The sequence below is a fragment of the Arctopsyche grandis genome, chromosome 1, assembly GCF_051622035.1.
Source record: "Arctopsyche grandis isolate Sample6627 chromosome 1, ASM5162203v2, whole genome shotgun sequence".
Classification (NCBI taxonomy): domain Eukaryota; kingdom Metazoa; phylum Arthropoda; class Insecta; order Trichoptera; family Hydropsychidae; genus Arctopsyche; species Arctopsyche grandis.
In genome coordinates this window covers 2,658,941-2,771,160 of record NC_135355.1, presented here as the reverse complement: position 1 = coordinate 2,771,160, position 112,220 = coordinate 2,658,941, and the positions used below count along the sequence as shown (strand labels likewise).

Sequence of the window (112,220 nt, the reverse complement as noted above, 5' to 3'; positions counted from 1 at the left end):
TATTTAATGCTATTGACTATTAATTCAAAGAGAAGGGTATTAATTGGTCAAATTGTTGTAGATTGTGTACTGATGTCAGTTTTACATTCTGGTCTCCGTGGTCACGTCTTGAATGTAGCTTATAATGTACATAAATTGGAGCCACTGCTGTATTCACAGGCAAAATCTAGGATCAAAGCGCCTTCTTGAAGAATTAAAACTCGTTCTTGATGAGGCAGTGAAGATTGTTCATTTTATAAAGTGCGAAGATATGATGGGTCTTTATTCTTCTCTACTCTTTTATACAGAAGTGAGATGATAAAGTGTTTACCCGCTTGTTCGAACTTAGACATGAAGTACATGTTTTGTTTGAAGACCATGCTTTCAATCTTTCTTCAAAAGTACATGACTTTAATTGGCTTCAGGCACTCGCATATTTATCTGATATTATTTACAAATAAATAACTTGAATTTGACACTACAGAACAGCTCGATAAGATCTTTAATGTTGCGGATAAAATTGAAAGTATGATTAAAAAATTAGATTTGTATCGAAAATGATCAACCTGAAGTATTTGAAACCTTACATAAATTCTTATCGGAAAACAAGATTCGTTTGCCTCGGGATATACGTGGAAAAAAAATAATTGAAAATTTAATAGGGCTGAAATCGTTTTTTATGCAGTACTTCCCCAATCCCGAAGAAGCAAACAATTAGATTTCAAACCCCTTTGATAATGAAACAGCTACAGCTACGTCAATTCAATCAATCAAGGAAAAGGAAAACTTGATTGAACTTTCAAATGATAGCATTTTAAACGCTAATTTAAAAATAAATAAGGTTATCGATTTTTGGATAGATATTAGTGAAGAATATGAACAGTTTGCTGATTTTCGCTTGAACTTCTGTTGCCTTGTACTAGCACTGAACTGGTTGAGAGAACTTTTTCTTCATATATTTTTATAAAAAAACAAATATAGAAATAAATTGAAGGCAGCTTCAGACTTAAGGGTATATCTCGCATCATTTGAACTGAATTTTAAAAAACGATGTTCCTCTAAACAAGCACAAGGATCTCAATAAATTTATTTTGTAAGGATTTGTAAGATTTAATTAAGAAAAGAAAATATATTATATGTATTTTATAATTTTTTATTTTTATTATAACCATTTATCAGTAATAAAAGTATGACGAAATACATATACATAGTATATACATATATTAAACTTTGAGTATATTATAATTGTGACTCCTCAAATATCTTTTTTCCACAAAATTTCTTAGCAAAGCATTCATTACGTCTACCCGTGTTCAAATTCCTTACCATTCAAATACTATATAACTACACTTGTAATAACAAATTTCATGAAATACAATCATTTTTATATGAAATACAATTTAACGTTATGTACTACCAAGTGGTACGCGAGTCAAAAAAGGTTGGGAAACGCTGCTCTAGGGTAACCAGCAGCGTGGTCTAGTGGTGAATGTTGAATTATTTCGTACTTGATGTTAAGAGTTCGATTCCCCGCCAAGTCTCGTTGTTGGCTAGACCTTGATTTGTCTAGGTCGATCGTTTCTTATCAGAATTTGCCAATTTTTCTGATTTTCATTGAAACGATTCCTGTAAAATTGACGTTTCCTTCCCAATTTTCTGATGAGAACCTTTAGTTATTGTTATATCTTAGGTTTCGCCATATTGCTCACCATAGATGTCTCTGTGGTTGTTTATCGAATATAAAATTCGTATTGTTACATGAAAGTTATTCATCTTTATTTATTGTATTAATACGATGTTTGTAATATATGTATACTGAGCATAGATGTCAGATATTTAGATTTACATGTATCTATGTAATAATTATGTGGACCAGGAAGGCGCATTTGGGGTTTACCTGTTAACCCTTCGGCTGTTACGAGGTTTTTCAATGTCCAAGCGAAAAATGCTAACATTTGTAATTACTTTATAAAAAAATAAATATAATATATTTTTTTACATACTTACTTCGCCGAACGCGCGTAATTTTTTTAATACTTTATATACATTTTTAAGAAGCAGTTGTGGACTCGCGCTCTCTCTTTCTGTCTTGCTTTTACATGCGTGCGTGCGAAAGAGATACCTACATATATACACTAAGTAAGTTTTGACGATTGTTTCCGACGCATTATTTTTTTCAATAATCTATTTTTAGACATCGATGTATTTGTCGTTGTTAAAACATGCGATACATTTGAAACAGGTAGCGGTCTTTCTCTCTTTCTTTCTTGGTTTTAATTGTGTATGTGTGAGCGAGACACACAAGGATGCGAAGTTTCTAATAATCAAATAATTTTTCAACATGTATCATAAACATTTTGTATGCATTTCAGTTGCATTTGATTGATTGCACGAATTCGTGACGTCTCGTGACCTATATAATTGAAAGCGGATTTCTATTGTTTTTTGCCATTTATTTTAACTCTGCAAAATGATATCGGACAGTGAAAGTGACGAAAGCGAAATAATAGCTCCTCGTCGAGGAACTCGACAAATCAGCAGGTCTACTGATTCTGAAAATGAATTTATCGACAATAATCAATTCCCAAGTAATAACTCCTTATATGACTTTGACAACGAACCCGAAATTTACTTTGATGATGAACCCGAAATTGAAGAGCTTTTAAAAAATTGATAAATATTTATAAAGCTTGATTGAAAAATAAATATAAATACGTATATAAAAAAAATGTTTCGTGCCACTGATGCACTGGCAAAGAAAGTATTGAAATACGACAATTAATGACGACAACAACGATCGTCGTAGCAATCTTCGCCGATTTCAAAACAACGATTTATCGTTGTTGTAGCAGTCAAAGGGTTAAGCCTTCCTGGTATATTTGTATGTGAAAATATGTGTGTAAAATAAAATAAAAAATAAAAAAATAAAAATAAATAGCAATACTTTCAGTTGAGGTAAGAATATTTTAAAAAATTATATATTTTTATTACATGTAAAAAAAATTCAGTCTGATTTGGATCACGGTTTGGGATATAATTGAATCCAAAAACTTATACATATGTATATATGAGGTTCCTATTACACGAAGCAATCCAATCTTGATACACAATATCCTGTGTAATAAGGACGACAGAAGCAACGAGTAACACATTGACCCGCAGTGCTACAATCATCAATGTTCGAAAACCTATCAATCTCTGAACACATACCATCACAAACAGCTATTCCACATGGTAAAAGTACCTCACCATCATCACAACGATCTAAAAAAATACAAATTATTTATTTATTTCATAGTCACATTTTTAAATCGAATTAATGTTGATTATTGATACTTACAGAAACGAGGACAATCAATTGGAACAATACATTCGTTGGTCAATACATTCCTTACGAATCCGGGAGCGCAGATACAAGATGGCTCGTCACAATAAGGTACACAACCTGTCGTATCAGATATGTCACAAGTTGCTTCACAATCATTTCCACAATTAGATGCAATCGCGTTCAATCCGTTGCAAGTCAACGATGATGCTATAAAATGCGATTTTTTTTGTATTTAATCAAATTAAAATCACCTTTTGCGTGGATACTTTGCTACTCACAATCAAAAGGACACTCGTGTGGCTCCATACAGACATAAGTCAAGTCATTTCTTACAAATCCAGGAGCGCAAATACACGATGGTCCACCACAGTCAGAAATACATCCTTCTACATCAAGAACATCACAAGTTGCCTGACAACCATCATAGCCACAGTCAGATGCAACTTCATTTACTCCATTGCAACCAAGTTTTGGAACTACGTAGATAACAAAAATGGTAAGCTATGCATATGTACAAATATGTATATGCTTTACATCCGATAAATATTCTTCAACTTACTTATTGAAGAACATTCGTTATATGCAATGCACTCGTTGGTTGATTTATCTCACAAATCCAGGTGCGCAAATACAAGATGGCTCTCCACATTCGGGAACACAGTCTGAAGTATCCGGTCTGTTGCATGACGCTTGGCAACCATCGTCTCCACAATTTGATGGTAATTCATTCGATTGGGTGCAAGTGAAGTTCGATGCAATGCCACTACGGACTAAAGAACACTGTCTTTATCTGTCAAGTTTTGAATTATTCTTGACAAATTTTGTCAACTTACAGAACACAGGACAAGTAGCTACACATGTTCCGGTTGCTTCATTTCTGAAAAATCTATCGGCACAGATGCAGCCTCCTAGAGGCTGACACACTGGACCACAACACGGATTTGAGGTTTCTGGACATATAATCTCACAATTTCGAGCACCACAAGTTGAATATACTTCCCCTACGCCACATGCTGAAATTTATAATTACATTTTAGTCATATACAAACTTGATAATATTGTTCGACGACAGTACTCGCGTTGCTGCGCTGTGGCGTAAAAAAATCGTGACCAACCCATGACTTAACATATGTATTTGAGGAATATAAGAAGGTCACAAAACAAAATTCGTTAATTAAAAATACATACACGTTCACACTAAGACTTCCAATCCCGGGATCCCGGTGTTTTTCGGTACCGTGAATCTCGATGCTGAAACTATTCTGAATATCGGGATTATGGTGCTGGCAAAAATTTATTTAGTAATATTATTTTTACAAAAATAATAAGGAAAAAACATAAAACAACTTTATATATTGAACAATGGTGGGATGAACAATGACAGTCATAGTCCATTTGTTTGCTCTAAACCGTTTCGACGCCGGCTCGCCTTTTCCACAAAATTGTATAAACGGCCTGAATTGTGTCGCAGATTTTGTGCTCAACTGCAATTATATTTGAATCATATATTGAAATTTTTCTATTTATGAGACCTATGTTATTCAGGATCGAACATGATCCATTTTTTCTCAGTCGCACTGTGGATTTTCAAGTGTTCAGATCTCGTTATTTGGTGTGAGTTGCGCTAAGACTCTGTTGTTTCTGTTAATTGTACGAAGATTATCTATTTTGATGTAAATCAATTTTATTATAACATTTATATGCCCAGTACTTCAATATACATATAGTACTATAAACTATATTAAAATTATTTTTTTAATAAAATTCATTAATGTGATATTTTTACATACAGAAATCTAGCCATGGATGCAGAAAATTTGAAGAATGTAGTCTCAAAACAAGAATATGGGAATATTTTTTGCGTGAAATATTGGAAGAGTTTGCAAAATGCAATTGAACATTTTTGAAATATGAAAATATGCAATCCGAGATCAAAAATTCTCAGTACCACAATCACGGTGCTGAAGAAACCTTCTGAGATTGGAAGCACTATTTCACACATGTGCTATGAGAGCATTTTCTGATACAAATTGAACGCACATATAGGGAAACTTACACAAGACAAAAGTTCTACTTCTTGCTGTCGGATTTTGTTCAAAATGTTTTAGTAACGTAAAACCACTATAAATATTACAAACATATAATATCAAGAACATAGAAATAATTTTAAAACGTCAAAAAGGCTATTTCGAAAAGTCCTGATTTTCAAAGGCGCTCAAAAAGAACTTACGCAATAGAATTCCGCAAAAAAAAAAGTTTTTTAAAAACATACCACTTCTATAATTTGCTATACTATTGCTTGAATTTCGTATAAAGCCAAGTTTACAAACACATCCAGACACGCAATGTTCATTCGTTAGTTTCTAAGCTGAGTAGTATCTAATTGTAGTCGTACACATTAAGATTTGTAGGTCGTTTCTTGTACATACAAATTTAAGTATCTTGTAATTTATTGTCATCTATTAAAACTTGCCGCACTATAATGGATAGCTAGGGTTGTCAGGCGTCCCGATTAATCGGGATTATCACCAGTTTTAAGTCTCGTGTCCCGGTGTCCCGAACAAACCTCTCGGGACGCCCAAATATCCCGGTTTACTACTATTTAAATTCCTACAGAAGTTTTTAACTCAGAATTAACATAAACTGTAAACAAAAAGTCGATTTACCAGACTATCTGGATCAGACAGTCTGATAAACACTGCAGCAATATTCAACAATGAACTATTTGTCTCTGTCTTATACTTTCTGGAGAACTATGTGTAGAATGGAGAAAAATAAGTCTAAATTTAGTAAAAACTAGATCATGAAAACGTGATCAGTAATCGATTCTGAGTTCGAATCAGTCAAAATCTCAAGTTCGAATTTTCGCATGATCACAAAACTTCATCTATTGTTACTACGTACATAGATAAAGTAAAAAGTTTTTTTAAAACATACCTCTTCTATAATTTGTATATAAAATTATTATTTTGAATAAAAATACCAATAATTTTATTTTACTACCGCCATCTATGTTTAAAACTAAAAACTGGATAAACGTCAGGCACATTTCAGAAATTCAAATTTCAAACGCGTCTGACACGATATTTTTGCACCATCGTAATGGCGGAGGATCCATTTACTTATATTGATGACCAAAATGAGCAATATGGCAAAGTATGAAAACGATCGGATAAGAGGCGAATTTTTTCCTGAATTTTAATCGTAAGTGAAACGTAAAGGAGGTATGTAAAAATGTGTATCGGGCATCAATCAATTTATCTTGAATCGATAATTTTCTCACACTCAGAATGATTCATTACACGCAGACGCGGAATAGACACCGTCAGAACAGAAAGACTAAAAGATTTCTGTGATTTTGCTAATATTGAATATAAAAATCTACTCTCACACTAAAAAATTAGGTGGCTATCGCTATTACCTGCAATAGAATGCACTCTAAAGCTATTTGAAGCTTTAAAAGCTTTTTTTTAGCTGAAGAAAAAGCAACACAAACCATATTAGATTATTTCACTAATCCTCTCAGTGAAGTCTATCTTTAGTTTCTCCATTGTAATTGTAGCACTTTTCATTTACATATATTAAAAATAGAAGGGAATAAAATCAATTATAGATATTCTAAATAATATCACTTCGATTGAAAATATATGTATAGAAAAGTCAAGGATATGATTTTTTTTTTTTTTTGGGGTGTCCCGGTTTGACTTGCATGAAATCTGACAACCCTATGGATAGCGAGTGAACTTATGTATATTTAATTTTATTTCTTCAAATATATAGAATGTAGGGTCTTCATATTTTATGTATAAGGATTGTAAATAGGTTTTTGAGCTCTTTTTCCTATTATGCTTTAGATTAACATTAGAATAATATAATACTGTGGTTACTAACCAAATTAAATTAAATTGTAAAATAGAAAATGATCAGTAGATCAGTAGCTATTAAAATAGATATAAGATGTATTGTGAACATAATTTCGTAATAATAAAAAGCATTTAAAAATCAAAAAAAAATATTTTATGTATTCTCCATCAAAACCTCTATGATACGAATTATGTCATAACGTCATAAAAAAATTGAAAAATATCAACAGAAATAATTATTTTCGTGGGAAGCCTCATGTACGCGTGTCTCACAGATTCGAGAGAGGGGGGGGGGCATTAAGTACGCCGCGCTCAACGGGCAGTCTGAGAATGAGACGTGATTCAAAATCAGATCACAATTTTTTGACGGACAAGAATGTCACAAACTTACAGAGTGAAGCTTATAAAAACTGACTTCTTCTATATTTTGTTTATAAAATTAAGACAATATATAAAAAAAATTAATTAAGAAATCACCAATTCTCTCCGTTTTTTTATATATTGTCTTAATTTTATTAAGTTATTAGACGTCACCGTGAAGAAAAATGCAATATTTTCAAACGTGTCTATTACGATTATTTTTCACCGTGGTAATGGCGGACGTCATTTCCACTTATATTGATGACCAAACCGAGCAAAATGGCAAAGTTTGAAAACGATCGGATAAGAACCCAAACTTCGTCAGACGACAAAATCGATTCTGAACTAAGAGGAGGTTAGTAAAAACGGATACTATTGTATATAAAAAATAAGCATATACCTACATTTGTCAAACTTGAATAAAACATTTTTTTTAATAAAATTTTTATAAAGAATATTTCGTCTGTGGCGCTGAATTACTTATTTCAAAACATTATATACATTATTGAACACTGATTTTCTAGCTATTTTGAAGTAAATTTAAAAAATTTTAGGGGCATACAATCGAAGAGGTTTTCCGGGGCATCACTAACCCTCTACACGTCATTGATAATAATAAATGTTTAAAAAAATAGCTCATTCACATTTTAAAATATTTTTTAACATATCACGAACCCCCCCCCCTCCCTATAAAATATACTAGTCAACAATTATATCCAATTATGAACTAGCCATTATAATATTTTGAAGAACAGAAATTTTCTTATGATTTTATTCATATTGTCAAATATGATTTTAAGCATATTGACAAAAATATATTTTTTGCAGTTACATACATTATATAGGTGTATTACATATGTATATAAAAAATCTTAAAGCTCATTGATAAAAATATATTGTGTATATGTAAATTCAGTCTAAAATGAGTCCATTAAAGTTCCTATCAGTCCTTAAAAGACACCGACGCACACAAATATTTAAATCACCTGATTGATTGTGTACTATACATTTTTAAGTATTCTAGTAGGTGATATCAATTCAATACTATTGTTGATAAAAAATAAAAATTCGTTCCGATTTGAAAAATGATATACTCTCTGGTATCCATATAGTAAATATGGACATACATACATATGTACATATAGATATAAATATTTTTGAAATATCAATATTAAGTATGTTAATATATGTGTGCACTTGTATGTATTAATAATAATTTGATATTTTTACTTTATCTGTTATTATTAAATGCTATTTTTTATGTATGTATGGATGTATTTATGTTTATGTTTAATTGTTATTTTGTTTTTTTTCTTTTTTGTGTTATATTTTTTGACCATTGTGGCGCTTTAGGAATTCCTGTTATGCCACAATGGTCTGTTTAAAATAAATAAATAAATAAATAAATAATATCACAGAAAACATTACCCAATTCACAAAGATCAAATTTCAAAATTGCTTCACACGTCCATAGGATTGCAGAAATAAACACAATTCTAAGCACTAACATAATTTATTATTACTACTGTCGGAGGTAAAATACTAGTTAAAATTCGAATCAATTCATTATATAGCAAATTTTATATCGTTATAAAATTATTGCTGAATTATAATCGAATTCCATTAAAATATTTTTGTAATAGCTTTTTAAGTGAAACAATTCAGTATCGTCAAACTATTCATATTTAAAGCAATATATTTCAAATAGTTGTGAGATTCACATTTGGATCTGCTGTACTGAAAAGTTTGACCGCAAAAATTAGCTATCAGACTATGTCAGGTTGCCCAAAATCGATAATTTGGCCAAACGTATGTATGTATGTATGTATGTATGTATGTATGTTCATATACATACGAGTACATACTGCTGACGGAGAATCTCTCTGATGATCATGACTAGAAGTAGGATAGCCAAGGGGCCGCTCATTGTTCCATTGTTGAAAAAATGTTATTGATTGAATTAACTGAAATTTGTAATAAATAATAAATAAATATATGTATGTACATATGTAGATCTCAAGCATATGAAAAATTATAATGAATAAAAGAGAAAACAAATTATACGTTTTGAATAATAACACTGTTCGACAAATGACGATTTTTTTTTTGGTTCAGAGACGAGATATGACTTTTCTTATAGATCTATGCCCATTAAACACGAATCTGGTAATAAAAAATGTTGATTGGCTCGAGATTCGGAGATATGTGTTTTTTAAATCGTGCGATTTTTTTATATCTTGGTGTTGTTTGGTCGATATCTCTAAATATGTCAATTTCTTGTTCAAAAAGAATATCGGAATCTATAGTCGGGTATTTTATCTTTTATTTGTAGTACTTTTCAGCTTTAAAATCTCTCTAAGTAGTCGTCCAGGTCAAATCAAAAGTCAAAAGTACGTATTTTCACTTGGGATTTTTTCTCACTGTTAATACTATTTTATATTGAGTATTTTCTATTGAAATATGTTCATTGGGATAGTGTTCTGGCCACACTATTTTTTCTGTTTAAAAGGGTTAATTGGAAGTGTGCTGAATTTTAAATCGGTAAAATGGTGAGCTAAAAGCTCGTACTAGTATTTACTCGTATTTACACGAATCTGAATTGAATTAATAGGGATAATTTATTAAATTGTCTTTATATGAGAATTAAATAAAATTCCTCTTAGAAAAATCATATTTCGACTATTCTTGTGGATTGATATATTGATAATTGGCTTCTTCTTGTTCTTCTTTTTTATTCTTCTCCTCGTAGGAGGTTGGATATCATGACATATATCTTCTCTCTATCCATGGTTGCCCTGCAAAGTGTTGTGGAGTCACATTGTTACCATCCACGGAGATTGCCCATCCATGAGATGCGTCTTCTACCAACGCTTCTTTTCCCTTGTACTTTCCCATGCAATATGAGCTGTATGATTTCATATTTCGGATTTCTCATCACATGACCCAGGTTTTCGAGTTTTCTGCGCTTCACGACGCTTAATAACTCTCGTTTTCTTTTCATTCGTTTCAACACTTCTTTATTTCGGACTCAGTCCACCCAGGGGATCCTCAACATTCTCCTGAAACACCAAATTTCAAATGCTGCCAGCTTTTTCTCTGTAGCTTGAGTCATGGTTCAGGATTCGACCCCATAAAGAAGTACTGATAGAACGTAGCAGTGTAGAATTCTCATCCTTAGGTCAAGATTGAAATCTCTATTGCAGAGGAGATCACGCATCTTGAAGAAAGCGTTTCGCGCCATCTCTATTCTGATTTTAATCTCATGTGAATGGTCCCATTGGTCGTTCAACCAGCATCCTAAATATTTATATTGATGCACTAGTTCAATGTTTTTGTCATTTATTTTTAGTGGCGTGGGAGGCATTTCCAGTTTTTTTTATTTTTGGTAATAATCATAAATTTTGTCTTCGCTGCGTTCATTCTTAACCCACTGTTATTACTAGCCGCGTTAACTTTATCTTATAATTGGCTTACCTTGATAAAATAAACGAACGTGTATAAAATATTATATCGTATAATGCAGCGGTTTCCAAACTTTATGCTACTACGCCTCCCTAAAAATTTTTTTTTCCGCACCTCCCTTCCTTTTTATTTTTTAATAGATATAATAATATAGACACGTATTAAATAATAAACCTTTATTTAAAAAAAAATACTGAACACTACAATAGACAGAATAATAAAAAGGTTTTGCTATAACATAAATTTATACGAACACGTATATTTATTTTTATATTAAATTACTAATTAAACTACATCTAACAAATGTTGTTTATTGGCACAAAGTTTATCAAATCTTGGGGGCAACATGGAGAGTGCCACTCGTAACTCCTTTTCGACTATTAACCTGGTTCGATATTGGGTTTTCATTGCAGCTAGTGCCGAAAAGCCCGTTTCGCATAAATAAGACGTTACAAACAGTGCCGGCCTTACACCCAATGGGGTCCCCGGGCAATTTTTTCCTAACACCCTTAGAAAAAAATTTCGCCTTTGGCGCTCTAATCTAAAATTTGTATGGCTTTTGGCGCTCTAATTTTAAAATTTAAAGCGCCTTTGAGTGGCGCCCTCACTTATTTGGCGCCCTCGGGCGACGCCTGACCCAGCCCCCTCCTAAAACTGGCACTGGTTACAAACGGTAGAAGCACTTGCATTGCTTTGCAATACAAAATTCATACTCTCCACTAAGATTCATCCAAAATTTAATTATGGTTTCATTTTGAAACTTTTGTTTTAGTGAGCTATCGCATGATAATTCTATCAATTTTTCTTTTTCGATGGTTGTCAGTTCGAATTCATCTTCTTCATTGTAGTTAAATGGATTCTGTATACACAAAAACTATGAGAAATCAAGGTCTTTGAAATAATTGGAAAAATGCAGCACTTAACCATCCAAGTACTCAGTAAAAAGATTTTTACTTGCTTCAATATTGGCTGTGGCCCAGAAATATTTGGAAAGTGAAAACATATCCAACTCATTCTTTTGTAAAATTGATTCTTCTTCAACTTTTTAATGACAGCTTTTACTTTGTCTTTTTGAACAAGTGGATGTATTTGTAATACCTGCATTGATTTATTTAAACCGCTCAATTTTCCAAAAATTTCAACCAAATAGGCAAGTTTAACAATAAAATTATCGTTCGTCCACAAATGTGCCTCTTCATGTTAGTTTTCTTCGAGAAAGGTTGCTAATTAAATGTGTATATAAAAATGAAAGAAAAATAAAAATAAACATTCATGCATTGAATTTTTACTGTTAAGCTACGATATGAAGTTTTATTTATTTGTAGATATTATGGTATGAAAATTATTTTTTATTAAAAAGTTTTGGCGCCTCCCCTGGCAATAGTCCGCGCCTCCCAGTTTGGAAACCGCTGGTATAATGTACGAAACTTTGTGTGAGTGTGTTTATTAATATTTACAAAAACAAAAAACTCACTCTATCTACAGAAATCAAATTGCTGTCAAAGTTCAAAATATTGCAGAAATGCACAAAATTCGAAATAAAAACATACATATATAGTACTTAAATTGAGAACAACATTTAAAATTTACTTCCATAGCATGAGGATGAATACCAGTGAAATTTTAAATTTTTTGTAAAATATTATTCACCGTTATTACATAATTGAGTATTGTATAGGTAGTACATATAATCAAATTCAGTAAAATATTATGTACAATAAATAATTGTACAAATGTATTGAGTAGGGTTGTGAAGTCGTATAATGCGACTCTATGAAAATGTACCCATTTTTTTTCTCTATAGAATCTGTAAGAATATTTCCAAAAACATTAACAAAGTCGTAAATTCACCAACCAATGTGACGAATTGACTAATTTCTATACGTTCTTAAGTATTGACACATGTAATACATAATTGTAAATTAAATGCGCTATCGAAAACCGTAGGCTTTTTATGATCCTGCAAAACCTGATCCAATAAAATAAACAGCTGTATTTTTTATATGAAAAACATGTCAAATTGGCAATTTTTTTTCAAACGATCGTTTAAAGTTCAACACTCTTTTAAGTTGTCATTAAATATTTCTGCGATTTTTCAAAGTATAATATTATTCAAATTCTATGAATGTGATTTAAAATATAATGCTTTTAAATGAAAATCATGTGTACTTATAAACTTTGTGTACCCATTCAAGTTATTTACATTTTTACTTTATTTTATTTGTTGCGGAGAGTACTTAATATAATTTTATTAATATAATTTTAATGTATATTAAGTACCTTTTTTATGTATATTTATTTATATGTATGAGAAAAAGCTTGACAGCTAATTTATTTTAATACATAATACTATCGCATAAATTATTATTTGTATAAACAAATAATAATTTATGCGATAATATTTTTGGCACGGCACGAAAAATGTCAAAACGACATTTAATTCGCACGCACGCACGACCTTTAAGCTCGCACGACCCAATCGGGTTCCGCCCGGTAAACCAAACGTCAAACGGGTTGTCAGTAACAAAAATAAAATTTGACGTTTCAGTGAAATCATAACCAGTTACATTTTCCCTAGGTATAGTCAAATATATCAGTCAAATCATATCCAATAACAATTTCACTGATAATTGTATCAGTAAAATTATAATTTTAGACAGTTGGATGATAACGCGTTGCCCCGTTCCTGTCCATTCCCACTCTCCTCATGGTTTACACATCGTAATATCCCTCCAAACACATCGTATTATTTTAGCAGCCAACACTTTAAATTTAAGGGCTAGGTTAGGTTGAGTTAGGGTTGTCCATATTCATTTAAGATTAGGTTGTTTGGGTCGGTATTTATTTTTGTCAAATTTTATTTTTGTTACTGGAAATCCATTTGACGATTTACCAGGTGAAAACTGAATCTGTGGAGTTATGTAAAAGAGGGGCATTCTTTTTATTTGCCGATAAATGAGTAAACTGGTCGCAAAATTGGTCGCAATATACTTTTTTTTTACGAGATTTTTATTATTATTGACTAGACATATGAGCTTTGCACGTTGATATAATGTCAAATATGATAATGTCAAATCTAGGAGGTTAATCTTAATTCTGTATGATACATATGTTTATGTTACCGTCACTGTATTATCGGTTGTTATATAAATCAATCTATATAGCAACAGGAACAAGAGGAACAGGCTTTTCGTCCCGTATTCTGCGCGCGCACATTAAAACGGGAGGAAAAGCCTGTTCCTCTTGTTCCTGTTGTATCCTGCTCGCGCAAATTAAGTGAGTATGTACCGTTTACCATGCACCCTTTTTTTTGATCTTTCGACTTAAGATCTTTCGATTTTCGATCTTTGCCTTCCAATATTTGCGTTTTCGGGCGTTTCACATTCGGGCCCGTGACGGAGACCTGAGTGTTTCTGAGAATTTTGGAAATTATTTGAACACAGTTAGTTCGATCGAACTTAAATTTAGTATCGGGCACTAAAATACTTATCGATAAGACGTCAATTGTTTTCGAAATTTTAAGTTGAGCGGAAATGGTACTTCTTCTTATAGGTGTCTTCTTTTTTATTACATACCTCTTATACGTTTCACTTAGAATTGCAATTCTGAAAAAAATTTGCCTGTTATCCGATCGTTTTCATACTTTGCCATATTGTTCATTTTGGTCATCAATATAAGTAAATGTATCCTCCGCTATTACGATAGTGAAAAGATATCGTATTAGACGCGTTTGAAAATTATCCTATGAATAAGTGCCTCACGTTTGTCCAGCGTTTGTTTAAACTTTTCTCACTTTTCGCCAGGTCAGATTTCAATTGTTTAAATGCATATAATTACTTTATCTATGTACGTAGTAACAATAGATGAAGTTTTGTGATCATGCGAAAATTCGAACTCGAGATTTTGACTGATTCGAACTCAGAATCGATCACTGATCACGTTTTCATGATCTTGAAAAAATGTGTGTGTGTGTGTGTATTTTGGGGATATTTTTAACACCGTTAGTCCTATCGAACTGAAACTTAGTATCGGTTAATGAAATTCTTATCGACACGTCGTAATTTTTTTTCAAATTTTTAAGTTGACCGGAAATGGTACCTCCCCTTATAGGTGTCCTCTTTTTTTTTAAGTTTTTGAATTCAATTATCTCCCAAACCACCAACTGAATCAGACTGAATTTTTTTTAAATATGATAGAAATAATAATTTTTATAACCTTATATTTTTTAAATATTTCTATCTGAACCGGAAGTAGTACTTTTACTCTAGTTTTTTCTTGTTTCACTCTATATTTTATAAAATTTAATTATGTGATTATGTGACTTAATTATGTGAACCGCTCAACAAATCAGACGTATTTTTACGTATAATAGAAATTATAAATTTTATTTGTAAATTATATTTTTCAAATAGTTTTCCCTCAGCCAGAAGTAGTACTTTTTTTATGAAACTTTTCAGTGTGTTGAACTGAAATTTCATATTAGAAACTAATGTTTAATACCAAGTTATTGTATATCATACAAAACTTGGTGAACACCCGTCAACTAGAAATAGCAATTTACTCATGTTCGAGTTTTCTTCCTTTAATTTAATTTATATATGTATACTCAGTGGTGTAGTCGGGCCAGGCCGCCGACCTGGTACTTCTTCTGGAGCCAGGTCACCGCCCTGGCACTTTGATTGATATAACATTGTTTTTGAGTACAACTAAAAAATATTTTGACTAAAATTTCATATAAAATTTTGTATTCCAAATATTGTGAGCAGATTCTCGTTCTAACACTCGATGCCCACAATCGAATAGTAATTTGAGCACATTCAAAACTTTAATGAACTTTTTTTATCTAAAACCACCCAAAACTTCGAAAGAAAATACGTTTTGAATTATTGACCACACGCACTTGACAATAGACATGGACAAACGAATCCAAATAGACGTCGTTTATACGGATTTCTCTAAAGCTTTTGATAAAATCAATCACAACCTATTACTCAATAAACTTTGGTCCCTCGGAATCCGAGGAAATTTATTTCGTTGGATCTCTTCGTATATACTAAATCGTCACCAAATCATAATTCTCAATGGTTTTAGATCATCACTTAGACATATTCCTTCCGGTGTCCCACAAGGGTCGCATTTAGGTCCCTTATTCTTTTTACTCTATATTAATGATATCTCATACATCTTCAAACATTCATTTATACATCTTTACGCTGATGATTTAAAAATTTACAAACCAATATACACCATAGACGATTGTCATAAGATACAAGAAGATCTAGATAGATTCTCTATATATTGTTTAAATAATGATCTTTTTATTAATCTAGAAAAATGCTCTATTTTAAATTTCACTAGAAATAAGTCAATTATCACCAATCAATATCAATTAAATCATTCAATCCTTAACACGTCATCTTCTATTAAGGATCTTGGTGTAATACTCAATAATAAACTAGATTTCTCTGAACATATTTCTTTTATTACCAACAAAGCATTTAAATCTCTTCCTACTCGATTCCTACTCCGCTCAACAAAACCCTTTAATGATCCTTATGTACTAAAATTACTTTATTTTTCCTTTGTAAGGTCTCACCTTGAATTTGCCTCAATTATCTGGTCACCTTTTTATTTATCCCATATTAATTGTATTGAGAAAGTTCAACTTAAATTTATTAAATCCTTACGCTACCTTTTTCCTACCTATACCCATTCTACTGTTTCCGACATTTTAAAAATCCTTTCTTTTGACAATCTTTCTGTCAGGCGACGACATACTGATGCTATATTCTTCTTTAAGTTCATAAATGGTTTCCTTGATTGTTCTGATTTACTGAATAAGGTTAATTTCAGAATCCCAGCTCGGTACTCTAGACGCGTTGCACTCTTTTCACTTGATTCTTTCAATACTAATTCCCAAAAATATTTTTATCTGCAGCGCGTTTATCGTATGTTTAACGGAGAGCTGAATGAGGTTGATCTATTTGGTATTTCCCTACATCAATTCAGGTCTAACATCAAGAGAATCTTGACCGATCGATTCATTTCTTCTCCTATTCTATTTTTCCAATATTTTTATACTTTAGTTTAGTTATGTAATGTGCTATTTAATCATATTATAGCTTTCATTATTTTCCTTTTCATTTGCTTATTTTGTATTTACCTTTTTCATTTGTTTTATATTTGTAAATTTCAATTTCTTCTTATATTCTATTTTATAACCTTTTCCAAATATATTAATACTATAGTTTGATTATGCAATGTTCTACATATTTTGTCATGCCTTTATTCTTTACTTTTTAATTTGTTTTCCTTATATTTATCTTTTTCATTTTTGTAAAAATCTATTATTGGACTCGGATGTTACATATATTATTTATTTACTATTTGTTTTTTTTATACATATCTATGTACATCCTGTCTGTTGATTTTTCAATTAATAAAATAAAATAAAATAAAATAAAATAGATAAAATGAGGGAACTCGGCTTAAATGAATAGTCATCCCTAAATTCACATGTTAAAATTTGATAGTTTTTTGACATATGTATGTGTACATGTACATGGTTTTAGCATTGCTAAAAGCAAATGTTGCTGTTGTCACACAAACACGGGTTTTGCAAAATCAAAAATGTTGAAGAGGGTGCATTATGGAAGTTTTTATAAAATATAAAAAAAAAAAAAATGAGTAAGAATATTTGTTAATTATTATTCGTTTTTTTTTTCATAAATATTTCAATATTAGGATACAACTTTTTTTTTTGTAAGGAAAAAAGCGGGCTGGGGTCATAAAAATTAAACACCGACCTGGTTATTTTTTATTTAGCACTACACCACTGTGTATACTGATCGCTACTAATGTTTCCTCTAGACTGAGAATTTACCGCCATCTATTGAAAATTTATTTGACAATATATATATAGAGGCTTTTTTCTTTTTTTATTATATTGGATATATTGTACGTTTTGTTGGCAGGGGTTTAGCTGTAACGTACATAGGTACATACTCTAGACGCGTTGGACTCTTTTCACTTGATCCTTTCAATACTAATTCCCAAAAATATTTTTATCTGCAGCGCGTTTATCGTATGTTTAACGGAGAGCTGAATGAGGTTGATCTATTTGGTATTTCCCTACATCAATTCAGGTCTAACATCAAGAGAATCTTGACCGATTGATTCATTTCTTCTCCTATTCTATTTTTCCAATATTTCCAATATTTTTATACTTTAGTTTAGTTATGTAATGTGCTATTTAATCATATTATAGCATTCATTCTTTTCCTTTTCATTTGTTTATTTTGTATTTACCTTTTTCATTTGTTTTATATTTGTAAATTTCAATTTCTTCTTATATTCTATTTTATAACCTTTTCTAAATATTTTAATACTATAGTTTAATTATGCATTGTTCTACATATTTTGTCATGCCTTTATTGTTTACTTTTTAATTTGTTTTCCTTATATTTATCTTTTTCATTTATGTAAAAATCTATTATTGGACTCGGATGTTACATATATTATTTATTTACTATTTGTTTTTTTATACATATCTATGTACATCCTGTCTGTTGATTTTTCAATTAATAAAATAAATAAATAAAAATAAATATGTCGACACGAAACGACTTTTATGTTACGGCGAGCGTTATCGCAGACAGACAGAATAGCGATATTATATATATACGAATGATGATATGTATTTAAAACAGCATAGTGAGATGAGGTGGATAAAAAAAAACCAAGCAGCAACAGTTTAATTGTTTAATAAATAATGTTTAATATTAATTTTACAATAAATTAAAAGAAATAACATCTTGATTACAAAAGTAAATGTAAACTGGTAAAGCTCGAATACTCAGGGGAGCATTTAGCATGATAATAGGGGGACACAATTTCCAGCCTGGTTTCTGACGAAATTAGTGTTACAGAAGCACCTGGAAGAGCACGCTCCAGCCGTGCTGCATGATAAACTGTTTGGCAGTCCTGGAGTTGCGCAAGTGCCTTCGCAGACGTTTGTTCCACAAAGTCTGAACGATTCGTTAACGGGACAAATACCTGGAATACGAAAAATCAATATTTATAACAAGTGTAAACTTCAATAGCTGCACGAAAATTCATATACGTCATGACACAACACATTTACGATACGAAGCAACTATCTATATTCTGATGCGCTAAGCGGAAAAATTTCCTCTTTGTTTTAAACCGGAAACTTTTAAAAGTCCAAATACTATAGAAGTGTATTGTAAATATATAAACTAAAAATACGTATAGTAAACTCACAAAAATAAATATTGTTTGTTATATGATTTATTTCCAGGCCTTTCGATTCAAAGCCATTGACTACACTGAGCAACAAAAAATCACGTTTTTGAGTTACCAGAGCGGAGACTAACCAATCTTTACTTAGTTTGACCCACTGAATTCGAATATGAATATGATAATTATTTTTGTTCGTTAGTGATCGTTTACGAGATATGAGCGTTTAACCGCTTAGCTGCCCAAAGCGCCTTAAGGCGCAAACAGCCGTATCTATTATGCGCTCAGCGCGTCGGCTGGGCGTCTAAGCGGTTAAAAAAACGATCGGATAAGAGATAAAAATGACCACTGACACGAAAGCCATGTGAAACGTAAAGGAGGTATGTAAAAAATGCGCGATTTTTACAGTTTTTTGACTTTTGTGGTCTTTAACTCAAAATATAGTATTGTTGTGCTCAGAGTGAGTATTGGAATCAATATTCAGATGTTTTTTCTATTGATTGTGATTTTTTACTGTTTTAAAATACTTATAATTAATTTTCTAGCGAATTTTTAAAATCAGAAATATTTTTTTTTTCTCCGTGCTGTGACATTGCGTTTATTTGACCAGTTTTTTATTATTTTTATATGTAAAGTAAATAAATAAATAAATGACAAACGTATATGAAAAAATAATAAATTGGCGGTTCTATGTATGTACATTTGTATCTAATATATAATTTCGAAAGAGAGTTTGTATGTATGTAAGTATGTTTATAAGTATTTTTGGTTGAGAACTTCAAAAACAAAACAAAATTTCTATGACGTCAATTATTTACTATTAGATTCGCCATGTTTAAGCAGTTTATATTACAAATACTGAACGAAGCCGGGTAAAACAACCAGTCTACAATATTGATAGCCGAGGAATTGCCCGGCGTCGTCCAGATGCTTTTGAACAAAAATAACATGACAAGAAGAAAAAAATTATTCACTCACCGCAAGAAGCAGCTGGGACACACTGTCCCAGGTAGTTTCTGAAAGTTGTTGAACTGCAAATGCATCCTGTTTGGCAAACAGCAGGGGGAGGACATGGCGTAGGAACGGTAGTCACTGTGCCAGGAGTGCCAGCACAAATTGACTGGCAATTTGTGTTGGCACATGTAGAAAACACTTCATTGGGGTTGGCACACACTGGCGTAGTGGCTGAAAATTAAGAACCGAATATTTAGTTACTCTTCATGTTTGCTTCACTTAATTTGCGTGAGCATGATACAACAGGAACAAGAGGAACAGGCTTTTCCTCCCGTATTAATGTGCGCGCGCAGAATACGGGAGGAAAAGCATGTTCCTCTTGTTCCTGTTGTATACTGCTCGCGCAAATTAAGTGAGTATGTACCGTTTACCATGCACCATTTTTTTTTTTTGATCTTTCGACTTAAGATCTTTCGATTTTCGATCTTTGCCTTCCGATATTTGCGTTTTCTAACATTCTGTCTCGTCACGTAGACCCGAGGTACATATGTATGTACATATGTATTGTTATTATTATTATTTTTTTACATTTTTTATACCAGGAAGGCCTTACAGGTAAACCCCATTGCGCCTTCCTGGGTAATTGCAAACAATTCACATCCAAAGAAACAGCACACAGATTTCGCTACCAATACCGTAACAAATCCAGGGCTCGAAATGGAAATTTTTACGAATGGGAGTGTTCGATAATTTTTAAAACATGATTTTGATGTGTTTATTGTACTTATTATAATACATTACACGTATGTTACTAGACATTTTGTCACCTGAAGTAAAAGGAAAATTTTTATTTTTATTTTCAATAAGTATAAAATATTATCCTTATTCAATATGAATTAAAATGAAAAAAAAGTCAAATGTTTGATAAAGCCCGGGGGAATAATATGAGCTCAATCGGCCACTGTTCGAAGAAGAGTATCTTCAAAAGTTTTCATATGTATATACATATATTACATGTATTCATAATAGATTGACATATTTGTGTGTGATGAGTCGGGGTTTCTCAAATTAATCATTACTGATTTACTTGATACGTTCGCTAAATTCAAGTTTTCTCATCAGAGAGACATGCAAGACTGAACATTTTTTTTAATTTACGAAAGGGTGCGGAAATATTAGATTTTTCAATATGAATTGACAATATCTTACGGCAATTTAATGGAGTGACACAAACTCCAGCTGAATTCCTGACAAATCCTTGAGCGCAGATGCATCTTGGGTTTGAGCAAACTGATTGGCATCCCGGAGCGCTTTGTCTGTTGCAAGTTAGTTGACAGCCATCGTCCCCACAGTTTGAGAAGACTTCGCTAACTCCGTTGCAAGGAGCAGTAGCTTGAACAACAAAAAAACAAGTAGGTTAATATTTTTCAAATATAAATAAATTATATGCAAAATTTTCTAATAGGAAATGGGCCAAACATTAAATAAAAGATGTGATAAAAAACATCAGAAATTTAAAGCTAAATATGATTTATTTATAGTTTTGGACTATTGTGGCATTACAGGAAGAACCTAACGCCACAATGGCCTACATACGAAAAAGAGAAGAAAACAAAAATAAAATAAAATAAAGAGAAAAAAGCAGAAGCAGAAAAACGTGATAAAAAATATAGTAAAAAAAACAAAAGAAAAATAATACATAAAAAACGGATATTCACAAAGAAAACGCCGAGGCTGATGACCAAAATGAGCAATATGGCAAAGTATGAAAACGATCGGATAAGAGGCAAATTTTTTTCAGAATTGTAATCGTAAGTGAAACATAATAGAGGTTTGTAAAAATGAATATAAGGTGAAAAAAAATCAAATAAATAAATTAAATCCTCAAATCATATCCTTAGTTTCACATTGAATATAAAGTGTGCATAATATTTATTTAAACATTAGTTTGTACCATTGTGACATTACAGGAAGAACCAAATGCGCCACAATGGTCTCCATAAAAAAATACGAGAGAAGAATAAAAATCATAATAATTCATAGTTTACTAATTATTATTATAGATAAAATACTATAAAACAAAAGAAAAATAGGACATAAAAATGTGCATAAGGAAAAAAAATCACAGCGAGGCTCAAATGAAAGAGAGTAGATTAAAATTCCACTCATACATCACATTCAAATTTAGATAATAATGATGAGCGCAGATTACCAGACAAATATGTTAAAATAATATCCGATAATCTATGCTCACCAAGGTGGAAAATATTGCATTCAGGCACAGCATCAAAGATTTCATTGAGAAGACGAATATCTCTTGGAATAGGAGTCATTCGAAAAAGTACTGTGCGAGCAGGAGGTACAACCATCAAATGATGATGTCTATCACGCACATATTTATTAGGGACATAAAGTCCCAACTGTTCCAGCAACAACGGGCATGATGTATTACCACGTAGTAGCTGGAGAACGAAACGAATTAACGAGAAGTTTCTCCGAAGTTCAAGGGAATTTTACCCAAGCATGCCCAAAAGGTGGAAAATATTGCATTCAGGCACAGCATCAAAGATTTCATTGAGAAGTCGAATATCTCTTGGAATAGGAGCCATTCGAAAAAGTACTGTGCGAGCAGGAGGTACAACCATCAAATGATGATGTCTATCACGCACATATTTACTAGGGACATAAAGTCCCAACTGTTCCAGCAACAACGGGCATTACCACGTAGTAGCTGGAGAACGAAACGAATTAATGAGGAGTTTCTCCGAAGTTCAAGGGAATTATACCCAAGCATATAAATATAATATATAAAATCAACTTACGACAAGTGGTCGGTAAGACGCAAGTTTGAGCCCCGTTCCTTACGAATCCAACATCACAAACACATCCTGGAGTAGAGCATGCGGGAATACAATTTGATACATCAGTCCTAGTGCAAGATCTTTGGCAGCCATCGTTACCACAGCTGGAGAACACTTCATTAATTCCTTGGCAAGTTTGTACCGCGGCTGAAAACAGTTTATTGATGTCTGAATCTGGCACTATTAATGGATCAAATAAACTTTGAAGTAGAACTTCACCAATAGTAAGGGGTAAATAAGCGTTTTTAGTCGCTATCAATCTGAAATTATTTCGATATTAATTGACCCGATGACTTGCAATCGGTGGTACAATGTATGAAATTTTATATGGAGTCCACAAACGATTTTCTTTGTATCTATGTACAAATGTATGTACATATATATGTATAAAGATTTTTTTTTTGTAAAACGGCAACCGTGTTATTTTCATTTCCACGATAAAATCCAAGTTGAGGCGTACATATGTAGTTTTATATTGTTTTACTTTTTTTTACTTACGACATGAGGATGGTAAGACACACTGCCCGAAGGAGTTCCTGACGAATCCAGGTGCACAAATACAGGCCGGAAAAGAGCATTGTGAAACACAGCCGATTAAATTTTGTCGGGTGCAAGTTGGTCTGCATCCGTCATTTCCACAATTGGAAAATATTTCGTTGGCTCCACATAGACCGTTGTTGAAGTTCGGGATTGGACTATCTATAGTGTGAAATAATAAAAAAGAAACAATTTTAAAATTTGTTAAAATACATAGAACGACACGTCAAAAATGACGAATGTCTAATTATACTAATGGACTAATCTAGCAATTTATTTGGCGTAGCTGTTTCCCAGCTACGAGTTACTTGTCTACCAACGTATAAAGCTTTTGTTACATTGTATAATAATAAGCATTGCAATTTTTACAAGGTTTATATTATTAACCTTTATATCATACCATCCTTCCACGAAACTTCCACGAAGTTTTAAGAAATATATTTAATTACATTAATCCTCTAGCATTCATATTATATATTTATATAATTTAAGATTTAAATTTGATTCATATAAAGATCCCAAATTATCATTTCAACTGGGACTATAATTTTTATATTGTAGTACTTTTTATATTTATTTTTAATATATTGTTTAAATATTTTTTGATGCAAAACTAATATAATTATTGCTAAAAAAATAATTTTGTCAAAGTTTTCCAAAATTGTATTCGAAAAAATATGTTTTTGTTCGACTAAGGATTTTTGATGACAGATTTTTCCCTTCATAAGTCACTCGTATTTTCTGTCGACAAATTTATCCATAAGTAAAAAGAAAAAATTAGAAAATTTACGTATCCTGCCAATAATAAAATGCTTGATTATATTTTGTAATTTATTTACTAATTAAAAGAATAAAAAAAGAATGTAAAATTTTAGCATGTCATTACAGGTTTTACCCCTGAGCGGAATTTATAGATTATAAATATGAAGTCATATTCAAATAGTGGTGACAAATAGAAGGTAGGATGGTTTTGAAAAAAAAATGAGAAACCGTTTCAATAATGAAATCATAAATAAAAGAGGTTTGTAAAAATGACAAACTCTGGTAGGAAGCGATCAACGGTCACAAATATCCAAGTGTGACCAGCAGCACTGCAGAAATACTCCGAATAAATTCTCTTCAATCGAGGTCAGCCCAGGTCTTGAACCCGAGAACCTCTCGGTGGTTAGAATTAGCGCAACCACTGAGCTATACTGCTGACTAATATATTTTTATAAGAAATAACTAGTGGAAAAGTATAATTATTAAGTTGTATTATTAGTATGCCAAAACCAAAATACATTCGACGTGACATTTCTCACAAAAATATTTACACAACAAAGGAAAAACATCTTAAAATAAAAGAGATACACTAAGCGTAAAGACAAAATTTCTTTTACATATAATGAAATTACATTTCCAGCAATGTGACATTCCAGCAATTAATTGCATTCAAGCAATTAACCGAATACCGTTTATATTTAGCATTCTACATAATATTTCCTGAAAAGATGTATTATAGACAAGGTCGTTGCCAGAGAGGGAAAATAAGGGTGCAACCCCCCCCCCCCCCTTAAATTTAAGAACAATACAAAGTTTTATTTTCATTCAACGCCTCAGGTGATTTTTTTTCAATATATATACACTAAATAGCATAAAAACGTGAACCTGTTTTTAATAATTCGTGATACGAACTTTTTGTATATGTAAAACAAAAAAAAAATAAGTCGATTATTATATTCAACTTGATATTCTAATCGTTTCACTGGTTAAATATTTATTTTAAATGTGCCAAAGAATATATACCTAATGAAAAGTTTTTAAAAAATTGCTCGCAGGGGTGCATCTGTGTTTCAACCCCCTAAAAAATACTAACTACGGCCGTGATTATAGATAGTCATTATTAAAGCCCGGACCCTGAGGGGGCCGTTTATTGTTCAAATGTAAATGAATTGTTCAAGGTTTGCCGAACCTTTTTTACAAAGCATTTACAACAATTGAACAATAAACGGCACGCTTCCGATCCTACCTCTAGTCATTATAAATTTAAAATATAAATTCTTCATCCTAAATTGAACCAATTTATAATTTTGTTAAAAGCTTCATAGAAGAATGCTATATTAAAGCATTTTTTTTTTATATTTATGCAATCATACAAACCTAAATGGAAAAAAATTACTATTATAAGAATTATAATATAAATGCAATAACTATAATTTAAAAAATTCAGGAAAATGAGGGATCATATACAATATTTATAATAACAGTTCCTTACAAAAAAGTCGAATTAGTAAATTTAATATAAAAAAAAACTTACCGCAAGAAGTTGGAAGAACACAATTGTTTTTGCTATTCCTCAGAAATCCAGGAATGCAAACGCACCCAGGAATGCACGATCCGACGCATCCGACAGATGCAGTTGGTCTACTGCAGGTGTTCTGACAGTTGTTGTTTCCACAATCGCTGAATATTTCATTGGGTCTAGTCCCTGATACAAAACAAAAAAAAAATACATAAAAAACCCTAATCTTCAAAATTAGAGATTTAAATATATCGACATACTCTTGTTGCAATTCCTGATGATGCTGGAAAGGGTAGCATTGGTCTGATCTATGATACAGACGAAGACTGACAGAGAGACGAGAACGAGAAGTGTCTTGGCCATGATGGAGTGTTTTTCAGACACAACTGTCGTGGTCGATGGTCAATGTTTAATAATTCGCGCAGCCAAAAGTTTTTCATTTTGTACACTCACTATTACCGTTAGTCGACACCGAGAGAGATACTTCATCTTAGAAAGTCCTGAATATGATTAAGAGAAATACGCGTGCGCCATAGAAAATTTGCATGTGTACGTTCGCGAACGTGTTCCACAAAAACAAATTTTGTCCAAACCGGCCTACTATAGCTATTAATTTACGAAACGGGTTTTTTTTTTCGTTTTAATTTAATATAACGTTAACCGTTTTAACCCCATTTCAACTGTCGTTTTTGTACCGGGCTCGTTTGATCACCCTAGAAGTAGGCACAGAGCTTTTAGTAGGCATTCTCAGGGCCTTGGAGAGAAAATCCGGGCCCCGGTGCAAATTGTGGGTATTTCAATTAATATCGTTGCTAATTAATAAAAAAATATTTCGTGTTAATTTATATACATAAATGCAATACAGTGAAACAAATGACATTAATTGAATACAACAATCAACTATAACAACACATACAACTAATAATTAAATAATTAAAACATATGTATGCACACGTTAAAAAACTCGTGCCGCGAATCAAAGCGTTTTTTTAACAACATACCTCTTCTATAATTTGTATATAAAATTATTATTTTGAATAAAAATACCAATAATTTTATTCTACTACCGCCATCTATGTTTAAAACTAAAAACTGGATAGACGTCAGGCACTTTTCAGAAATTCAAATTTCAAACGCGTCTTACACGATATTTTTGCACCATCGTAATGGCGGAGGATCCATTTACTTATATTGATGACCAAAATGAGCAATATGGCAAAGTATGAAAACGATCGGATAAGAGGCAAATTTTTCCTGGATTGTAATCATAAGTGAAACGTTAAGCAGGTATCTAAAAATAGTTTAATTTAAAAAAAATAATGCTCTCATACATGAAATAAAAATTAAACATATAACATAAAAAAAACTAAAATATCAACTTATATTATTTATGGAAAAGCAGGTACATATGTATGTAGTAGGTAATAATGTATTGAATTTGGGATAATTTTTTCTGTGAGAGCTTTTTAAAATGTCTCTATATACATACATACATACTTCAGATTGATACATGTTCATTATGGGTTAATCAACATAGAAAACAGTTGAATAATAAAAATGAATTCGTAAACGACAAATATTACTGTTCGACAAATGACGACTTATTTTGGTTCAGGGACGAGATATGACTTTTCTTATATGTAGATCTATGCCCAGTGAACACGAATCTGGTAATAAAAAATGTTGATTGGCTCGAGATTCGGAGATATATATATATATATATATATATATATATATATATATATATATATATATATATATATATATATATATATATATATATATATATATATATATATATATATATATATATATATAATATTAAATTGTGGATTAATAACAAAAATTCGTTTATTTTATCGAGGTAAGCCAGTTATCAATAGAATTTTTGCTATTAATCCACAAGAATAGTCGAACTATGATTTTTCTAATTGGAATTTTATTTAATTCTCATATAAAGACAATTTAATATATTATTCAATTCATATTCATGTAAATACGAGTAAATACTGGTACGAGCTTTTAGCTCGCAATTTTACCGATTTAAACTTCAGCACACTTCCAATTAACCCTTTTAAACGAAAACAAAAAATAGTGCGGTCAGAACACTGTCCCAATAAACATGTTTCAATATAAAATAGTATTAACAGTAAGAAAAAATCCCAAGTGAAAATACGTACTTTTGACTTTTGATTTGAAGTGGACGACTACTTAGAGAGATTTGAAAGCTGAAAAGTACTACAAATGAAAGATAAAATACCCGACTATAGATTCCAATATTCATTTTGAACAAGAAATTGACAGATTTTGAGACATCGACCGAACAACACCAAGATGTAGAAAAATCGCGCGATTTAAAAAACACATATATCTCCGAATTGACCTAATGGGACTCAGTAAGTGACCGCTAGAATTCTCAGAACCCGAGAGCGTGAGACTCACTTAAAACTGTACGTGCTTAGACAATAGATGTATAAACGGATCGAGGACGCTGTGGTGGGCAACTTGTCCTTTATAAGGAGGCCATATCAGATTATTCTGGAGCGAGCGGTGGATTCGTGTGGACGTCCTGAATTGTTGAATAAATGCTGTGAAGCGACTTTGGCCATTAATTTGGATCCTGAATGCACCCCTACGCTACATTGCTCTCTAATGATTGGGAAAGCGCAAAAAGCAGTTCTTCGTTTCTTATATTGGAAAGAGTATGTACTAGGAAAGAAAAAGAGGAAAGAGTACTAATTCTTTCTATATGGGCATGCATGTGTATGATTCCCTTGAACTTCAGAAAAATTTCTCATTAAATCGTTTGTTCTCCAGCTTCTACGTGGTAATACATAATGCCATTTGATGCTGGAACAGTTGGGATTTTATGTCCCTTATAATTATATGTGTGGTAGACATCATAATTTGATGGTTGTACCTCCTGCTGGCACGGCACAGTTCTTTATCGGATGGCTCATATTCAAAGAGCTATCCGATATATCAATGAAGTTGTTGCTACCGTGCCTGAATGTGATATTTTCCACCTCAAGGAGCGTAGGTTAGTTAATAATTTTTTTCTGGTAACCTGCGCTCATAATTATTTTCATAATTTGATTTGAGGTGTGAGTGGAATTTTGATCTTCGCTCTTCCATTTGGGCTTCGTAGAAATTGGCGTTTCCTTCCCAATTTTCTGTTGCAAACCTTGAGTTATTGTTATATCTCAGGTTTCGCTAGATTTCTCACCATACATAGATGTCTCTGTGGTTGTTTATCGAATGTAAAAAATCGTATTATCATATAAAAAATGTTATTAAATCGTATTTGTACGATGTTTGTAATATCTGACCATATATTGCAGGTATTGTTTCGATTTATATGTGTATGTATGTATGTAATAATTATGTATTTAGATGTCTCGTTAATTATGAGTTTTCAATGTCTTGTAATAAATACGCCATAGTGACGATTTGGAGCTAATCTGTAATGTCACTATGGCGAAATTGTAAAAAAAAAAATAGCCAAAATCTTGCCAGCAACACTGGATTCAACAACTCCTCATTTGTTTGTTATTACCAACGCTAACCGCTGAGCTATTTTGCTATACATATGCAAGTTTGTATCAAAAAAATTCCATTGATCGCTCGATTCAGTAGAAAAAATCTCGTTGTAGCTGAAAGACTGGTTTAGATTTTTTTAACAACTGCTGGCAAAATTTTTGAAGATACGTATTATAAAAAGTATACGTATTTACATATTATAAATTAAAATATATACATTGCATATGTATGTATGTGTAAATGTTTATACAAAATGAATAATAGAAGCTTAGTTATAAAAATACAGTTTTTATTACAAGGCTTTTTATTATTATTACTAGGTTTTTATTAGTTTCACTTCACCAATTGGTCTGACAAACTTCCAACATTCTACCGATCGCTTTAAAACTTTGCCATTTTGCGAGGTTTGGCCGCCGATAGAGATTTCAATTGGGTCCGCTAAGTCGATGGAGAAATATAATCGTAATAAACACGCTTAAGAACCATAGATGTATAATACATAGATCCGCTCTCACGGTTTATACTGGTCTCTCTTTTGGCGCATGCAAAATACATGGCGCATGCACACTTTTCTCTCAGTAGGTTAGGTTAGGTTAGGTTAGGTTAGCTTCTAAGTAGGAAAGGTCGATTGCGAAGACCTTGTCGATAGATATGTGAAAAAAACGCTGACCGCTGCGTTGTAGGGAAAAAAACCTTTTTTATCCCCAACTTCCCCCCGCTAGTTAAACCCCCCGCACCCCTCAGTTAGTGGCGACAAGATCTCCAACGAAATTTGTTGTAATGCCATATCTAGTATATTCTAGATCTATGTTAAGAACCCAACAATTTTGGAGAAGGTGACAGCTTACCCACTGCCAGTAGCCTTGTTTGTTTGACTTTCCGCCCCCCACTCGTTTTGTCCGATTTTAATTGTTTAAACGCCTATAACTTTATAATTTTCTCCCTATATCTTATAAAAGTTTCATTAAAGGCTCACATTATCTCTCATATATATTTTGACTTCATTAATAGGTTATATAATGAATGATGAAAATATGTTTTTATAAAACTGAAATGGCCGATGTATTGTTCGTTCTTTGGCCAATGCGTTTTCACCGGTTGTTTGAGGTATCTCTTTTCGGTAGTTGGACTATTCGTCACATTGGGGTGGTCACAAAGACAATTTTTGCCATAAAAATTGCGAATACACAATATTTGGCAATCAAGTTCTCGTTACTATGATAGTTATCGTTAGTATGATGGACTTTTCGGCTGCCAGATGTTCCGTTATAGAGATTTTAGTGACTTTGTGACGAGTAATTTGTGACCAGTAATCACCGAACCCTCTTTTCGATCTCTTCTATCTTTGTTTTCGACTGTGTGATTTCGACTTTTTGGATTGATTTTTTACTAATGTTTATCCCTTTTCAATATTTCATCTATGATTTTTTTTAAATAATTGATAGTTGAAAAATATCTTATAAATTTAATATGTTGGGCTTAAGATGAAATATGACAGATAAAAGCCCAAGCAAATAAACGTTGAAAATATTTTTAACTGCAGCACATTTAGAGTTACTATGTATATGTAAATACCTTGTATTTGATTAACGTACTTATGTATACGTCTCGTGTCAGAACCAGGAAAAACGTTTGAATTAAACTTTGCAGTAAAATATGCATAATTTTACAATTCTTTGTGAAATTCCGATCCTACCAAAAAAGGAATTAATAAATTGAATTTTAATGGACGAGTATGGAACGTTCGTTCTAATTCACAAATATATTATCTTCACATTTAAGAAACCTGTTCTTTTCGAAGCTTTTCTACCGCTATTTATGCTAATGAAAGTGCTTTATTGTGACGATAAATTACTTTCAACGTGCGAAACGAAATTTTCTGCCGAGGTGAAAAAAAAAGAAACGACGGATATTTCGATTATCCTTTTTAAGATGTGAGTATGTGACTTTGACAGATTTGACACATTTCGAGCTTCTAGATGGGGTTTCACGTACATTATTGTATATCTATAAATCAGGAATTCCAAAATGAAGCTATTTGCTTCAAATTCGTGAAGCTATTTTCTTCAAAGGATTAAAATAACAAAAAATACTCAATTTTTTCATAAATATGAGGAAAAAGAAAGTAGTTTTTTTAAACAAACATATGGTAGAAATTTTCACCTCTGTAAAAGCATTCATAGCTAACAAGTTAAAAGCTAAATAGTTCTCACGTACACTTTCCGAGGATGAAAAAAGTGATTGGTGATGGTTTGACCCAGCCTTATTTATTACTAATATTAAAAAGCGTTTGGAACAATATGGAGGTAGACTCCAGCAATTTACCACTGTCGAACCCGTGGCTACATTTTTAATGAGTTTGCTAAATCCATACTAATTTTTCATTTTAATAATATTGTAACGTAGGGGTGGGTTCAGGATCCAAATAAAAGGCCAAAGTCGCTTCACAGCATTTCGGGAGGTCCACACGAAACCGCCGCTCACTCCAGAATATTCGATCTACCGTGTGTACCTCAAGTTGCACAACACAACATCCCCGATCCGTTGGCGTGTCTATTGTCTAGGCGCGTAAAAGTCTACTCTGGCAAATCTATTGTTTACTCGCCCAGGTCTGTGAGAACTCCAGCGTATCCTTTGTTTGGGCACTTACTGAATCCCGTTAGCCTAATCAGGGATATCTATTATTCATCCCACGAATCCACTTACACAATGGATACTCTCTCTCTCGTGTTCTCACGTTACAATATCCTCATTTTGTTCCCATCATAATTTTGGATGGACAAAATCTTGAAACCGTGCGGGAAGTCAAGTTCTGAATCTTCGACAGCTGCTGACGGAAAATCTCTCTGATGATCGTGACATCGAATAGGCAAATAAGAGCACTTTGCGTTCGATCAAATATGCTGGCAAGACGGTTTTACAACTCTAATAAAGAGACAATCATTTATGTATTTTTACTTACCTCTTATTAAGTTCACATGGTTTTCGTGTTAGTGGTCATTTTTTATTGTACTATCCTCTATACTGGAGAATTATGGACGATATACAAGCAGGTGACAATGAAGAGGATAAAAGTTCAACTGCTACCCTGCTCTCTTTGTTTGCAAAACCAAGGGTTTGCAGCGCAGATGTTCGTAAAAGGGCACGTGCCTCACTTTGAGGCCATTCTCAGGATGATATTAGCCTCCCTACGTCGTTGTGTATTTTTGTCATCTAATTGTCTTCTTGCTGACGCGTCTTCTCATTTGCGCTCTTCACTGTATGTTCGGTGGATGAATTGAATTTCAATTGATTGATTAATTAATTATAATTATGATTTATTGTTAAATGTGTTAGTGTATACACATATTGTGTTGTCAATATTGTTATATCATTATATAAGACATATAATTTGTCAGATAAAGAATAAACTACTTGTTCTTGTATAAGCTGCGTTTTGCTTATTTCCTATCAAACATCCTTTAAAAGAATCTCACATTATTATAGATGAAAGTTATTATTATAACAGAACTTCTTCAAGATGAAACACCAAACATTGAAGAAGAGATTTTCAAAATTCTAAATAGCATCATATAAAAATCTCATAGTACAGGTGAAAACTTTTGGAATCTAGCTGATCATAAAAAGTACACTCTTTGGAAAAAGGGGTCTACAAAATCAAATCCCGTTTTGGTTCCACATATTTGTTCGAATCATTATCAAGTGAAATGCAATGTCAACAGTCGCATTAATTGTACTGTTATTTTTTTATTTTAAAAATATGTAAATTAAAATAAAACACTAACAAACATGTATCTACATATATTATAAATAGTCAATTAGTTAGGCATTAGTTGTTGTCCAGTTGAATTTTAATAAAAAAATAACAACCCAGTGACAATAAAGAGAATCTTTTGTGTCCTTGATGACGCTTTTATTCACTACTAACATAACTATCAATAGGTGCTTAATGATGTACTATTTAAATCCAAATGGCCAAAAACTGTGGTTTCTCATTTATAGTATGAATAAATAGTAAACAAGAAGGTCTATTCATACTATCCGGCAGTTCACGGCTACGGCACAGCACAGCAGTGTACGGAAAATACCACTTATATTCATACAATACTGCAGCACACATTCAGACAAGTTTTACAACATAAACATTACAGAGCTAGACCTGCTCGATATAATCAGCCTGAATGTGATATTTTCCACCTCATGGAGCGTAGGTTATCGAAGATTATTGTAAACGATTTGTCTGGTAGCCTGCACTCATCATGATCTTCATTATTGAGTGTGATGTATGAGTGGAATTTTGTCTCATTTGGGCCTCGCAGGGTTTTTTTTTGTATTTACGGCTGGTTTTCAAATATTGGTGCTGGCTGTAAGATACAAGACATTCCCTAGTTTGTATTTTATTATTTGATATTTTTACTTTATCTGCTACATATTATTATAATCACTTTTTTATGTATTTTCGTATGTGTATATTTTATTTTATTTTATTTTACATAGATATACACCAGGAAGACTTGACAGGAAGAACCCAATTCGCCTTCCCGGAATTACAAATAATGCAGCATTTTATTATTACATAAATCACTGTATTTCTAGAAGCTGAAGAACATGAAATAACAATTAATTACAGAATTAATCCATTAAGACATCTGTGGATTCAGATTTTGTACATAATTTTTACAAATTATACACACAATAAATACAGAAGATATGTGACAACAGGAAAGATGAATTTTTGCCAATTTTGAGGAATCGTTTCAACAATGATCAGATAAAATTGGCAAACGATCTCTGATAAGAAACGATCGATTTGGAGTCACAAAACCCCCAAATCTAACCAGCAGTATAGCGGATCGAACCCACTGATCACTTGGTGCTAAATATATATAATACGTTACCATTAAGCAATACTGCTGGGTATATAAATATATGTGGTAGAGAATCCTGACAGATGACGCTGTTCAGGACGTGGCAGTTGAGGTGAAGACCAAGCACGTGCGTTTTCAGTCATGTTGTTTATTAACCTTTCCTCCCCTGTGATATGTATTTACTACAACTCGACTCTAATAATGGGAATATCGATATGAAATGTAATAGATACGAGGTTCAGAATTTTTGTATTCCTCCGTAATATAATTACGAATTACGTCAATGTATGTGTACAAAATACATATCATCGGAGCGCGCGGATGTTTTTGGCACCGTAAGGGAAAGGTTAAGATGATACGTGCAGAGGTTTAGCGACCAACCGCGCAGAGCACAGGTCCAACTGCGACTAACCGTTATATCTCTGCCCCTTTTCATCCCCTTCTCACAATTAGTCGTAACATACTCTTTCTCAGCCATTGCCCATACATCAGCCTTTCGTTCAATTCCAACCCTACATATTGTATATGTATATATTTTTATTCTTCTCATATATCTGTATAATTTCGACCATTGTGGCGCATTAGGGATTTCTGTAATGCCACAATGGTCCAAACTTAAATAAATAAATAATGTACTCTTCATACTGCTTTTCCTTTCATACTACCAGTATGAATAGACCTTTGATTGTGTTCGGGAAAGAATACAATAAATTGAAAACAGTTCAGATAATCATCGTTTTATTCACAGCTTTTGTATATTAACAGGATTACAATGTATGTTTTTAATTCATGTATAAATCATAAGTGTAGGACCACGTTTTCAAAACAATATCGTATACGATATACTGGATTTTGTGAATTCGTGTGTTTTTTTTTTTTTTTTTAATTAAATAAAAGATAGATTTATTAGAAAAAGAAAATGATTAAAATTTTCTGCAAAGAGTGTTTTATAAATTCAGCGAGCGCGCTGCAAGAGTGAATACTATTATACACGATAATAATAATATGCTTATTTGTAAATATTATATTATAGAATGTCCTAGTGTGAATTATCATTCGTACGAATAAATCAAAGTTTAGACCTTTTAGAGGGCTATAAAAAAATAATTTATTATATAATTAACAATATGTATACGAAATATTCATAATATTCAAAAAGCTATATGTAAGTACGTTACGGTAGAAACGATTTTTGGCAAATGTCAAGCCTTTGTGCAATCTAAATAAATATAAATTTGTATAATAAATAATAAATAATAAAACAACCACAAATCCATTTTAGGACTACTGCCGAACATCGTTCAAATTTGGCAAAAGGAAATGAATGATTTTTATTGTAAAATTGACAGGCTTATCAAATACGAATACGCTTGCGTATTCTATAACTTTTCTTTTGCACTTTCAATGCTTTTTTTATAAATTTTCAAAGAGATCAATTTCATGCATTATGCATTTTGTATTGTACGATATTTACGTGTAGTTACTGAATTCACTCGATCTATCCACGGTTCGATATACATACATAATAAGTATAATATAACATTACCATCGACACATACAACAGCGATAAATGCTTTTTACAAAGTATAATATAACTTTCTAAATAGGAAGACCACCAAAATCTCAAAAGAATCAGACATAAAAATAGTATACATACTTGTAAGATAAAAAGTAATAGTAAAAAAAAAAATCACATGCATTTTATACTAATCTTATAATACTATACTTGAAAAATTGGTAAAAACATTCAGCAAAGTTCACAAAAATGTAAACCATAAACGAAATAAAGCTCAATCGTACAAATGACAAATCCAACGACGCCAACTTTTTATCATCTAAATAGACTTTTACATAAAACCACGCTTTTCATTCAATTGAACTCTCACAATGAAATTTAAAACAATTCCTATCATGATTCTGACACACTTTCAACAACGACCAACTTAACATATCCTGTTTTAAGCTTCATCAAAAGGGTATTGATTCCGTATCAACTCTCATATACAATCAAAAACTCTCTTATGCTAATCTAGTAATAAATAAAACATAAAATTTGTTAGTTCACAGACAAAAAAAATAAATTTTTCTATACACGTACATAGGCAGTTGCAGTTTTGAGCAGGTTCTTATGATTTTTTTTTTTAATTTCCTAAAACATCACTATAAGTAGCAACAATCTTGAAGATAGACAACATCGTAATGTTAGTTGGTATCTTAACCCTTTACCTGCGGCAATAAATATAGCGAATTTGACAATCGAGTTTTTGACCTTAAATACAGATTTTAATATTTACTCAAGTAACCAGATATGTTAATTAACACATAAAGTATTATTTTAAACAATAAAATACATAATATATCTCGTAGTTTTGGCTTAATTGTTAAATAATCATTCTTCATACAATTTAGACGTATCGTCAACCTTGTTCAACAGACGTGACGTCACACAAACGGGGTTTCAGTATGGTTCCACAAAAAACTAATTTTGACTGGTATATATTCATTTTAAGCAAATTGAATAGATGGCATTCAACTCTCAGTAATATATTCAACCAATTTTGAACCTTAAAACAGTTGAAATAGGCGCATATAAGACTCAAAATCCCGTGCAAAGTTCAGAAATTCTATGGAAGACAGTCGCGCTACAAACTTGTCGCGCAAAGCTTCCATAGAAGACGGCCGCGGGCAAACGGTTAAAAATCCCAATATTTCCAAGTTTATGAGGAACGACGGCATATCTAATGCATTTACTAACAAATTTCAGTGTTTGGATAAAACCGCACGAGAGAAATCCGAACGCGAAAAACCGCACACCCAATTTTCGCTGTTCGATTTAATCGTGTTCGCATTTTTATCGTCGGACCCAAATTTCAAGGTGCAACATTAAATATATTTATCCTGATTCATATTAGTTTATATGACATAAAAAGTTATTGCTTTGAATGTAATGTCGTATCATTTGATTTACACCACTATTGCACCTAACAAGCATCAAACATAGTATTGTTAAAATTTGACTAAAAATTTCGGATTTGGTGCAAACGATCGACAAGCGCCAGACAGACTGAACCACAGATTAACTGGATGGCTGCTTTAAACGCAATTGTCGACTTTACGAATGATAGATTGCACATCAGATGACGAGTAACCTTTCGATGTGCACAGATGCAATTATTAAAATTGAGTTGGATCTTTCTGGCGAGTTTAATAAGGCAAAATTCGGAACTAAAGTATCAGAAGCACAGAACGTATACAGGGTAGGTGTATGTATGTCGGGACTTCGGGTAGATTTCGCTTAGTGTAAGTGCGAGCAGTGCGCACGCATAAGGTACACGTACAGTTAATCTGTAGTTCAGTCTGTCTGGCGCTTGTCGATCGTTTGATGACGGTCCTAGGTGAATTGCTCGAAGTCAATTCCTTCATCAATCGCTTGAATGATTTTCGAATGATTGATTCCGAGCAATTTACCTGATACCAATGAAATGACACATCTACAATTTCCTATCTGCGCAAATCTTAAAGATCCAATAAAAAAAACAATATATAAAAGTACAACTTTATGGGAATGTAGTGTAGTGTTTGTCGATTGTAAGCCTATACGGGAGTGCCGAAGTCGGGATCTCCGTTGCCTTCGATGATGAGGTCTTTGGCGAAGTTTGACAGCACTTCGCTTTTGTGATGGCCGCTTCTCGTTTTACTATGACCAGAATGGTAGCTGTCTAGCGGGGGTAACAAAGCCTTCGGGGTGAACTTCAGAGGATTCTCGCCGAGCATGGACAGTTCTAACTTGCTCAGGGCGAGTTTCAACGTGGCGTCTATATCGGCCTGGCTGTGACTCACCATATTCGAAGTGTTCATTATGTTTTCAAGGACAGGGTATATATCATTGATTTCAGTCTCTATCAGTTCTTGACTATCTACGGATTCTTCGGCATTTTGCATGATCAGAGTCTGACTCACTGGCTCGGTGACGTTGCCCACGACAGTGGACTTCATGTGAAATTCTGCATTCAGGTCTTTCAACGGTATGTGGATCACATCAGGTGGTGGAGGTATTCTTTTAGCCGTGCCGATCCTGAACTCTCGATTCTTCATCGGAAACTTATGAACACTCGTTATCTTGGAAGGATTCTGCAATGCTTTTTCAACCTCTGCAAGCTTGTCGTTTCCATTATCGTCTTTGCTCTTGACTGATATAGTAACGCTATTGTTCGGTTTCAAGTTTGGCAGAGCGTGCTCCGGAGTGAAGCTCATCAGTGGTATTTCGTCTATAGGAGTCTTATCTTCGTAGACTTGCGCCGGAGACGGGAAGCTCTCCGATTCGATCTCATCAGATAGCTTCAGCTTGGCATCGTCTTTATTACTCTGGTCAAATATTGACTGAATAGTTTTGACGCTGAGCTTTGCAAACGTGTCGTTGTAATACTTCTTGTCCGGTTTTATAACCTTATTAGGCGATTCCATATCCGAAGTGTTAGCATTGTCTAATGCTTGATACGTCCCTTTATTCTTCACGACTCGTTTCTTTTTGGTCATTTTTAATTGGAGCTTCTTGCCGTGGACGGGAGTGGTCTCGACGGAGTCCGGAGAAACCGACGACTCGTAATTGTTCAAAGAGTTGCCGGACAGTCCTAAATATTGATTGGTAGCAAACGGTTTCATGCTAGATATCTTCGGATATACAAACCCAACGTTCTGATTGACGTCGTTGTTCTTATCGTAGGTTACGTCATCGTTTGGTAGGTTCGAACAAGCATCGATGACTTTATCGTAAGACTTTTTCCTAGCAGACTTATATCTAAAGTTTTTACCTATACTTTTAGACGTGTCTATAACAGTCTGCTTTTCATTAACATTCAACTCAGTCATTGAATCGTTCAACAAATTGCCGTTCAAGGCATCGCTCGATATTACGGGCGACTTTGAATCGCTCGTTTCCACATTGCCGCATGAAATCCCCGAAGATACGATATTATTATCACTGGAAGTCTGAACGGGGGAGCTTGTACTTTCTGAATTACTTTGAGAATTGTTCAAACTGTTCAAAGGAACGATGATTTCGTTTAAGTTATCGACGACGTCTATATGCTTGTTCAGGAATGCAAACTGATCCCGCACATTCAACTTCTCATTGCTGTTATCCTTTGAATTTTCACCGTCTGAATGCGATTGTACATTCTCTTCTACATAGCTAACGAGAGAGTTTTTAATTTCAGTCTGTATTTTAATCGTATTATCGTCCATGTCCAAAATGGAATGTTGCAACAACAGGTTATTGTTAGCTGTGTAATAGTCCTCGTAGTGATTGTTCATATTGTACATATTATTCTGCGATATTTGATATGGATAGTCGCCATATTGGTTCGGAGATATGTTGTGATTGTTGTAATAAGAATTTTGGGTTACGTATTTATGGGAATGGTTATTCTCCGGCGTGACGGCGTAATCGCTATAATCTTCAGATCCACTCCTAAAATTAAATTCAATCGTAAGTACATTACAAAGTATACACTGCGAATATATACAGAGGTATGATTCGAATAAACCTTCGATGAAGTTGAGTCGGATCTGGTGTACGAGGAGCTGTAGGTGTGGCTTCTCCCGCCAACCCGTCTTCAGCTGGGAATATTGGATACCTGAATAAAAGTCACAGTAGTATTTTAGTATTATATGAAAGATAATTCATCCTATTTATCAATTATGTATACTTGAACGTGTACTCGTCTTCGCTTAGAAAATTTTCTTCGTCCGAGTCTTCAGCTACGAATTGGACGCAAAGAGTACAATCGCCCGTCTGATTTTGTAATATTGTCACTGCTTCTTTGTGACATGCCTGAAACATAAAAAAATCCAAACATTATAAAGATGAATGAATCAAAATTTAAACGAAATGTGGGATTTTTTTTAAAGAAACGGACCGAGAGGAAAGAATATCAGCAAACTTGAACAGCGAATTATTTATTTTAAGCAATGCTGATCGGTTAGGTTGAAGAATACCCACACATTAATACAGGAGATAATATATAGCATACTAAATAGTAAGGATTAGGTTAAGTCGTTTATTTGAACTACTTGAAATCTTAAAAAAAAAAACATATCAGTACAAAAGGCTTACTTGACGGAGATCTATATTATTCACAGAAAGGATAGCATCCCCTACGTAAAGTTGTCCTGTTTGTGCTGCTGGACCATCTGCTTCCAGCTCCGAAATTAATATAGGAACTCCATGCTCTCTACCACCCTAAAAAATAAAACAAATCAATAAAATAATCAACGATTCAATGCAATGATTTAATTTTAGCAATATAACATACTGTTATGCTGATTCCAAGTCCTTGTTGATGAGTCCGAGGTACATCAACATGACGAGGCTCCCCGGCAACAGTCCTACCTTCAAAGCCTGTATTCTTCACGCGGGTACACGAGCCGTTGCCTCTCGCGGAGCGACAGGCACGCACCTACACAACGACAGGAAACACTTTTCAATCACAACACATTCGAAAAGGCACATCTAAAAACTCAATATCATACGTACGACCGTCTTGTGCCGTTGCAGAAGTATCTCAGACTCCAACTGCCTCCACAGCCTGTCCCTGACTTCGCCTTTCATCTCCCTTCCGAGCAATTGCAACTGTTGAATGCGACCGGCCAGCTCCTTGTCCAGATATTTAGCAGCCAGCCTACATAGGAAAGATCGCTTTAATCAAATTCTCAATATACAATTAGACTAATTATAATTACCGAATTACCGAGCGCCGTATACTTCGCTGTGCAGGGCTAAAACCGTGGCTCGTAAAGCGGCATTCTCACGATGCAACTGAGAGCATTCGCCTCTGAGACGCAGCGTTTCGCCAATACTGGAGTCTGTTAAACCTGAATTGAAAATAGTATTATATTGAAAATAATAATAAATATATCAAGCATTTATTTGTAAATTTTAATGTGGAATATTGAGTGAGTACCGATAGATATAGTAGCATTTTGCTGCTCTAATAGATCCCGGCATGCACGAGCTTCTACTAATTCGGTGCGAAGATTAATCAGTTCGGCCTGAAACAATTAATAAATATTTATTCAAATATTGTAAAATACATACATACTTCATTATTAAAAATTACTTGAATTAAAAAAAAGTGCTATCTATGTATTAAAATTTTTAGATATTTTAGTTTAATGTAAAAATACATAGATGTCTATAGTAAAATTATGAAGTTAAAGAAAATAATAAGATTTTTTTTATTATATTTTATTTTTATTACCATAGTGCAATGACAGTTTGCCCCAAATTGACACTATGGCTAAGTATATGTATGTACCATATACAAATTAAAATCATAATCAGACAATGGAGACATTAATGGACAGGTATAAGTCAATTTTTGAGGAAGTGTTTGAATAGTTAAGCCAGATTAAATTGGCAAACTCTGATAGGAATCGACTTGGATGTCACAATTATCCTAAACCAGCAGCATAGCGTCGAGAGGCGCCGGATTCGATCCCAGGGTTGGGCTTCTATCGGCGTTGAAATCTCTATCGGTGGGTTTGAAATCTCTATCGGCGGCCACACCTTGCAAAATGGTAAAGTTTCAAAGCGATCAGAAGAGTGTAGGAAGTTTGTCCATACTAACGGACTAATTGAAGCTAATATTAACCTTTTAAAAATAGACCATCTGTTTTAGAATTGACTAAATAATTATTGGAGAAAGGTTACTTTTAACGATATTCTGTGTCCTCGAAAAACTCGCTACCTACTACTCATTAGTTCGCCATACGAGTCTACTGGCGATGAATTTAAATTACAAATCGCACAATTTGTTATCATCATCACTTAAAATTTATAATTAAATGTTAAAACTTTTAATCATGAAAGTGTAATACATATTAAAAATGTTCACTTTTTATAAAAATTGAAAGCATATACGTACATATATGTATGTAAGTCATCGTCTCCAAAATTTTTGGATTCTTAATCGTGTTTATTACGATTATATTTCACCATCGAACTAGCGGAAGTCATTGAAATCTCTATCGGCGGCCAAACCTTGCAAAATGGTAAAGTTTCAAAGCGATCGGAAGAGTGTAGGAAGTTTGTCAGACTAATTGACGAAGTGAAACTTATATGTTATAAGTTACTAGCTGTATTACCCGGCTTCGCTCGGTATTTATAATATAAACCGCTTAAAAATGTTTTATTTTATATAAATTTATTTGAATACTCGTTTGTTTTTTTTTATTAAATTGACTGTCACGAACAAACCAACATATAAAATAAGTCTCTTTCAAAATTATATGTATACCAGAATCCGGCGCCTGCCTAATCCCTAGGGCTTCGCCCCCGGCGCGAAGGTGGCTTCGCCCCCGGGGACTTCGAATCCTTTGAATCGAAATAAATCGAATCGGCGCCCATGAATCGAAAAAAAAAAACTACGAAACAACGAACGAAGGTTACATACATACATATGTACATATATGCAAAGTCTCTTTCCAAATTATATATTAGAAGATATATGTAATATAAAAAATAATAAAAAAAAACCAGTGTGTATGAATTATGCAATTAAGATGGGTATTCCTCAGAGCAGAAATACATATGTATAATATGTTGGAGAGGCCTTCATCTAACAGCAAAAGTCACGTGAAATCCAGACCACGAGGATTGACGTATGTAGCTTTGGCGTCATCGATATCGTTAATGGAAATAAATCGATCAGTCAACAAAAGTATTGAACTTTGTATAGTCCGGACGTGCGCTCGTCTAAAGGTGCATACGAGGGGGTGTATAATACAAACCCCATGGGAATGGGGGAGAAAATCCGACACCATTAAAACACCGTGACGTCGATCGTGACGATGGCGAACAGAGTGCGATCAGTTTTTCGCTATTGTATCGGTTTTTGGACGGAACTCTTTCAATGGCTTTTTCGAGACCGTGTTTGGAAACTATTGAACCTGGGACAGGATGTGAATTTGGCACCCCCACCCTTCTGCACATCCTGAGCATTGCATACAATGAAAAACCATTAACTGCATGAATTGCTTTCGGGGATATAAAGCAATTGTCCGATTAAGCAAATATTCGATTTTCTAATCGAAAATTGAAAATCGATGCTGCTGGCAATATCTGGATGGATATCAAATCCAATTTATCTAACTTGACTGATAGGACCATAAAAATTGGCATCCCCCCCCCCTCTCTTGCAAATTCGGCTAATTTGAATTTGTTGATTGTTGCAAGAAATGCATATGCTTGCGATTTTTAATTATATCAAATATATACTTTCACTAGAATATTTATTTATTTAATTTTTCACATATATATATATATATATACCAGGAAGGCTTGACAGGAAGACCCCAATGCTCCTTCTTGGACAATTAATTACAAACAATGCAGCATTTTTATTCTAACATAAATCACTGTATTTCCAGAAGCTGAAGAACATGAAAATAGCAATTAATTAATTAATTAATCACAGAATTAATCCATTGAGACATCTGTGGATTTAGATTTTGTACATAATTTTTACAAACTAAACACACAATAAATACAGAAGATTTGTGACAGCAAGAAAGATGATTTTTTGCCAATTTTGAGGAACCGTTTCAACAATGATCAGATAAAATTGGCAAACTCTGATCGATTTGGAGTCACAAATACCCCCAAATCTAACCAGAAGTATGGCGGATCGAACCCACTGATCACTTGGTGCTAAACATACACGCTACCATTAAGCCATACTGCTGGCCTAATGGTATGTAAGCATTAAACCCACATTTACTATATGTACATATGTAAGTGTTAGCCAGCAGTATAGCTCAGTGGCTGCGTTTATGTTTAGCACCAAGAGATTATCGGGATCGATCCCGGGCTAATCTTTTATATGCTGCTGGTTAGACTTGGATGTTTGTGAGTCTAAGTCGAGCGTTTCTTATCAGAGTTTGCCGATTTGATCTGATCATTGTTAAAACTGTTCCATTAAATCGGCAAAAAAATATCCTACCTGCTGTCACAAATCTTGTCTGTATTAATGAATGTACAATTTCTAAAAATTTGTCTAAAAATCCATAGATATCTCAATGAATGAATGAATTAATTGTTAATTTCATGTTCTTCAGCTTCTCGCAATACAGTGATTTATGTAATAAAAATGCTGCATTGTTTGTAATTAATTGTCCAGGAAGGCGCATTGGGATCTTCCTTTCAAGCCTTCCTGGTATATATTTATGTAAAAATAAAATAAAGATGAATGCATCAATGCGTCCGCTATGCAAATCTACAGTTTCACAACAATTGATAAGATTACACTCTAAAAAATCGATGGATGCTTTTCGCACAAAAAATGTTTAACAATTGTCGTATTCTTACAAAAACCATGTTTTTTTGCAGTCTTGCTTAGAACACTAATGGAGTAGTATATTTTTATTCGAAAAATATCCTTCCAAGGCCAATCTTTGCTAATAAACAAAAGACTCCCATACAAAAGACTCGATCAAAGCCGGGTAAGGTCACAAACACACAGAGTAGTACGCGGTACGTGTTTTTTTTATAGATAGTTTTGCAAAAAATGCTAGCACGCTGGATCGATGCTATGGCGACTCAGGCCAAAACTCGCCCCCTGGATTTTTTTCTGGTGATATTTTATCCTAGTATTGACATAGGTTTAACAGAGATGGTGATTAGCATATTTGAAGAAATGTATTAAAATGACATGAGGATACGCCCATCACAGCTGGATTCTACGTATACATGCTGTGCCGATTTAGTGTGTCTCCGAATCTCCAAATTTAGTATACTATCATTCTGTAGCCTAATTTAGAGCGTATATAGGTTTTGGAGGGTTTCCCATTCAAAGACGCTCGGGCAAGCAATTAAGTTTAATATGCAATTTTCAGCAACAGTTTTGAATATACATATATATAGAATCTCCAAATTTGGTATACCGGTTCTTTAATTTAATACGTAGACGAGTTTTGGAAGGGTTCAAAGCCTCAAAGTTTAGACCAGATTTTATTTTTAAAAATCTAGTACTTCATTCATCCTTGAAACTTTTACTTGCTTAAATTTCGGGCTTGACTATGCATATAATTGATTTTTTAAAATTTGATATTAATGAAGTCGTTTATATTTAATTTCGGCGCAGTTTCAAGGCATATTCTAATTAAAAAGAAGTATAAAATTTTAATCGCGGCAATTAGCGTGTTTTTTCTAATTAAAAGTATCGACATATAAACGATCATTAGTCACACACGATTCGATTCGAATTTTGAATATTTTTCAACACAGAAAAATAAAAAAGGAAGTGGAAAAAAAAAACAGCATTCAATGCAAAAGATTACATGTGTTTGGGAGTACATATTATTTGAAAAATGAAATAAGAGGAAGTCTATTCAACGCTTTTTCTGTCATTTTGAATCGGTGCTTTTCAAAGTTTCGAAACTTTAAATCTACACAATCTTATTTGATTAACACTAGCATATGTATAGTAACATGTTCCCGCTATGTAAACAATAACAAAGGGCAATTACCAAATAATAATTTTGAATCGGGCGACGCCCGGTATGTGTTTGCCTGAATTTGTCTTTAAAATATTCTTGAAATAGTAATGAATTCAAATGTAAAGGTCGTTTCACGACGGCTTACCCCTACTCAACGCAAGATGCGCACGATAAAATATCCTATACTGATTGATGCTTTTGCGCATCCTTTTAGGGGAGTGGGGGTAGGACTTAGGTAAGAGTATCGTTTTCTATTAATCGTATGATTCAAAGACAATGGTTTGGGAGTATATCTGATAGTTGTTGTGGTTAAATCTAATATATAATTTAAAAAGAGACTTTGTATACATATATATGTATGTATGTTCGTTGGGAAACGAAAACACACATTCGGTTTTTTTTTTCGATTTATAGGCGCCGATTCGACTTTTTTCGATTCAAAGGATTCGAAGTCCCCGGAGGTAAAGGCACCAAGGGCGAAGCCCTAGGGTCGCAGTCCTAGAGGGCGCAGCCACGGGGGCGCAGGTGCCGGATTCTGGTATACATATAATTTCGAAAGGGAGTTTGTTCGTGACAGTCAATTTAATATAAAAAATAAATGAGTATTCAAATAAATTTATATAAAATAAAACTATTCAAATAAATTTAATAAAATAAAACTATTCAAATAAATTTATATAAAATAAAACTATTCAAATAAATTTATATAAAATAAAACTATTCAAATTAATTTAATAAAATAAAACTATTCAAATAAATTTATATAAAACGTTAACTATTAGATTAGTGATGTTTAAGCGGTTTATATTACAAATACCGAGCGAAGCCGGGTAAAACCACTAGTTATTATTAGAGGTAGGATAGTCACAGTGCTATCCATTATTCGGCAAACCTTTAACAATGCATTTACAACCTTTGAACAATACACGGCCCCTTCAGGCTCCGGTGACTAGTTATTAAATAAAGAACATTCATTGTAAAGAAAATAATATTTTATATTCAAAATTTAAATATATATAAATGATTCATATCGACAATATTTTGGCAATCGTAATTTTCCTAAATTGATTTAATACGCTATCAAGCCAATAATAATAATGATAATATGAAAAATATAATATTTAATTAAAACGTAGGCTTTAAAAAAATCGAATAGAGAGCGCCGAAGGTCAAATTTTTATAAAAGAATACAATTTTTTATGAAATATAACGAAAACAAAAAAAATCAATTCCTAAAGCCTCTTCCCCGACTGAGTTATATTTATGAGTGTGTATTTGAATTGACTTGGCAGAAGGCAAAATTTAGATATTGATTAGCTAACGAGTTTTGTTATGATCAACGATCGGCGTTGGGACGATGTTTTTCGCACAACAAATGGTTCACTATTGTCAAAACTATTGCTTTGAACAGTAATGGAGCGGTTTATTGCAATTTGAAAAGCATTCATCCAACGACGATCTCTGATTATGATTTTATGAACCTCTACGATAGGGTCTTCCAAACTGTTTTCGCAAACACTTGTACAGTTTATGCAATTCCTATTGGTCAGAATGATTTTTATTTTTTCCTACTGCCAAGTTAAACGGAATGATATATAAAAAATATCGCAGTATAAATACATAAAATCAAACCAGAAAGACCAAATCAGTCCGAGCTGTCAGAATGAGCGTTTAAAATTTGGCCGTAACACGTACCCATGTACATATATCAGAATTATAAAATAAACATTTTAACATTCATTATATAGCCTATTAGTGAAGTAAAAATGTATATGAGTGATAATGAGAGCCTATACTGCAAATTTTATAAGATAAAGTGTGAAAACGATAAAGTTATAGGCATTTAAACAATTAAAATCTAACAAAACGAGTAGGGGGCGGAAAGTCAAACAAACTAAGCTACTGGTTATTTATTGGCAGTGGGCGAGCTGTCACCTTCTGCAAAATTGTTAGATTCTTAAACGTGTTTTTTTACGATTATATTTCACAATCGACTTAGCGGAACCAATTGAAATCTCTATCGGTGGCCAAACCCTGCAAAATGGCAAAGTTTCAAAGCGATCGGAATAATGGAGGAAGTTTGTCAGACAAATTGGTGAAGTGAAACTAAATAAAAAAATAAACCAATCACGGTCGAAGCAAAGACGAGTGGGTGGCGGAAAGCCAAACACATAAGCCCACTAGTTATCAAAGTCACCGTTTCATTACATTTCGTCAAAAGTGATCATTACTATTATTTTTTACGATTTATTTATTTCCATCGTTGACCAAACCGTGCAAAATGGCAAAATTTCAAAACGATCGGAAGACTGTAGGAAAAGACAGTGAATCATTTGCGAAGTAAACCTTAGAAGAAAAGGCCTTGTAAAAAAATATTAAGAACATGAAAAATCGGCATAAGAAAATACCTACATATATTTATTTATTTATTTACTTTACAAATACGGCTGCAAGGACCATTGAACAATAATATTATAAATAGAACAATAAAACAAAAAAAAAACACAATATTAATTAAAGAAAAAATGAGTTTTAAAACTAATTGAATAAATAAATGAATGAATTAAAACAATAAAATAAAATGCATTTAGCATTTGTACAAATCAGAAAAATTATGATTTTTAAAAACTATTTTTACTAATATTAAAAAAATCAAAATCATATATGAAAAAAAAACCCTGCAAATTCCGCACCCTGAAAAAAGCGCACATAAAAATTCACAAACAAAAAAATCTTTTCCTGAGCGGTTTTTTTTAATGTTCGGTTTTATCACAGAATCCAGTTTCATATTTGCCTATTTCACGAAGCATCAAATTCAAAATGAAAATTTGAAATTCGATCGCGAGGGTGGCAGCCCTGTCCGAGTCCCGATATTGCACGGCGCGTGAACTTGAATCGGGGGAAAAGTGCAAGAGTGCAGTCCAGTGGCAGTCCCAAGTCAGTCAGTCGTATTTCAGACCAGTCGGTGGGTGGGTGTGTCGCGCGAGACGCCACTGGCAAATGTTGAAACGCGCGCGAACGCATCTCTAGTGCATGTGCATCGAAAATCACATACACATAATAAATACACGTCAAACAGTAATATTAATTTACATATTATATGTACATTCGAAACGTGTCCATCGATTAATATTCGCAAATCGAAAATGGCAATGCGACCTATTGCGACCCTAGTTAATGCCATTATTATGCATGCCTGCTTTCGATTTTGCATAATTTCCGCACTTTGAGCTGAAATTTGTGCGTTTCTGTTTGTAAACGGGCAATGTCAAAATTTTCTAAATTTTTTTTTTAAATACTTTCAGTGTGTGCAAAATTAAATTGTTTAAATAATTATTTATTTCGATTTTCAATAATAATAAGTTGTGTTCCAGACGACAGGTAGTTCATATAAATAATAATATTAAATAATCAAAATAAAAAATAATAAATAATAATAATAATAAATAATAATAATAATTACTATTATTATAAAAAGTGAACATTTTGAATATATGTATATTACAGTTTCATGATTACAAATTTTACTATTTAATGATAAATTTTAAGTGATGATGATAACAAATTGTGCGATTTGTAATTGAAATTCATCGCCAGTAGACTCGTATGGCGAACTAATGAGTAGTAGGTAGCAAGTTTTTCGAGGACACAAAATGTCATTAAAAATTTAAACATAACGTTTTGAACTCATTCAGAGTAGAAACCTTTCTCCGATAATTGTTTAGTCAATTATTTTACTGATCGCTTTGAAACTTTACCATTTTGCAAGGTTTGGCCGCCGATAGAGATTTCAATGACTTCCGCTAGTTCGATGGTGAAATATAATCGTAATAAACACGATTAAGAATCCAAAAATTTTGGAGACGATGACTTACATACATATATGTATGTATATGCTTTCTATTTTTATAAAAAGTGAACATTTTTAATATGTATTACACTTTCATGATTAAAAATTTTAACATTTAATTATAAATTTTAAGTGATGATGATAACACATTGTGCGATTTGTAATTGAAATTCATCGCCAGTAGACTCGTATATTGAACTAATGAGTAGTAGGTAGCGAGTTTTTCGAGGACACAGAATATCGTTAAAAGTAACCTTTCTCCAATAATTATTTAGTCAATTCTAAAAAAGGTGGTCTATTTTTTAAAAGGTTAATATTAGCTTCACTTCGTCCGTTAGTATGGACAAACTTCCTACACTCTTCCGATCGCTTTGAAGCTTTACCATTTTGCGAGGTTTGGCCGCCGATAGAGATTTCAATTGCTTCCATTAGTTCGATGGTAAAATATAATCGTAATAAACACGTTTAAGAATCCAAAAAATTTGGAGACGGTGACAGCTAACCCATTGTTTGTTTGACTTTCCGTCCCCCACTCGTTTTGTCAGATTTTTTTTTATATGATTTTTCTTTGAATATTGTCAATACGATACAAATATAGCCCATGGTGATCTCTACAATCGATGATGATCAAACTTTTACCGTTTTTAAAAATGGTAAGGAGCATTCGTACGACAGAACTAACTGAAATAGTTTATTAACAAATGGAGGTAACACATTTTTTATCGATTAACGATTACCACAAAGGCCAAACACATCTGATCATTCACCATGCGTCCTACCCCAACAAAAGGCAAATTATACGGCCCATAAAACAGTTTTATTAGAACTTGTGACCCAACAGTTTACTTTCCATTGTTAAAAGCCAATAAATTTGCGACGCTTCGAACAAAAAAGTTGAGCTTTTATCGTTTGAAAACCCACATCTATAAATTTTCAAATCAGACCACAGATCTACATAGTACATATACATGCATAGAGCTTAAAAAGCTCTGTTAATATAATCATTTAAATATGAAAAAAATATGCAGGTTTGATGAGCATTGCTCGGGCAGGCATTCTAAAGTCTAAACTACTTTGATTAGAGATAGTATACTAAATTTGATAGTCTTAAGCTGAAACCGTAGCTTTGCATAGTTGAATACTCGCCGGGATTTTTTGCATGGGAGCCCTTCTATCTAAGGCTCCGAGCCTTTTCAAAGCCCAAAAATAAAACAGACAATAGATGCAAAAAAATATATATGAACCTTTATAACCAGTTAGAGCCGATGTAAGCTTCACAGTGCGTACATTAAACGGATATTTGCTCATAGCTGTGATGTTTCCAATCGTGCGTAGGTACACAGTTTGAGATGAAAATAAACATGAACACATCAACAATCATCTGTTGAATAAAATGATCTGGAATATGCCTCGCATTTAAAATTGAATGCCATTGATATATTATTCTTTGCGAAACATAGTAGGTGAGTGAGTTAAATAAAATAGGCTTCACACTTGTCAAGAATGATGCATCATTTGTATTGCGAAATGTCGCTTACGATATTCTGGCAGTAAAAAAGTACCTTAAAAACCCACGTTTGTAGTTAAAGCCTCCTGGATTGCACTCTGTATCCAATAATGGACATTTTTCATTCAGATGTGGGCAAAGTTGCGTATTTTCTTGAATTATATTATTTATAATATAAATGTTATTATTTGTTCTGGCGTGCAATCAACAGTCTTAACTTAACAGTCGTGCAAACAACTACACGGTGTTCATAAAAAATATAACTTCTATAGGCGCGATTCGACACAAAAGCGTTATGGAAGTGTTCTCAGGTTAGGTTAAGTTAGGTTAGGAAGTGTTCTCAGGCTAGGTTAGGTTAGGTTAGGTTAGGTTAGGTTCACCCTTGAGAACACTTCTAAGTGTTCTCAAGGGTGAAGAGGTCGATCGGGATCGAACCCGGCGTCCTCTCGGCGCCCAACCACCGAGCCATACTACTGGTAGTTGGGCATAATGCATAATGCCAAACATACAGCGTTCCATACTTTTTCGAAAACGATTTTGTCGTGTGACGAAGTTTGGGTTCTTATCCGATCGTTTTCAAACTTTGCCATTTTGCTCGGTTTGGTCATCAATATAAGTGGATATGACGTCCGCCATTACGACGGTGAAAAATAATCGTAATAGACACGTTTGAAAATGCTGCATCGTATGACTACACGGTGACGTTAATCGACCAAAATGTTCGTCCACGTCGATCGCTTTAGCCTCTTCTTGCTTTAGGGCCGGGCCGCACCGTGCGACTTGCGAGCGACTTGGTTGATGGCGACCAGACCAATGCATGCAGGTACATGGGACATGCCACACCCGTCAACTTGTTTATCGCACACATTTCCATACATTGTTTCGTGTCGCGCAACTAGTCGGCCGACAAAGTTGCACGGTGCGGCCCGGCCCTTATATCCTTTTTCGCCGTCATCTTGTTAGGTCAGATTTTAATTGCTTGAACGCTTATAACTTTTTCTTTTTCACTCTATATTTTTTATAACTATTTTACCAATTATTATTATTCACAGATTTGAAGCCACATTGATAATTGTTTGTACCAACAAGTTTTTTAAACAGTGCTCAATTTTTATCAAGTGCACCTGGTTACTAGTGATATAATAAAAGCCGAACTTCCAGCGTGCCTCTCTTGTCACAGACACGATACTACATTAGAACAATTGCCAGGGAGTGAATCTCAAAATTTTGCATCGACTTTTGGTCTACTGTAATGACAACTGGCGTCAGATAGACCAGGTGAGAGTGTCAAGTTGACGGATCATGTCGAGCGCACGTTCGATTGAACGTGACCGATTTCGGAGATCCAGAAGATGACGCCGGGAGAAAATCATCTCGAGTGTCTATCGAGATTATAACAACTGCTGCTAAACACACACACGAGCACAACAAGAGGAGGAAGCAGAGGAAAAAAGTAAAAGTTGCACTGACGATGGCCCTTCAAAGTGCTGGAGTGATGGTCATGGCGTTGCTTATGGTCGCGGCTGCGGCACCACCTTCGCAGGTCAGTTTTCACTTCTTAAGATCAAGTGATCTTCTGAAATTGTCACTGAGATGATTTTGCATGCGTTTCCAAATATAACCACAAAAAACCACACCCATTTCCTCGTCTGAATCATCTGTTGAGAAACTGCAATCTTGTCTTCGTACTGTTTATGGATTCGCTTCATATGCTTCTTTCTCTCGGGTTTACTTCTTTCATTGCCGTGGGATAAGGTGGAAAAGTCACTGGAATGGTGCCCAAGAGAGTGTAGCTAGAAACGAATCCAGGAACTGGACTACTAAAAGTAGACTTCAGCTAGAGCTGGGGGCACTATTGTTCATTTCATAGAAGAAAACGTGTGTTTACAAACTTTTTCGCTCTCTTGCTTTGAACATTAATAGAACGTTCTATTGTTATTTTAGAATTTCCCTGAAAAGTATAGTTATATATGTAGTTATACTTGATATTTCCTTTAAGTTTTAGAGGTACCTAAAGATGTAGAGATTTGTTGGCTGACTTATCGTATCATATCGGCTAACCGTTATAAAATTTTCTGTAGTAGCAGTTTCTCTAATTTTTTACAAACGATTGAAGTATAAAAGTAGAAATCGAATTCTTCTATATCTGGGTGAAATCTTAAATATAAGCTATTTTTTTTAATAACTTTTTTTTATTTTGCCTGAAGTGCATTATTTAATAAATTAAATAAATTGTTTAAATTTTATTTCATATTTGCATTTGTAGATAGTAATGATAAAAACGATGTTTAAAGCACTTAATGGGCTGGCGGTAGTGCTTTAAACATCGTTTTTATCATTACTATCTACAAATGCAAATATGAAATAAAATTTAAACAATTTATTTAATTTATTAAATAATGCACTTCAGGCAAAATAAAAAAAAGTTATTAAAAAAGTAGTAATTTTTTTCATATTTCTTCTTATGAAATGGAACGTTTTCTTATTTGGGGTGGGGGGAGGGGGGGGGGGTAGAAAAATAAAAGGTAAATATTTAAGTCGTAAATATATGTATAAAAGATGTTGGCTAATGCGTTATAAAGACGATGATGAAGGTGCTCCAACATGTTTTGCACCAAATTAGCCTACTTGCAAGATTCATAAATTGGGCCAACTTTTGCCTAGTTTATGTATTCGGCAAGATAACACTTTCGGGTGGATTCGTGAATTAGGTGAAATTTCAGTTAAATATATGTATGTACATAGAAGCAACCTACAAGTATATAGAAGCAACCTACAACCTACAATGGCTGTGTATGTGTACGTGTGAGATAACGCTCGCCGTACTATAATAGTCGTTTCGATTCGAAATACATATGTACGACGCAGCTAAACCATTGCCAAAACGTATATACGAATACAATAACAAAAGAAAAAAAACTTCTATATATACTATTTACTACCAATGTTTCCTCTTGGCAGAGGATTTACCGCCATATATTGAAAAATTATTTAATTAATTAATTAATCTTTCTATCGGTGTTTTATATTGTTTGTATGTATTTTGTTTATACCATTTTTTTCATATTAAACAATTAAATACAGATATGAAATTAAATAAACATATTTAAAAGGTGAGGATCGAACACATGAGCGACGACACATTTCTTTTAATTTTTTTTTAATTAATAACTAAATATTCCAGCACCCATGCGATTATATTTCATCGGGAACAACACTAGTATACATATAATAGTGCCATTCTGTGTGGCTGTATGTGTGTGGCTATGTAAGATAACGCTTTCCGAACTACATATACTAGTCGTTTCGATTCGACATATTTAAAGAAACTGTCAAAAAAACGTACGAATATAATAACAAATGAACGAAAAACTTCTATATATATACTGTTTGCTACCAATGTTTCCTCTAGGAAAATAAGTCTTTGAGCATATAGCGCCATCTATTGAAAATTTATTTAATTAATTTTTCTATTGGTGTTTTATATTGTTTATATGTAGGGAGGTAGTTGTTTTTTACATACCTCCTTTACGTTTCACATGGCTTTCGTGTCAGTGGTCATTTTTATCTCTTATCCGATCGTTTTCATACTTTGCCATATTGCTCATTTTGGTCATCAATACACGTTAATGTATCGTCTGCCATTACGTTGGAGTTAAAATATCATATACAATGCGTATCAAATATCCAGAATCTCGGGTACGGTGATGTATATGACGGTACGTAAGGCTACCATAATCTATCTTCAACCTTTTCGCCTTGATATGGCCATTTCAGATTTTAATTTTTTAAACGCCTATAATTCACTCTATATTTTATAAAATTTGCTCTATAGGTTCTCGTTATCTCTAATATTTAAATATTTATAGTTTTAACTCTCATATGTATATATAAATTTCAAATTTGGCGTCTAGCTTCATGTAATGTAATACACGATATATATTGATTTTTGACCAAATATGTCAAATCTGACATTTCACGGATAAAAGTATATCTCTTCACGGAGTTAAGTATATAAAAGTATATCTCTTCACGGAGATAAGTATTCAATAAGAAGTTATGTTGTATCTAATTGTTAATATGATTTACAATAAGCTTACATACATTTAGTTTTTTACAATAAGCTTACATACATACATCACATACAATTATTTTTAGTTATCAGCTGATTTAATTTATCTGATGATTGAAAAGTTCATTTCTGTAAATACATAAACTCATTTATGGACAATCATACATTGATAAACTATTCTTAAAGCAAATCATTAAAGCAATCTTAGTATTAATAAACTATTCTAAACTGTAAGGTTCCCGGCATAAATGAGTATACATATGTATTTCCGGCTGCAACTCATAACCTCAAATTTCATTGTTTATTCCTACAAAACAAACTTTCTAACCAATACAAGCTTGATATACATATGTACACAGATCAAACAGTGATAGTTTTATTTTTAGTTATCAGCTGATTTAATTTATCAGATGATTGAAAAGTTAATTTCTGTAAATACATAAACTCATTTATGGACCGCCTTTTTTTAATATAGTTTTTTTACTTAAGTTTTTTTTACGATTTTCTTTTCATATTAAACAATTAAATATAAATATTAAATTAAATATATTTAAAAGCAATTTGAAAAAAATTGCACCGTGTACGGATCGATCACAGGACCGACGACACATTTCTTTTATTTTATTTTTATTTAATAACTTAATATGCCCATACCCATGTGGTGATATTTCATCGGGTACAACACTAGTATACATATGTACATATATTTTTCAACTGTCTTTTATGTCCTCTTTCTTTCCAGTTGGGAAACGCATTTTGGATACTTATTCCATCTTCAAATTTATGGTATGCTTTGGAACGAGAGCATTTCTTGATCGGCCTGTGATCGTTTCAAGTATAGATCGCTTTTCGTGCTAAGCGAGCACATTAAACTTGTGGAGCTTCGCACGCAATGAGTCAAACTTGAAAGCCCTCAAGTGCACCGAACGATTCTGACGAATTTACCGATAACACTAACGACCAAAACCACACAGAGCTTTCACTTTCGATCTAAAACCGGTGCAAGCAATTCCAAACACACACACACATACATACATATAATATAATTATGACGTTGGGATGTTGAATTTATTTTACGCCACGGATTCCTCAGGAAAGCGTTAACGCCACTTGCTTGCCGTTAACCGTCTGCACTCTCAATATTATATTTGGTCCATACTCGATTTCGTCATCGCTTATATGAGAACCACTACAACTAAAAAAAATCGGATGTGACCAACCCATGACTTAATCTATGTAATTGAGGAATATAAGAAGGTCACAAAACAAAATTCGATATTGAACCGTACAAACACATTCACACATACCGGCAGAATTATTATTATTTATTATTATTTTATTAATTGAAAAATCAACAGACAGGATGTACATAGATATGTATAAAAAAAAACAAATAGTAAATAAATAATATATGTAACATCCGAGTCCAATAATAGATTTTTACAAAAATGAAAAAGATAAATATAAGGAAAACAAATTAAAAAGTAAAGAATAAAGGCATGACAAAATATGTAGAACATTGCATAATCAAACTATAGTATTAAAATATTTGGAAAAGGTTATAAAATAGAATATAAGAAGAAATTGAAATTTACAAATATAAAACAAATGAAAAAGGTAAATACAAAATAAACAAATGAAAAGGAAAATAATGAAAGCTATAATATGAATTAAATAGCACATTACATAACTAAACTAAAGTATAAAAATATTGGAAAAATAGAATAGAATTATGAAATACTAATAGCTATGACAGCATTTTCGATACAAATTGAGCGCAAATGTATGGGAACTTGCATGAGACAAAAGTTCTGCTTTCGGTTGTCGGATTTCGTTCAATTTTTTTTTATGAATTAAAATCACTATCAGTATTATTCACTATAGATATAAAAAATATTAAAATAATTTAAAACGTCAAAATAAAATAATGAAATATTGTTTAAAAAAAAAATACTACTTCCGGTTTACGAATTCTAACCAAAGCCTTATCAGCTCTAAGTTAGTACATAAAGAATACAAATATAAATTTTCAGCTTGATACGTTCAGGGGTGCCGACAGAATAGTGGGCACAACATTTTTGACCTTTCTAAGGGGAAAACATCCCACTTCCGATTAATGATTAAATTTAATGATTTTTTTTTATTTTCATCACGTTGATATAAGAATTATACTTGAATTTTTTCGGGAAGAGCGTAAATGTTTAAAGGGTCGAAAAAAATAGTGGAGGAAAAATTGACGGATGCTTACCAAATAACTTGGTATTAAGCTTATATGTACTTCTAGATATGGAATTTCAGTTCAAGTACCCAATGGTTTCTGAGAAAAACATAAAAAACCTCGATTCTCTAGAGTAATAGTACTACTTCCTGTTCAGGTAAAAACATTCAAAAAATATTATAGTATAAAATTTATAATTTCTATAGCATGAAAAAAAAATTCAGTCTGATTCGGTTAGCGGTTTGGGAGATAATTGAATTCAAAAACTTAAACTAAAAGAGGATACCTATAAGGGGAGGTACCATTTCTGATTAACTTAAAAATTTACGACATATCGATAAGAATTTCAGTAACCGATACTAAGTTACAGTTCGATAGGACTAACGGTGTTCGAAAAATCCCCAAAATACTGTGTATTTTTCACATACGTATTTACACACATATTTTTTCTAGGTCATGAAACAATCAAAATATCGAGTTCGAATTTTTGCATGATCACAAAACTTCATCTATTGTTACTTCGTACGTAGATAAAAAAAATAAAATTAAAAGGTCAGAATAAAATAATGACAATAACTACTTCCGCTTTACGAATTCTAGACAAAACCGTATACATAAAGAGTTTAAATGTAAATTTTCAGCTTGATAGGTTCATTTGCGTGGAAAAAATCGCATGGTCAAAACATTTTCGACTTTTTTAAGAGGAAAATATTCCATTTCCGGTTAATTAAATTTTTTACTACGTACATACATACATAGATAAAATTAAAATAGCCAGAAAATTTTGTACTACATATATGCCCATCTTAAATACACATTAGAGCGATTGTATACGAAAACGTTGGAAACAAATTGATTGGAGCTATTTTCTCGTAACAGCTGAGATCTCGCTTTGATTGTTATTTTCATCAGGCACATAACAATGACGTTAGATGTTACAGCCGTTACAAAAAAAAAGAACAAAACACATCTTCAGGAGTGCAAAGGGTTAGCAGTTATGACCTCACGTTACCTTCGGGATTACACCTCTAAAGTCGAACCAAACGCAATTTAACGACTAACGACTCAATCTCCTCGACTGCCGTTTCGTTTAATTCTAAACGATATCCATAAATATTTATCACTAACATAGCACTTCGAATACTATTACACGGATCACCTCAAGCCGTATTATTGAAATCAACTTTAATCAATGTCCATATTCGTTCGAGTTCAATCTGACGTGTCGGTAATTAATCAATGTCATAATATCGTAAGGTAATAAATGTAATACGTATACAATGCTGGATAATATCGACGAGCGCACAGTGGGACGAATTCAACATACATAAATACAATCTGTTGAAATATTTTATTAATTTTTCAATTCAATGGTGTATGCTAGATTTTTTTTTTATTGCCATTAACCTTTGAAGGACGGAGCGTCGAGATCGAACGAGTGTTCCGAACCGGGGTCGAGTAAGACTCCAGAATTTTTAATCAAAATACAGCTTTTCTCAATACAAATGGGTTCAATATATATTTTATTAATCATTTAATACATCAACATATAAAAAATTTAGTCCTATAGCATATTTTGACTATTTTTGTATTAAAAAATAACGACAAGCATCAACACGCAAAAGCACATAGGTAAGGTCAACAGGCGACTGCATGACTCAATAGCCACGCGCCAAAAGCGACGATAACATAGCTTTCTCTTTCTCTCGCACTGATTCATCGATCGATATGCGAGCGAACAGTCAAAAACATGACTTATCGCTACCACCTTTAAATCATACGTTGGAACGTAGAAATGTATTTTTTTTAAGATGTACCCCTTTTCAAAATCATACAAAATGTATTAAAATAAATATCTTGTAGTTTATTCTAGGAATACAAGAAATATAGCTTTGAAAACCACATAGTTATTACGAAAAACGTAAAAATTGAGGCACATGCATACCCCACTTGGGTAAGGGAGGGTTAAAGGTTGCCCCAACGCGACACATATGGTTTTAAACTAGTACATATATAAATAAAGAGATTATAAATTTTAAATTATATTCGAATAGTGGTGACAAATAGTAAGTAGGTTAGTTTTCAATTTGGGGAGGAACCGTTTCAACAACAATTAAATTAGCAAACTTTGATAGGAGGATATGGACATGGAGAAAAAAATACAAGTCTGAGCAGCAACACTACAGATATACTCCTAACAAATTATTTTTAATCCAGATCTAACCAGGACAAGAACCTGGTACTTCTCGGCGGTTAGCATTAACGCAACCACCAAGCTTATTGTATGCAAATCCACGGTTTTCAACTTAGGACTACAAAAATTGGTTTCTGACGTATAAGATTTCCATTTTTTTTTGTCATTTTCATGTTTGCCGTAAAATATCAACTATTCTTAATTAGCTAAATTTTCTGGAAATCTGTTTATGTGATACATCTGAATGCAATAAATTATTTTTAGATTTTTTAATTAAGACAGCTTGGAAATGTCCATATCACAGTCACTTTTGGAAGCGTTCGGAGCCCGGAACAGAATAGCTCTCATTAAAAACGCTAGAGACGATTTAAGTACTTCGTATTTCCATAGTTTTCAATATTTTTGACCAAAATGAGCAATATGGCAAAGTATGAAAACGATCGGATAAGAGGCAAATTTTTTCCTGAATTGTAATCGGGAAGTGTAAAGTGAAGCTAAAAGGAGGTATGTATAAATGGTCAAAGTTTCTACTACAAAGTTACTACATCTTCTTAATATATAATTTCGAAAGATAATGTGTTTTTGTTTGTTTGTTTGGTACGTAGAATTCGTGTCGATCAATTAAAAATTCAATAAAAAAACAAATTTCTTAAATAATTAATTAATTACATATATACAAATATACCAGGAAGGCTTAACAGGTAAGCCCCAAATGCGCCTTCCTGGTCCACATAATTATCACATAGATACATGTAAATCTAAATATCTGACATCTATGGTCAGTATACATATATTACAAACATCGTATTAATACGATAAAATAACGATGAATAACTTTCATGTAACAATACGAATTTTATATTCGATAAACAACCACAGAGACATCTATGGTAAGCAATATGGCGAAACCTAAGATATAACAATAACTAAAGGTTCGCAACGGAAAATTGGAAAGGAAACGCCAATTTTACAGGAATCGTTTCAATGAAAATCAGAAAAATTGGCAAATTCTGATAAGAAACGATCGACCTAGACAAATCAAGGTCTGGCCAACATCGAGACTTAGCGGGGAATCGAACTCGTTACATCAAGTACGAAATAATTCAACATTCACCACTAGACCACGCTGCTGGTTAAATGAATATTCAAATAAATTAAAACTATTCAAATACATTGAATAAAATGTTTACTATTGTATTAGCCATGTTTAAGCGGTTTACAATATTACAAATACCGAGCAAAGCCCGGTAAAAAAAACTAGTACATAAATAAAGTAAAAATCTAGTACCGGAAAGTTCCACACAAAGTACCACTCTACTAAAAAAGTAGCAGTTTAGCATACGCATAAGCAAACAGACCTTGTGGAGACAAACGGAACAAAAGACTCCTAAACAAACAATACCGACTTCCTATTTGGCAGAAGATTCGTGACCCACAAGTTTCGTGTCACAGCACCTTTTCTTATGATATATATCACCTTCAGATACAGACAGTTTTAGAATAACCCACACATACATACATACATACACATATATAATAAAATTGAAGAGCTGCCATAAACGTACGGCTGAGTGATGAGCATCCATCAGCATCATCATCATCAACACCGTCTTGGAAAGGGTAGTAAAACGGACTATAAACGGCGCCAAATTAGACGAGGATCGTAAAGTAGGATATGTGTGTGAAAGAATAATGGAAAACGGACAGTCGTTCTCACTTCCGGTCGCGTAATTTTCGCCCTTTTGTCAAATAATTTAAATATGACCCAGTTTTAGCGGCGGGCGAGTGCGTGCGTACAAAATTAGAAACCAACCAACAATTAAAAACACTTGGTAGACAAGTAGGTACAAGCGTATTTATGTATGTACCAAGTAAGCAAATACGAATGATTAGTATGACAAATAATGATATTTATGTATGTATATAATATCTGGTTTATGTACATAAGTAGGCAGCTCCGTTTGGGTGATGATTTCGTAGATAGTAAAAACAAATAAAGTACCACTACAATTTTTTTTTCACACATATATATATATATACCAGGAAGGCCTTACAGGTAATCCCAATGCGCCTTCCTGGCCAATTACAAACAATGCAGTATTTTTTTTTTCATTATACAAGTCGCTGAATTACGAGACACTGAAAAGCTCGCAGATTAACGAGACATCTATGAATTGTACATACATTTTATTGTACATTAATCAATCTCAAATAGTGGTGACATAGTAGGTAGGAAGGATATTAAGCCAATTTTTAATCGGGAACCGTTTCAACAATGAAATCAGAGAAAATTGGCAAACTCTGATAGGAAACGATCGACGTGGAGTCACAAATATCCAGGTCTGTCCAGCAGCATTACAGAAAATACTCAGAATAAATTATTTTCATGGGATCCCGGCGCCTCTCGACGGTAAACAGAAGCTTAACGACCGAGCTATGCTGCTGGCAAATAATTATATCTGGACAGGTAAATTATTAACCAGCAGCGTGGAATAGTGGTTAGCATATTATGCTTCCGAGCAGAGTGGTCACGGTTCGATTCCCACTAGTAGCTGTTGGCCGGACCTTAGTCTGAGACTCCTAGTCGATCGTTTCCTATCAAAGTTTGCCAACTTTTCTGATTTCCATTGAAACGGTTCCTGTAAATTGACATCTCCTTTCCAACCTCTCTCGCAAATCTCAAGTTATTTAACGTCTTGAGGTTCGCCAATTTCTATAATAAAAATGCTGCAAAAATTTGTCCATAGATGTCACTGTGGATGATGTTTGTATGAATTCGACAAACCGGCGAGCCTCAAGTCTCTCAATAGTTTAAGATTTGCTAGAGAAATAGGAAAGGGGATGCTAATTTTTGCAGGGACCGCTTCAAAGGAAATCAGAAAAATTGGCAAACTTTGATAGGAAACGGTCGACCTGGAGTCACAAACCTACACAGGTATGGCCAGCAGTTGTGTTAACTAGTGAGACTCGAACCCGTGACCGCTCAATTTGAAAACATTATATTCTAAACACTAGTCCACGCTGCTGGTTATTATATTACCTTATTACCATATCTTTAATCATGTCCGTACACCCCAAGCTTTTATATTTGGTCATATAACTATAATTTTACTAGAAATAAATCTATTATCGCCTATCATTACCGATCAATTCTAAATACATCATCTTCTATTAAGGATCTTGGTGTAATACTAAATAACAAACTCGATTTCTTTGAACACATTTCCTTTGTTACTAACAAAGCTTATAAATCTCTTGGATTCCTACTCCGCTCAACAAAGCCCTTCAATGATCCGTATGTACTTAAATTACTTGATTTTTCCTTATTAAATCCTTACGCTACTGTTTTCCTACCTATGCCCATACTACTGTTCCCGATATTTTAAAAATCCTATCCTTTAACAATCTTTCTGTCAGGCGACGACTCGCCGATGCTACATTCTGTTTTAAGCTCCTAAATGGTTTCCTTGATTGTTCTGATTTACTGAGTAAAGTTGATTTCAGGATCCCAGTTAGATATTCTAGACACGTTGCACTCTTTTCACTTAACCCTTTCAAAACCAATTCCCTAAAATATTCCTATCTAAAGCGTGTTTATCGTATGCTTAACGGGAAACTGAATGAGGTTGATCTATGTATATTCGGTATTTCCTTACATCAATTCAGGACTGCCATCAGGAGAGTCTTGACTGATTGATCCATTTCTATTTCTATTATATAATCTTTATCCAATCACTTTATGTTTAGTTATGCAATGTTCTATTTAATCATGTTTTAGTATTTATTATTTTCTTTTTCATTTGTTTATCTCTATGTACCATTTTATGTTACTTAAAAAAATCTATAATTGGACTCGGATGTTATTTTGTTACATTTACTCTTTATTTTTATGCATTTCTACATCTGTTGTCTGTTGATTTTTCAATAAATAAATATAAAGAAAGTCTTCTAAGACTGCTTGAAGTTATACATTTTTGTACTGTCAACTCCTTTAGCTTCATGTCAGAGACATTAGCTTACCTGATTGTTAGCTAGCCCTCATATGTTGGTAAAATATCAAAGCGACCTAAAGAGTAGAAGTGGCAGAGAAATGTTATAATAATAGAAACGCCATTACGAATAAATAATTTGTTTCAATATTATGATGTACGTCTCCATAACTACGCTAAAACGCACGGAATAAAATCAGGGTCACCACATATTCACTACAGAAATTAAAGTTTTATTTTGATATAGATTTATTTACAATTTGAGTATATGGTTCGTGGCCAATCTGTTTCTTTTCTCAGTTGGGGGATTATTTTTATCAGTCTGTCCTTGGGAACTCTTAAATTAACGCGTAATGTAGTTTCAATAAAAATATGTATAGTATTGTTGCGTAGGGGTGGGTGGAGGATCCAAGTAAAAGGCCAACAGTCGTCTCACAGCATTTATTGATGATTAAGGAGATACACGCACTGTCACTGCTCAGTCCAGAATGACATGATATCGCCTACGTACCGCCTTATAAAGGGTAGATCTCTCAGGACGCCTAATCTGTTTACCTGTTGTATAGTCACATATTCGGATATGTATTTCCACGACATTGGGTCGCCCCGTACCGATTCTGAGAAATAACTAATAACGGTCATTGTTTAGCCTAAATGCACTTAGAGTCCAGATATAATCCTCGGAAGTAAGTGCATTCGTGGTCTAAGTGCAATTCGCTCAATCCGCGGCGTACGTAACAGTATAAAATGAACGATGTTTATATTAATTAAACTTAAATAATTGGTTATTAATATAATTGAGTATTCGGCGCCACCAATAGAAATGTTTTTACATTTATTTAAAAATATTTTTTACATTTCTCTGGTGCCACCCCTGAAATTTTATGTAGAATGCGGGCGATCGCCATGACACTTTTAAAAACTGTCGAACTACGATGTTAATTGAATATTTTACCTAAATGATCAATTAACTTATAAAAATGTATTCCATGTTGTTTTTTGTGTGTTTTTGAATGCATTGTGCAATTTTTAACGATGCACTTGCCCATTGCCCTTGCCCAGATAAGTTTTTATCAGACATACGCCGACCACCAAGCATCAAATACGACTGATACTAAAATTATTTAGGATTGTCTGTGGACAATCGACACTTGACAACAATATAACGCCTAAATCCACTTCTATTATAATAACATTTCTCTGGTAAGTGGTTCAAAATCAGATCACAATTTTTTGACGGGCAGGAATATTACTGAACTAACAGAGTGCACCTAATAAAAAGCTCGTATTAAAAAGAAGCGAAAATATGAAAACTTCCAACATCGATTTCGAATTACATAAGTGTGTCCATTGTTAAACGAGCTCGCTAAACAAAAGGTCGTAGTCACAGTGACTCTGGGTCAAGTGTTTGCGGAACGAATTGCTAGAGAGTAAGGAGAGTACGTGCGCATAATTTTCTCGCCTCACCTCATTGGCAACGTATTATATTTAGAAGGTTTGCTAAATGCTAATCCCGTTCCGAAACGAAGATAACACTTTACAGGGGATTCTCAATTTGATGTATGTGGAGAAATCAACTCGTAACTAACACACTATTTCGGACAGTTGACGCCCACTTTGTTAATAATTTCACTCAATTGCGCAACTATGGCCGAGAAAATTCAACGTAACGTGTTAAGTCACAGTAATCGTACGTTACGAGTGATCAACACGCGACTTTTAAACGATAACTTTACTGAAACCAGAATGTGTTTCCGAATTTTGCGAACCATGTTAAAGCATCGCACCACTGATCAAGTTTTTATCCTGTGAGTTGCAAAGGGGCGGTAGAAAGCCGCGTTTGGATAACTAGCTGTCACCGCTTTGATCTGACACAAGATTCCGATGAAATTTTTAATGACTTCGTTAATGATTAAACTCTTCTAGTTTCATGTCGGAGACATGAGCTTACTTAACCCATTGAGGGCTGACGTTTTTTCTGTTGAAAGCCAATAAATCCAATAGAGAGCAGGTATAAAAATTGTAGCTAATCCAAACAAACCCTAGATAACTACCGCCGAAGATTTCTACTTTTGTAAAGGTGTGTTTTAACTCACTAATATATCTTGCAACAATATAAAATAAACAAAAGAAGTCTATTAATGAATGAATTTTTCAAAAACTAGTTCCATCTCCTCCATTGTTTTTAAAATGTAATCAAAATGCCAAGCGACAATCTAAAATACTCAGTAGTTAGGGATTTCTATCAAGAAATTCTGCTATGGTTATAAATTCGGAAATTCCGTTGTAAACTAGTCTTTATAAATATTGACACGGATTACACGACCCATGTTCCTTATTATTACACGAACTATATAGTACAATCGTAAAAGTTAAAGAATGTTCGAATAAATAGACAAACTCGTTTATTATCTAGTGTGTAAGTAAGTTTCACTTCTAGTGTGTATTACAAAATATATGGTCGATTTATTTAAGTCGTTACTTTTTTAATGATTTTATATAAAAAACAATACATTAAAATAAGAAAAAAATCGATACATATTTATATTGACACTAGTTTTAAAAAATTAACACATCAACAGTTCATCAAAACATTTGAAACGCTTTGAGCGAATTCGCGGATGACGCAATACTGAATTTCACGTACATTTTATCTGCAAATACCATTAAAATAAATTAGAAAGTACATGGCAACGTAAAATTACTTGAAAACAGTCACTCATCGCACATTGAATAACTGTTCAATACAAGCACTGTGTATACATATGTACCTGTATAGTATTAATTGTATGACAGAGTTGACGTTTGCACAAGCAATCAAACATTTTGAAATCAATACGCAATCAAAGATAAAATAGCAAAACCTCAACATTGCGCAAGCCGCAGCGTTGAATGGACGCGTAGACCGCATACTCCAATGCGGACGATTAATTTAAATACGACGCGCCGCACATATGTACATATGTATGTGCATACTTAAGAGACGGATTAACGTAATTTTTCGGTGATTAATCTTAACTGGCCGCGATAATCAAATTAACCGTTCCCATGAATGATCCCGAATTGAACCGGAGTCGGGTTTCTCGTCCATTATTAAGTGTGTGTAGTACATAGACCCGAGTTGATTTATCGACGAAAGTTAAAAGGACCCTCGGGAGAGCTTTTCATGAATATGCAATCGGTATTCTGTATGCACGTGTACCATTCGTACATGCATACATATGTGCATACGTATACGATCGGTGTTCTTCATTCATATACGTAGCTTTGTGCACTTGGAACGAGATTTATGTATAGTGGAGACGAGTGCGTACGGAAAGCGTAATGCATATTTTTGTGCGGTCAGTCCAACAGTGGCCTAATACCCTTTTTATTAAATATAATTTTGGTTTTTAATGTGCCCAATTTGAAAGGAAATCTTCTAGAATCTATTTCAAGCATCACTCATAAAAGTTGTAAATCTTTAAGTAATTAATAGTGTATTTTTATGGAATTTTATTTAATTCTCATATAAAGATAATTTAATATATATTATCCCTATTAATTCAATTCAGATTCGTGTAAATACGAGTAAACACTAGTACGAGCTTTTTGCTCGCAATTTTACCGATTTTAAGTTCAGCACACTTCCAATTAACCTTTTTAAACGAAAAAAAAAATAGTGTGGTCAGAACACTATCTCAATAAACATGTTTCAATAGAAAAAACTCAATATATAATAGTATTAACAGTGGGAAAAAATCCCAAGTGAAAATACGTACTTTTGACTTTTGATTTGAACTGGATGACTACTTAGAGAGATTTGAAAGCTGAAAAGTACTATAAATGGAAGATAAAATACCCGACTATAGATTCCAATATTCATTTTGAACAGGAAATTGACAGATTTTGAGACATCGACCGAACAACACCAAGATATAGAAAAATCGCGCGATTTATAAAACACATATATCTCCGAATCTCGAGCCAATCAACATTTTTTATTACCAGATTCGTGTTCACTGGCCATAATTCTACATATAAGAAAAGTCATATCTCGTCTCTGAACCAAAAAAAAAGTCGTCATGTATTTAAGTGGTTTTATATTATGTATTTTATTTATATTATGCTATTTTTCATTTATTTGGCAATTTTTTTATTTCACCACGTTAATAAGGATTGGTTTTCTATCTCAATATTTTTTTTTTTATCTAAACGTACTAACTCAAGCGGTAATTGCAATTTAAATGCTTTCGTTGTGTATATGGTTGTAGCGCGTAATATTTGGGTGCAAGCGAGATGGCATGTAATCCACCTCACAGAGTACAGCGGTCGGACTACATGCCATCTCGCTTGCACCCAAAATATTACGGAAAAAAAATCCGTAAAAAAAAAAATATATTTTTGACTTTTAAAATTCGCTAGACAATTAATTAGAAGTATTTTAAAGCAATGAAATATAACAATCAATAGGAAAAATATCTGACTATTGATTCCAATACTCACTTTGAGCGTAACAATCCTAAATTTTGAGTTAATGACCGCAAAAGTAATGAATGATCGTAAACGATCACCCACCAACAAAAATCAATATCATATTCGAATTCAGTGGGTCAAACTTAGTAACGATTGGCTAGTCTCCGCTCTGGTATTTTTTTTGTTGCTCAGTGTAATCAACAAGATTTTTTGTTTCAGTGATTTAATGATTAAATGATTTCGGTTGTTTGATTTTCAAATTTATAAAAGTTTCATTTTATTACTGTGACCGTTTCAATAAAAAGCAGAAAAATTGGCAAACTATTATAGGACCTGGAGTCACAAACCAAGGTCTGGCCAACAGCGACTAGCGGGAATCGAACCGTGATTACTCTACTCGGAAGCATAATATGCTAACCTTTAGTCCACGCTGCTGGTTAATAATTAACGTATCCAGATATAATTACATATTTGTAGAGGTATTTTTATTTATTTTTACTATCTACGAAATCATCATCCAAACGGAGCTGCCTACTTACATAAACCAGTCACAAACCAAGGTGTGACCAGCAGCATACAGAATAGAACCCGTGAAAACGTAATTAAAAGCATTACACGTCTTCACCCCGTTAGGTTTGATGGTCGCCAATTTACACTTCAAAAACATTAATTATAAAAAAAAAGTTTTTTAACCCTTTGACTGCTACAACAACGATAAATCATTGTTTTGAAATCGGCGAAGATTGCTACGACGATCGTTGTTGACGTCATTAATTGTCGTATTTCAATACTTTCTTTGAGCCACCAGCGCATCAGTGGCACGAAACATTTTTTTTTATATACGTATTTATATTTATTTTTCAATCAAGCTTTATAAATATTTATCAATTTTTTAAATAAAAGCTCTTCAATTTCGGGTTCATCATCAAAGTAAATTTCGGGTTCATTGTCAATGTCATATAAGGAGTTATTACTTGGGAATTGATTATTGTCGATAAATCCATTTTCAGAATCAGTAGAGCTGCTGATTTGTCGAGTTCCTCGGCGAGGAGCTATTATTTCGCTTTCATCACTTTCACTGTCCGATATCATTTTGCAGAGTTAAAATAAATGGCAAAAAACAATAGAAATCCGCTTTCAATTATATAGGTCACGAGACGTCACGAATTCATGCAATCAATCAAATGCAACTGAAATGCATACAAAATGTTTATGATACATGTTGAAAAATTATTTGATTATTAGAAACTTCGCATCCTTGTGTGTCTCGCTCATACGTACACAATTAAAACCAAGAAAGAAAGAGAGAAAGACCGCTACCTGTTTCGAATATATCGCATGTTGTAAGGATACATCGATATCTAAAAATAGATTATTGAAAAGAATAAAGCGTCGGAAAACAATTGTCAAAACTTATTTAGTGTATATATGTAGGTATCTCTTTCGCACGCACGCATGTAAAAGCAAGACAGAAAGAGAGAGCACGAGTCCACGACTGCTTCTTAAAAATGTATATAAAGTATTATAAAAATTACGAGTGTTCGGCGAAGTAAGTATGTAAAAAAAAATATTATATTTATTTTTTTTCAAAATAATTACAAATGTTAGCATTTTTCGCTTGGACATTGAAAAACCTCGTAGCAGCCAAAGGGTTAAAAACATACCTCTTCTATAATTTGTATATAAAATTATTATTTCAATAAAAATACCAATAATTTTATTTTACTACCGCCATCTATGTTTAAAACTAAAAACTGGATAGACGTCAGGCACTTTTCATAAATTCAAATTTCAAACGCGTCTTACACGATATTTTTGCACCATCGTAATGGCGGAGGATCCATTAACTTATATTGATGACCAAAATGAGCAATATGGCAAAGTATGAAATCGATCGGATAAGAGGCAATTTTTTTCCTGAATTGTAATCGTAAGTGAAACGTAAAGGAGGTATGTAAAAATATATTATAAATATTGATCAAAACAATATTTATTTAGCGGAAAAACTTCTAGCAGCATTTGAACGAGGGGGGGTTATCAGATCGAATCCAACCTTTCGCCTACCTGGATAGTAAATTTTATTATAAACACGCATTTATTCAACATTATGTGGGCGTGTAAAATGTATCGAACGAGAAGAAATTACAATATAATGTTGTTTTTGGATTACGAGCACGATTAAACGTTACTATGAATGTAGAACGAGTATAAATACCGAGAGGAAAATACATATGTATATTGTTTGCTTATTGTTGCAGGAGGGCAAATATAACGAATTCGAAGACCGGGTGCAGAACTTGGAGAAAGCTTGGAACAGATTGGATCTTCAGCTCCAAGGCGATACTGGAAAATTGGATCTCATACATGACAAATTGGGTGAGTTGAATTTTAAATGTGATATATTAACGCACAAAAGAGTGAATTTTATTTATGCTGAACGTGTTACGAAACGTTGCACCTTCACTAATTTTTCCCAACCTCTTTCAATGTACATAGATTTGATGTAAGCAAGTTTCACGACTGTAGTGTGTAGTCTAAAATAGACAAAAGTTTTACCTTTTTTAGCGAGAGGAGTAAGGGCGAAATCATACAGCGTGGATGTGGTTTTTTTTTTTAGATAGTTTTAAACATATAGAAAAAATATGGCGTTCATGGTACCATACCTGGTACCGTCTTTTCAAAACGAAACATTTTAGCTGTTTCGATGAAATTGTATAGTAGTGTTTATCCTTGCTTGACAGTGATATATGCCAAAACGAACCTTCGGACGGTACCAGGTATGGTACCATGAACGCCATATTTTTTCTATATGTTTAAAACTATCTAAAAAAAAACCCACGTCCCACATCCCACGCTGTGTAATTTCGCCCTATGTCTAAGCTGGATGTGAAACGAAACGCTTTGGCATTGTGAATCACAGTAGTCTGTGGGCCGGGCCGCACCGTGCAACTTTGTCCGCCGTCTCGTTGCGCGAGACGAAAAAATGAATGGAAATGTGTGCGACAAACAAGTTGACGGGTGTGGCATGTCCCATCTACCTGCACGCATTGGTCTGGTCGCCCTCAACCAAGTCGCTCGCAAGTCACACGGTGCGGCCCGCCCCTATCGGTTGTTTTGGACAACTTCCACCTGGTATATGACTGGGGATTGCAATTTACCGTCAAATTTCATAAACTGGTAAACGGTAAATGATTTATCCTACTATCGATATACCGGTATTTACCGGTAAATGAAAAAAAAAATCGTGGATTTAGATAACGTGTCGTTACTTTTACTAAAAACGTTAACCTAGATTGAATCGTAACTAATTAAAAAGAAATAATCTAATTTAATATATAATTTCGAAAGAGACTTTGTAAGTTTGTAAGTATCTTTGGTTGGAAACTAAGTAAACGAAACAAAGTTTCTGTGAAGACAATTCAATTGGTTGTATATTTTTTTCGATTCAAATAAATTTAATAAAAAAACAATTTTTTTTTAATTTTTATACCAGGAAGGCCTTATTGGTAACGCCAATGCACCTTCCTGGCCAATTACAAACATTGCAGCATTTTTTATTTATTATACAAGTCGCTGAATTACGAGACACTGAAAAACTCGCAAATTAACAAGACATATATAAATTGTACATAAATTTATCGTATATTTATCAATCTCAAATAGTGGTGACATAGTAGGTAGGAAGGATAGTTATCCAATTTTACCAGGAACTGTTTCAACAATGAAATCAGAAAAAATTGGCAAACTCTGATAGGAAACGATCGACCTGGAGTCACAAATATCCAGGTCTGACCAGCAGCACTACATATATACTCAATCAATCGAGGTCAGCTGATGGGATCGAACCCGGCGCCTCTCGACTATTAAGCTGTTTTTACATATTGCAAACACTGAGCGAAGCCGGGTAAAACAACTAGTGTCATATAAATGCATTTAAGTAAATCCATAATAATAAATAAATTTTATTTTTAGCTTATCATATTTATTTATTTTAAGTTTGGACCATTTGAAAGTTCCAATCATAATTCAAACAACCGTTTGATCGCATTTATTATACAATTAGGTTGGTCTGTGTTGCCAGTGAATTTATCAATTTGAAACAGACGTAAATTTAATACTGAAAATAAAAACTATATATATGATATATTTACTTAATTCACGATAGAATAATTGAGAGTCAACAGAAGCTGTAGTAGTAATATTTTTAATCAAATAATAATTGAGGATGTCATGTTTTTACAAAAATGAAACTTTATTAAACATCGTTTGAAAAGTTTTCTAACATACATGGTATTATAGTAGAGATACCGAGTCTTTATGTATATATAATAAATATGATTCTAAATTAAAGTGGTCTCGTGCTTAAGTCGCAGGCAAACATTTGATGTAAGTCAGTATAAACAAATCCACACTATATTATTAAAGCGATAAGATAGCAGACGGTTACTTACTAAAGTGTTGCAAAGTCTTGTAATTTAATAGCTACGATGGAAGTTTAATGGGTGTAGAATTCACAAACTGAAAGTTGGGAACGTTTTAACTTTTAAGAATGCTTTCGAGAGTTTTCCTGTCGGTAAAATATACGGCAAATTCATCACATAACTTCTGCAGTTCAAACCTCTTTTATTTTCTTTTATCATTTTAATGTTAAATTGGCGTGCGTAAGGGTTGATTATCCCTGATGATGATAACGATGACTGAATTGTAATTAAACATTTTAATATTGTTGAAGTTTTAACTTATTTAGCGAGGGAAGTCTAAGCCAGATGTAAAGGTGGTTGCGTTAATGCTTACCACCGGAGGTTCTCAAGTTCAAGCTCTGGATTAACCTCAATTGAAAATAACTTATTCCGAGTATTGTCTGTAGTGCTGCTGATCAAACTTTGATATTTGTGACTCCAAGACAATCGCTTTCTATCAAAGTTTGCAAATTTATCTGATTCCATTGTTGAAACGGTTCCTCATAAAATTAGAAAAAACCATCCTATCCACTATGTCAACCATTTTTTAATATGATTTTAAATTTATAACCGACTAGCTGAAGCCGGCATGCGTTGCAATGCCACAATAACGCGTGCAATTCCCGTTCCCGTTCTTGTTCCCGTTCCCGTTCTCGTCCCCGTACCACAGACAATTTTATATATTGTACATAGGTATAGATATATTTTTTGACGTGGGCCATCCGCTGTGTGTTTGTGGTACAGCCCTGAATGGTCAGTACATTCAAGTGCGAGGTAGGCGCGGCGCGATTATCACTAGTCACCGGAGCCTGAGGGGGCCGTGTATTGTTCAAAGGTTGTAAATGCATTGTTAAAGGTTTGCCGAACAATGGATACCACTGTGACTATCCTACCTCTAATTATCACTCTCGCGGCGTGATGCGTTGAAGGCGGGAAGGTAGCTTTACTTTCGCGTCAGTAAAATCGTAATTACGAATATTATTATTAAGAGGTTTTTTACCGTTTTATTTCACAGTGATCTTCCCGGACATGCATACAACAAATCCTGAAAGTTCCATCGTAATCGGTTCAGTGGTTTAGGTGCCTATTCGTGACACACACACACACAGACATTCAATTTTATATATGTATATATATATATATATATATATATATATATATATATATATATATATATATATATATACATAGATACATTCATATATTTACAAGTTTAATGGGATAACCCGAAACTCGTAATGACACTTTAGCCTAATGAGTCGTAATGGCGACACTTATTAGTTCAATAGGTATAAAATTCCGCTTGGCCTATGAAGTTTCAATGCACATTCGCGTATTTGTGCGTCGCTTCTTCATATAACTGCTATAAGTTGTTCCATTTACGAAGACTTAACTCCAGTCTTCTGAAAAGATGCGCAAAAATAACGATCGTCTCCGCGAAGTGGGAATGGCCAATACCAATTTCATACCATAATAGAGGGTTGACACGATGCGAATAGCTTGGACCGAGTAGCTTGGTCTTCCAAAAAGGTTCAAAAACGGTTGGATCATCTTCAAGCTATTTGGTCCAATCGTGTGATTTGTCAAGCAATAAATTGTTTCGATAAGTTATACAACCAGCTAAATGCCTTATAACCGGTTGACACGATGCGAGTAGCATGTACAAGTAACTTGGACGTCCAAAACGTTCAAAAACGGTTGGATCACCTGTTATAACGCTGCGAGTAACGTACAAACGTACATGTAAAAAAAGGCTGGCACGCTTCATATTATGGCGATTTAAGCCAAAGCATCTCTTGGAGTGAATATTTTACCCTTGTATTGACATATGAAACGTTAAATTTGAAAGTGGCGGAAATCCAATTCTGCATAACTTATTCACAAATTGTTATCACTTATTTTAATTCGACATGTCCAGAATCACGGAATAGCAGAATATATGTACGTATTACAGGCAACCAGTATTTTTAAATATTGTTAAACACAAAACATTATGTTTAAATTTTTTGCGAGATATTTCTCTAAATGAAGAGAAGTGTCCTTTTTGTCCTTTTTTTTTGTCACTTTCAAATATAACGACTCGTATATACATATATCTATAGGTTTCACAGTGATCGATATCGGTGATTCCTATATTTGAATAAATGTAAAAGAAACTTGTGGAAATAATAAGATCGTACGGATTAACAATGAAATGAAGATATGCCCATCACAGCTGGAGGCTATCTAGGCATACCGTGCCGTACGATTCAGTGTCTGCACCTTTAGGAGCTTTGTCGCTCAGGTGGTTTTTCCTATAGCATTTAGAAAATATTTTTAATTTATTTAACCCTTTGAGTGCTGACGTCTTTTCTGCTGAAAGACCGCACGCCGAAAATTTCGCCGACATTTCCAACCAGAATTATTTCGAAATCCTAATAGAAAGCGGGTATAAAAATTGAAGCTAATCGAAACAAACCCTAGATAACTACCGCAGAGGATTTTGAGTTTTGTAAAGGTGTGTTAGACTCTATAATATATCTTGCAACAATATAAAATAAACAAAAGAAGTCTATAAATTAATGTATTTTTCCAAAGCTAGTTCCATCTTTTTCATTGTTGTTAACAATTCTGCTATGGTAACAAATTCAGAAATTCCGGTGTAAACTAGTCTTTATAAACATTGACACGGATTACACGACCCATGTTCAATGCTACCTGGAAAGGCTTGGCGGATAGTATTCTTGTTTACTTTGTACAAGCTCAAAATACAACGCTTATCGGCGTTTTTCAGGCCCGATCGGCGTTGGTCAGCATTCAAAGGGTTGAGGTATTACAATTAAGGATTTATTTTTAAAAACAACTTTCATTGACTTTATTTTGTTGGTTGAAATCCTATTTTTTACGAACCTCTTTTATGTTTTGTAGTAAATTGAAGTGTTATTTTTCTTCAGTGTTATTATTTTCTTTTGAAGTAAGTTGAAGTGTTATTTTTCTTCAATACGTTAATTGAATACGACAAAAAAAGAACGCGAAATAATTACCAACCAATTTGGTGTTTTATTTTTCAACCACCAGATTATGTCTACAAAACAGAAAATGGTAATGGTCAATTATTACATGGCTTGAATTTTTTATTATAAATTAGCCATAGTGGGTATTACACGTTATCACAATGCGTCAATATGACTGACCACATATGTTAAATTTTCAGATAGTGAATATGGTTCGATTCAGGTGGATATTGAAGACTTTCGTCCGGTAGAAAGATGATCAAGTCCCTTAAGATTATATTAGAAAATAATATTTCAAATTCCAACGGACACCACTGAACATATTAAAGCGATGAAAAGTAGCGTTGCGTGCGTCGAACGTTTTCTTCCTACAGATGCTATCTCCAGATGAAATACGCAAGATGCGATTCTCTCGTTATCGATGACCCAAAAACGTAAAAGAAATATCTCGCATGACACTCGGCCTCACACAGTTGCGATCTGGGCATCGAAAGGGTTGAGCACAATAAAATAACATATCGCTGAGTTTGATTTACGAGCGGGGAGATATGTAATTCATTTGTGAGCGAGTTTACCGAGGCTTTTCTTCAAAAGGAAGCATTCCAGATTACACCAGATGCAAGTTAAATATTTTCGTTCGGTGAAGTACGTACGTAAGCACGTACATATACATGTACGTATGTATCTCTCAAAGTGCAACCACAATGCATCCTTTCAGCATTCCCTTGGACCCGGTCGAAATTCAGACTTGAACCGGCTGCGGTTTAAACCGCAACATTCTCGAAGGTTCGGAAATGACGAACGATAAAATCATCGCCGATAAATTATGATTATTTATTTATGTATATTAATGACGTGCGGTCCGACTATGCGGTGGATGCGGCGCATGATCTAAGACAGCTCTATGACAAGCGTGAGAATTTCTTTGACACGTGAAAAATTTCCAATAATTGCATAAATATTTTCAAAATGGATCCACTTATATAAGGCGCATTATAAATAATTCAATTAAATATATATCGCAAATTAAATCAATTTTTTAAATAGTTTGGCAAACATTGAACACAATCGATCAATAGGCGTAGTATAGAATTTTTTTTTAACTTCTAATTGACTAATTATCCTACAAAAATGTAGAAAATTAGAAAATAGGAAGATATTTCAAATTTACAGGAAGGCCTAACAGGTACAAACAGGCCAATTACAAACATAGATAAACAATTTTACAGAGCATCATGGAGACATCTATGGACCAATTTGAGAAACATTTTTATATATCAGCAAATTCGAGATGCTATAAACACGAATTTTTGTTATAAACATAGGAAAGGTTGTCAATTAGTTGAAACTGACAGGAAACGACCGTTTTGGGGTCACAAATCTGAGGTCTAGCCAGCAACACTTTGGCCAGGGAATGAACCCATGACCACTCAGTTAAAAGCAATACACGCTAAGCTATGTTGCTGGTTATGAATATATGAATAGTGAGTAAAGGGGAAAAGGAAGATGAAAGCGGGGTGTAAAATAGAAAGATGGAGAGTAGAATATGAAATGGGAGGAAAAGGGAAAGAGGGAGACGGGGGGGAGAAATGCAAATATTATTTTCATCTCAAAAATTCAATTTTATTTCGAAACAAAACGAAATTGTCAAGGTTTTTAAAAATAAATTAATTCAATATACCTTGTCTAATCTCAAATTGCATATTCAGCGTCTTGGAATTCGCCAATTTCTATAATAAATTATTGCAAAAATTATATCTGGACACGTTAATTATTAACCAGCAGCATGGACAAGTGGTTAGCATGTTATGCTACCGAGCAAAGTGGTCATGGTTTGATTCCCACTAGTTGCTGTTGGCCAGACCTTGGTTTGTGACTCCCATCATAGTTTGCCGATTTTTTTTTGATTTTTATTGAAACAGTTCCTGTACAATGGTACCTCCTTTCAAATCTCTATCGCAAATCTCAAGGTATTCAGCGTCTTGAGTTTCTCCGATAAAATACTGCAAAAATTTGTCCATAGATGACACTGTGGATGATTTTTGTATGAATTCGCATTGTATAACATGCTTGTATTGATTGTATTATTGTATTGTATCTGTATAAGTACACTCGTCGCTTTGGAGCGATCTGTAAAGGCGAGTGTACATGTTCGATTGTAATTTTATACATTTCTTTAATTTAAACATAGCTGTGATTAAATAACGATATTCTCAGAAAATGGAAAAGGGACGTCACTCATTATCCTCGTTTTAAATCACGGTCATTACCAAGTGAATTCAGGATGTGGTAAACCAAAAACGAAAAAAAAAAATGAAAACTCGAAAGATTGAACACGTGTTTTATTTATATTGAATCGTGATCTTCTGATTCCGTATTCGTACGAAATTTCACAACGCGAATGAATTTCGTGATACATATCGTAAAAGCACAAACGTGAACGAACAATTCGATGCCAAACACGATACAAATGTAAAGTGCACGATTGGAAAAAATTACAAACATGTCGAACGTTTCATGTTACAGTCTGGAAAACTGGAAAAGATGTGGACAGCAGCAGAGCCTTCAAAACTTTTTGAATTGTTTTAAAAGTTCATAAAAATTCAGCTCAAGTTTCAACAATACAGCACCACATCCTATCCAAGTCATCAAGCATTCGCTTTATTGCACTTGCATAAGTTCAATGAACTTTTTCAGGAACGGCAAGGTCAACACTGGCTTTCAAGAGCATGCGATTTAATAATACTTTTTGATAACTGAAATATTACATCTTTTGAAATTTTGAAAGATTGTCTGAATGAACGATATTGTGGGAAAAAATATAGCTTTTTAATGTTTATTAATATAATGGATTCACTTGAGAATTTCCGCTGCACAAAGACAAAGGAGTAAATATGCAGTGTCGTTTATTTGTTTCGAAACTGAAGGAATGCATTTCAGACACGTGAATGTTCGAGATGTTCGATAAATGGCGCTGTATTTATATATCGGAGCTTGTCGAGACAAAAATGCAAGAGCAATGTACTTTATGTGCATTGAGAGAAAAAAACTTTCGACGAGATTGATTGCACTTTAAAATATCCTATAATAGACTCTTTTCATATGAATGAAATTCGATGGAAATTAAAACTGAAGAGTCACTTTGTGAAAAAATAGTCATTTCTAACGAAACGTGTGTTATTCTATTCAGTTGAATGTTAATCAAATTTTGTTTGCACAATTTCACCCGGGCGTTTTTGTATGAGAGCCCTTCGATTCCGTGCTCCGATTATTTCTCCTATATGGTATAGTGCAGGGGTCGGCAAACTTATTAGTCAACAGAGACAAATTTCAACAGTACAACGATTGAGATTTATTTTGAGAGCCAAATTTCTTTAACTTAGATTATATACATATGTAGATAGATAGGTACACTGTTTGTTAAAATTAAAGTTTTAAGTCTTAATTAAACTAATGGAACACTGAACAAAGCTCCATATCCTACTTAATAATAATCTTATTTATTAATAAAAATTAAATTGTAAGTAAGGTATCCATAAAATTAGACCAACACTTAGTGTGAACAATGGCCTTGCATCTCCTTGGAAATTTGAAGTAAGTCTAGTTTATATGTTGTTGTTTTTAATTTTAGGCACGATTCCAGGTTCTCTGGATACGGATTATATTATAAGCACGATTCCAGGTTCTCAAAGCTGGATACGGGAAATATCGTAAGTAATATTGACGGTGTCGACGACCCCAATAAGATGACTTCTCAGTTTACTTTTGATAAGGTTCATGCTTGAAAAAGATTGTTTGCATGAATATGTAGAACCGAAAAGAGAAAGAATAGAAAACGCTAGTTTTTTCAACTGATCATAAAAAAGTCAGAAATACTATTCCAGGTATCAAAAATCATCATGTCTTCCTTCTGCAGGTCTATCAAAGAAGACCACTTGTGCTGTGAACTACATAAGTTCACATTTTTTTCTCTCCAATATTTCATTCAATAATTCAACACAAAGACGTTCAAATGTAGAATGCCATAATTGTTTGTTTTTTAAATCCGCCAATCATCAAACAATGTCGACATTTAAGGGAGAAAAATTTAATTCTGTTACTGTTGGTAATTGGATTATTAGTCACCTCACGATCGCACAAAAGACAATTTTTGCCATGAAAATCGCGAATACGGAATATTTGGCACTCGAGTTCTCGTTAGTATGATGGATTTTTCGGCTGCCAGATATTCCGTTATAGAGATTTTAGTGACTTTTGGGCGAGTGCTTTGTGACCAATAATCACCGAACCGTCACTGTTAGAGTTGTATTAAGAGGTTTTTTTTAATATAGGCGTCGCTTTGCTGTTTCTGAATTCCTGAAACCTGTAGAGAAAAGCTTCCCTCATATTTAAAGTAAATGTCAATTTCAGAATTATTTTCTTGGCGATGTTTCAGCAGGCTTGGAAAGTGAATCAAAGTTTCTCTTTCAAAATCTTGAGCAAAAAGGGATAATTTGTTTTCGAATGAAATAGCTTCTTCTAACATCGAAAAAAATGTGTTTCTTGTCCCCTGGAGTTTACGATTGAGCTGATTTAGATGAGACGTAACGTCTACCATAAAATAAAACTTTTGAATCCACTGATTATCCGTTAGTTCAGGATATTGTACATCCTTCTCAAGGAGAAATGTTTTAATTGCTGTTTATAAGGAAGCGAAATGTTATAAAACGTTTCCTCTTGATAACCAAAGTATGTACCTTGTTATGCAGCAGAAAATCTACGTACTCACTTTCTATTTCAACTAAAAATTATTTAAATTGGCGATGATTAAGAGCATTAGCTATAATGGAGTTGATAATCTTAATCAACCATTTCATAACTTCGCAAATTTCTTCTGGAATTGCTTGCGCACAAAGCCCTTCTTGATGAATGATGCAATTTGAAGCAAGCACCTCGTGATTCATTTTTCCTTTCAAAATAGCAACAAACCCTTTTATCGAGTAGAATATGATGTTTTTACATGCAATTAATTACTGCATTTCCAATATCCTCTCCAAGTGTTTGAGCTTTAAGTGGCGTGGCAATAATACTAAAAGTTCTTCTTTAGGACCTGTAGGTCACAAATCCAAGGTCATGCCAGCAACAAAGCCTGAGATAGAACCCGTGACCACACAATTGAAAGCATTACCCACTAACCATTGATCTATGCTGCTGGTTAAGATCTGGGTGGTATTTAAATCCAGATCGACCGTCTCCTGTTAGAATTCACCAATTATATTCACGAATAAAAACGGCAACCTATCTCTCTCACAAATTCGGCTAATCCGAATTTGTAGATCGTTGGAAACATACATGTGCTTGCGGTTTGTAATTATTATCTATGGTATACCTACTTTGGAAATGACACAGTACTATTATATCGACAAATTACTCCTACATTTCTTCAAATATCTAATTACCGCTATCGATCACTGTCAAACCAAGCACAAAATATCACCAAAAACACTCCAGGGGGGTGAGTTTTGACAAGAATTACGATGGCATAGATTAGGCGTGCTAGCGTTTTTTTTTGCATATGCGAAACTATAGCTAGCCAGCAGCATGAATAAGCAGCATAAGACGCTGAATAACTTGAGATTTGCGATAAAGATTTGAAAAGTGCCATTTTACAGGAACTGTTTCAATGAAAATCAGAAAAGTTGGCAAACTTTGATAGGAAACGATCGACCTGGAGTCTCAGACTAAGGTCCGGCCAACAGCTACTAGTGGGAATCGAACCGTGACCACTCTGCTCGGAAGCATAATATGCTAACCACTATTCTACGCTGCTGGTTAATAATTAACCTGTCCAGATATAATTATTTGCCAGCAGCATAGCTCGGTCGTTAAGCTTCTGCTTAGCGTCGAGAGGCGCCGGGTTCAATCCCATGAGCTGATCTCGATTGAAAAGTATTTTTCTGAGTACATCTGTAATGCTGCTGGTCAGACTTGGATATTTGAGACTCCAGGTCGATCGTTTCCAATCAGAGTTTGCACATTTTCTCTGATTTCATTGTTGAAACGGTTCCCGTTTAAAAATTGGCTAAAAAACCTTCCTACATACTATGTCACCACTATTTGATTAATGTACAATTCATAGATGTCCCGTTAATTTGCGAGTTTTTCAGTGTCTCGTAATTCAACGACATGTAATAAAAATGCTGCATTGTAATTGTAATTTGTAATTGGCCAAGAAGGCGCATTGGGGTTTACCTGTAAGACCTTCCTGGTAAATATGTAAAAAAATAAATAAACAAATAAATAAAAAAAAACACGTGCCACGTACATATCATTCTAGTCTGTCATGACACTTCAGCATATGTATATTAAAAGTAATAAAAATTTCCTCCCCTTTCCCTGAAATTCCGCAAAACTTTTAGATCGCCTCTTGTAGTATACTGAATTTGGTGGTTCTAAAATGAAAGTTGTGGATTTTGTATTTTCCATTCAGTATCCTGGAACCAATTAAAATCGGGTCTACCTCACGGGCCGGAATGTGAAATACCGGAAAACGCAAATATCGGAAGGCAAAGATCGAAAATCGAAAGATCTTAAGTCGAAAGATAAAAAAAAGGTGCATGGTTTTCCTCCCGTTTTCTGCGTGCGCAGAATACGGGAGGAAAAGCCTGTTCCTCTTGTTCATGTTGTATCCTGCTCGCGCAAATTAAGTGAATATGTACCGTTTACCATGCAACCTTTTTTTTTTGATCTTTCGACTTAAGATCTTTCGATTTTCGATCTTTGCCTTCCGATATTTGCGTTTTCCGGCATTTAACATTCCGGCCCGTCTCGGAGACCGATTAAAATCATATATGGCATTTTATAACCACTTAAAAGAAGTTGAAAACTTGTTCCGATTTTCTGAGGAAACCAATTATTTGATAGTAAAAGGTTCTGAACCCGATTTACAGCGTGCACCCGCAAAAAAAACTGTTTAAAAATGATAACCAATAAATTTAACACCCATCATAAAAGAGCTCTCAATACAATCTCAATAAAAGCTATACATCATATCGTGCAATATATATAATCCCCATTACTATAATGGACGTTCGAACGGTACCACAGTACCTCAACGGTCATGATGGACGTCGCGAGTGGCACGCAACGATCCTAGATCATTTGGTGGTTTTTCTTTATTTTTCAAAACGTAATTAGGACCCTGTCTATGTGGCGCTATCGAACAGCGAGACAATGGCCCCATAAAAACAGGTCTTCGCGGGCAGGATAATTGTGCGGTCGGGGAGGTCCCGAGGGTCCTCGAGGGGAGATCGACCTCATCACCGACACACCACTCTCCTGGGTGCTGTTTATTGCTGTCGGTGATGATCCAATGATGATATCACGAGGGACCAAACGTGCAACATTGAAAAACCTCGACGATTGTTTCGAAATATGCCCCGAGGGACGGGAGAGTGGATCGATTCTGGAGCACACCCAGACCCAAAACTTTGTGTGCCCAACACTCGACTTGGAATTGAAAATTAGAACAAGTGAATTTGAATTTGGGAGCTATTTTACAGATGTTAATTTGACATTAAATGTCGTTTTGACATATGTCAAAAAATATTATCCCGAATAAATTTACATAGCTTTAGATTAAAAATTGTACCAGTTCATTCATATAGTCAGTGGTGTAGTGTTAAATAAAAAAGTACCCGGTCGGTGTTTAATTTTTACGACCCCCCCCCCCACCCCACTTTTTTCGTTACTTAAAAAATATGTATCCTAATATTGGTAGTACAAATATTTATAAAAAATCAAATGATAATTAAGGTGAAAAGTCAATCAAAGTGGTCTGAATAAGGCTTATTATTTTTTGCAATATACATATGTAATATAATATGCAGTCATTCAAAGTGTCACAATATTTTGTATACAAAATTTTGTAGGAAATATAAGCAAAAATATTTTTTAATTGTACTCGAAAAACAATTTTTATCTCTATGTACCAGGGCAGCTACCTGGCTCAAAAATAAGTACCAGGGCGGCGACCTGGCCCGACTACACCACTGCATACAGTTCATACGTCGTCATAATTAGTCACCGGAGCCTGAGGGGGCCGTGTATTGTTCAAAGGTTGTAAATGCATTGTTAAAGGTTTGCCGAACAATGGATAGCACTGTGACTATCCTACCTCTAGTCATAATATTGTAACGTGGGAACACGAGAGAGAGTATCCGCTGTCTATGTGCATTGGGGTGTTTGAGACCCCCGAATTGAATTGAACGGGACTCAGTAAGTGGCCGCTAGAATTCTCAGAACCCGAGAGCATGAGACTCACTTAAAACCGTACGTGCTTAGACAATAGATGCATAAACGGATCGAGGAAGCTGTGGTGAGCAACTTGTCCTTTATAAGGAGGTACTTGGGCCATATCAGATTATTCTAGAGCGAGCGATGGCTACGTGTGGACCTCATGAATCATTCAATAAATGCTGTGAAGCGACTTTGGCCTTTCACTTGGATCCTCGAGTCACACCTAAGCAACAATATTAAACTTCCTAGAGTTTTGTCCAATACATCATGTCTCTTGTTCGCGGACGACGTCAAATTATTCTTTTCTGTGAAAGATGAGAGGCAAGCCTCTCCTCTTCAAGCTGGTACTAACGTTGTCTGGGAATTCAGTTATATTTTATGTAGGTCTACATAGAACTTAATATTAATAAATGTGCAATTATGAGCTATGGACGAGCACATTTGCTCTATTGTCACGGATATTCCATTGGATCCGTCTTGTAGAAGCGAGTGGAATCTATGGTCGATTTGGGTATCACTTTTGATCCTCAACTCACCTTTCACAACCACATCAAGACAGTCGCTGACGTTTCCTTTCGTTGACTTTGATTTGTCTTGAAATATGCTCTCCAACCCTTTGTCTTCTCGCTTGCATTTCAACTTGCTTGGGAGCAGCAAGCTGGAGTATAATGCGATTGTGTGGAATTCGCATAAAGCAAATTACTCTCTAATTGATTGAGAAAGTGCAAAAAGCATTTCTTCGTTTCCTATATAGGAAAGAGTATGGGTATTACCCATATCTCTACCCTACTTCTTTCCTTTTGGGCATGCTTGGGTATAATTCCCTTGAACTTCGGAGAAACTTCTCATTAATTCGTCTTTTTCTCCAGATTTTATGTGGTAATTCCTTCAACTTCCCATCGTTGCTGGAACAGTTGGGACTTATGTGCGTAGTAGATATCATCATTTGATGGTTGTACCTCCTCCTCGCACATTTCTTCATCGAATGGCTTCCATTCCAAGAGCTATCCGACTTCTCAATGAAATCGTTGCTGCTGAGCCAGAATGTGATATTTTCCATCTCTCAGCGAGCATAGGTTATTGCAGATTATATTAACCTATTTGTCTGGTAGCCTACGCTCATCATTATTTTCATAATTGAATGTGATTTATGAGTGAAATTTTGATCTTCTCTCTTCCATTTGGGCCTCGCAGAGATGTTTTGTATTTGCGGCTGGTTCTTATATTTTGGTGTTGACTATATGTGCAAAACATTCCCTACTCTGACATTTGTACTCTATCTGCTATTATTATAACGATATGTACATATTTTAATTTTTCTCATCTTTTCGTATTTTTTCGACCATTTTGGCGCATTTGGGGACTCCAGTACTGCCACAATGGTCCAAACTTAAGCTTAAATAAAACTACCTTCACGGCTGAGGGGTTCTAATCTAAGGTCTATGGAAGTTGTAAACCTCGAGCTGATCAATAAAATCATTATTGAGTGACTCAAAAGCTATCCATTGCCGGCATTAAATATCTTTTTAGTATAGGCGAAGTATATTTAAGGATTCTCTGTAAATGAGGGTGGGAAACTGGTAGGGGAGCAACTCCCCTTCAATGATAAAGGTGGAGCCTTGAGTTTCTGTGTTTTTCTGTGAGTCCATATTTGGTCGGGCTATAAAGTAGCTTTTCGCTCTTGAGAAGTTTGGGAACAAAATGCAGCGGTTTTAATTAGCAAGTTTAAAATCGGCACCAATTCGTCACTGTTGTAAAAACACCAGACGTCTGATTGAATTTCTTCGTTGAAATCGGCGTGTATTTATTTCAAGTGCAATAAGAACAGGAAAAAAGAATAAACAAACAAACGACCGTAAAACAAACTGCCGAGTGCGTTTGCTCGCTTTTGAACCTCACCGAGAAAGTAACATTATTGTTTTGTTTTTTGCCCTGCACTTATCTCGATGCAATTTTTGTGCACAATGCACATTAAGCGCGCACGAAAAGATATTTCGCTTATTTTAATTTGTGCAACGATCGTCAGATAGGATTGTCGTTCGAGGGCAGGTCATAATTAACCCCGTCAAATTCTTTACATGAAGAAAAAAAATTATATGTATTATCTTGGAATTGAATCTTAGCCTTGTGAAATTCTCGTGAAGAAAAAACAGGACAAACAAATAAATACTGAATAATGTAAAAAAATTAGGTGAAGAATACAAAAAAAAAATTCGGATGTAGCCAACCCATGACTTTATCTATGGATTTGAGGAATATGAGAAGGATAAAAAAACAAATTTCGATATTGAACCGTACAGACACATTCACACATACCGGCGGCATTATGAAATACTAATAGCTATGACAGCATTTTCGATACAAATTGAGCGCAAATGTAAGGAATCTAACACAAGACAAAAGTTCTACTTCCGGTTTTCGGATTTTGTACAAATTTTTTTTAACTTAATATCACTACAAATATTATACACATTACATATCGATAGATGAAAATAATTTAAAAGGTAAAAATCAAATAATTAAATATAATTACTACTTCCGGTTTATGAATTCTGACCAAAACCATATCAATTCTAATTCACTACATAAAGAATACAAATATAAATTTTCAGCTTGATACGTTTAGGGGTGTGGAAAAAATCGTATGGTCACAACATTTTTGACTTTTCTAAAAGGGGAAAAATCCCACTTCCGGTTTATTGAATTTAATGATTTTTTTTTTATTTTCATCACATTGATACAAGGATTATATAGGAATTTTCTCACGAAGACCACACATTAATAGAGTCGAAAAAAATAGTGGAAGAAAAATCAAACAAGAATAAACTGCCACTTCCGGTTGACGGTTGTTCACAAAATTTTATATATATATAACTTGATGTTAAGTTAAAATTTCTAGATGTTCAATTTCAGTTCATAACACTAAAAGGCTTCTTAGAAAAAAAAAATCCTCGATTCTCTAGAGTAAAAGTATTATTTCCGGTTGAGGTAAAAATATTTTTAAAATACACATGAATGAACTGTATTATACTTATTACATGTAAAAAAGTTTCAGCCCAATCCATTGAGTAGCTTAGGAAATATTTTAATCAAAACAAAAAAGGAAAAAAAATCATTTACCGGTAAATACCGGTAGTAGGAACAATTATTTACCGTTTATTGGTTTATGAAATTTGACGGCAAATTTAAATCCCTAGGTACTACATGCATACATACATAAATAAAGTAAATAAAAATACATCCAAAATTTGGACCAGTAGTGTAAACAGAGAATGCACAGTCAAACGAATGAAAATGACTAATGATAAATTTATACATTTTAGAATTTCCCATTCATATAGTGATAATCCATAGATTAGTATTTTCATTTTTATTCATTACAATTTTAACACTATTCACAGACATTGATATGAAACACAAAAAACTTTGATTTATTTCCTTCGCTTCAAGTCTTGACAGTTTAAAATCTAGTCTGTATTGATTCAGTCTCATTCGCAACAAACGCCGGAGAGATTGAAGAAAGACGAACAAAAAAAAAAAAAGTAGACATTTGAAAATAACGCTGATCCAACGATTAAGTCTCGTTTACAATATTTGAATACAACATAGACGTTGATGTATGTAATATAAAGCTTCAAGCTCCCAAGTCGGACATTTTAAAATGGAACTTCGGTTAAATGTCGTCAGTATCGTTAACAACAGACGAAGAAGAGCCGCGACTAATTGATTGGCTTCGTTTAAAGTCTTATATAAATTAATTATAAAGACCCGTTTAAATTGTTTGTCAATAGATCGCCTGGAGAGATTGATGAGCACGCGCGTCGAGAGCGCAGGTCAGAAGCTGGAATCGCATGCACATCAAATACAAATTGCAGCCGATCGAGCCACGTCTGCATGCAATCGACTGCACCAGAAGTTGCACACGACCACTATGAACTCACAGGTCAGTATATATGTATATGTACATATGTGTATTTTGACGTAAAACTACGGCTATTCATGAAAGCAGCCGCTAAAACCGTTTCAAACACAACATCATATCTCACTGGTGTTGTGCCCGTTGATTTCAACGGGTGGCTTCAGAAAGGAATTGATACACGAATTAAAATAAAGTTTTTTTTTTCAACTAATCATGCACACTCACCAAACAGATTGCTCCAAAGCGGCGATTGTGCTAAACAGATTAACACTCGACAAATTATATATTAAATACATAATTATTAAATCGAAATAATACCTGACATCTATGGCCAGACATTACAAACATCGTATACAATACGATCGATAACATTTTTCACGTAACAATACGAATTTTACATTCAATAAACATCCACAGAGACATATGTATATGGAGAGAAATCTGACGAAACCTGAGATATAACAATCAATATCTGAGATATAAAGGTTTGCAATAGAAAATTGTAGAGGAAAAGCCAATTTTATAGGAACAGTTTCAATGAACATCAGAAAAATTGACAAATTCTGATAAGAAACGAGCAACTGGTCAACAACGAGAATCTAGTGGGAATCGAACCCGTGACATCTTGGACGAAAGAATACAACACTCACCACTAGACCACGCTGCTGGCTATACATATGCTATATATAAATACTAGCTGAACATAAGGCATGCTATTCCCGTTTCAAGTACATAATAGTTGGAGTTCAAATAACGTATCTTCAAAGCCGTGTCGTCATAAACCAACTGGTAACGTGGTTACCAACGAACGCATTTACTTGACTACACAATGGCGCTTCATACTTTCGCCGTGTTCGATCCCTGAGCCCGGGCCTCAAATTAAAATGAGTATGCTGTTGGTCAGACCTGGATTTGTGACTCCAGGTTGATCGTTTCCTATCAGAGTTTGCCCTTTTTTTCTGATTTCGTTGTTGAAACGGTTCCCGGAAAAAAAATTGGCTAAAAATCCTTCCTACCTACTATGTCACCACTATTTGAAGTATGATTGATGTACAATAAAATTTATGTACAATTCATAGATGTCTTGTTAATTTGCGAGTTTTTCAGTGTCTCGTAATTCAACGACTTGTAATAAAAATGCTGCATTTGTAATTTTAATTGTAATTTGTAATTCGCCAGTAAGGCGCATTGGGATTTACCTGTAAGGCCTTCCTGGTATATACATATGTAAAAAAATAAATAAATAAATAACATATATACATATGCTGAAAATATCGTACTTACATATACATATATCTGAAACTATGTATGCATGTATTTCTGAGAACATACATATATTGATTTATGACTTTTAACAATGATAGATCGCCACCTTCTGATTTTTTCGGAAACCTATTTTTTTCCATTGGCAACTATGTGTGTATTTGAATACATACATACATACGTATTTATGTAGCATTTAAAAACTAAAACCATCCCTTCCACGTGAAACATGTTTTTGACACTCGCTGGTCGATAATGCTTGCGGTTTATTATTTTTTAATTACGTTTAATTTACATTTAATTACGAAAGTAGTAGTAGTAAATATTTTATTGGTAATTAATTAAAGTTAATTCCACTAATTGCTTAAATAGATCAATACCGGTAGATACTACCAGCAGCACCAATTTGTTTTTGCAAACGGTACTTTTAAAATCACTTAATAGAAATATCATTGAATATGATAAATAATAAATAGTGGCCTGATGACTAATAACAACCAGTTAACACTTGCGACAAAAATTACACGAAAAATCTATATACTTTTGTACGAAGTACCATATTGTATAAGCCACAGCGCAGTGCACTGGTAGAGCTATTGCATACCGGTAGATAGTAGGTCGTGGGTTCAAGTTCCAGCCACAAACACTGCTGGCGAAATCTTGTGGTTATTAAAACACAGATCGACCGTCTCCTCTTAGAATTTTCTGAATTTTCTAGCTTAATTATTGTGACGGATTCAATAAATTAGTATTCTCAGCCTCAGTTTCTCGCAAATTCTATTTTATAACATCTCGAATTTGTTAAATCTTATGAAATGCTACCTATATAATGTATTCCTCGCAAATTTGCTATGTATCAAATTTTTTTTTGATTGTCCATAGAAGTCTCTATTGTATTCTATTTCCTGTTGGCTCGATGGTTATTGGTCACAAAGCGTTCGCCCAAAAGTCACTAAAATCTCTGTAACGGAACATCTGGCAGCCAAAAAGTCCATCATATTAACAATAACTATCATACTAACGAGATCTCGAGTGCCAAATATTCCATATTCGCGATTTTCATGGCAAAATTTTTCTTTTAAATAATCCAATTACCGTCCTGTTATGTTTAGGGTTGTCAGATTTCATGCAAGTAATTAATTTATAATTTAATCAAATAATTTATATTAAATAATTTAATTATATTAATTACTTAAATAGAAACAAAAGCAGTCATAAAAATTAAATTTAAAAACAATTGAAAATATAATATAAACAAACGAATAGGAACAAAATTCTATTATATTTATTATTTTTTTTGTCTCACTACTGCTTTCTTGTTTATATATTATTTTGTATGTGTGCCTATTTAAATAAAATAAAATCAAAGCAACCATAAACATCTTAATTTAAAAAAATAATATGAACAAAAAAATACAATTTTTTATACCTAGGTTTTTACAATCTATATATTTTTTAACACACTTTTCATTAGATTTAGCCTTTTGCAAGAGTATTTTTTTTTTGTAATTAGATAATCATACAATTTAAATCATAGTTTTCAATGCATTTTAGAATACTTTCAACAGTATCCACAGAAATTATATTTCTTTCATCTATCATCGACTTTTTGTTCATAGTTTATGTTCTGGATTACTATGAACAAAAGTTAAAAACTTCTGTAGGAATTTAAAAAGTAGTAAACCGTGACATTCGGGCGTCCCGAGAGGTTTGTTCGGGACACCGGGACACGAGACTTAAAACTGGTGACAATCCCGATTAATCGGAACGCCTGACAACCCTAGTTATGTTTGAAAATTGTTAGTACTGTATAAAAATAATCTGACCTTATGTGTCGCCTTGGAGTAAACATATGATGTATGTACATATATAATAATAGTAATAAATTAATCTATTGTTAATTCAAATGTTGTACTCAAATCAAATCAAATATACATGAAAGTAGTGACAATTATAAAATAGATGAATCTTTTTAGAACAGCAAGTTAAATCCTAAAGTGTACGTAATTCTACTTTTAAAATCAGCAAGCTGGTTCACTTCAGCACCGACGATTCTTTCATTCAAAGGATCTGATAAGACGATCAAACTGTCAGGATTAAAAGTCCCAACACGTGGACGTGCAAGATGTCACCCGATGCAACCGCAATTAACATTCTCGGATGGGATTTGCATACAAAGAAAAGGGCACGTCATACAGTTACACGTGCCCTTTTCTCGCAATTCAATTTCTGATACCCACCATCACTTTTTTTTTGTCATTATTCAACCAACGCAATTAAATCAATACTCGAGTACCACGAAGAGATCGCGCATCACCTTGGCCAACATATTTTGAACGCACTATATACTTACGATTGTCAAAATGTCTACGTTTCTAGGACGTGTCATAAGACGCATTAGAAATTCAATAAATCCTATATTATATATGTTTAGTGTGACTAAGCTTAAAAGTCCTACTGAACGATCCTCGAAACCGACCCTTGTAATGTTAAAAGGAAGGGAAGGATTTAAGCATTCCTATGGTGTTCGTATACTGATTTTATCCCATAAATAACAGCTAATAATTGTATACATATTATATTCGGATTTCAGTGGCGTGAAGTGAAATTTAGTACAAAAAACAAATATAATATATTTAAAATGGATGTTTGTATTTTTTCATATGGCGAGTGCGACAATTATGGAGATTTCAAAGAAAAAAAATTAGAATTATCAAGAGTTATGTAAGTGAGTATATATTTGAAAATGGCATAAGTTCAATTTTCTTCATTTCGAAAAATATTTCGCAAAACATTAAATATAATGTTTTGCGTTTAACAATATTTAAAAATACTGGTGGCCTGTGATACGTTTATTTTGCTTTTTCAAGATTCTAGACATATCGAATTACATAAAAGGAGTGATAAAAATTTGTGAATTGAGTCAAACAGAAATAATATTTTTGGGACTGAAAATTGAACCGCCAATTTCAAATATAACGGCTCATATATTGATTTCGACTGCGATTTTGATTTCGATTCCGGTTCCGGTTCCTGGTCCGATTCCTATTTTAGTTCCGATTCCCGATTTCTATTTCAGTTTCGATTCCCGATTCCTACTTTTGTTCCAGATCCGATTCCGATTCTTATTCCGGATCCGGTTCCGATTGCGATTCCGATTTTCAATTCCTATTTCAGTTCCGATTCCCGATTCCTATTTCAGTTCTGATTTCCAATTTCTATTTCAGTTTCGATTCCCGATTCCTACTTTTGTTCCAGATCCGATTCCGATTCTTATTCCAGATCCGGTTCCGATTGCGATTCCGATTTTCAATTCCTATTTCAGTTCCGATTCCCGATTCCTATTTCGGTTGCGACTTCAATTCCGACTTCAGTCACGATTACGATAACGACGACAATTGTTGTTGTTTTTTTATTATTACTATACATAAAAACTTTATTTTTTTTTTTTTTTTTTATTATTACTATTCATGTATCAATTCTTTTTCGGAAAACACCCGTTGAAATATCAACGGGCACAAGATTAGTATAATATATTATAACTATATTAGTGGCTTGTTGATCGCATTCGCGCACTTGAATCTGCAAATGCAAATACACACTCACTAACCATACAATCTGCACGTTCAAAAATATTTCCTACAAGCATGTGGTTCAATCATATGATAAAATAGGTCACGAAAAAAAACCAAAAGTTAAGTAGCACGTGGAAATAAAAATCAATTTAACGTGCGTAAAGAAATTTTCACTTCAAAAATCCTTTTTAGAGAATCAATATTGTTCCAAGCCACATCAAACTGTTTTGTTCATGGTTAATCAAAAGTAAGGAGACGAAGAGTGATGGTCAAAATATATGTAATATAATAAAAAGCATCATCATCATCATCATCATATTTATCGTTTAAAACTACAATGCGCCTTGACTCCAACATCCAAATAGCATTCCAATCAGAATCATTGAGCTCATTCGAGCCGGCATATCTGCACAATTGCTAATTTACGTGTTTATAAGTTCGAACGATACTAATTTAGGACGGGTTAATCGCTATCTTGTTCTCTATTAAGTGGTTCACCTTATCTGAAACTCTTCTACGGGAGATATTTTAAGTGTGCTCCAAATGATTCACATAAAACATCACACAGAAGTGGTATTTGATTGGGATTCTTAACCAATGGTCCACGGAACGCTAATGAAGATACTGACCTAACCTAGAACTATTTCAAAATCTTAGGATAAATTACTTCAAACAATTGTAGTTTGCCTCGAAAAGTCTGGGTAATTCTAATTTACTTATCCTCATCTTGTAACAGTGTTAATTATGTTTACATATCAAGATTAGGTGTCCAATATATGTATGTATATATGAACATGCATAACATGCGTGTTGCCTTGTCAAACACCACACCACAGTTTATTGTTCTTATTCAAGATTAATAACAGTAGTATTCATATTCACATGTTATGTAATAGGTACATATGTATATATTATACAAAGCACAAATTTAAAACTAACCTACACCGTGGATGAGTTGTGGAAGGGTTCCGGAGCCCGGAATCCGGAATCGAAGAACTCCCACACAAAAAAGTTCGGGCAAGCATTTGTACATTACAAAATTTAACAATTTTCAACACAAAACATAAAATTACAACATAAAAATTGGAAGACGTGTTAGAATTAATTAGACAGTGAACGTCTTTTGGAAGAGCTCAGAGATTGAGTGCCTCCATACTTGAGCAACGCCGGGCAAGGTGTTTTTCCGTTATTTTTTATTTATATTTTATTTTACATAGACAAACATATACGAGGAAGATCTAACAGGTAATTTCGCTTCCTGGCAAATTAAAAACATCGATAAACAATTTCTAGATTAATTTTATCACTATGGATTAATTTGCAGCACTTTATACTGTCGGCGAATTTTGAAAAGCTCGAAATGGGACAAGGTTGCCAATTTGTCGGAACCGTTTAAATGAAAATCAGATAAATTGGCAAACTCTGATAGAAAACGATCGACCTGGAGTCACATATCTAAAGTCTGGCCGGCAGCAGCGAGTAGGGATTGAACCCCGTGACCACTTGGTTTGAAAGCATTACATGCTAACCGGTAATCTACGCTGCTGGTTATCATTTTAGTAGTTAGAAAATCGCTACAGATGGAGTACTTTGTTGGTTTTTCTACCAATATAGCTAATTTCCGTTGGAATTTTATTGTATACACTAGCTGAACCCGGTATGCGTTGCAATGCCCCAATAACGCATGCAATTCCCGTTCCCGTTCTCGTTCCCGTTTCACAGACATTCAATTTTATATATAGGTATAGATATATTTGTTGACGTGGGCCAACCGCTGTGTGTTTGTGGTACAGCCCTGAATGGTCAGTACATTCGAGTGCGAGGTAGGCGTGGCGCGATTATTGCCACACTTGCGCCACGATGCGTTGAAGGCGGGATAGCTTTACTTTCGCGTCAGTAAAATCGTAATTACAAATATTATTATTAGTTTCTTAGTTTTATTATATTTAGTTTTTTTCCGTTTTTTTTTTCACATTCATCTTCCCGGACATGCATACAACAAATCCTGAAAGTTCCATCGTAATCGGTTCAGTGGCTTAGGAGCCTATTCAAGACACACACAGACATTCAATTTTATATATTATATATATAGATTTAAAAATGTTGTTCTGAGACGCGGTCTGTAGACGCATCTGACTAGAAAATGGGTCCATAGATATAAAAATGTTAAGAATCCCCGATATAAAGCAAACTCATACATATATGAAAGATTATCCCAGAAGTTCCGTCGAAGAAACAACAAACCGAATGTGCAAGTCACACTGTGGGTCACTTTCCCTCGTTGAAATTATATTACATTTTATCATCATTCTGATGATTGATGGTCGGTTGTGATTCGTACACAATCGACCCACAGCCACTTCGTACCGTTTCTGTTTCTTACAATCCATCATAATACATTACAACACGGCTTATTGCGACGACTCGAACTGCCTTGACACGATCGGTACTATTCCGAGTGCTCCTTTTGTATATACAAATGTATGCTATATTATATTATGTGTAAGTAGCTGTTGATGTTCAATTAATGTTATTAACGCAGCGTGAAATTCATGATGTTGTTGATTTTGATCTAAAATGCTTAAAATTAACAATCGCTGTGAACAATGAAGCTAATCAAGATGCGGTGGATGGATTGAGCATTGTACAGCACACATAACATCCCCAATTTATTTATCATAGATATAAATCGGCCAACTTTTGTTGGGTAATCTTTTGTCAAATGAAATTTTGAAAAAACTAGACTTCCATTAATAACAGATTTGACCAAAGACAAAAGTTATCATTTCGTTCATTCGTACGATTAGTTGGAAGACGAATCGCACTACCTGTATTACTATTATATTATGTGTTCAAAATCTAGATCAGGTGTTTCTTTTTGTCAAAATTTGTCTATTATATTCGAACCGATCTAGCTTGAAACTTGTAACATGAGACAATCTAGTAAAATGTACATGCTATCGTATTCACACACGACCCGCGATGGCCAATTACATTTCGTTTCAGTTTGGCATTGCATTTTAGTCAATAAATACAACATTGTTCGTGCGTATAGCAGTCGGTAGAAGTTGACTTTTCATTTTTCTTAGTTTTGAGTTCGTGTTCCGTATTTTGAAATATTTACATTAATAAAATTTTTATATAAAATATGTATGTATGTACGATATTATTAATTTATTTATGGAATACGTTTATCTAATATACTTATATAATTTCGAAAGAGACTTTGCATATATGTAAGCTTGGTTGGTTGGTTGGTAGACAACTCATTCGATTTATTTTGATTCATAGGCGCCAATTCGATTTTTTTCGATTCAAAGGATTCGAAGTCCCCGGGGGCGCGGGCGCCGGATTCTGGTATACATATAATTTCGAAAGAGACTTAGTATATATGTGTGTTTGTTCGTGACATTCAATTTAATAAAAAAAACAAATAAGTATTCAAATAAATTTAATAAAATGTTTACTATTAGATTAGTCATGTTTAAGCAGTTTATATTACAAATACCGAGCGAAGCCAGGTAAAACCACTGGTATTTTATATGAATAGAAATTTATACTTTTTGGACGTTGACAATAACGGTAGAAGTAATTGTCAACGTCATGTTATGAAAAGCAAAGTTTACAGTAATAATATTAAAGACCTTGCATTGAATTATATTGTAATAATATTATATAATCAAATAACAAATTATTTTAAAAAACTAAAGAAATCATTTTACGTCCTTTCAATCTTACAACACATTGCACGAATGCGACAGCATGCTCGGTTCCCGTGAATCCCCAGCTACATCGGATCCACTATAGCAATATACCTAAATACATAAGTAGAAATAAACTCAATTTCAGGCCAACTTTCCACACATCCCATTACTTTCGACCGACAACCCTATTAAGTGGAATATTACAGCCGGCATATGCAAATTTGAAAACGGACATTAAATACCGCCAAAAATTATGCAAACTAGTTCCAAATTTGTCTATTTTTAAATCACCCGTTGCTAAGATCGAAATCAACGTAGGACGTATTCTACTTCGTACGTAAGGTCAAAAGCAAACGACCCGATGATGAGACACCGAAGATGCAAAGTTGTCAAACCGAACCTGACGGATAAAATAATGAGCGAATGTGACGAGTGTTATCCAAGAGTGGGTGGTAAAAGTGCATTGAAATCCATAGCATTGCCGAGACGAAACCTGACTTGTAACAGGTTGTTCGGACACGTGCCCGTGCCTAAAGTCCATAATCAATCTTTCACCGTATCAAAATCACATCTAAAGCCCATCATAGAAATTTCACGTTCGAATCTGTCTTCTTGGCCCTTTCGATACGTAATTGTTCTTAACATGACTGTGTACTATTGGTAGATTAAAAAAATCATAGAAAGTGAATTTTTTCAATACTTGAGAAAGGCACCATAGCCGATGGACCCATTAACTTTGTACGTATAAATTTATAGATCAAATTTTTATTTTCATCATATTCAAATAGTGGTGACGCAGTGGGTTTGCAGTTTGATAAGGAACCGTTTCAACCATAAAATCAGATAACTTGGCAAACTGTAATAGGAGACAATCGACTTTGAATCACATATATCCAAGCCTGGCCAACAGCACTACGGAAATACTCGGAATAAATTATTTTTAATCCAAGTCAACCAAGGGCTCGCACTCGAGAACCTCTAGGTGGTTATCATTAATGCAACCACCGATCTATACTAATAGCTGGTTATTCATTTATTTATTTATTTTACAGCAGCTGCATTAATATTATACTCTACGGAAATACTCTCGGTGCTTAGTATCTTTTTTTTTATTACAATCAATGTACACTCGTCATTACAGATCACTCCAATGCGACGAGTGTACGAGAACGGTCAGACAACGTATACAATTCGTTGAATGGCCAGACAACGTATACAGTACGTTCAATAAACATCAAATACAATAATTAATCAAGTACAGAAATAATAATCATAGAAACATCTATGGATTATTTTTAGATTTTGTGCACAATTATTATTACAATTTTTATACACATAATAAACACGAAATTATAGGTACATCTATAGATTTCAGATTTCTGTGCATAATTTCTACAAATTATACACAAACATTTTTGTGACAACAGGAAATGATCTATTACTAATTTTCAGGAATCGTTTCAACAACGATCAGATAAAATTGGCAAACTCTGATAGAGAAACGATCGATTTGGAGTCACAAAGCCCCCAAATCTAACCAGCAGTTTGGCGAGTCGAACCAGCGATCGCAGTGGTGCTAAATATATACGCTACCATTAAGCCAAACTGCTGCCTACCAACGCAACCAACGAGCTATGCTTCTGGCTATAATAAGCCACGGTTTAACTCACTAGTAAAGTGGTGGCTTGTCAATAAAAAGGTCGTGAGTTCAAATCCTGGGCTAGTTTACCGTAACTAGGCTTATAAAATCATAATCAACTTCAATATTGTTATGATTCCAAGCTAAAATTAGTTTGCCCTCCTGTTGTTGTCAGCTTGTTAGTGTTTATGAGACTTTATCTCAGCGGGAAGTCCCAGTGCGTCAATTTTGATTAGTTTGAGGCTTTGATATGATATAACTTAATAAGGTTTCCAATGTCGAAAGTTTCCATATACTTTTCCATAACAAGATGAATTCAGTTTAAATCTCGCCTTATAAGATGAAAGAAAGTTATAAAAACACAGAATGTTAATCTACGCATGATAGAAATGTTAACTTTCAAGCTGTAAATGTAGAATAATAGAGATTTTACAACTGCTATCCACAAACACGTTCCTCTTCCATGACTCCACACAAATACCGAAGGCGCAACTAAAATTCATAGGCCAAGCAGAAGTTATACTTTCAAAAACAATCGATAGGCGTCGCAACTCGCCACTCACTAAACTACAGCGATTGACACATAAAACGGTCCAGACTTTAAACCAGTCCAATCATATAGGACGCTAAAACGATAAATTAGCTAGACTCGCTCCAAAGTAAAAACTTAAATACGATAAAAAGCAAGTGGGTGAACTGAAGTAGCCCTTGGCCTAGTACAAAAAAAAATAACACGAAACTAAAAAGTCTCACGAGTGAAAAGGGTTTACATACACACATATATCAAAACACTTCATACTAACAACACCAGACATTATTCCAGCATATCTCCGCAAATAGATAATTATTATAATATATACAGTCGGAAACGCAAATCGTTTCAGCTATGCAATAAATATGAACCGCATTTATGTATATAGTGCGTACATAGTGAAGCGACGCGAAATCATAAATCGTGTCACGCGCATTTCACGCAATTTCCGCACAAACGCCGTTCGCTTTATTCGTGACGACCCGTAAAATCCGATTTTCCGAGCTAGTTTAAACCAATTAGCATAAATTACCATTCACACGTCATATTTGTTAACAGCCAGGTGGTGCCCAGGCGACTCGGACAGGACGGGACGCGACTAAGGTCAACAATGGTCCCAGAGACGGCACGCAAGGCTTTGACTTTCACAAGGTTTGTATTTTTTTTTATATACACACTATTATTTAATCAAATTATATTTATAGCAAAGTGTAACTGAGTATTGATTAAAAGTCATTTAATATTTAAATATGCAGAAAAATATTTGACTTTTCATCGCATGATTAGTACATTTGTAAACGAGTTATATAATGTGAATTTTTGCACGCAACGTTAATAAAATTCTCTCATAAATTAAATTGCCGGTTAGTCGCATTTACTTTACTAAACATTGTCATTACAAATATATAAATACTTATATTTTATTCTACATAGATATATATATACATATACCAGCAAGGCCTAACAGGTAAACCTCAATGCAGCTTCCTAGACAATTAATTACAAACATTGCTGCATTTATTTATTACATAAATCACTGTATTTCGAAGGCTGAAAACCCCTAAATTACAAATAATTAATTAATCCATAGAGAAATCTATGGATTTAGACTTGTACATATTTTTATACATATTGTACTTAAATCAAATTCGGGTATTTGTGACATAGCGGGTAAGATGGCTTTTGCCAATTTGATGAAGGAACCGTTTCAACAATGAAATCAGATAAATTTGTAAACTCTGATAAAAAACGGTCGATTTGGCGTCACAAATATCCAAGTCTGACCAGCAGCATTAAAGGTTAGCACGGGATCGAACCCGGTAACCTCTCGGTGCTAAACATAGACATCAATATATCATTATTTCGTCATTTTAAATTCAAATTATATGCCAAAACAATAACAAAAAATGGATTTCTAAGTGAAGTTCCACTTTAATCGTGCGTAACTTCTATATTTTATATTCAGGGGCCTTTGCAGTAAAGTAGCTCAAAATCTCAATTCCTATTGGTTGAAAAGCTTTATTATGAATACGCTTCAATATGCGTGATTCTTATTGGTCAGAACATCTTAGTTGACAAATAGGAATCGCCTATTTTTCCTTACTGCCAACAGTTATATGCAAATGTGATCTAATTTTTTTTATTTATTTACAAAAAAAATAACTTTATCTAATCAAAAGTTGGGCAATTTATCTCTCATAACTTCAAAGACATCAAAACATAGCTATCAAAGTTATTATCGTGATTGAGACGTTTCCGTTTTGAGGCTCAATTAAAATTTGCCCACTTTATTAAGCGATTCCACACGAATCGTCACAAATTATTAAATTGGACGAGGAAAATTCGGCAACTTCTTTTTTTTTTCTTCAATTTATTCAAAGAGATAAGAAACACCATGCGGGCACTCTAAAATCCAAACGACGCATCTCAAAACGATAATTAAAGAAAGTCTTCGACCAATTAAAACGAACGGATCGGGCTAATTGAACATCCAGAGAAATAGCGTAAGGATCATTTGCGTCCAGCTGTGCAACACTAAAACAATTTTTTCAACTTTAAAACGTTCCCTTTCCCACGGAAAGGACTTCTTTTTGAGGCCTTAAATCTCCGTCCGACCGGATTTTTCCACACAAGTATATAAAAAAGTATAGCTTTGCATCGAACTGCATCAAAACTAGAACACATCTCCACGTACGGAGACATACAGGTGTCTCCGTGAACGCTTCGTATCTCCGTGTGGTCAAACTTATGTGACTCCGTGCGCGTTGTGTCTCCGTGTTCCGCAGGTGATAGAACTTTGTGTCTCAGTGCGCGCCATGTCTCTTGTGTGTGCAATACAGGCAATAAATCAAGTTATCGCACATTAAAGTAAATGGTCTATCCAATGGATTAATAGCTTCTAGTAATGGTAAAGGTTTAAGACCTTTTAATATGAATATACATATAAATAAAAATAATAAAAAATATATATATTAATGAACTTAATACAAAGAAAACAAAATAAATTTGATGATTTTCCTTAAAATAAATCAGTTTGTGAAGTTCTTCCCTTTTTAAGTTAAGTTTATGTATTTTCTCTTTTTATTTTATTTCCGTCTATTTTAAGTATTATTATCAGTATTATACTTAATAAATATCAAGAAGATTAAATTAATTTAATAGGTCGAAATAAAATAATGAAATATTGTATTAAAAAAAATACTACTTCCTTAGAGCTGATAAATTAATTAATCTAATTTAATTTAATTTAATCTTTTTTAAATTAATTAATCTAATTTTATATTCAAATATTCTTCAAATATCAATATTTGTGGGTATATATAAAATTTCTAGATATTACAATTTATTTTTAAATTAATTTTTTTTTATTTAATTAATCTAATTTTATATTCAAATATTCTTCAAATATCAATATTTGTGGGTATATATACACAATGTTTTACTGACCAAAACCTTATCAGCTCTAAGTTCGTACATAAAGAATACGGTTCGGTGATTACTGGTCACAAATTACTCGTCACAAAGTCACTAAAATCTCTATAACGGAACATCTGGCAGCCGAAAAGTCCATCATACTAACGATAACTATCATAGTAACGATAACTTGAGTGCCAAATATTGTGTATTCGCGATTTTCATGGCAAAAATTGTCTTTGTGACCACCCCAATGTGACGAATAGTCCAATTACCAAAGAATACAAATATAAATTTTCAGCTTGATACGTTCAGGGGTGTACACAACAGGGTGGACAGAATAGTGGGCACAACATTTTTAACCTTTCTAGGAGCAAAAAATCCCACTTCCGGTTAATTAAATTTAGTGATTTTTTTTTATTTTCATCACATTAATACAAGAATTATATTTTTTCGTGAAGAGCACACATGTTTAAGGGGTCGAAAAAAAATAGTGGAAGAAAAATCGAACAAAAGTAAACTGCCACTTCCGGTTGACCGATGCTTACCAAATTTTATACATAACTTGGTATTAAGCTCAAACTTTTAGATATGAAATTTCAGTTCGATAAATCAAAAGGTTTCTGATAAAAAAAATAAAAAAACCTCGATTATATAGAGCAAAAGTAATACTTCGGTTAGATAAAAATATTCAAAAAATATAAGGTTATAAAAATTATAATTTTTATTACATGTAGAAAAATTTCAGTCCGATTCAGTTTGGGAGATAATTGAATTCAAAAACTTATAAAAAAAGAGTACACCTATAAGGGGAGGTACCATTTCTAGTCAACTTAAAAATTTGAAAAAAATTAACGTCGTGTCGATAAGAATTTCAATAGTCGATACTAAGTTTCAGTTCGATAGGACTTAAGGTCTGACCGCACTATGCGACAACCGAACGATCCGACACTTCACAACAGTACGCGACCAAATATTATTTGTATGAAATTGTATGAGACATAATGCACTGCGCGACAGTCGCATGACGTAGAAAGACACCTTGCGTCAAAGTTGACTTTTCGACCAACTTTAACGCAAGGTGTCGTTCACGACGTGATGCAAGGTCGTTGAGTGGGGGTTGGCTTGCGACAATTATTCTCCTTCTTCATATCGTGACTTTGAAATGGCATGTAGCCATAATCTTTTGGTTTTTCTCAATTGTTCTTCGTCCTCGCATATCAATGATACTATAATAGCGTCCGTTTCGTCCATCTTGCTCCGAGGTACCGAACGAATGATTGACATAATTTACTGCGTAGTGTCGCATCGCTGTCGTTCAATTGCGGTTTACCTAATATTGTCACACACTGTTTTGAAGTGTCGGATCGTTCGGATGTCGTATAGTGCGGTCAGACCTTAAGGGCCGGGCCGCACCGCTCCACTCGCGAACAACTTGGTTGAGGGCGACCACACCAATGCATGCAGGTTGAGGGCGACCACACCATACATTTTTTCATATAGCGCAACAAGTCGTCCGACAAAGTTGCACGGTGCGGCCCAGCCCTAACGGTTTTCAAAAAATCCCCAAAATACACAGACACACACACATTTTTTCTAGATCATGAAAACGCAACCAGTGATCGATTCTGAGTTGGAATCAGTCAAAATCTCGCGTTCGAATTTTCGCATGATTACAAAACTTCATCTATTGTTACTACGTACTTAGATAAAGTAAAAATAGTACTAAAATGTTACATGAATTCATTCAAGTATTTTCATCCATTAACAGTATTGGGTGTCCTCTTTTCCAACGACCAAGATATCTTAACCCGAGTTAACCTGAATAGTTAGCCAGAATGTCAAAGATCTAAATGCGTGTACGAATTGCTTCAATTTTAGAAATTCTCGGAATCGAACCGATTCTAGCGTCGGGTCTGATTCCCTGTTTCGAAACGTTGACTTAATTATTAATTATTAAACACAACAATAATTATTAATTACAGGCCGAACACAGGTATCCGTATGTTCAAATGCGACCGAACATCATGCAGCAAGATTCCACAGCAACCTTCTCCAAAGAGGCGTCCACTATTACGGCTAAGGTAATTTAATTTACACACATAATTAATAATTATATGTAATACCGTTAAAGAATCATGATTAAAAATGTACGAGACGGCATTTGCATCGATTATTACCGGTCAGTTACGATTGTCGTCTTATTTAAAACGAAATAAAAACCAGTTATCTCAGAATCGACGTAAAAGTGAGATAAATCCTAATAAAATATGTAACTGCGTATTACGAAATCAAATCCATCTTAAAATTTTATGCATATTATTATTTACAACCAGCAATTACAGTGCTTCCACTACAGAGATGAAATTTGAAATTGTAAATCTTTTGAATTATTTCAATCTTTTAACAAAATAACGAAATTTAAGAAATACATTATAGGTAAAAGTCGGAATTCTCGACAGGGCGGACCCTCTAGGCTCGGTGGACCCGCTCCTTCCTGTGATTGGTTGCTCTTTGCGACTACTCTAGTATTGCCGTGCCCTGAATTAACTCGACTTTTACCTGATGAAATACTCCGACATATACTGCCTGGTTTGCATATAATTTCGGATGTTTGGGCAGCGTACGGAAATATTCCGAATGCCGGTAAAAGTGGTTATAATTTCGTGGATCCAAATGATAGTGAAATATGTACATACGCAAAATGTGGAAAATATGTGGATGTGTGTGTGAAAAGAAAGATGAGGCGTCAATTTGGCGCAACGCGTGCCCGTTTTGATTCATATTTAGATGAATTTGTATTGAACCACAAACGAATGCGTGTATATTCCATTCGCAATATGTGGAATATTTCCGTACGAATAGACATTGTACGGAATTGCGACAAAACCGCGCGCCGACAAATTGCCCCAGCAAAAAGCGCTCGGCGACAAAACCGCGCCAAAATATATGAAAAAATTAAAATATCAATTTCGACATACATTTACCAAAACCATATTTGTTATTTCTCAAACCATTACATTAAAATAAAAAAACTTCGTTTATTGTAACTAAGACATGGTCGCCCCCAATGTACATTGACTCCATAGATTGTAACATATCTACGTTATTTTTTTTCGTTAAATTTAAACTGTGATCTCAATAAAAAAAATATATTTTTGTATTACATATTTAAAAATTTATAAGATTATTCATACGGTGGAATTAAGTGAATGTGTGTACATGTGTATGTATTATATTTCCACAATACCATTTTAATGTAAAAGTTTAAAAAATAAAAACAAATATGGTATTGGTAAATGTATGTCGAAATTTAGATTTTAATGTTTTCATATATTCTGGCGCGGTTTTGTCGCCGCGCGGTAATGTCGGGGCGGTTATGTACCGAGCGGTTTTGACTAGACACAAGTGAGCTCTGATTCTAATATATAATTTCGAAAGAGACTTTATATATATGTATGTTAGGTTTAAAGGTTTGTTTGGGAGCATCGAAAACAAATCAAAGTTTCTATGACGACGATATCGATATCGTTGAATATTATTTTTTTCGATTCAAATAAATTTAATAAAAAAAAACAAATGAATGTTTACTATTAGATTGTTTTGCCACGTTTAAGCTGTTTATATTACAAAAACCGAGCGAAGCCGGGTGAAACCACTAGTTTTCTATGATTCGAAATATTGATATTCTGCATACATATATTGTGACCACCTACAATAGTTTTTATTCCAACATAATATTTGATATTCCTTATACTATTAAAAGTGTGAGTCTTTCTTTGAATAATCTTATCAAGTACTTAAATACAGACATACAATTGTATATAAGCTTATATGGATAGCGACTTAATATCTAGAGATTGCATCACCAGTTTACCAATTTACCGGTAAATCGCCAACATTTCAGCATAGGTAATTACCGGTAACATAGTAATAGTAACTAATTTTAATAAGTAGTAGCGATTTGCGAGCCTTCTGTCAGTGTGCGTTTTCTTGAAGCACCACTGATGCATGCTTAACCCTTTGCCCGCGTCACCAAATTTAGCGAACATGCCCTGTACGCGGCTGCTTTTTTGCGGATTTTGCTATTGCGTTTTCGGCTATAAATATAGGTTGTAATATTTTTTTGAATTTTACAACCTATATTTATTTTTTTTGACTACTGCCATCTATTGAATTTGGTAAATTATACATTTAGTAATATTTTCAACCAAGTTATAAAATGTTAACACAATAGACGGCTCTTATTCAGGTTGGAACTTCCAAGACATCTATGCGAGTCTCGCGCGCTGAGGGCATGTTCGCTAGGACATGTATAGTAGTCGTACGCGGTGGAAAGGTTAAGAGTGGCAACACAGACCAACCAAGTCGTAATAAATGCGATCAGACGGTTGTTTCAACTATTATTAATTATTACGAATACATTCAATGTATTCATATAACATTATTCACCTGATTTTTCTTATTATTTACGGTTCAATCTGGGTTAACATATGCTATACAGAGCTGAATGTACACGGTTATTGCTAAAACCGAACTAGTAAGTTTATTTTGGACTCAATGTGTACCGGTGACACACAAAAGTACTAAAATTAGCATAAATTCAATAATAACATCAAAAGAATTATCATACATAGGTCAACTGCAGTTCAATATTACATATTTCATTTATTCCATTGTATAGTCCAAAAAAAAAAAAAGCTTTGAACAATTGAAAAGCAAGCATAGACAGAGTCAACACGAGATTATTTACTCACTGATTTAGACCAATCAGTGAATCGTGCTGGTTAAGTCCAAAACATATAATTAAATGAAGCGGTCGTATTAACCCTTTAATGAATTAATTTAAATTGTTCTTGATTAGATATCGTACGTGTACAATGAATTGTCGAGACGGTCCATGATGCTGGAGGGTCTGACCAAAGACTCCATGGCCCTGACCAGGGACGCCATGGTCCTGTCTAAAGACTCCATGGCCCTGACGAACGCAACTCGGAGAGAGACCCAAGACGGAATACGCTCCCTGATGATGCAAATGACAAGGAAGGGTCTGATGCCGACGCCCGCTCCGCATCTCCAACAATGTAAGCGGATGACTCTAGTCCGGACTATCAATTGAACAAGTGTTATAATTAGAATGTGTACACAACTGCGTGCACAATATTGACTCGGTGCAATTCTAGGTAACGTCACGATGGAGAGCTTGAGCAACATGATCCAACACAAATTGGCCGAATCGGACCAGAGCATAGATATGAAGTTCGAAAGATTCATGCTGAAGCAGGACCTATTCCTGGAGACTTATCACCGCACTCAGCTCGAAGACCCGGAATTGACGAAATTCTTCGGCAAAATGCTCGATTCCTTCATCAAAAAGTAAGTATGCACTTCCCTACTCTCAGTGGTTGGGGTTGTTTGGCAAATTTTGGTATGCAATTTCATAGTTGTATAACTTAGACTGTAGACAACCACTTAGTACAACATTCAATGTGTTTACTTATAGATTTTCTGAAACATTTGACAAGTTGCAAAACATCCAGGAGTCTATCAAAGCTCACGATGCTCACATAGCCAAAGCAGTGGCCCGAGTCAACAACGCTGCACTGCTGTCGGTGAAAGAAAACAAGAATCTAATAGAAGCCGTAGCGACAGTCGGCAACGACTGTGTACATCGAGATTCAACCAAACATAACCAAGAATCCAACCGGAAGCTGGAGACGATCATAACATTCCTTCAGGTAAGAAAAATCTCATCACAACACGATTAAAACCAGAAGACATTAAACATTCAAAAATCATTACAGGACTTGCGAGATCAATTATCATACGGAGACGAGCAAACCGAAGACGTTAAATATTTCGACACGGAAGTAGTCTTAGAAGGGATCCGATCTGAATTACAAACTATTTTTGCAAACAAATCTCCGCTTCTGGAGAGCATATCGACGTTGAGCAAAAATCAAAGCAGCAAAATCATCGCATTGGTTGAAAAGCTCTCTCAATCGGTGGAGAAATTACATCAATCCGTCATTCAATTCGAAGAAAAGGATGACTATTTCGAGAGCGATGATTTAGAAAACGAAGAGACGGAGATCAAATTGAGGCACAACAGTCTGGTCAATATCACAACGCCTAAAGAACTGATCGACAAGTTGAATCAGATTACGTTGGAACCGTCCGAAGAGGACCCGTCTCCGGAAGAAATGGAGAAAAGAATCTTCCACGGATCTAAATTCAAAGAGAAAGGTACGGAGGAGTATAGCACCGAAGGTCCGAACGAAAATCACAACAGAAGACACGAACGGACCAAATTTCAAAATAGAAACCAACACGGCGGTGAAGCCGATTCGCCGAAATACTTATAATACCGAATTACTATTCAAATATACCATTTTTAATTATTTATGCTAATATAGAAAGGTAGATTTATCAAGTATATGTAGAAAGTATGTACAATATAAATATAAGCCAGTGAAATCATTCTATGATTTGTATTTTGTAAGCGATCTTTGTATCGTTGGTTATTCTTTACCAAATCGTTGTCACTAGTGCCACATGATCATTATAAAAATATTATTTTAATAACTTAAGTATTTAAAAGACGTTCAGTGTGTAAATATTATAAATTCAATATATTATAGACATTAGAAATAATTTATTTATAATTTAAATGGCACTATATTTTAAGTTTTATACGAAAAAATGTGTTTTTTTTTGCAATCGAACATGTATAATTTAAATAAATAAAATTGTTTTTTTTTTTTATCGTAAAAATGTATAATGAACATGCAAACTGAATTATAGAATAATGGAATAAATAAATAAAAGAATGTATATGTTGTCAATGTTTATTGAACAAAATAATAAATAATTCTTTAATACATATAAACATACAATAAGAAAAATAAGAAAATAATATAATATTTTTTTTAAACAAACAATTAAAAACATTCAAAATAAAAATAGCTGATTAATGAAATGAAAATGATAATAATATTGGCTCATTCACGCTGCATTCTCAACACTTCATGATCTTCATCAGGGATACAAACAAAAATGATTCCGGTTGATTTTGGTTTAGTTATTTTATTATTTCCAAAATTATTAAGTGATATTGGTTCAAAGGCAATTTTTTTTCGTGATTAAAAAGTCTATTTTCTTTCAATATGAAAATGAAACAAAACAATTACTATGGAAATCAAATTTTATATTTTAAAAAGTAATTTTTTGCATAATTAAAAGTATTTTCTTATATGAAAATGAAAAAAAAAAAACAATTTCCATTGAAATCAAATCTAATATTTTAATGATTTTGGTACAAAAGCAATTTTTTTTTTCATTATTAAAAAAGTATATTTTCTTGAAATATAAAAATGAAACAAAAACAATTACTATTGAAATCAAATCTTATCCATTCATTATCTTTAAAATATAACATATTCAATGATTTGTTAAAACCTTAATTTCAAATTGACTCAATACAAAATTTATGAAAAATCTTTCATCAGATCTTTATGCAGACGTTAAATGGTTCAATTTTGATCTTTGTTTAATTCAATTCGAAACTGTTTTGTATCTCTGAGTTTTTTACTTTCAAACACAATCGACACAAACTATAAAAGGTTCCACCAACTTGCAATATCTCAAGACTCGTTTTCCCAACTTTTTCAGTGTATTTGGTCGTCGAGTTTGAATATATATTCAAAACGCACACGAAAATACTTAACATAATAAAATACTTACATTACAAGATAAACACTAACTAATATATTAAAAAAATACAGCAAGAATTGATTTTTTAATTTTTTTTTTTTAATATTTCAAAGGTACATATGTTAATACCACAATATGTCTCGTATATTAAAGATATTAAATACGTGTATACAATTTTTTTTATATACATAGGTAATATACAAACTGTTCAACACAATGATGGCCGCTGACTCATATTTGTATCATGTCGGGTGCACAACAGTTACTGACCGCTAATACATATATGATTCACGACTGTGGGAACTGTTTCAGTCCGCTGATATTTGTTTGTATCACGTTTACGTTTATGATGAAAACGTGATACAAAATTGTATCATTGGCCAGTAACGATTGACGAAAACGAGATACAAAAATATATCAGCGGACTGAAACAGTTCGCGCAGTCTTGAATGTGCACCCAACATGATACAAATATGAGTCAGCGGCCGCCAACATACTGTTAAGGAGGCGAAAAGTTGATAAAACGAGTCTCGAGATATTACAAGTTGGTATAACGTAGCGCACCAGCTATAAAAATATATTCAAAAAAAAAAGGAGAAAATAAAGAAAATAATGCAAAACCTAAAAATAGCCATTAAATGAATTTCGACTAAGCAATTTGATAAACCAAAATATCAAATTTTATAGAATTGTAAGTAAAACAAATAAAAGTTTAAATAATCAGGACTACTGATAATTGGTGTCACTTTAGTATGCGGTCTACCTTCACATATCTACTTAAGTATGCGATCTACCTTCACGTTTTTACTTTAATATGAGACTGAATAATACCGACCCTAACAACCTAATCTTAAATGAATAGGGGGTCAACCCTAACTCAACCTAACCTAACCTGACCCTTCAATAAATAGGTGTTTGCGGCTAAGATGTTTTTTTTTTGTGAAAATATTGATAAATAAAATAAAACATATCTTAGCAGCCAATACCTATTTATTTAAAGGTCAGGTTAGGTTAGGTTAAATTAGGGTTGGCCTATTCATTTAAGATTCGGTTGTTAGGGTCGGTATTTTCTCAGCTGCTGACGATATTTTGATAGAAATTCTTCGACAACATTATGGGGCGGCAGGAAAAAACAAAAATTATAATAAACAGGTCTTTGCTACGATACAAATAAAAAAAAATAGTCGACTGCGATTCAAAGTTAGACCGCATACAAAAGTAGCACCAATAAATTGTTCCAACAATAAAAAAAAATAAACTTAATAAATTATCAAAAAATATATTAATGATCATGGGCGTCCTAGCAATTAAAATAAAACATTTACTGTCAGTACTATCGAGTATTATCATCATGAAAAGTGTACTATACATACTTTACTAAATATTATCAAAAATCTTCGCCGTTCTATCGTATCGAAAGAGATTCAAAGGACTTACCTCTACTTTAGCGCTATTCTGAAAGATGGTTTGAGCTTTGTGAGACAATTGTGCAAAGCACGAACTGAGTGCTGCCATTTTTTGGCGAATGGCATACGCCACTTCGGGATCGTCCGCATCTATTTCACCTGAAACATTACAATCGAAAACATCAGCATTCACTCATAACTTTGAACCCCCAAATATCATATAAGTAGTCACATAGTATAACACTAGGACGCTTAGCTATCGAGTGTTTTCATAGTTTGCAGCAAAACAGACCATTGGTTAGCAGAATAGACCATTGGTTAGCATATAATGCTTTAAGGAAAGTGGTCACAGGTTCAAATCCCACTGGTTTGTGATTCCAGGTCGATCGTTTCCTATCAGAGTTTGCCAATTTATCTGATTCTCATTGAAACGGTTCCAAAAAATTGGCAACCTTATCCATTTTCTCGCAAATCTCGAATTTCACTAAATTGTATAAAATGCTGCTACCTATACATGAATCTGTGAATGTTAATTGATATGTATATATTGAATTGTTTAAAAACGCTGCAAATTTACAAATTTGACCGTAGATGTCTCTGTGGGTGTATTTACTTTGTTTAATACTTATAATATAATAAAATGTGCAATATAATATAATGGGCAGGAAGGCGCAATGGGGTTACCTGTTAGGCCTTCCTGGTCTAGATCAAAAATAAATAAATAAATGTTTCACTTTGAGAAACACTGCCTAGTAGATATGGCATTTGAAGACAAATGTAATTTGACATATAGAAGGCGGCATTCGATATTGACTCTTATGACCGCGTGCATAAGGTCTAGTTTCGCTTAAGGACTAAGTTCTGACGCGAACACAAAGGTGACGCATTTCGCATGAAGATTCGACAGGCCGGTTGCGTATTGAACAAATGTCACATGCAGTATTGAATGAATATGTGAGTAATGTGGATTACCCAGCGCCGTGTCGAGGCGAACGTAGGCCGTGTCAAACTCCTGCTCGAGCAACTCTAGCCACCGAAAGGCGGCTCCGGTGCCCGCCGACATCTCGAAAGAAGCTCCCGGGCAGAGCCTGTCACCTCTCTCCACTCTCCACACTCCAAACACCAATCACAGACCAGCCGCGATCAAGCGACCCACTGCCACTGCCACTGCCACTGACCGGAGCTGCCAACTGCTGCTTCATCGATCCGTCGACTTAACACCGCTTACTACGGCCAGAGCCTTCTTTCAATTTATCTCTCTGTTTGTACAAAATAAAACAATTCAATCATTGGTTACTAATGTACGGCTGCCATAAGTTTCGGGCTACCTACGGGGCCACCCTAACCCTCCCCCCCCCAAATAAAACAACCATTTATATCGACATTCATAGCTTTATTATAAAAAATTGCGCAATATTTTAACACAATGCGTCTGTACCAAATCTAAAATAAAACAATATAGATAGGGCGATTCAATTTCTTCTTCTTCTTCTTATGCCGAATCCGTATTCGGACGTAGGCGAATACCATAGGCAGATATCGTTTATGGCCCGTGCGAATTCTTTTCTATCATGGGCAAGCCGAAATAACTTTTTGAGACCGAGTTCCATCCATGACTCGATGTTCCGGAGTCAATAGAGCTTCTTTCTCCCAAGCCACTTTTCCCTTCTATGATTGTTTGTAGAAGGTGATATTTGGGGCCGCGAATAATGTGGCCAAAATATTCCATCTTACGGCGCTTCGCCGTGTCAAG

General features: G+C 33.8%; 4 protein-coding genes across 4 annotated transcripts; 1 reads left to right on the top strand and 3 right to left on the bottom strand.

Annotated features, from left to right (window-relative positions):
- Window positions 1-3,058: 3,058 nt before the first annotated feature.
- Window positions 3,059-3,613, bottom strand: LOC143912913 (uncharacterized). Its single transcript, XM_077432372.1, has 3 exons — window positions 3,586-3,613; window positions 3,320-3,514; window positions 3,059-3,243 (listed from the first exon to the last, which is right to left on the bottom strand). Exons 1-3 carry the CDS (start codon window positions 3,611-3,613, stop codon window positions 3,059-3,061), a joined length of 408 nt encoding a protein of 135 aa, XP_077288498.1.
- Window positions 3,614-18,859: 15,246 nt separating this feature from the next.
- On the bottom strand, window positions 18,860-26,247 carry LOC143912888 (uncharacterized). The gene is made up of 7 exons (XM_077432340.1): window positions 26,145-26,247; window positions 25,900-26,070; window positions 23,588-23,765; window positions 23,028-23,326; window positions 21,415-21,597; window positions 20,230-20,436; window positions 18,860-19,047 (listed from the first exon to the last, which is right to left on the bottom strand). The coding sequence occupies exons 1-7, from the start codon at window positions 26,245-26,247 to the stop codon at window positions 18,860-18,862; spliced, it is 1,329 nt and encodes a 442-aa protein (XP_077288466.1).
- A 10,193-nt stretch (window positions 26,248-36,440) lies between these two features.
- On the bottom strand, window positions 36,441-111,639 carry LOC143911837 (uncharacterized). Its single transcript, XM_077430939.1, has 10 exons — window positions 111,440-111,639; window positions 110,499-110,626; window positions 41,255-41,342; window positions 41,042-41,165; window positions 40,828-40,972; window positions 40,607-40,750; window positions 40,408-40,533; window positions 40,001-40,125; window positions 39,839-39,928; window positions 36,441-39,762 (listed from the first exon to the last, which is right to left on the bottom strand). The coding sequence occupies exons 1-10, from the start codon at window positions 111,528-111,530 to the stop codon at window positions 37,887-37,889; spliced, it is 2,937 nt and encodes a 978-aa protein (XP_077287065.1). The 5' UTR covers window positions 111,531-111,639; the 3' UTR covers window positions 36,441-37,886.
- Window positions 86,537-108,188, top strand: LOC143911919 (uncharacterized). Its single transcript, XM_077431051.1, has 7 exons — window positions 86,537-87,746; window positions 98,994-99,086; window positions 103,334-103,432; window positions 106,213-106,432; window positions 106,532-106,724; window positions 106,852-107,086; window positions 107,153-108,188. The coding sequence occupies exons 1-7, from the start codon at window positions 87,612-87,614 to the stop codon at window positions 107,711-107,713; spliced, it is 1,536 nt and encodes a 511-aa protein (XP_077287177.1). The 5' UTR covers window positions 86,537-87,611; the 3' UTR covers window positions 107,714-108,188.
- Window positions 111,640-112,220: the final 581 nt, after the last annotated feature.

Coding starts and splice junctions, on each gene's coding strand:
- LOC143912913 (XM_077432372.1), bottom strand. CDS start 3,613: ATGGAGCCACACGAGTGTCCTTTTGATT. Junction 3,515..3,585: donor ACACGAGTGTCCTTTTGATT/GTGAGTAGCAAA, acceptor CGCATTTTATAG/CATCATCGTTGACTTGCAAC. Junction 3,244..3,319: donor AATTGATTGTCCTCGTTTCT/GTAAGTATCAAT, acceptor GTATTTTTTTAG/ATCGTTGTGATGATGGTGAG.
- LOC143912888 (XM_077432340.1), bottom strand. CDS start 26,247: ATGGCCAAGACACTTCTCGTTCTCGTCTCTCTGTCAGTCTTCGTCTGT. Junction 23,327..23,587: donor GTCAGGAACTCCTTCGGGCA/GTGTGTCTTACC, acceptor AAATAATTTCAG/ATTGATAGCGACTAAAAACG. Junction 19,048..20,229: donor TGTCCCAGCTGCTTCTTGCG/GTGAGTGAATAA, acceptor TTCGTATTCCAG/GTATTTGTCCCGTTAACGAA.
- LOC143911919 (XM_077431051.1), top strand. CDS start 87,612: ATGAGCACGCGCGTCGAGAGCGCAGGTCAGAAGCTGGAATCGCATGCA. Junction 103,433..106,212: donor CGTCCACTATTACGGCTAAG/GTAATTTAATTT, acceptor GTTCTTGATTAG/ATATCGTACGTGTACAATGA. Junction 106,725..106,851: donor CTCGATTCCTTCATCAAAAA/GTAAGTATGCAC, acceptor GTTTACTTATAG/ATTTTCTGAAACATTTGACA.
- LOC143911837 (XM_077430939.1), bottom strand. CDS start 111,530: ATGTCGGCGGGCACCGGAGCCGCCTTTCGGTGGCTAGAGTTGCTCGAG. Junction 39,929..40,000: donor GAAGACGAGTACACGTTCAA/GTATACATAATT, acceptor ACTTTTATTCAG/GTATCCAATATTCCCAGCTG. Junction 39,763..39,838: donor CCGACTCAACTTCATCGAAG/GTTTATTCGAAT, acceptor ATTTAATTTTAG/GAGTGGATCTGAAGATTATA.